The sequence below is a fragment of the Hippoglossus stenolepis genome, chromosome 3, assembly GCF_022539355.2.
Source record: "Hippoglossus stenolepis isolate QCI-W04-F060 chromosome 3, HSTE1.2, whole genome shotgun sequence".
Taxonomy (NCBI): Eukaryota; Metazoa; Chordata; class Actinopteri; order Pleuronectiformes; family Pleuronectidae; genus Hippoglossus; species Hippoglossus stenolepis.
This window is the reverse complement of record NC_061485.1, coordinates 24,287,445-24,431,623: the sequence shown is the minus strand read 5'-3', so window position 1 is coordinate 24,431,623 and position 144,179 is coordinate 24,287,445. Positions and strand designations below refer to the sequence as shown.

At 42.1% G+C, this 144,179-nt stretch overlaps 2 protein-coding genes across 5 annotated transcripts; one reads left to right on the top strand and one right to left on the bottom strand.

Moving 5' to 3' along the window:
* The first annotated feature begins 30,352 nt into the window (after positions 1-30,352).
* sema3fb (sema domain, immunoglobulin domain (Ig), short basic domain, secreted, (semaphorin) 3Fb) lies at positions 30,353-91,163 on the top strand. Of its 4 annotated transcripts, none has more exons than XM_035151861.1 (19): positions 30,353-30,793; positions 32,723-32,891; positions 67,031-67,191; positions 67,548-67,610; positions 68,034-68,153; positions 69,416-69,505; positions 71,233-71,326; positions 73,395-73,514; positions 74,022-74,161; positions 75,435-75,549; positions 81,885-81,954; positions 82,054-82,198; positions 82,421-82,643; positions 83,756-83,844; positions 84,001-84,042; positions 85,273-85,430; positions 85,781-85,848; positions 86,104-86,237; positions 88,317-91,163. In XM_035151861.1, exons 2-19 carry the CDS (start codon positions 32,774-32,776, stop codon positions 88,767-88,769), a joined length of 2,403 nt encoding a protein of 800 aa, XP_035007752.1. In that variant the 5' UTR covers positions 30,353-30,793; positions 32,723-32,773; the 3' UTR covers positions 88,770-91,163. The 4 variants fall into 4 exon arrangements, with proteins under 4 accessions (XP_035007752.1, XP_035007751.1, XP_035007754.1 ...); XM_035151860.1 differs by having other exon boundaries at positions 85,766-85,848; XM_035151863.1 differs by lacking the exon at positions 69,416-69,505.
* A 7,330-nt stretch (positions 91,164-98,493) lies between these two features.
* LOC118103297 (caM kinase-like vesicle-associated protein) lies at positions 98,494-136,146 on the bottom strand. The gene is made up of 11 exons (XM_035150068.2): positions 135,940-136,146; positions 109,296-109,403; positions 109,025-109,156; positions 105,230-105,304; positions 104,438-104,576; positions 103,328-103,448; positions 103,145-103,220; positions 102,889-103,025; positions 102,630-102,708; positions 101,490-101,577; positions 98,494-101,300 (listed from the first exon to the last, which is right to left on the bottom strand). The coding sequence occupies exons 2-11, from the start codon at positions 109,388-109,390 to the stop codon at positions 100,950-100,952; spliced, it is 1,293 nt and encodes a 430-aa protein (XP_035005959.1). The 5' UTR covers positions 109,391-109,403; positions 135,940-136,146; the 3' UTR covers positions 98,494-100,949.
* Between the last annotated feature and the right edge of the window lie 8,033 nt (positions 136,147-144,179).

Sequence of the window (144,179 nt, the reverse complement as noted above, 5' to 3'; positions counted from 1 at the left end):
GGTTTTCTTGTGGAAATGTGTAGATTCCAAACGGGACAACTTTATATGTTCATTGCTTTTACTTTACAGATGTACTGACGTGTTGCACTTACACAAGAGCGTGAAGACTTTGAAGACTTTTTTGTTCCTGAGGCCACAAACAATAAAGATCCACATTAAACGAAGGCAGTGTTGGACGTGTGCCTCTGTGCTGCTCACAAATCTTATCTGTCATAACAAACTCATATTTCTTTAATAAAAGCTCCAACAGTATAATAACACGTATTTAAAAATAACCAGGCCAGAAGCAGGGGATGACCAAACTGCCACGTTGTGAACCAGGTGGAGGTTGCATGCAGAGCATCAAAAATACATTAGCGTGCCTTGGATTCAGTCTTGAGTTGTTTTGCTTCCAAGAGCACGCCTGTGTGATAAGAACAGAGAGCAGATAGTTAAGATAACTGTAGTCCCAGTTCAACAACTACAGCTGCTCCATAGAGGCTCATCTGGGAAAACTGGGAGATTTCACAGACTGTCCCGTTACTTGCAATAGCTGGTTTACATTGAGGAGGCAAAGGGTTATTATAGGAAGCTTTCAGACATGACCTGTGGGTAAAGTCCGGAGAATTGAGTATGGACTTTATCCAAAGTTCACACATGCACAACACAGCGGGAGATTCTCTCCACAGACGCGTTTTCACAACAGCATCAGATCCTGTGCATTATTCAGGCGAGAGGTGGAGCAGCCGGGTGCAGCAGGCAGAGGCAGGAAGTGACGGAATAATTCCACTGCAGAGATTACATGATTTTCTTGACAGCACAGGCATCTTCGTCGGTGTCTTCCATGTCTGGGGAGGGGTGACGTGTTTGAGTGCACCTCACGCACCCCTCCACTGGCATTATGGTGAGTAGATTATGAGAGAATTTTCAGCTTATCCATTTATAAGTCAAAACTACCATTTTCTCACCACATAAAATTGTAGTTAATTACCCTAAAAAAACTAAATCGATTACAAAGAATGTTTTTTTTAGGACACACAAGTTAACAAGTACATTTGTTTTTCATCAGTATTCTGAAATTATTTAAAGAGGTGCCAAAATAATGATATCGACAATCAAGCATATTTAATTCAGAGACTAATACAAGTCTTTTCAGCTCCTAACTGGAGCATCACCATTTTCTAAGTGGTTATTGATGGTGATTGTCAGAGTAGCTTCGTAATGGCTTTACTTTGAAAGTCACACTGTGCTTGTTTAACATGCGTCCCCCACCGTCATTCACAAGGTACTAACAAATGAGCACATAGAAAGGTTCAGCTGACAGCTTACACTCTACTTTGAAATTGTGTCCGTGCATATATTTATCTTCATGAGACAGTGACCAGGACAAGTTCACAGGTTTCCAAGTAGGTTTCACCACCTTTGTATAACTGACTGACTGCTAATCTCAGTTATTATCATCAAAATAAGAGCCGATTAACTAGAGTGATGCTATTGGTGGAGTATGAGAAAGACCTGAATCCCAAACCTACACAACTAATATTAATGCATTATGCATTATTCAGTAGAACATCTTATATGGAAGCCTTTGCAAATATTTCCATGGGTGGTATGGGACATGGGACTATTTGTTTAGCTTGACAAAGATGGTGAATGATTTCGTTTTTTTTTTCTTTGTGTGTGTGTGAGTAAGTGAGAGTGCATTAACCAGAGCCTTGGACTTGACAAGTCTCCAGTGGACGCTCGTCTGTAGAAGCTGAGGGTGGGAGAACAGGGGACCGAGGCCTGTCACTGCACATTCAGCTGCCACCAGCTTACACTAAAGTCGGCCGAGCTTTGCTCCACAGCCACTGTGTTTAACACCACAGACTGCAGGCAAAGGTCAAAGTCTAAAAAGGCAGATATCCGCTACACTGTAATATGATGAACCATAAAGAACACTTTCCTGTGAATGTGCCACACAGAAAGCAGCTCCGGCTCATCTTTCCAGTCTCACGGTGTGGAGTTTCTGCTCGTTCCCTGATGAAAGTGGGATGTAGAGACCAACTCATCGAAATGCTCGGTCAGGCCTCCACCATCGGAGCTGTTTTTTCCAGCCGTCTGCTCATCGTGACCTGGCACTCTCTTCTTTAAAAAGCTCTATTCAGCCTCCTCTGGCGTGGAGCTGTTGGACCTCTGCTCTAGATCACACTCTGTGTTGCCCGTCCTGCCCTTTTTATTTCACTCATCTGTGACTCTGAATGCAATGTGGCCTTTTATAGCTGTTGGGGCCCCCTTTATGTTGCCATTCATCCCCCTTCCTAATCATACTATGTTGTTTTGCCAGCGGTAGTGTTTCCCTACATCTGCTTCTGATTCCTCGAGGGGAAGCGGGAAAATAAATGGGTCTCTATCAGTAAAGATTTAGAAGGAACAGGTAATTGAAATACAGAGATTCTGGTATCATGTTACTCCTGTAGAAGTATTTATTTTTGGAGAGAGTAATGGATTACTTTCACTCGTTTTTTTTCTCCGATGTATGTATTTGATCAAGTATTTGTGAATCTTTTTATTTTAGTTCTTGTCACACTTCACACTGTCCTACACTGATTTTCCTCTCTCCTCTTTGTTGCCCTTTGCGTGACACTGATTCTTGGTTATATTATTCTATTTGGACCGGCTTATGTTTTCTATTAAGGTAATGACGATGTTCTTAATTTAGGTATTTGGCAGGTAACTGACATTTGGCGTATTTATAAAGTTTACAGGCAGTGTATTAGTTTTCCACAAATATTTCCAATCTTGCAGGTTAACATCCAAGTGCAGTGACTCCAGCATGATCTTATTTTTTATGGTCATGTTGAGGCCCTTGCAGCTGTTGGTTAAGGTTAGAGAAAGATCATGTTGCCATGTGTTGTTTAACACTGTGTTTATTTCATTCAACCCAAACCAAGTTCGATCTAAATCCAACCTCTATCCAAATGCTCTTGTCACCTGAACCAGAGAGAGGACTGTGGATGGGGACTTCAGGCTCTTGTGGCTGGCTGCTCCACTGCTGTTAATGGATGGAGGACTTCATTCACTGAACAAAGTGTTGTCACTGGCCAAAATCTAGAATCACATCTATAATGTGTCTGTCTGCAGTGGGGTTATTGCTGGTTATAGATATAGTTCTACATGTATTTCTTCATGTGTTTTTAGAAGATTGATAAAATTGGCCAAAATTGACAGGAAATAATCCACTAAACTATCTGCAAAGCTAAATATTGCTTTCCTCAAAACATTGAGTAATAGTGTTTGTTTAATTGTGGTAAATATATAACACAACTTTGCACAACATTATTTCACAAACCAGAGGTAATGAAAGAAATTTGTGCTTTTATTATCATGTAAATGCCTAAAAGTAGAAGGATCTTCGTATGATGGGTCATTTTCCGTCTGCTCTACCCCTTCTGTGCCACGCAGCCCAGAGATCATTGGTTTCTACTGAAGAAGGAGTGACATTTTACTCAAACAGGAATAAACTGTATATTTGTTGGGGACTATTTTAAGTCAGTTTATTGCTTTAGGGCAACAACGTGTTATTTGAGGGACTGAAGCAAAATATACAGCAGTGTCTGTAAAACGCTGTGAAACACTGTGTGGTTTATTGGTGTGTTTTGGACAACAGAGAGTTCTATGGGACAGAAGAATAAAACATATCAGGCTTTGGAGACAATACAGTCAACACTTGTTGGTTCGAACAATTTATTGTTAGATTCAGTCTTTTAATGAGATTACTTGGAATCAGGGACAGATCCAGGGGTGGGGCCAGGGGGGCACTAGTCTCAGTTTAAATCTGATTGGCTGTTGCCTCTGTTTTGTCAATAACTGACTCACCAACAATACTAACAATAAATTGTTAAGAAATGTCATTTTTAAAGCTTTTTCGAAGCACAAAATGTGTTTGAACAAGGAATGGTTTCAAAAATATATTTAATGATGTGTGGCTTTGCTCAAACCTATAGAGGTAACAGTAAACAAGGGATGACTTGAATATACACCTCACTGAATCAGGAATTGTACATTGGTGTTTGGACATATATTCGGCCCCACTGAATAAATTGCAGCCCCTTTGTAGCCCCTGATTTAGAAAGATCTTTGTTCTGCCACTGCTTTGAGGTGACAAATAAACAGACACACCTAAACGTGTCATAGTTCACACATAGATGATTGTCTCAGCACACGGATTATGGAAAAAAAAGGAAAGCTCTAAAAACATTGGTGAGTGTTCTGCTATTTTTGTCATGATTATAGTATCACAGTTTAAATCCTCTTTTTAAAATGACTCGAGGATGTATTACCTTTGGTTTGCAGAGATGATGGAGCTCAGGGGCGTTGCATTTGTAATCAGTTCTGTGGGAAACTGGGAATAAAGTGAGGTCTGTTTGCTGCAGACCCTGCTGTACATCAGCCAAAGTGATCGTGAAATGTTGTCACGTCGAGAAAATAAGGCAACTCCTTCCACCGCCGCTGTTTGATGTGGATCGACGCCTCTCGAGTCGCTGACCTTTAACTTGACACGTAACTGTGAACAACCATGACCTTATTGTCATTGATTGATTTATTTACCTGCGGGTCATGGAGATTGAATTTTCTTCCTTTTGGTTTATTATACGCACTGTTGAATTATCAACGAAGATGGCTTCGACCAAAGCACCCTATAATATCCACAGGCTCCAGACTCGGCAGCACCATCCTGGTATTAGGGCTCATTACTGCATGACACTGCTCCCGATGCTGCTCGTAATTTTGCTCAGCAGTTGTTGCCCTGCCGCCACATGCACATCTGTATTTGATGATGCTTTCAAGCTGAGTTCAAGGTAAGGTCACAACAAATTACAGGAAAGGTCACCGCGTTTTATTACAGAACGACAACTGGTATTTTAACTGAAGACAGTGACTTACAACCATGCCTCCCATCGAGAGAAGTGGGATTCCTGTGCTCAGATATTATCTTTTATTGGCCATTAGATATTTCACCCTGAGACCCGAGCGCTAATTTCCACCAACCGCCGCTCTGCCCACAATACTTCAGCCGAGGATGTTAAGTGTTTCAGTACATAGGGACTCCAGCCAGTTACCGCAGTATCCTGTACGGCTTCCCCTGTGGAACCAGTGTGGCTTCTAATTGCGCCCAGGAATATGGGCGAGTGAGGGGACTCAATGGAGCAGTGTTAGCCGGTCCCCTTCGCCAAGCAAGTTTAGATGACATCAGCTTGTTCATTTTAATTATCCTCTAATCCTCTGCTTTGAACGGGGCTCACACTAAGCCTGGCAGTAATGGGCTGTCATAAGCTAAAGTAGACAATGTTTGGACTTGTTGGGATAATCAACCAGCTGAGAACGAACGGAAAAAACTCAGGGAGGAAGCAAGCGGTTTTGTTTTTTCATTTGAACTCCCACCAAGTCCTGTAGTTTCAGTAATTCTGACCCTGATTTGTGAGTGAGTCAGTGAGAGTGACATAGGAATCAATTATTACAAAGAAATCAGTTTATACAAGTTACTAAATCTTATATTGATGATTTTCACCTAGCAATTAGTTTGATGCTAGGTTTATTTTTTTTGTAAGATTGTAAGATCACACAAAAACAGCTGAACGGATTTCCATGAAAACTTTGTGGAAGGATGTGGTATTGGATCAAATATGGGATTTTCTGGTAGTTTTTCCTGACACTTGTTGAGTGTTAGGGACGGACGATGTTGCACCTTTGAGACAAATAGATACAATTTGATTGATTGATGATTGACTGGACATTTTGGTGCAGATCCAGATCGGGGGGTAGATCCATGAATTATTTTTCATTGAGATTGAGCCTTTTTCAACATTTTCACAATTTTCCCAGGGAATAATACATGGATCTTGATCAAATAAAATCAGGCACATAGATATCTGGAAACTGATATAACTATGATCTATGAGTGAGGGAAATTCGGTGCAAGTTGATTGAGTTTATCGGGATTGTTGGGCCTTTGCGGAGGGATGCGTTCTACCGAGAGCTATTCTAGTTTAAGAATGTAAATAAAGGCCAGTTTTCTTTGAACAAGAATGATTCTTCTGTTAACTTTACGATGGAGAAGAAAAATGAATATCAAACTTGGAGCAACAGGATTTGGATGAGAAGCAACTGATTTGATTTCTCTTCAGTGGTACACAGCAGTTCTTAACCTTGCAGTCGTGATGACTGACTGCATTATGTTTAAGCTGTGAAGGCCTAATGACACGAGAGGAAGAGTTCTGTTTGACATGTTTATTGATCGCTGACAGGAAACTTGCTTTGACCACCTACTCTGTCAGGGGTTCAAGAGAAGTGTCATGACAGAGCAGACATGTGCAGGAATGTATGTACTTGTGAACTGGGTGCATCATTTCCTGTGAATTTGACTGACTCCATAAACATCCCTTGACTCTCTATTGGGAAACGTCTGACTCCACTTTCGATCACACAAATGACTGTACAGAGCAGTAACTGAGGTGTATTGATATAATTAATGGCTACAGCAAATTAAAATTTTTAATTAGGAATCTTAAACCAAATCTACTGAATCTACTGAACTCCAGATTATCTCCTGACATTCTCCAGAAGGGCTTTGTGTCTCAGTGAGAGGCTCCGGAGTTTCTCCTGCCAGCCCCCTGGTTAAAGCTCTGGAGAATGTCTGAGTGAGCCCGTGTGAGAACGCAGCAGGATTTCCTCTGGAGAATTCACCTCAAGCAATGATGACATTTCTAACACGCGACAGACACAAAAATGGCGGAGACAAACAGAATATGAATCAGGATGAAAAACAGCTGTCAGACACATAGAAGATGCAGACGACAATGACAACTTAGAAAGAGATTGAGATTCAAGAGCTTTTGGATATGATGTCTGATGTACTGTATAATAAAAGATTATGTATTTGGTTATAAACTACAGCATGAATGTTACAGAAATGAAAATGAAATGTTGTATTTAATCAGGCTTCATGTTAAAAGTCAGTATTACCCCAGATGCTGATACGCTCAATTACATTACAATGAAAAAAAGACACAAATTTGACTAAAGTCCAAATTTGAGAATGACTCCAGCTGCAGTTACAATGGGTGCTGACCAGTGAGAGGGTTTATTGTAGAGACACAGGAGGTATTTTCAAGGTGAATTCATACGCAGATTGTATGTAAATGTAGTTTTTTAATGTTTGATTGCTAAGTGTTGCTTGACAGTGTTGTGCAATAGGACAATTGTGCGTAATGTGTCATTCTGCATGGTTAATGATGAGAGAAGTTGTGTTTTACCTGCTTTTTGAATTTCACAGAAGTTTTAATAAATAATGAGGGCTTTGACTTTTAACATTGTGAATGAATGCCTTCTGTTTCTGATGTAAGAGTTGTGCTTTGGCCTCAACAAGTCATAGCATGCACTGTGCAGTAGCTACTGTGGTTTGAAAACATTGCAATAAACATGTTTGTGTATTAATGAGTCTTTTAATTTCAGTGTTGGTGGAGCTGGATTGGGTGTGGTAGCAGGCTTTCTATTCAGGTTTGTATGTTTGAGCATTTTAAAGATTTTAAAGAGTCGACACATTCATCAATGTTTCTTTAACCTCTTTAACAGAGGAAAAATGACCCAAAAATGAATCGACTGAAGATCCAGTAAAAGCAGACGAGTCCAGTGACAAGAATTTGACCTCTGTGAGGTGTTCGCCTGAGATATCGTAACAGCTGTATTCATCTTCAGAGTGAATGTGAGAGCGATCCTGTCTTTTGAAGTGTGAAGGGTACAGAGCCCGTCAGGATCTGCAGGTCAAAGTAATTACAGAGCAGCTTAAAGAGAGCGGGGCCAGAGAGGTCAGAGAGAAGTGTCTGTTTTGGATTCATATTACGACCTGCTTCAGCCTGACTGCCCACTGAAGTCTACTGTTAATACTGGCAATGCATTTTTCTGTGACATTAAAAGCCTGTTTTAACCACAGTGTCTTTGACATCATGGAGAAACCGCAACAGTTTTATTTGCACATGGATCTACTTTTACATAACAGGCCACACAGTTGGTTTGACATGGTTCAAAATACAATAAAAAACTATTTTCTTTTTTTCTTATTATTAAATCCTTCTTCTGTGAAATAGTCAGTGTCACTATGACTACATCAACTTTTTAAAAGGTATAAGAACACAAACATGGCAGAAAAGCAGCTGTCACACACAAATCTGCTTGTGATGTAGACGTCTTTTCTTTTTTTCTAATTTCTACCTTGGCCTGAATTGTTTGATACTTCTCGATGCTGCTGTTCGTGCCCTGAGGTGAGGTTTCACAGCAGAATCAAGCCTCAGAAATCCAAGACAGATGTTTTCTTCAGTTGTGGAACACTTGTACAATGTCATGTGGCGTGAAACATGTCTGTCAGCCCTGCTTGTCACTGCTAATTTCACATCTGGCATCTCAGAATATACTGCTAATGTCCAATTTACAGCACCACGACCAATGAGTTATTCATCACAACTTGCTCATAACAACTTATCCTGTAATGCCTGTCTGAAGTCACTAATTATTTAAGGGGAAATTAAATTTATTTATTTAATTTTTAAAATCTTAAGTAATTTATGTAGGAAAATATGCAATTTGTGAACAAATCAGCGTCCCCCCCAGGATTAAACCAAAGTAAATGATAAGTTTCTATACATCAGTCTATGAATGAAAGTGAACATCCGGGAGGATTTGATTGGCAGAATATTTCAAACATGTAGATTAGAAGAATATAATTTTTGAGATTGAAGTTTCATCGCCAATTTGCATCAATATCATGTAAATGCCGATGTTGAAATACTGATGAACTTGGTTCATCCAAATAACTGTAATTCATGTTCAGGTTCCTGTTGTTTCTGATCACTTGGTTGTTAATGTCCTTCTGTGTGGCAGAGCTGCGGCTGCTCCACAGCTTTCTCCTGGTCTTAAGACGCTATGATGAAACACTGTAACATGTGTGCCAACTTCGGGGTCAGTGTGTGGGAAAGCGTGTGTGTGTGTGTGTGTGTGTGTGTGTGTGTGTGTGTGTGTGTGTGTGTGTGTGTGTGTGTGTGTGTGTGTGTGTGTGTGTGACACAGATTCTACGAATTGTCCCATCACACGCAGCATTTTGGCACATTCACAAATCAATTGTTGGTTCAATATCACACAGGTTTTCCTATTCTAACATTATTGGATGTTTTCTGAAGCATTCTTTAATAACAACATAGTTACATTACCAGACAATGGATGTATAGAAAACCTCGCTTCTACCTGTTGATGGTGATCTCAGTCTCAGACAGCCAGATGACATGTATCACCAGGGGCTGAGATGATATCAGTGACTCTCCATCTCTTTTTCTCCATGTGAGGCTGATGCCCATAAAAGAAAGAGCAGGTTTGGGCCTGAGATGAAAGGGGATGTCCGTCAGCGTCTGTGACAAGGCTGCCCACCTGCTCCGAATACCACATGACCACACCGCTAATAAGATACCTGACTGGATTAGCAGAGGGACGCTGGAGTACAGTGTTTCATTAAGGGTCACTGCCGCTTGGCTGATTCCAGTCCAGCTCTGGTACGAAGCGGTGGCAGGACATGGATGCAGCACAATGAGGTGATTATATGTCGCTTGATAACGATGCCAAATACCAACGGTGCCATGTTGATTGAGCTGCTATCAAATGCCTACATCTGTGGCTCTAGGGACCAGGTGGTAAATGCTTATCTGAACCTCAGGAGACCCTCTCAGGTCTGTCCCGGTCTTCAGATGCCTGTCTCATATAGTATTTAACAGAGTACTTTTATTCTGCTGTGCACTAAGTAGCCCTGCTGTCAGTCGTCATGGTGATATGAAACACAGGTCTACAGGCTCTTCTCAACTCTCAGGTGTTAGAGGCCAAGTTAAAAAAAAGTACTTGTTAAATTACTCTGAACTTATACCCAGCACTTCGGTAAAGGTTTTAATGGCCATGAAATAAAAATGTGATATATTTACTGTGTCTTGGCTCTGGGTTTGTTCTATGGAAACAACATAACCACTTGATCCACATCACTTTTTCCAGGCCATGTACAAGAACTTTATGTTAAATTTCTATGACACGACCACAAATGCAGAAAACTACAGAATTAAAACGATCCAAAATATCTTGTATGCTGTTGGGAAATAGCCTAATTCTCAGTGTGTATGTCCGATTGACCTTACAAATGGGGGTGGCACAGTGGAGTAAAGGATATCACTGTCTCCTCACTGTACAAGGATTTCTGGGTTGGAACCCTGGTTTGGTCCGGGTCGAAACTTGTGTGGAGTCTCCTGCCAGCGTGGGGTTTTATCCAGCTTCCTCCCACAGTTCAATGACATGCAAATTGGCGTTGGGTTCATTTGAGACTCTCAGTGTCAATGTGAGTGTGAATGGTTGTTTGTCTCTACATGTCAGCCCTGTGATGCGCTGTGGACCTGTCCAGGGTGTACACCGCCTCGCCCCCAATGTCAGCTGGGATCGGCTCCATTTTCACAACCCTCAAAGGATACTTGGTAGAGATAATAGATGGTTGGGTGGATGGACTTCCTCCCAAGGACCAAAGATGCAAGTTAATTGACAACTCTAAATTGCCTATAGGTGTGAAAGTTAATGTGTGCCAGCCCTGTGACAGACCTGCCCAGGGTGTACACTGCTTCTCGCCTATTGATGACATGTGGCTACACCATATCATTTGAAAGTGCAAAGTCAACATAGAAGTTATAGATCAGTTTAAGAACATGTATCTAAAGCCCCTTTTCCACTGGTAAAAAAAAAACCTAACACCCACTAACACTTGGATTTGCCTGCAGTGTGAATGTATTCACTCCTGGGTCAAATGAGTCAGCAGTAGGCACAGGTTACTAATCGTTTTTGGCTCCTATGGTAGTGAAAACATGACATTGGGATGAATGCGTCTATTTGGCAAGACAGTGAGGTGAGAGAGCGCCTCAGTTTTTGTCACATTCATGATGTCAAACATGACGCAACAGAAATGCAAACTCCTCCGGGAATGCGAAAGGAGTCAATCTGCCTTTTTTTAGCAGGTTTACCCTTGTTTAAAATATCTACTCGCTGATTTGGTGTAAAGAGGTACAAATCAGAATTAGGGTGCATTTAGCACTAGGTGTTAACAGCTTTATTCTTTTACTTGAAAACACATGTAGAGATATGGTTCACAGCTCCCCACAGTCAGGGCTTGTTGAGGTCATTACACCAAAGACACAGGTGCACCTTCATTACCTGTTTGTTGGGTAAGATAGTTGAGCTGATGTCAAGTTCAGCTTGGAAAGATTTCTTTAGGGAACTTGTGGCTCATCTCCAGCAAAAGCAGATGTCATTTGGGGTTAAAAGGAATAGGTAACAACTTGCTGCTGATGGCTGCAGTTAGTAGATGAGCCTTTAGACATGAGCAGGTGCTCCAGCGTACAGTCAGCTCAGACTTGGACTTTGGCCCTTTGCTCTGTTACCTTCAAGCCCCAGGGAGTCATAACTTATGTTTTGTTTCATGTAGCGAAAGGCAGTTGCGTGCTGTCAGTATTCTTGGAAACACAACAGATAAGTATATTTGGACTCAGACCACAACTTTCAGCGACTGTAACCAAAACAGATTACGTTTTATCACAGTCCTTTGGCTGAACTGATCATTTGAACTCTGTGAACCAATGCTAATGCAGGAGGGAGACTGAATTACTTAAAATATTAATTCTATGCTTCTGTTCACCTGATAGAAAGTGAAGAGCTGATGGTGTCATTATGTGACATAATATAGTCAGATTTTATTGACTCTATTATATAACTGTTATACCGATGGTGAAACCAGATATTTAGTACATTAAAACAACATGTCTGAAGTTTTTTTTAAATTATCTGTTCATCCATGTACTGTATGTACTGTACGGCAATTTAAACACTTTTTAATCATGTATAATTTATTCACACATTTGAATTGAAATGGATTAGTTAAAAAACATAGTTATTGTTATTATTATTATTATTTGGTTATCTTTGCAGAATCTATTATGTCTTTATGAATCCTAATTGAAATCTCTCTTGGACGTGTGTGCTCATGGTCAGGCTGAGTGTTTGGCAGGGTACTGAGATGACAGGCTGCTGAATAATAACTGACACTTCAGCTCTTCAAGACACAAACAGTAAATTGTTTTTATTGTTTTTATTATAAGGATTATAAGTGTTTTACATAATCTATAGATTAAGTGTTGATCTCTTTCTGTGACTGTGATTGTGATGTTACATATTTAGAGTGTAACAGTGACCTCTGTAAGTTTCCTATTAATTTTATCCACTGACATTTCGAAAACTCATTACAAAAGGAGTTTGAAGCCTGGAATTGACCAGTGACTACTAAACATCTAATTATTTAAAAAGGTACAAGTCATTATTTGTTAAGCATGAAGGAACTACGCATCCCATAATCCATTGCAAATTATCCCTTTCCAACGACTTCCAGCACTTCTTCTTGAATTTCACCTCGTTAATGTAGTGTTGCAATGCATTGTAATTTGTGTCTTGTATTTTTGTATAAAGCAGTTCATATGGTGTGTAGTGTAGTAACCTAGTGTATTGCTGAATGATTCAATCGTAGCCAACATGATTTTTGGGTAGTGGTAACATTTCCATGGTAACAGCGGCCCCCATCAATCAAAAACGATGCTTTTACACCTCAGGATTGTGGGTAGTATAGTAGTTGTCCTTGACGTCGCGTTTTTCTTAAATCGCAGTTGATATCATAAGGACTTGTGGCTTCGACAGGAGCTTACAACATTGTTTCAGAATCGTGTTGCCTGTCGTTAGTCTACTTTGGATGGTTAAAATATTATGGCTGATGATCAAAATCTCTACTCAGGAAATGAATGGGATTTTACCTCTGGAACTGCGCTGTTGAGCTCTATAGTGTGTATGGGGTGATTGACAGAGCAGGTCTGCATTAGGACATTTCAAAATACATATAAACCTTACTCCATCAGTTTCAAGAAAGGCTCCATGTTCTTTTTGAGAGCTGTCCCTCTTACCCGTGAAAGTGTGATTTATCTGTTAGAGGTAGAGGTAGACGCCATGAATGCATTAACACATATGTTTCAATCTGATATGAATAATTCACGTTTCAGTGCAGGCTTGTGTGAGCTGTGGAATTTGTGAATTGCTGTGGGCTTACATGTGCAACAGTGTAAAAATGATTTGGATCACTGGTGAGTGAAATAGCTGCTCAAAATACATACAATTATTTTTAAGAAGTCACACATTGCTGACACAAACAAGCATTCCAAAGTAAGAGTATCTATACAGTTAATAAGCTGCAGTTTCAGTTCAAGTCAGCATCTTATCAATGAGGCCATTTGCTGTCAAATTGATGAATGATAAAAAGAAACGCATATCTGAAATTGGCTGAAATCACAATAAAAGGCTGAAGGTTTAGTGACCTTTTGGTTTTGGCATTGATTTTACCAAACAAATAAAAAACCAAAAGTGTTTTTCACATCCATCAGTTGCTATGGGCACTTGACAATTAAATCGAGGCAGAGCTGAGTGCTGCTAACACAGCCCCCAAGAACATTAGCATGGCTCTGATCTAGCACATGAAAGCTAGACGCACCACACTGGCTTCGGCTGCACCCAACTGGAGATACTTACATGGTCTAGACACACAATGCTGGCAGAGATTCTCTTCCCTTTAACTATGGGGTGGTCACCATGGATACCGCATATTCAACAGCTATTTCTATTACTCTCCACATGGCACAGTGTGAAGGCCACGCCACCTCAGAAATCTGACTCAAAGCACGAGGAATGAAAGCTGCGGCTCCTCACGCCGATGGAGGTCATGATCACACTGACAGTTATTAACTTCGTCTTGTCATGCATGAGTCCAAACCGAGGCTTCGAATGAGGTGAAAAATTGAAGGTGTAACTGGATTATGGGGGATGTGAACGTAACTCGAACAGACCTACTGGTATTACCACAGCAGAGCTTCATTCACCAGGTCTCTGTGCATAAACACAATCCTGTGCATACACTACAACCTCAGAGCGCCTCAATAATTCACAACCCAAAGTTTCTCTGCCTGTTTCTCCTCTCTGGTTTTATCACATATTCCTTTTGCTTGGTTGCTCCCCCGAGGGCAACAGTGTAAGGCTGGAGAATTTTCAATCTGGTTTATTCATTTTCCCCCTCCTCCATCTCCATGTCAGTCTGGATCAAACAGTGGCATCTCGTCAGCTCCAACTGACCCAACCTGCCACGGCCAAAGTTTCTTAAAGAGTTGGCTTGGTTGTTTTAGAAAGCAGCAGCTGTAACAATTTACCTGAGCATTCTCTGTTGCTTTGGAGGTCAAGAAGACAACTAACTGGGGTATTGAGGAATTTTGTGGAGAGGTTTGCATTTTGTTTTGGACAGGACTTTGCAGCTCAGTATTTACCATAGAATTCTTGACTTGTACCAGTCTTAGAGCATTTTGCTGGATGTTTCATAAGAAAACATCAGTCATTTGTTTACACTACATTATAGTCACATTAAAGAGGCATATACATCAACAGGACAACCTTGTATATAGCCATGAAGCAGCTGTGCTTTGAGCTAACTGCTCACAATTACAATGTGCAACATGTTGATGTTTAGCATAGGGGCGGGGGAACCTCTGGCCTCCGGGGTCTGTAGAGCCCGTGAAACAATCGAATCCAGTCTGTGAGACAAGTCATAAACACATAAACACTCTCATGACGGCATTTTAGTTAGTCAGGGTGGTCCCTTCCAGGCGTATACCCCTCAGAGCACAGCACCAAGCTTTTACGTGTCATCATTGACAAGCCTTCAACCAAAGACAAGTCTGTTTAAAAAACTCAAATGTGGTTTTGTTTCACCATTTTATTTGGAAACAGCTGATGTGTGTGACAACCTGTCCCCAAAGAAATGGTCAGAGCATCGCTATAATAAAGCAAGTTATCTTTAAATACATACGTATACATACAATACATGCTCTATAATTGTTTATAACTCAGTATTTCAGTAATTAGTTCTGTAATTTTGATGTATGCAAAAAATGGGGCCTCTTGCAGAATTTGAATGGCCCTCAGCACAGTCTTCATGGGTACACAGCTTCTAGTGCAGGGAAATATGGACATATTGAGTCACGCTGTATTTCATGATGACTTAAACTGACTACTGCATGTTGCACACTGAGTTTTGTTATTAGGTAGCTTGTGGGTGATAAGGTTCTAAATCCTGGGCCAACTTTTACTTCAATACACTTTTACTGTCCCTTCAAAGTAAACTCACCTTGCAGCAGCGGTAAAAGAGACAAGTCATGTAATATGTAAAAGCCAGCAAACAAGACAAACAGAGTTAGCAACCGATCCTGGAAAGAGACTTTAACTGATCTCTGTGTGTTCCTGTCAATAATACACCATTTTCTTTGACAGGCACATTTCCCTGTCAATGGACCACCAGTGTCCTTAAGCTTCTTGTGATGTAAATACCTACAGCAGGAAACTCCAGGGGTGAGCTACAGGTAGTGATCAAATGAGTGTGTGTGTGTGTGTGTGTGTGTGTGTGTGTGTGTGTGTGTGTGTGTGTGTGTGTGTGTGTGTGTGTGTGTGTGTGTGTGTGTGTGTGTGTGTGTGTGTGTCTGTGTGTGTGTGTGTCTGTGTGTGTGTGTGTGTGTGTGTGTGTTTCTAGTGCACTGTATGTACATAAGAAAGAGAGTAAAAGAAATGGTGAGAAAGGACCAGGGTCAAAGAGAGAGAGCAGGACTGAATTGTGTCAGCCTCACAGGCCAGGTCAGAGTTCACTGAACAACATGCTCATTACAACCTCTGGTGATGTTTGACAGTGTTTGTTTGCTCAGCCTGAAAATGGATTCAAGGGTCTGTTTCTGTAACCTGCAGGCAATTCTTCTTCTCTGATGGTGGTGGGTGTGGTGGTGGTGGTGTGTGTGTGTGTGTAGACAACAAATCTGTTTAAATCTGTTTAAATCTGCATCATTTTATTATGTTGATGGTTTACTTTGTGTTCACATATTGAGGCTTATAAAAGCTTTAAAAAGTTAATTGCTAATATTGTAAATTTGATGTATTTAGTATTTCTTGATTGTCTGTATTGGCACTGTCTACAACTTGTAGTCCACTACGCAGGACCACATTTCCCTCGATGTGGAGTCACCCGTTCAAATTCAACTGAGGCTACATTGAAATAATACATACATTTTCCGATAAATCACTTTTGCCATATTTACGTCTTGCGCCCACACTACATTGAAGTGTTTGAGCCTCTAAAATTGAAACAAAAGCTCCTGAATTGTGTTTTAGAATCGAGTTTTGGAATCAATGACGCACTCACGACTTGACTTCCAGTGGCGAATGCAACATGAACAAGGAATTGCATGTGTTGCTAATCGGTAGTTTGAGTAACCGTTCCACCTCATTGTCCATCAAAGAAAACTGCAACTAACTAAGTAACTAATCTCTATAAATAGATTCTGCATATGAAGATGAAGAATCTGTAGAAGAGGGACAATATTTTGGGGCCAGAAACCTTCTGGTATCTGTTTCTATCGACCAGTGCAATTAAATGGTCACGTAATACACATTTTCTTTTGTATTAGTATGTGTTGATGAATTTTTGACCATCCTCACACATTACTGTATTATGCCACTATATATTATGTATATATTGTATATTACACTATATCTGTACAGGAGAATAGTGCCTGTTTAATCCCACAGATACTCCCTTCTCTCTCCAAGCAGTACCAAAGGTCAGGTTATTGATAAAGGGTATTTACCTGCTCATGCCTTGAAGAGGGTCTCAAACTGAAAACTTGCAAATTAAAAAATGATCTTTGCACAGGTTTGAGTGTGTGGACGCTCCTTTCATTGCATTTTATATCTTTTATCTTCTGCAAGCTACTCAGTCTAATAAGATGTAGCCTATACCATTTTTGTCTCCCTATGGTGCTGTCTATCACAAATGCACCCACCTCTCCTGACTCTTTTGCAGTGTGTCTGTGAGACTAGATTATTTTTAATCCCCTCGTCTTTTATCTCTCCTTCCTCATCGCCGAGCTGTGTGCCACTATCCAGACCTCCATCAGAGAGGTGCTTGCTAATACATGAGCGCTGCCAGGCTGCCTGCTGGGATAGGGGGATTATCTGATCACCTGTTCCACGCTGCATTCCCTCGCTCTCTATCTGGGAGAGCTGCAGGTAGTCGCAGGTGGTGTTTTCCTCCTCAGCCCTCCCTCCGTTATATATATCTCATTACCTTTTCTCACCTGCTAAGTAGGGACAGTCCTCCAATTACTCACCATTGAGGGTCTGTTGGCACCATAAATTTGAATGCATCCCTGCAGGTATTTCTCACGAGAAAAGTGTTGACAGTCAGGAATCCTCTCCATGGCTAGAACCTTTACCTTAGAGCCCACTCTCCGTGGCAACAAAAGAACCTTTCATCCTTTCTTATTCGGGAGGGAGCTGGCCTTTGTGCCCTGGAGACATCGCTAACACTTTCCTGGAGTGGGTCATTTCCCTCAGCAGTGCTTCCAATAAAGAGAGACGAGTGGTATAAACACTTAAGCCAGATGGCAAACTATTACTCCACAGCTATAAACAATAGCACTGTCCTCTATTTCTAAGTCAAATCTAAGAACACTGCAGTCTAATCTGGGACTGATCTCTTAAAGGCAGACCCCAAGACATGCAAACAGTGACCCCCCCCCCCTTAAATGAGAACCAGGCCGACATGCTTAGCCGTTGGCTCCAGTCTGGGATGTTGTGAGCTCCTCATCAATCACATAATGATTTAAATCTGGGATCAGGTCATACTTTTTACTTTGAGTGGATTTATTTTTTCCTCTTTGTTTTACTTTTTAAGAAGCGTTTATGAAGCGTGATAACCCTGTCATCAATATCGCCTGGAAAGAGCTTGCGGCGAAGGATCCACCCTTGCAAATAAGTGCTGTTTCTGAGGCCTGTTTTAATGACCTGGCACCGGTCCGACTGGGTGACATGCATGTATTGTCCTTAAAGTCTCCTCTCTTGTGTGTGATAATTAAATTTACCCCGGAGGCACTTGCAGAAATATGTTTTTCCTTTTGTAAAACCCGGAGTGAGCGCTTTGAAGTTGCAAGGAACGTGTTTTCTAACTGTGGGTGAAAGGGTGTTTTTTCGAGCGTGAGTCATGCTAACGTGCCAGAAGTCTTGGTAAATGTTGTGCATCGGGCTAATGTTGATGCCAGGGAGCAGATCAGCGCTGGAAACCCCTCTTGAGGTGACACTGCCAGTGGGTTGTATAAGAAGAGCACAAAAGAGTTTCAGGGAAGGATAGAAATGCAGCCAATCCTTGAAACCAAAACAGTTTGTGGTTCAAAAGGTTCACGCAGAGTGCTGTTTGATGAAGACTCCTGCGCTTGTTTGAAAGTAGTGAAAGCCAGTGTCATTTCAAACAGCACTTTACATAAAGGATTGCTGTGTTAATGCTAAAATGAAAACTATTATAGGACATGACAGATGGTTTTTAGGAGAGTGTGGGGGACCTATTTGGCATGGGCCTTCACATAACTTGCTCATGTATCATCTTAGTCGTGAGTGATCCTCTGTAGCACTCATCGCTATCAATAATTAGAAGTGCGTAATGTCTAATGACTTCGTCACCTGGAGCCCTGGTTGAAACATCTGTAGCATCAGAGCACGAGATGTTATCTGATCGTGATGTCTTTTCCTGCTGTCTGCTGGGACTTCCACCCGCATCTGAACACACTGTCAGTGGGTCTTCTTTATTGTTGCTAATGGACAAGAATACAAGTTTCCCTTTGATTAAAAGATGCAACTAGTTGAAGTGAACCCTATTTTAACCCTAACTTAGCCCTAACTCAAGATGTTAGTTATCCAAAATCCCAAGATAATATATTTTCTTACTGGGTATCTATGCGTGCCGACAGTTTTTGGATGAATTTGTTCAGACTCTGTGTTATCTTTCTTTGTGATTTCTGATGCCATTTCAATATCACAGAGGTCCATAGAATTACGTGTGTGGTACGCATAGCCTTGAATTGACAGCAACAACTCTTTCCAGAAACCATGTCCACAGAACTCATTGTCAACCGTCAAGGACTATTTCTTCTTTCTTGAACATTGTGAGAAAATAGAAACATTTTCAGATTCCACTAGCCGTAAGTGCACAAATGTCCAAAAGTGAAAAAAACCCCAGAAAGATTTAACCCCGTTCGTAGCCAATTCGCAATGTCAATTTGCGAAACATGAAATTGGCCAATCACATAGGTTTAATGCTCACATTCATTTATTTATAACATGACCAACATCATCTTGCTGTTTTGGTTAAAACGTTTGTTGCAGTGACACATTTTCAGGGCTGTAAACTCTCATTAAAGTAGATGGTATATGGCACAGTATATGGCCTCTGTTGTTCCATGTCACTCCCAAATACCACAGGCTTGCACATGGTATTGTATACTAGTACAGTTCATTATCAATGTATTTTGAACTATAGAAGCACTATGAGATTCTGCTGTTCAGTTTCATGCTACAGTCGGGTTACTGTGGCACAGTACATGGTTTCTACCATGATGATACAGCATTACTGCAGAGGAATTGTTGATTCGTCATGCAATTTTACGGTATTGCCATGATACTTAACCTTTCACTAATGCTCTGTTACTCAACAGAAACTTGCTGGATTATATTTCATTGTCTCATTGGATCCTGAAGCAACATTCTCACACCAACACAGCCCCCTTTGTTTTTAACCCAGTGCGGTTTTTGGTCTGATAATTCTTTGGCACTTGTCACATCATTCGAAAAGTGAGGAAGTGTTATTGACGACATCCAGGGGCAAACAATGTTCAGCTCAGAAGCCACTCCCACCATGACATAATTCAGTCCCACTGGGTTTAGTTTACGCCCAAACACAATCGAGGATTAACGCATTACAAAAGGATTGATCGTGTTTGTATAGTTTTTGTGTAGAGTCCATGAAAAGTATTGTAGTGATTAAGGATGAGACCTTGATCGAAACTTTGAAACAGTTTAGTGATGTTGACAGTGATACTCAGTTCCCAAAGAAACTAATTCAATCCAGGCTTTGGCCTGCAGGCGCTGTGTAGTCTACACGGTGAGAAGCAGAGAGCAGCCCAGACATGCAGCGCCCACAGCCCCTGCAGCACTATGGCAGACAACACAAGTACTGTACCTGACATAGAGACCAGCAGTTTTTCAAAGTACGTAAAACACATTGTTACTAAGTCACCTGTTTCCCTTAGAACTGCCATGCAGGCATGTATCTGAACTGTCCCGTACGCTGCAGGCAATGTGGGCTTATTGTGTTCAGTATGAAGGACATCAAAGGTACGTATAAGCCCTGAAAACGCTACAGTCAGAGATGGTTCTAAGATAATTTTGAGAATGCCTGTGAAAATCCTTCCTGCTTGCCATTATTTATGATTTAAGGGTGAGTCTGATGTGCCAATAAATGTGGGGTTTTTTTGTGTTATTTCCCCAGACTCACACCTACTGTATTTCATGCTCAGTAGCACAGCAACAGAGAGATAACATGAGTCAGCCTACGTGGATTTGGCACAAGAGAGAACAAGTGGTTTCAGGATGTCGTGTTGTAACAGTTTATCCCCTTCGTAAAAAGTTGAGTTTCCATCATTATTGGGTGGTGTGTCTGCAAGTATAGAGTCACCCACTAATGTGTGTAAGACACACCCTTGAATATTGGAACTGTAACCATGGCAGTGGTGTTCTGTGAGGTGGTAGAGAGGAAAGAGGCAAACGTCATCAGGCAGAGGAGCATAAGTTCAGCATCTCTTATTTATGGGATTATTATGTGATTTAATATAACATCCTGAACTATTCTTGTTAATACAACTTTTGATGGTGAGAAACAGGGGGAGTCACCAAGGAGTACTGCAACTTTGACATGTTACAGGTGATTGGCTTACGGTGAGTGAGCCAGGCTGTGATTAGATGAAAAGACAGAATGAAATGATGGAGCCTGTAGAAATAGCAGGAACTGTGCATGTGAATTAGGAAGCCAGTGTTCCTGATTATACTTTAGCTAAAACCTTCATTAGTGTTATGAGTTTTGACAGTGATCCTTTTCCATTACCACAGCTGGAGCCATGAGAGACAACAGATGCTCCATCTCGTCTCTTGTGTGTGAGATATCCTGGTGTTCAGATGATCACATATTGGAACGGTTGTTTGAGTCTGATGTGTTAAACATTGTTAACTTTGTCAACTCTTATATTCGTGATTTAGTCGCAGACAATGATGATAAAAGATGTCACCGTGAAATTTATTTAAGTTCTTTTAATCAAGGATCTGAATGATCTGGCCCTGGAGTATAAATCCCCCCGTACAAAAAAACCCACTTAGGTCCGACTGTCTGAGTCTTCCAACTGCTTTAAAAACAGGAGAATTGAACCTGTACAGGTTCTGGCTCCTCAGCTCCGGATCAGCCGTCCACTGAGAATCAGGTCTGCCTATAAATCTTTTTATTCCTTTGAATACAATTTCTGTAATATTATATCAATATTTTGTCTTTAATTAATTAAATGTTGATTATAGTTTAAGATTTCATTTCCTTTGGAAATCACATTGTGCTTATGCTTGAAAAATGCTGTAATAAATACAATTATTATGATTAATTATCATATTTTGCAGAGTTATTATAATATAGTCACTGTTTTCTGTTGATGCTGCTACTGTTTCATTGTCGGTCTGTGATTGTACATTGTGATTAAATGTATTGTTGTGTCTCCTCTTCACCTCTTCAACTGTTTTGTTCAGCTCTTCTTTCCTCAGGCCTTTCACCAACTGGTAGGGGACATGTCTGACCTTTCTTCCAGCTCATGTTGACTCTTCATTTCAAGGCAGAAACAGCAATATAAAGAGCAGAAGAACAAGATCATCTTGTGAGGAATGTTGAACCCTTTGTGTGATGCTGCATTCTGGTCTATTGAAGTTTACAGAGTGTGAAGAAGTTGGTAACTCAATATGACATTAATAATACAGAGGTTCCCAAACTTTTCATCCCCTGACAATAAAGAAAATAACGGTGCCTGTGACCTCAACTATCCCAAATGACATTAATTTGAGCGAGTTCATCAGAAGTCACCAATGTGCACATGTTCCATTGTTTCCTGTGTTGCTGTGATTAACCTGCTGCAACTGACGATGTCACTAATTTGTCATAATCACCTCCGGAGGCACATGGAGACAATGAAAATGATGGCTAAAATATGACATTAGAATTGATTTTAAATCATATTTGATTTCTGCAAATCATCTTGCGCCTACTGAATCGTGTGACCCCCAGGGGGCCCCAACCCCTAGTTTGAAATAAAAATTGTAATAGTAGATATTAAAAGATTGTGATTTAAGTTGCAGGGTTGAGTCATATTAGTTCGGATGAGAGTCTTGGGATGTATTTTTTTTTTTTACTTCATGGGTGGGATGGGTGAGGGTGTGGGAGAGGGAGGGAGTATCCTGTCCCTGTAGAAACAATAGCTGTGCGAGCCAGTGCTGAGAGTTTGCATGATTAGTTCCCATAGAGGGTTCGAGATAACCTTACAGCTCTGGCAGTCGTGGCAACTCCCAACGCCTCAACCAGGCCAGTTTACATGGTTGGCATGGAAATATAGAGACACAGTGAAGTATCAGCTCGGGAGAACAAAGGTGGCACAATGTTTGTGGTTTCACTGGGTGGGTTCAGTCTGCTGTGGTTGTTGCTTTGAGTATCGGCAAAGATTTCTCTGTTTGGATGGAATAAGAAAGCACTGACATATATCATGATATATTAGTATTACTTAATATGAAAAGAATGAAGGTTTGTTGATAAATCAAAGTGAAAGGAGATATTTGGCTTCCACAACAGCTCAAATACAATGCTGAAATATTTGCTGTGTTTATTAGTCCTTTTATTCGTTCAGACATTTTAATTCAGCGTGATTAATTAGGTATTTTTAGGGATTGGACCTTCAAGCTTTTGTTCTGTCTTGACAATATCACCCGTTTGAACTTGTCTGTATTGGCTAATGATTTCTGCAATCAAATCACGACTTGTTCGAAAGGTACGACTGGCGGAGCAGGCTCGAACGGTTATCAATTTTACCCCCAGCGCTAACAAGACCGGAGCTCAGTCAGATCAGTGGATCTATTAATATGGGTCAGATTGGAGGAATCATGACCTCAGTGTCCGTTCAAAGGAAGTGACCGAAAGCCCAGAGGAAGTGATGCACTCTTATCCACTAGGGGTCCTGTGACATCCTCAGGAAGAGAGGCAGTGCCAAGCTACCAGCACAATAGATAACGAGGAGAATGGGAGGGAGAGAACGGATTGTTTATCATATCACTGGTCTCCACCTTAGTGACAGTCGTTTAGGTAGAAGTTGAACTGTTCAGAGGAGAACCTAGGCTTTTCTGTTAGCTGTCAACTTTAAGAGGTGCAGCACATGATCTGCTGACAGAGGCACAAAGACAGGGAGTCGTTATTAGAGCGCTGGTTGTGTAATGGATTTGTGGTAAGTGAGAGTTCGAGCGGTTGTTACTGCAGCTCTGGGAACAAAGGAGGTGCCATGTGGCCTGTTTTTTAATATGATCAGCACAAGATGAGGCAACACTTCAGCTGCAGAAATGTGAAATAAATCGGCCGTGCAAATAACATGAGTTATCCATCCAGCCATTACCAATAATCCTTTAATGGAGAGCTGGGACTAATCCCAGTTTACTTAAGGCAATAAGAAAGGTTGCCAGTATCACAGGGCCAACATATAGAGGCTACATCGACGTTACTACATTTTCGTTTGAAAACGCATCTCTGCAACGGATTCGCCTGGCGTCCACACTACTCCAGAATTTTAGAGCTGCTAGAACGGAGAAGTTTGCTACTGACTCCGTTTTGTGTTGAAATCTCTGAGGCTGCTTTTTAGCCTGGATGGGCAGAAATGATGAGGTAGACACTCACAATCGCTTGCCGATCTTTAAAGTCATGACATAGCCTTTGCTGATTGGTCAGGCTCCTATCACATGACCCCCTTCCATTAGCCTCAGCTACCAGTGTGGAACGTAACATGGATAATCAATTACAAGTGTTGCTGACCCTGTTGTCTTTGCTAACAGCTGTTGTGCAGATACATTCTGCATTTTACAATACTACAACTGCTTACATGTGTAGGAGACCAACTATTATTGTTCTAATAAAATCCATGAAATGCTAGATAATTTTCTGTATGTATTTCGATTTTTCGATAGACCCATTATTCCAATCATCTTCAAACTTGGCAGATCTATTAATGATCAAAGGATATGCTCTGTGTTGTTTTTAGATGGTTCTCAAGAAAGCTTCAAATATCACTTTTCTTCATGAATGAAGAAAAAGGCACAATAGGAGGCCAGAGCAGGACCTGGACAATTTATAATGTGCACATGCAAAGGTTTTAAGAAAGGCAGAAGTCAACAGAGATGGCCCTTTCTATACCATCACCCACAGAAGAAGAGCAGGAGGGGCCGCCAACTCCAGCAGTAACAGACTACAGTTCTTCTGACTGTAAACACTTTTGCCAAGAATGCCAAGTAATCCTCCCGCTCTGCACTGGTTTATTTCAGTTCTTCATTTACTTGTTTATGTCTGTTGAGCAAATATGAAACTGGAGCCAGTTATCACAAAAAAAAACGACATGTTGTGGTTAAGAAAAGGACTTTAACCACCCCACCGCACAATCCACTCATCAAAGATGCTAAATGTGCATCTAAACACTTCAGTGGTTCACTGATGTAATTCAGTTTTCACTTTTTCTGTAATGGTCAACATACATAAACTCTCTCCTCATTTGGAACCTCCCAGAAAGTTAGTGTGAAGATGAAGAATGACGCACATTTACTATGAATCATGTAAGAACCACCTAGAGGTCTTGGTTGTGTTTCTTTTTTGTGTTTCACGAGTCTTCCACTCGGTGAAATCACCATGCAACCCTTGCTAGATGGATTATTTGTTCATAAGCTGTACAGTGACAGCCAAGGAACGACCCCAGACAACCAGCCTCGGAGAACAGAGCTGTATTGAAAGCCTCAAAGTGGGCTCGCCGGTTCTCCCTCGGCCAATGTCGCGGTTTGTGATTTTATTCAATTACAGAGTGTTTACCTTTCGCATAATGTCGACGCTGATGTAGAGCAGCGGTGGGTCGAAATTAACTCACCTGTTCCTCAACACACACATTATATTGTTTCCAATACACAGACGCTGTGGCAAGGGTTTATTATTTCAGCTCGGTCAGGACCAGCGTACGGCCCTCGTTTCTTTCCTCGACCGATGTGTGAAAAGTGGAAGGAAATCAAAGCCATTTCCTTCATTCTGGCCGCTGCGGCTTGTGGTTCCCTGGGGCTGCCGGAGTGAGACTGGCAGTAAAGTATTGAGCCCGCGGAGTCTGGGAAGTGTATGGAGCGCCCCGCACTGCCAAAATCAACAGAGGAAACTGTTGCTCAAAGGCACCAACCACAGGTAGGGGGAAAAGGAAGGTGGACCAAACACTGAATTGTAATCACTGCTCCGAGGAGTCACATACTTTTATTCAGTGTGATCACAGAGTCTGAAATCCCCTTCTTCCCTTATCCCCCTCCTAATTTGTTCATTTGCTTGTTTAACCGACCCACTCACATTCCGTCACTCAACTCAGGAGATGAGAAAAGTTTCTTTTTAACACTCTTGAGTAGTTGAACAAGTTTTATACTGTTGAGTAGTTCTCCCATGATCTAGATATGATGCTTTTCCTTTCTCATTTAAATGCTAATAACTTTGAGGACATCATCTACAGAGAGTGCTGGGAGCAAAGCTTTTCTCCTATCTGGTCACAGCACAAGGTGAGCACCTGCCTCCTGAATTTAAAATATTACTAAACCTGGATTTTGGCTCAACAAGGCAGCTGAAGCTTTGTTTGATAGCATTGTGCATGTGTACGTGCACCCACACATGTGGCTGTGTTTGTGTGTCAGAGTTACTGTGTTAGCCCCGAACATAATACTTTCAGGAAGTATTTTACCTTCAACTGTCAGAGTCAAAGCCAAAGTGAAACAAAGAGTACATTGTGGTTCAAATAAACTTTTTATGAGGGTTAAATGCTGCATTAATGTGCTGTTCCTATGGGAAATCATTCATATGAATTTAGTACATGTATGTGGTTTTAAGTTGGAATCTGGAATTTGAAACATTTAATTGTTAAATTCAGTAATTATTGGCAAATTGATACATGAAACTGTATCACTACACTAACTCTTCTTTTCATTTATAGATTGGCCAACTTTCTGAGTTGCTATTTCCAACTTAAAGGGATAGTTCACCCAAAAATGAAAACTCACCCATTATCTCCTCACCACTATGCTGATGGAGGGTTGGGTGAAGTGTTTGAGTCCACAAAACACTTTTGAAGTTTCAGGGGTAAACAGTGTTGCTGCCAAATCAAATACAATTGAAGTAACTGGGGACCACTTCTTCTAACATACAAAAAAAACCATAAAAAGCCTCCATACTGCTCCTGTGGTGTCATCCAAGTGTCCGTAAGGCCCGACATTCAAACGGTATCATTTACAACAGGTTTTATACTAAATGTCCACTACTGGAAGTAGCGATGCTACCGGAGCTAGTGATGCTACAGGGACGCTTTGGTGAGAGTTTGTGTGCGTGCAAACCCGAAAACAGCACTAGAGGAGGATAGCAGAGGACATTTCGGCTAAAAACATTGAACAAATTTGAACGTGAATATGAAGATTATTAGTGAATTTTCATAATTCTGTGAACTATCCCTTTAAGGGACATACACATGATTTTTCCCAGTTGGGAAAGACTGTCGTGGAAACAATACCTCAGGCTGTGATCAAATAATTGTGACTTAGTAACAAATTAAAATGTGATTTATTTCTTTTAACAACAAAGATTAAAATTAGAAAATTGGAAATTACATGACCGAATTTAATCCCAGCAATTAACTATTACTTTGTCAGTTAAAGACTTGACTTATTGTGAGTTTGAAGTTAGGGTGGAGACAAGCTGAAGGTGGAGACAATATAAGTTCAGGGATGTGGGGAGGTTAGTCATTCAGCAAGAAACAAAGGTGAGTAATGCAAGCAAAGTAACAAGTAATATGATAATTAGTAAACTTTACCTTTGTTTTCAATGAATAAATAGTCAATTGATCAACACTGTTCCTGTAACATATTTTGATAAAAGAGAATCAAGAAAGAGAGAAAGCCGGAATGTCGTGAAATAGACAAAGTAGAGCAGCAGCAACAGAAAAATCTTATCGCTCCATGTTTTTCCAGATGGAACCTGAAATCTTTCATGGTTTTGCACAGCACAATTCCACAAAGCAATCTCTGCAGCCTGCGCAGTATGTCACATCTGTCTGCTCACACTGAAACTGTGACTGTGTTGCAGATGTTCGCCTGAATTGTGCAATAATCGCTGATGCCGATATAACACCTGGCACCTGTTCATGCCCCGCAGACAGAGCCACACAGAAAGCACTCACACGTCGGCTGGAATGCAGGTTCTCCTGCGGAACATTAAAACAACTTCATACACCACTTAGATAGATGTCAACTGCGGCTCGGAGTCATACGCTGCCAAGATTTTTATCATAAATATTACGGTTCAGGCCCACTTAGGAGCAACACATCCTTCTGGGTAGAGTATACACTCACCTTGGATTCTCATCAAGCAGAAAAACGTATGCGCAGATGGAGTACGGGCCTGCCAGCTGATTGTCTTGTTCCTTTCAGGGAACTGGACCTGGTGAGGAATGTGCTGCGATGTGGCTTTGGAGGAGCTGAAGGAACCAAAAATGTGCCGTGTCTTCGCTGAATAGATAAGTTGTCCAGAAGTGGAAGAAGTCCACTTGGAGTGATCTGACGGATCCTTTTCTATTTGACCTCTGCCAAGTCACTTTAAAAAAGAACCTTTATGCTGGGTCAGACTGCCGAGTTAAGGCTGCGGAGCCAATGTCATGTGGAATAAAAGTTGAGCGGGACAGCTTCTTTTGACCCCATTGAGCACTCAGCTGAACACCTTACCAACTGTCTCCCTAGCTCATTGATGGGCTTAATGGTGAATCCAGCGCACACAATTTAAAGCCCCAGATTGAATGAGGTGCAGATAATGCAGGTGTGAAAGGACACTGAGTGAAATATGATTAAAAATGCATAAATGTTTAATTTTCTCTATGGGCTTTAGAAAATCTTCGCAGGCGCTACCTGGGTGACTTTGAAGCATCCAATCAGTGTGTGAATAGAGGAGCAAATTAAGCACTTTAATCGCCATTTTCTGTGTACCATCCAATGAACTACATTTCCCAACCTTTTTCAAATCAGTGGCTAGAACCAAGATAAGACTTTTAATTTATGACAAGTCGGAGCTAACAATCATTGCATTGTCTGAGGTCTAAGTCACTAAAATTGACTTGGCAGGTCAAATATTCAATGGGGTGAAGTCAGTGTAATGCTGTATTAAACTTGTAAGGATGAAACTTTCACCCAGTGAATGGGAAAGTTAATATAAGTTATCTTATCTATCTATTACACAATTTGAAAAAGTATTATTAAACCTGAGCATGGAACCAGATAGTAAAACGATTTATTTTGAAGCCACTCACTTGTTGATTGAGGGGAAGGGAACACACGGAGGCTCCATTTAAGCCTCCACACCTCATGTGTGGGTGGCAGATGGTGGCTCGCTGGTTGTCACAGCGATAGAAGATGAAAATACAGTCGACTGATCCAAAGCAAGCAAACACCTCCTTCGGGAAAGACACGCTGCCGTACTATAGCAGCTGCAGGAGGAATGGAAGACTTTTTTTCCCTGTTAAGGAAAAGAATTATGGTCCTAGAGTGCACCTTCAGTTTTCTGTAATATAAATCAGGGAAACTCAAACCTCTGGTGTACGGATTTTTGGAAAAAAACTGACTGACACCATATAGCACACATGGATCCAAATGTGTGCTAATGCTGCTCCATATCTTTTCAATGTTTAACCAACTGTTTTCCAGTTCATTGAGCATATCAGCATAGAAACTAACAGATACCCTCGGGGACTGTTGTGTTTATAGCTTGTTTAAGTGTCAAGTTGTGCAACCACATACTCACCTGCATGATCTGGATTTTAATATGTGCTTGTAGAGATAACATTTGTGAAAATTTGGCATGATTAAATATACATTTAAAATGTAAATAAGAAGAACTTTTTGGGTTGCAAGGTTGTGAGAAATTCCTTTGATGTAAGATTATTTGTCCAATGATCTCTGGAAACCATTTACTGATGACCAATGTTTACAGCTGTAAGGTTGGTTATTAAAACCATTTGCTTATTATCCATGCAGCCATCATCCATCATCCATCCATTATCTATGTATCACTTTTACTTTAGCTGCTTTCAGACATGCTCTGAACTCTGGAGATCCTCAGCATTTCCTCCGGAGGACGTGTACGTGTGAATGCGAATGCCACAGAGCCTCCAGGGTTTCTGCAAACTTTCTCTGCATGGCCCCCTAGTATAATATCTGCAGAAAGTCCAGAGGAGACGATGTTAGAACTCAGATGGAGATCCCCGGCTGCATTCACAGGGAGCAAGTGGGGAGGGTGGGGGGTTGTTGATGTTTTTAACACGCGACAGATGCAAGAATGAAACAAAAACAAAAAGTAAAACAAATATCTCTGAATTAAACAGCGGGGATGAAGACCCAGACGAAGATGTCAAGAGAGTTTGTGGTGATAAGAGCCAACGCCAGTTTCGATGTGATGTAAACAAAAACATGTGATCTCTGCAGCAGAATGAATACGTTACGTCCCGCCTCTGTCTGCTGCGCCACCCATCGCCTGAATAAGGTGGAGGATGTGTTTGGAGAGAATCTGCATCATTGTTCACTTGTGAAAGACAAACTGCCGAGAGAATCCAGACCCAATTCTCTGTAAAGTTCCTCCACAGGACAACAGCTATAGAGAGACCCTGGCCAAGCTGGGCTTCGAACAGGGAACCTTTTTGCACGAGGCAACAGTGCAAATCACTGAATTATTATTATTATTATAATTGCTATTATTATTATTATTATTATTATTATGATTGGAACCTTTTTTTTCTTTGTGCAATAATAAAGATGATCAGATAGATTCAGAAGGATGCATGTGTCCCTGCTCCCCCTGACACCACAGTACAGTAATAAGACTGTCTCCCTGTCCCTCAGCCGGCTGATGGGCGGCTCGGCTGTGCGCTGCCCGCCCTGTGGGTGTGTTCAAGGCAGATCGGCCTGTGCATCCACCTGCTGGTGCCCTCCTCCCTCCCCGCAGTCAGTCAGTGTGTGAGTGAGGAGCTTTAACTTTCCCGAGGAGCGCACGCTGCATGCCTGGACCTCTCCCCCCCCCCCCACAGGGACTTTAGTTCTCAACTGCTGCTTCTTCTCCTTCTCTTCTTTTTTTTTCCCACGAGATGTTGATCGCTGCCGTGCGACCACAGCCGACTCGCGGTCTCGCACGAGACTGAACTAAGGGAACATTTTCTCACAATCCGCTCAGCGCGACAGCTCCGGGGCCACTAACAGCGCACAGTGCGCAGGTAGCTGAACACCAGGGACTGATCCCGAGGCTGCGCCCGGATTCTCTGCTCATATTATTGGTCGTTTCTACTTGGAGGCGAAAGTGAGCGATCTGTTGGAATTGGTTTTGTTCAATGACTTCTAAGCCTGGGTCTGAAGTTCTATTCGGGGATCTGTAATCTGCAAGGTAAGCTTGTCCTGTGTCTTCGCTTTCTATTCTTCTATTTCATTTATTTGGTGGAAAATATAATTAAATCTTTTATTTCTCATTTGATTACCTGCAGCATGGTCCGATGTCTGTTTTAATTTCTATTATAAATATTTAAATTATATATAAATCAAATTACTAATACAATCAAATAGAACGCAGCTTTAATTCTTTACCATCGTTAGTATTCTTTTAATTGCTGTTCGGTTTAGCGCGCGCTCCAATAGCGCACCAGACTGTTTACAGTTCTGTCGTCCATGTGTGGCCAAGGCTGCCAGTCTGTTACGCACACACACACACACAAGCACGCACACACAAGCACGCACGCACACACACGCACACACACGCACGCACGCACGCACGCACACACACACAGACTTTAGACTACTATGTTTCAGGATTTTTTTTCTTCTTCACTTGATCATGCAAAAGTTTGAAATCGGTGCCATTGTCAGTGTTCACACCAGAGAAGGATGATTTGTATTCGTCTCAGTTGTTGTGAAATGTAACAGATGATCAGAGTGGATCCTTTATTATTCACTGGATAAACCAGCCGGATTCTGTTGCAGCTTCACACACTCAGCCCCTCTGTCTTAGGTCATATGCTGTAACTTTTAGTACCTGAAGTATAACCTTATACTTCATATACTGCAGATATGTTCAATAAAGCAGCTGAGAGCATCAGTGGCTCTGATCTGCTTTTTTCCCCTGAAGATTTATTTGGATCAGTCTGATCACATATTTGCATAACTGCTCCTTTTGTAAACTTGGAACATACAGCATGCATTAATTCTACTGCACAAATTGACTCAGGGGGGAGTTGGTGTGTTCAGCTTCAGAGTGTAATGTGAGTGTAGGAGTCTTTCACAATCCCCAGTGTCTTGTTTGAGTTCATGTGCTTGTGTGAAGGACTTGGCCTCTGTCTCAGAATAAACAGCTGGATGGTTAACAAATTGTCAGTAAACAGCCGAGGTTTAAACAGCTGCTTATTCTCATAAATCCACTGCAGCCAGGCCGCCTGCACGACTCTGTGGCTCCACCGACGGCTTCAGAAGGTGTGTGTGAGATGGAGACCCGGTCCAAACGTCCAGTGTTTGTAGAGAAGAGACGTGGCAAGACAGGATGTCTGGAGTGGATCCCAATGTGAATTAAGTGTGGTGAGAGAGAAAAGGGTTTTTGGGCTGTAGAGGTGGCAGAGATGATAAAATGGACCAAGAGTGGTTTTGATGGACTGTGGCCAAGCATCAGAGGTGACCAGCACCCTTGTGATCTGTGATGCATGTGTGGATCACTGTGGCTACTCCCTGCTGTCTGTCGTTCATTGACTCTGAGAACCAATTAAAGGTCACCGTGCATTGTTTGGAAGTCTTGTTAAACGGTCCCATCAGCGTCCCTCGTCATCTGTAAACCATTTAGCAAGCCTTTTTGCTAGAAGTTAATATTTTATCGCCAACTGCACCGATCATAACTCGGTGTCTACGTGTGAGGACGTGGTGTGACCTGGCGTTAGGTGAAGCCATAATTACAGAGCAGCGCACAGGTATGGTGTCACAGGGCAGGAATGTGTTTTGGGTGTGTGTGGAGGGGAGCTGAAGCTCAGCTCAGCTCACTGGAGTCAGCGTGGTGTTTCCATCAGTTCGTCACCCTCTGAAAAACAAGCATAATTCTTACCAAATGGAAGAGCAGGCACGTCTCTAAAGAGCTTGGCTGCCCTGCATAGGGACTCATCAGTTTCAGAGACGTGGGTGTACACTCTGCACCTCGGAGCCCTGTCACCGAAACTTGCATCTATGGGGCCCTCGGGAGCCATTGATTTGACATGACACATAAATTCAATATTTAGAATTTGTTTTTAGCATTTAAAAGTTGCGAAAGCATCTTCTCACATGTTTCCTTTTGTCCCTGCAGAGATTTAAAAAAAGGAATCAGTCTTTGCGTGCTTCTGGAGGTTGGTCCACCATGCAGCTGGACGGTCTGTGGACGGTCCACACCCTCCTGGCACTGTCCAGCCTGGTTCTCGGGAACCCAGTGGGCAACGACTCGCTGGCCGCACCTCGCGTCTTTATCTCCTTCAAAGGTAAGAAGCCATGACCCTCCATCCTCCCCGCCCTTCGATTCCTGGTTTGGTGCCGCAATGTTTCAAACTCTTCATATTCTTTGCTGCTGTCTCAAACTCTTGCCATATGCTCGCTCGCTGAATGACTGATGATGTGACAGATTTGATAACTGCTGAAGGTTTTTGCAGAGGAAGAACTTACAGTATCGCCACGCTCTCGTGTTTCAACGCGGAGCAGACCACAAACAAATCATGCACTTCTCATTTGCAGCCCCCCCACATACTCTCCTCAGACCTCCAGGCATTGTAATAATCACCAGATGCATCCACTGGCCTTTATCATGCAAACAATTAAAAACACAAGCAATGACAGAGCAGATGCACAAAGCGAAGGTGTAAGTCTCGCTCATACGCATTTTGAAACATCATAGGAGATTGTTGTTTTAGTTAATCAAATGCAGCGTCTTTATCTTCAATCATCTTCATTGTGGAATCCCTAAATTGGCCACCACAAAGGGAGACGGGATAATGTGGAGCATGTAATAACTCTATAGCCATTATGTGATTATTCCCATGGTGAGGTAGACGTGTATTCAGGGGGCTGTGTTGGTGCGTTTCATCGGCCGCGCAGATTACATGACACGGGTTGCCTGGTTCTGAGGGGTGCATTGAGAGAGCGAGAGAGAGAGAGGGGGTATTATCAAGAGCAAATTGCCAGGATCAGCCAAGCAGAGCGACGTCCCCGAGGCCTGTCCCGCTCGGAGATCAAGCCTTTGATTAGCATCCAGAGAAAAGCCGAGGGAGCGAGCGAGCGGCGGCGGCGGCGGCGGCGGCGGCGGCAGCAGCAGCAGTGCCCCTGTTTGTTTTGCTTTCCATTTCCCAGCGCTCCCTCGTACAAGTTGACTTAATTAAGTGGACTGGCACCGTTCATTGTTGAAGGCGTTTTCCTGCTTTAATCAAGTAGGATTTAACACATCGGTGAGCACACAGAGCTCAGCAGTTTTTCTCATTTCCCAAATATCATTTTATTCCGTTCTCAACACAAAGGCTGTGTTGTTTTTTAGACAACGCTGTAAACTGCGTAATCTTTCTGCTCTGTAACGTTTTTTTTTTTTGCTCTATAAGGTTTTCTGCAGACAGGTTTTTGTATAGTTGCATCTCTGGATGGCTGACCTCACCCGAACCACACGCACTATTCTCTGCTCTGACAAGCAGGGGAAAAAGCTTGGCTCTCCTGCTTACCTGTGTGTGTTTGCCTCTCCAGTCAATATGAATTTCACAGTCTACTGCTGCTGCCTCTCTCACAGGAATGCACCCCCCTCTCTCCATTCAATATTATGACTCTCTCCGCCTTAATTGCTTTTTGAGAGGCCCATGCAGTCCTTACCTTGGCGAGCTGGCTGCACTTTCCCTGGTGCATCGTGATGTGTTACGTTGTTTTGCTTGAGCTGTTTGTGGAAAAGGCAGTTTGCCTCTCAGCGGTGACTTCAGTGGAGCACAAGCCAACGACAAGTGTGGACAACATGAAGGTTTTTAATGTGCGACTGAGGGAAAGAATGTATTAATTATCAGTTCCCCACTTGATAATTATTGATCATTATGGCATCGTGGCACACTGTGAGGAAAATGTCAAATTGCCGCTATAAAGCCTGAATGTTTTGCTCCGCGTTGAACTGAACACATGTTTCAAACTGATTAACTCGGTAGCTGAGGAGCGAGGTTAAGAACCATGACCTCCATCTGGGAGGCCCTCACGTCCCTATTAAAGCGGGCAGAGTAAATCATGGGACCTAATTGCTTTGCTTTGGCTTCGTGTAGTGTGCACAGCTTTTATGACAGGGACAACACCTCCTGTGATACTGAAAGCCAAGCCGCTCTGAAATTGCAGCGAGGGTTTAAGTTGTATCTACTTACACATACATACACATTTCAGTGAGATTAGAGTTTGTAAAGTCTGAGGGATAAACCTTGGAAGTAGACTTTGTTCAGGCTTATCACGTCTTCTGCGCTGGTAAGCCGAGGAGAAAGCGCAGAGTTTGCAAGAAGAAAGAAATCTGACTGAGTTTAGATGGCAAATGGTTGTGATCAATGTCAGAGGAGCAAAGTGGAGAAGTGTTTTTCAGGATGGAGAGCAAAGCAATTCTGCGCAGATAATCAATTGATATTTTAAGGTTAATTGAGACAGTACTATGTTCGCCAGGAAACTCAACCAAGACAAGAATCATATCAAATTCTATTGGTATAGTTATATTTCAAAAATCACTATTTGCCTTATAGGGCTTAACATATCAACCTAACCACCTGGAACTGCTGAGAAGGGGTTAACACACGATCTCCCATTGTGACAAACATATCAACGCTGTCTGCCTGCAGCGAATTAAAGACACATTGAATTATATATTCAGTGTTTGGGAACAGAATGATTTATGATTTTCTAGTTTCAAGTATTCTTTAGGTGGATCTGTGCATTAAAAACTAATTGGAAATTGAAAGAAGAAACTCTATATGATTAGATTCTAATATTGCCTGAGGTGGAAAAGCTCCTGTATTACTCAAACTGCAACTGTAGCCGAAACAGACTGAGGGGTTTAAATATGACGTACATGTGACATACATGAAACTTGTGACTCAGATGCGTCACTGAAGCTTCAGGTGGAGGAGACAGATCTGTGTGGAGCAGTAATGAGACTGCAGCCTTCAACAAGTGCCACATTTTCCTCATGTTTTCTGCTTTCATTTGAGGCTCTGCTGGTGCTTTTCAATGTCATCTTCTTCAGTTTATGTGCCATCAATTGTTTATGTCAATACACACTACTCCTATTATTTGTCATAACTGTGGGGAAAACAAACCTGACCTGAATGAGCTTTTTCTTTTAAAGTTCTCCGACTCCTGTGTTTAACTCAGTGACTCTGATGGTTTAAGTGTTATATACAGAAGTTAAGCTGTAGTATATGGTGAAGCCATTATTTATCATTTATTTGTTACTGTAGTTTAATCTGACCATTTTGTAAAGCTGTCCATCACTGAATTAACATGTGACCGAGCTGCAGAGCAGCGCCTTTCTGAGACTCTTAAGTCAAGCAAGTGTATTAAATCCTGAGGTGAACAGATTTACATGTGCAGTTTATTAGATCGTGACGTACAGAAAACAGGAGATTTTTCTGAATGGACGAAACACTCCAGGGGAAGTTTTTGCAGTGCCATGTTTTGCAGAGGGTGTAATATTACTGCTGCTGGCCCACATTCCCTCTATGACATATTTGAGTTCATGCATTAAGCAGATCCAAATCTAAATCCATGCTTAAGGTTCTACTGTTTCAGGTCTTACACTACACATGAACCCTGTGAGCCTCACATTCGTTCACTTAAAATAATCACAAAGCATCTCTTGGCTACAGTACATGTCAATGCTTTATATTGTGGTGTTTGGATAGGAAGTGTAAAGTGGTGACTGAGAGCCTTTATCTTCGAGATCTTTTAAACAAGAGCGTTTTCTCATTCTAGATAAACAGACAACAGCTAAACACTGGTACAGAGTAAACAGAGGTGCGGGGTCAAGAATCTCCACGATTGTAAATTCTCACTCCCACACAGACGTCCTCTACGGCTGTGGGTGGAGCCGTGTCCTGTGCCACGAACGGCATGTGACACCTCTCACTGTTTCTCAGTTGGTTTTAATGACATCTGAAGCGGCTGCTCTGAAAAGTCCAGTGATGGAATTATGGTGTGAGAGGACAAAGGTAAAGTCCTTTAAATACCATAACATCATAAGGATTACCGCATGACCCCACCCCCCCCACCCCATCCCACTGCACCCTCCTCCCTCTGAGCACACACAGGGATGACGGCAGGATGTGGGTCAACTTTGCCACAGTGCGCGCACCTAACCACTGCGAGTGCAGGTGGCAGAGGAACGAAGCTTCTCTGGCTCATTATTAATATTCCAGACTTTACTCATCTGCACGGCCTCCTGTGAACGGCTAACAGCACACTCCTATTTTTACTCCTCAGCAAAGTCTTTAGTCTATATCGGGTTTGTGTGTGTGAGGGTGTGGCTGACTGTGTTTTGTTTAGGTGGGTGGTAGCGTAGAGATTTAGAAACTCCCTTTTGAGTTTAATTCTGCTACACTGCGACGCCTTGTAATGGATTTGTAATAAGCAATAAAAGCAACTAGGGCTGCAAATAATATTTTTCCTTGTCGATTAATGTGTTGATTATTTTCTTGATTAATCGATTAGTTGTTTGGTCCACAATATGTCAGAAAATGGTAAAAAAAATGCAGATCTGTGTTTCCCAAACCTCAAGATGTCCTCCAGAAATGTTTTGTTTTGTCCACAAACCAAAGAAAATCCCTTGACTGTAATTAGAGGAGCAAAGAAACCACAAAATATTCACAGTTAAGAGGCAGAATTTATAGATTATTTTATTTAAAAAACAGTTAGTTGAACCAATTAGTTGATTATCAAATAGTTAGTAATAGGCAATTCATTTAGTAGTTGATTACTGATGGATTAACCGATTAATAGATGAGGATTCAGTCTGAGAATGCCTGATAGCTGAGGAGTGCATCCATACAGTCAGGTATTTATTTTGATAATCAGCAGTTTGCTATCAGTTCATCCGGGGCTTGTCCTTTTTACTGCCCCCCTGCCACTCATACTAGTCAATGTTTAAACAGTTATTAGCGTTTTTTACACAACGCCTTCCTGTGCTCACTTTCTTCTTTGCGCTCCAGAGGTAAACCTTCCTGGTCAGACTTATCTTATCTCTGACCTGATTCACTATGACAGCATGCATATAGGAGGCAGGAGTGTTTACTCAATATTGGCTGTTTGAGTGAGGTTGACTATATTGTGGTTTCTCTGACTAATTGTTGTACTACGAAGAGCATGCAACCTGAACTTCTTCATCGCCGGAATCCTCCTGCTGTTTGCTGTTGCAGATCTAATTTGCAGGATACTGGTGCACCTTGGACCCTACTATAATATCACAGTGTTGTTGAAACATGTGTAGAAGCCACAAAAGCACTGCCCCAATACTCTGCTGATGTTTGGCTGGGATCTGTAATTACTGTTACGGCAGCAAAGTAATGACTGACAAAGCATTGAAAACCACTATTACTTTGGCCATGTCCCAGACCTCAGCTTGTCTCCACAGCAGCTAAGCCCGGTTATATTTAATGTTAAACTCTCCTCTCCCTCTGGGCTCACAGCAGTCATTTGTAGCTCTGTGGTTAACCATTGAACACAGTCGGCAGGGTGGTGATGGTGGTTTAAGTGCAAACGCAGCTTGGTCCAGCACAGCTTGCGCTCTGCTGCGATCCAGCTGTCAAGAGCGTCACTTACTTGCTAGGTGCTTGAAGGCAAAAAGCCCTCCTCATCTGTGTAAAACAGTCGAAATGTTTTTGACTGTGTGTGTGTGTGTGGAGAAGATGGTGCATGTTGACACAAAGGGAGGCTGTGATGTGGGGCCTGGTCTGATCCCAGTGGTGCAGAAATGGTGTTAATCCAACCACTGTGGTGTACATGACCTAACAAGTGGAGAGTCTGAGGTGGTGTGTGGGTTCGTTTCTGGCATTTAACACAGCAGCAGCTCTGCAAGCTTCATTGAGAGGAATAAGTGTCACATTTAAATCCATGCATCGCTGTGAAACAATTAAAAATCCCTGCTTTCACGTGTTTATTGGTTTAATTGAGCGGAAAATGTCAAAATAGTAAAGAACAGAATGCTAAATTCGTGTTCCAGCACTAACTGTCACAGTGCACGTCATTGCAGTTCAATCAAAGTCATGCAGTAATTGCGCTAAAATGAAACACGATTGCCGGTCGGCCACAGTCCTCGTACAAACCAAAGGCATCGGGGATTATCTAGTCAGAGATAATAACTTCACTGTATATAAGTAAAATAGCCTGAGATTGACAGGTTAGGAATCAGGGATCGATTAGTTGAGCCCCTGTTCCCTCAACTGTGCCCTCTGTTTGGTGGATGACTGATAGATTCCTGATTGCATTTTATTTCCAGACCAGTTGCTCGTTGTTGTCATAGTGATGCAATGAGGATGATAGTCACAGCTGAAGAAAATACAGTTTGGGTTTGGCCTAAAGTACAAGTCCAATAAATCTGTGTGGATGGTGTTTCATTGTTTCATCCGAACACAAATTCTGCATAAATTCATAGCGCCACGTTGGTTGGTAAGATTAATAACAAAATCGATCAATTAATCAAAACATTTTATTTTAGCATTTTTTATACAAGTGCTGGATACAATCAGCATTCACTTCAGGATCATTTAGAATATTGGAAAAGATGTTGAATATCCCTTTTTAAGGTCTTCTGCACAAATAAGGTGACCAAATGAGTCTGCTGTAGACTTTGGATTTTCTGTCTCCAATCAGCCTCAGTTTTTGCTGTGTTTGTGACGTTAAGCATAACACACCGGGGGGAAAAAACAGAAAGATAAACTCCTCTGCTGGCAATGGCAAAGGAGCCAATCGCCATTTTTAGCGGGTTTACCCACCAAAAAAAACTGCATATACCCACTTATTTTCGTGTAAAAGAAGTATTATGGACATTTTCACCTTTGAATAACAGCTGGGGTTGGTCATTGTGATTGCCCAGTGAACATGCACACTATACACTCTCCTGATTGACAAGTGCACAGAGAGGGCAGGTGTCGGCCTGCCTGCTGAGAACTGTATGCCCATGGTAGGATTGCACATAAAGAAAGATGTTATGCTATAAATGTGGCGCAAATAGATTTCCGTAAATCAGAAGTACTTCCACATTCACTATTCCATTCTCTGTCAAAGCTATTCGCGTGGGACAGACGTGTGATTATCCCTCAATAAGATGACTATCTTGGCACCTTTCAGCACATTACCCCTGAAACCGGCAGTGATCTCGAGTCTGGTGCCAGTTTCCGTGTGCAAATAAAATTGCGGTCGCAGTGTCATCTCGTAGCCGTGCCAGCCACCCATTAGTACTGTCTGCGCCTCCCACCCAGCGCTGATGTTTCTTGAGTATCTTCTATCCGTCCTTCCCATGGCTGTTAAGCACACACAAGCCCGTCTTTATGATGGCCCATGAATCGAGTCATTGTTTTTGAGTGGTATAGAATGTATTCGCTTGGCACCTTGCTCTACTTGATTCTCCTTCCATATGGCTGCAAGGTTGTAAAGTGTATCGGCGGCTGCTTGGGTGGTCCTAATGTTTGATAAAGACGAAATGGTGCCAGTTTATGGATTCTCTTCCTCCGACATCTGGCCAATGGCTGCTGGATATAGTGTGTGCAGGTGCAGACGTGTTAGCAGGTAACAATGTTCTTATACATCTCCAGGGGATTATTGTGAGTTGGGGGAACTGAAGGTGACAAAGTGGCATCTAAATATAGTCTAACTCATCTTAGAATAACTGCACTCCCGCTGCAGTTCTCTCTGTCTTCCCTCTTCTACTCATTTCTCTTCCCCCGACATGGGAACAGCAGTAAATGCAAAGGGGTGTTTGGGATTCCTGGCATGGCAGCGCCACTCTCTTTCACCATCTGCAGAAAGAGGGATATGTTGTGTTGAGAGCGTGCTGTTCCCTCGGAGTTTCACCTGTGGAACAACCTCCTGAGTCGGGTTACGGCCTCTGTCGCTGCCTCGCCTCCAGTGAAACCGAGATCGTCTCTCAAAAAGACTGAGGACCCAGTGTTGTCTGTCCGTCTTCTCTTTCACGGGCATGTTGTTGCATCTGTTGCCAGCACCCCCCCTCGAGAAACCCTCCTCACCAGACTGGAAAATACCAGCCAAATTGACCAGATACTGAGAATCACTTTCTCTGCACTGGAGCGGCATCTCCATCCATGTGTTTTTGTTTTGCGGAAATACAATTGTTCTTCTTTTCCGGCTTTACATGAAATGACCAGAGTTACAGAATTAGAGCAGCCATTACAAACAGAGCGGTGCTGACGCAATTATGTCTTTTATGTCAATGCAGAATCTAGGGTGAACATGTTGGAGCTGTAAATGATTCCACATGTAAAAACCAAGTATTAAGACGGTACTCAGTTATTTCCTGTAATCACAGAAGCTGCCGGGGTGAGGATTTGCTGTCAGTCTGGTAGCTGCAGCCTGTGTCAGTCACGTCGTGGGAGCCCTGTCAAACTTTATGAAACTTTTCAGTGATGTGGAGAAAACTGTCAGTCACCATCTTTTGTTATTGTACCAGGCCTTTGTTGGGGAAGCTGCTAACAGATAATGAAGTAGTGTTCTCAGGCTTGACATATTGGTCGAACTGCGCAGGCAACCGGATTCTTCTGAGCCTGCGACTGGGTATCTGGAACACCTGCCAAGCTTCAAGGTTGGTCCTTTTTCTAGGTGGCATAATTAAAACTTCCTGTGGGATTTGGTTTCTTTTCTCACCTGTGAAAACAGGGCATTGGTGTAGACTGGATAAACAGGTTGAGGACTCAGACAAGCTTTGTCTCTGAACCGCTGCTGGGGATGAACACTGTATATTCTTAGCGCCAGTGTTTCTCTTGTGGCAGATTAAGGTGTCAGGTAGAATAATGGTCCAGATGGATTAGACTCGTTCATGGATGAAGCTCAACGCCGCACCCACATTTCTTTAAGGGTTTTAGAGTGTGATACAATGATGCCTTCTCTAGATGTGCTACTCGAGAGAAAAAGAGGGAATTTGGACAATTTGACCCGAGTAATCCTTTAGCTACTCACAGGTAAATTGTCATTACAGGTCAGAAAAGAAATCATTTTTGATTCATTAACATAAGGACGACATTGGAGTCAGGGCTTCAGCATGGAAGCTAGTCTTGTCAAAGATGAAGACAAAGCATTGATGTGTCCAAACCTCAGCAAAATCTCCCGAACTGCCTCCCTCCCTCTGCTGTCTGTAGCTTTATCAAATGTAAGTCCAGTGCTTGCCTTTCAGCATTTGAAGGGATCTGCAACCTTGAGCTGCCAGGCCTGTGGTTCCAACCCTGCAGACCACGCCTGCCACGCCATCACTTGTTAGCTCATGTTCCCTCCTTATGACTCCCCAATGGATAAACTAGGAAAGTCACACCCTTTTTGCGGCTGTAGCCTTTAAATTCATCTTCTCAGGGAGCCCCTCATCTCAGCCTTCAATCTCTGAATCACAACTGCTGTCATCCCTTTTGCTCAAAGAAATTGCTCTGAAAATATTTCGTTTCTGTATCTTAAGACTGGAGTTTACTGCATCACATTTTTTTCTCTGCTTTGCTCTGATTTATTTGCCCTTAGAAGAAGAGTTATTTCTCTGTTCCACACATTACTTGTCCCTCTGGTGGGTCAGCATCTAGTATTTATTCGTAAATTTTGCATTCACGTTTGTGGCTCTCTTATTATTCCATGTGTATTGTCTGTGGATTTTGTTCTTCCTACCCAATAAGAGTGCAAGTAAAGATTTGCCTAAGGACTGTCTCCATGGTTGTGTAGCTCTCTGAAGGCATGAAGTGTATGGGAGCTTCACAGAGGTCAAGTGGGAGGTCATGACCCCGACTGGAGAGGTCAAGGCCACTGCCCCCACCTCTGATCTACACTCTCTTCTCACCCTCTGTCCATCAGGGATTCAGTTTCAGGTGTGTCTCTGCTGAGAGTTGTAACCAGGGATGGATGCTACACTAAAAACAACTGTGTGTCATTTACAGACAATTTATATGTTCTGCATGTTGCAGGTACAGCTGGAATTCTGTGCAGGACTATTTGTTTGTGAGTAGCTAAGGCAGAAAAAGTGCACACATTAATGGAATGTGCCTTAGTAAAAGTAAAGATATTTGCATTTTTTTTAATCTTTTTTGATTTTCTATGGATAACATCTTGGTCAGTAAATATTTTATGTAACAATTGAACTCCATCACATCAGGGGAAGCTGGACGGCTTACGGCTGAAGACGTAGAAGGTTCTTAGGGAACCAGCAACTCCATGCACTGGATTAAAAAAAAGATTGTTTGCAGTTCTCTTGCACTTAATCTTTGTTTCACGGCAATCTTTAAAACAGCTGATTACAAATGTTACATAAACATTATGTCACGTAATTGATGGTGAAGTCGTTTGTTGACTTGTGGATTAAGTATGTTCAAAACAGAAAGCTACTGATGCAGAGAAGAAAAGAATGGAAAACATTCATCAGTTAAAGCTATTGTTCAAATGTAATTTCTCATGTTGTGTCTGATTGCTTTTAATCAGTGCAGTGTGATGTATTCATTCGGCTGGGGCAGGTATTGGATCACAAGCTAAAACTGGCTGGTGGCTTCATATTATAGTTTCATAAAATGAGACACGGTGCAGCACCTCTTCTCTTCAGTGAGACATTATTGAGACATAAGCTGTTTTCAGACATGAACTCTGGGTTCAAACTTATGATAAATACATGTGAAAAATGTTTGTGTACAGCACATCAACACAGGCGTCTGCCCCTAGCACCCAAGCTCTCTTGATGTCTTCGTTGGTATCTTCTACGTGTGTTGCACCATCCTGAGATATTTCTATTCTTTTGTCGTTTTAGCTACCGTTGCGTGTTTAGAATTGTCATCAACACACCCGCTCGCTCAGGGTGACTCCTCTGGAGGATCTCAGTTTTACTCTGGGGTCTGGCAGGAGAAACTCTGGTTTTCTTAGAAAGTCGGAAAGCAGTTTGCACCAACATCATATTCTTTTTATTGTTTAAAAGTTCACTCCAGCGTATTGAGAGTACATCGCAGTCAGCATTTTCCCCCCAACTTGCCCCTTTCAATCCTTTCTGCATGTTTGCCCCCTATTCCTGGTCAGTGATGAGGTCACACACTATTCCACTTCGCCGATGGGAAATGAGGCTGTTTGGAAGACACAGTGAAGACCTTAGCCCATAAGAGCACTCAGGCATCAAACAATGCGTGCACTTTGATGCCTTTGTTGTGTCGTGGTTTTGAAATGCTGATTTTTGAGATTTCCCCCATCGCCGCCTCCTCCCTGCTGGTGGAGTAGGTGTTAATTGCAATGTGTGGGGATGGACCCTCGTTCACATCCATTGAGGCCGGGCCGGGGGCAGCGGTTTTTGTCAGCGACCTATCCTTTCAGGCCCCCTCCTGTGGCGGTGCCTCCTTGATTGGTGTCAGAGTGTAAAAAAAAAAAAAGAGGAACCCTGGCATGCAACGCCCCTTGTTGTTGTTTGGCGTCGCCCACACACTCTTCCCCTCTGTGAAGGTCCTATAGCTGCAGGGGCGTTTGTGTAGGTTTGCCACTTATTCACAGAAGTTCATTCACATTGTGGGAGACCTGGGGGTGGGCGTCAAACTGGCATCAGGCCATTTTGTCAATGAATGCGGCGAGCAGCATCCCGCAGGCCTTTCTCTATGCTGCCTATAGACGCCTCAGTCCAGGTCCAAAGGGTCTGCAAAGGGAGGACAGCGGTTTTAGAATGGAGGTGAAAAATGAGGTCCTGGCATGGAGGGGAAATAAAAGTCAAGAGGAGTAGAGGGGATTGTTTACATCCTCCTCTCCAACCTGGAGCCTTGCCAAACCAACAGTGGGCAATGTGCTGCGGTGAAAGGATTATGAGCATCAGGGGAGATGTTTGTAAAACTATTTAGTAATGCCCTAATGTTGCTCCCTGAGTTCAATCACTCACTTCTCCTCTTTGATTCTCTGAGCAGGATGTACATGCTCCTGAGCTCTGCAAGTCCTCTCATTGTTTTGTAAATCTTCAGATGAGGGGGGTGGTGTTACTACGTGTGCTAAGTCCCTGTCTGACTTCTTAACCCACTTGCTTGTTTCCCTGCTTATCCCTTCTGTGGAGGGTTAATAAATACTTTATTGCCACTCTACTGTGTGGATTAGTGGTCGTATTTAATTTCCCCCTCGGGACGTCCTGTGGCGTTTCCCAGAGTTTCGAAGGAGCCTACTTTGCATTTCCTTTCTGTGAGAAGACAAACGGGCCCAGGGTCCACGATGAAGCGCCCTGACAGAGGGAGGGCGAGACAGAGAAAAGAGGACAGAGGAGGACGAGTGGCAGGCAGAGCGCTGGCTTGGATTTCACTCCTACTTCTTTTCCCCCCAAAGTCTGGCTTGGTCCAAGATCTCTCTCATGGGCTACAGTGTGGATCAGGTTTTAGTTCCACTTCTCTTCTCCCACCTTCCCGGTTTTGACATGCTCATGTTTTATCTTCCAGAGAGGAAATAAACGACAGCCAGGGTGCACAGTGAGGAATAGAGTTGCAAAGAGTGTGGAAGGAGTTGTTGGATGAGCTTCCCAGGGCAGTAGGAGTTGCACACACAGAAAGTCAGCAACTGTAGACTATTGGACACGTCCATATTCTGTCACCTGACTGCAGATCAGCTTCACTCGTGTGTAATCAGGCAGCTCTCCAGACATTTGTCTCCATCGCGGTTGTGTTTCTGCTGCCTTCACTGCTAGAACAAACTTCCCAACTCCCCCTCAGGTGGCTAATGACTGATATCATCACCCACCTTTACAGTGTTTCTCCTCTTCTGCTCATAACTCGGTCAGACAGAGCTCAGTATTGCAGCTCAACTGTGACAAGTGTTTGCTGTTTTAAGCCTCTAATTAAGTCGGTTAACCTCCCCTTCTCTCATACTGCGAGACCGGAGAGTGGGTCCAGGGGGTCCCAGAATCCCCCTCTGTCACGCGCTGGACTCCGAGGTGAGCAATGGCTTTTTAATGGAGGCCTTCCAGCTGGAAAAAAAAGCAAGTGGAACCAACCAGGGGGAATATTTAAAAGGCCGGCAAAAAGAGCAGCAATGAAAAAGCAGGAACTTCCTGTTTTCTTAAACGTGAAAGCAGGATTGGGTAAAGGTAATTGATTGGAACTAATTAGCGGTGGAGAGATAAATGATGGGTAGTTGAGATGCACCGTATGCACCGTGGAATTAACTCTTCGGTGACTGCGAGCCAACTGTATGGCTCATGTGTCTGTGGGTTGATCTCCGAGGCACCTGAGGACTCACTGGCTACGCTGTGAGATGTGAAATGATATCAGCACGCGAGAATAAATGGTCGGATTTAAAAATTATAAGCTGTTTGAGTTGCATAATATTGACTTGTTATTTCCTATCACCTTGTCGAAACAGGGCAGGAAGAAAAATTACAGAATAAAAAGATCCAGGTTGTGACAAGTTCTAAAACAGCTTTATCACGCAGACAGCAGAATCGCTGATAGATGCAGCGCTGAGTCTTTTCACAGCTGGCGCCGACCTCTGTCTTCACCTTACCTTCTTTAGCACGTCCCCAGTTCTCTCACTTAGCAACATGCCCCGGCTGCTTGGCAATGGTTGCCACTTGAGATGTCAATAAAATTCACTTTCATGCGTTAATCAGAGGGGAAGTTTGAGGCAGCTCTGAAAAGAGCTGTCATGACCGCGGACAATCACTGACACACCTGATAGTTTACCTGTCAAATAGTTTCCTCTCCGTTTTCATTCTCCTTAATAATTTGTGAGGTTATTGGGACAGACGCTTTCATGTGATGTTAAATGTGCGTTGATACGCCTGTGGACATTATCATTCATCTAGTCTCAATGGCCTTTGTTTCACTAAAGGCCCACTGTGAATAATCTCTCACAAATCTGATTTAATTAACTGCTGTTTGCACAGGAGATGTAAAAGACACGACTGTGCCAGTGGACGTATATATTCATACTGTCTTTAATGTGGCACTCAGTTGAATTTATCGGACATTATGGAGTGGAAAGGGATGAATGTTAAGGGAAGTGCCTCCATTAAATCCGTCGTCTCAGTGGAAGCCAAAGCTGCAGTCTTAGTTCAAACTCCTTCCTTCACATGCTTGTTAGGAACAAAGAGGCCTTGAGGTTGATTGTGATAAATATCGTCTGCAAAAAAAAAAAGAGTCCTCTCCAGCAACACTGTTCATCATTGTTAACCCCACTGGGCTGTGAGTGAGCCGGTTATTTATGACTCATCTCTCCTTCATGTCAGGAACACCACTTGGAAGAAATGCAGCTATTAAAGCTATACACTATCCTATCTGGGGAATAATATAATAATGTGCTCAATTCTTGTTTGCACAAAACTTATAATATGATGAAGACTGTTTCCATATCTTTCATATAGTTTTTCTTGTGCATAGCAACTTACTAACCCTGAACCAAATGTGATTTACGCGACATGGATAACATAGTGCATGTGTTTAAAGGCTCATTCCAATGCTGGATGTCTTAACTCCCTGCAATAAAAACTGCATGCACTGCAGTGCTGACCATGATCCAAACCATGATGATGTTTTACTGATTTTTGAATCTATTTTTCATGCTCTACCTTAAACCCACAAACATCAGCTTATTGGGAAAAATCAATTTGCACAGCCTTGAAAGTTGTTGGCAACTATCTCCACTTTGATTTTATTCAGATTTATTATGTTTTGTAAATGCATTTATGGACTGGTTTCAGAATAGCATCCTTTTCCTACAAGGAGGCCATCAAATTGACATCTCAGAATAATTATTTCAAAGTTTTAACTGAAATACATTTAGAATGTAGAAATGAATGAAAACCTGCTTGGAAGTCGATTAAAGCTTGACAAATGAACAATATCCATTTGCAGGGTTTGGAATAACATTTGCAGTGAATTAACGAATGCATCATTAAATGGACTTAAATATACCCAAGCTCTGGCATGACCCATTAATGGTGATTCATCAATTAATCAACCCCTGTTCCCACTGTTGATATACTGCAGTTAATCACACTTTGTTCCCAAATATTTTCTTTGCAATGAACTGTCTCTGGCTGAGATACAAGCAATACATCTCTGATGAATACTCCACATTCTCAAGACAAACTCGCCTGGGGAGGCAGATTACTCTCTTCTCTCAGGGAGGCTCCAGCAGTGCTCTGTTTTGACTTGTCTCGCTTAATTGCTGTGTCAATTAAAATGTTTTTCAGAACCATCATGTGGGTGGGGCAGGGGGCCGGGGAGAGTCGAGAGAGGCTCTGTCTTGTTCACAGCTGTGCATCGCCTGCAGTGTCGTTACACAGAGAACGGGAGGTTGGGGAGCTAATGTGCCAACTCCTGGCGTTAGGTGTCTGTTCCTGTCCAGATCAGATGAACATTTTCCTCTGAGATATCAGTTACTGAGACGCACATTTGTCAAGATGTACAAGTGTATACAGGGGAAGATAACGCTTATAGCTGGAAGTCCTGTTAACTCAGGGAGTGTGGATCCACTGGCAAATAAGATGGATAAATGTGGGAAAACGTCAATTTTCAACCAACTGATATGAAAATGAATTGTAGCATCCATATTGAAAATGATGGGATTATATCAATGATATCTCTTCTGACTCCTTGTGATTTCACTGTGTCTCAGTGGGGCCAACGATAACATGCCATATTAAAAGCTGATTTATTGGAGCTGAGTTTTGTTCTGTTTGGCAAAGTGTTTCAAATCCATGAATGTGGTCCCCTTTGGGATTAGAAGACAGGACCAAATTGACGCTTAATTGCTGGTTGCTGTAGGGCCACGAAAGAGTGTGAGAACCAGGAAGTTCTCACCCCACAGTGGAGTTCGCTTGGTCCCTGGTTCATCAGAGGTGAAGACCAGAGCTTGCATGTTTATCGACACTTCATGGGATACAGGGCAGACTGATTGGAAGAGATTTCTCAAGCATGTTTATAAAAAGGCTCAGTTATCTTCTCCTTTTCAGTAAGTCACATCTAGCTAAGACATCTTTCCTGCAAACCTCTGCAATCACTTTTTTTGGGGGGGGGGGCATATTGCCTTTGATAGCCAGTTTAGAAAGAGACAGGAAAAGAAGGGAGAAAAAAAAAGACGGATTTGTCACAAAGATTTCCAAAATGAAACAAAATATATACAAGCGCATGACAGGATGATCAAAGGAGGTTTGTCCACCAAAGAAAAACCTCACTCTACTGTGTTTGCTGGTTGAATACGTGTATACACACATTCCTGACATATTCTGCCATTAACCTCATCAGGATAGAGCCACCATTTTTCCAGCATGTGCTGTGTTCTGGCGACAGACTTCAGACTCATGGATCTAAAGCTCATACTGAGTTTGTAGAGATCATATTTTGCCTTTATACCTGTAGCAACACGCCTCCACCCAAAAGCTCACCGTTTTCGGTCTGAACACCCACTACGGTCTTAGCTCCAAAGAGGTGCCCTCAAGGTCCGTCAAAGCAGGAGCTTGCCTCAAACTGGAAGTTGAGCTAACTGCAATTACCCCCCCACCCCACCCTACACCCCCCACCCAAGACATTCCTTCCTTTTCCTGTACCTTTTTTTTTTTTCCACTCACTCTCCACTCTGTATATCAATAAGCAAGCGGGTGCCTTATTTTCAGGCCTCCTCCCTGCTGGTTTCTTGTCTTTACCATCTAGGAATTCTCTCCGAACCAAAAAGTGTTTCAGCCACTTCGCAGTCTATACTTCCGATCCTCTCCCGTGGCTCATTACCTGCTCCTTGAGTTGCTCAAGAGGAGGGCTGCGGGGTCACAGAGTCGGATATCCTGCCTGTCAGTCAAATGTCAGGGCTGTCAGGTGTGTCTGGCTGTGGCGGATTTTAAAACCAAGCGGGGGAGAAGCTGGTCATTAAGATTTCGCAGGGAGGCCGAGTTTTGATTTTTGCCAAAGCTCCTTATAGTTCCTCAGCTGTCAAGCTGTCTGCATGTCTGCTGCCCTGTGTGGGTGTCACCTGAGTCGTGAGTGAGTCGAGAGAGAGACAGGTTCCCCCAGGGCTAATGAGGAAGATGGAGGATGATGATGGTGGGGGCAGAGGTAAAGAGGGGTTTGCAAGTTGTGATTATCTCCTCGCTTCTAGAAGTTTCTTTTAGTAGACTCTCTCACACACATGCCCCAGTGCTGACCCCTGGTCATATGGGATTAATATTGTAACCAGTGGATGTATGGATGGAGGAATTTGATGAAATGAACAGGTTCTTCCCTCTGAGTAGATGCTCTACAGGAGTCTGAGTGGTTTTCATGCCGTGGCTGCACCACCCTTCCTCTCAGTCCAATGACCCTGAAAGAATACCGTATGGGAAATGAAGAACATAGTAAATCAACAGGGTTCAGCATTTTAAAAACTTTTTATAAGCTTTAATCCAAGGACATATTGTGATGTTAGGTTTCTCTGACAAAAAAACCTTGTACCGCTAACCTCAGTGGCACGGGCCTGTCGGGGAGTGAGTCTGCTGGGAGACATGTAATGGAGTACAGTGAACTTGTTTGCTCCATTTAGACTTTTCATTGGCTCTTCCTCCTGTCGGCCCTCTCCTCCCCTCCCATTTTAACTCCCTGCTGCGTCCTGCTGTCATGCCAGCCCCAAAAGTTATAAATGGCTGTGGATTTGAGAGCCTTTCATGGGTTTGTGTAGGGGGAGTCCTTTTGTCGGTTTCAAATGTTTGGGGTCAAAGCCAGGCTATCATGCCCCCAGAAGAATTATGGATGTGTGAAGTGCGAGCTTGTTATTGAAATGATAAAAGGAAGTCCGAGAGGGATAGTATATCACACCACTCCAGAAAAACACAAAAAACAACAGAGGAGTTGTTAGAGGGAGTGTGGACCTGTCAAATAAGAAGGGAGAGTGTTCAGAAAGATACACGAAGCCCTTTTCTCCACCTGGTTGCAGTGCGTTACCGCTGGAGAGCAGCAGCGCTGACCTCTAAGTGCACTCGCTCTCTCTGAGAGATTGCAGCCTGTGACAGACTGTGATGCCGCACCATTAGCTGAGATAAGGCGGGCAGGGATTGAGAAGCTCACATCAATGAGTCATTATGGGGAGTGCAGAGCTCTGGCCGCAAACGCTGCCAGAGTGGGATGCTTACAGTTGTGGCTTAGCGGCAACACTGCCCGGCAATCCCTCAACTGCTTCTCACCAACCTGTAGTGAGGCCGTCCTGGTAGAAAAAACCCAGAAAGATTTTCTCCGGATTAACGGCTGATTCCATGTCAAATATGCCATCCTGGAATAATGAGCCGGGGCATCAACCTTTTCACCTGACACTTTTTTCAGATTGCCAGAGCCAGCCTGAAGGTTTATTACCTTGATGTGGTTTACTTTCATTCCCATTTACGGATTCTGCTTTTCTGTGGAATGCAGCGGTTGCACGTAAGGATTGGCTCTCTCCTCTGCCCCGTGGTCTCAGGTGTTCTTTCATGTGAGAGGAGGATTTAGCTGCTTTTGAAAAGAAAACTGGCTGTTTAAAGACACTCAACACATGTTTTCACCCAACTGAGAACACTTTTAAAGGATTTAAAAGATTTATTACAACTTTAATCTTGTTTTCATAGCTTTGGCCATCATTCCTTTGAGTTATGATAACACTGTGCTCAAGACATTGCTGAGATCTGGATGACATCAACATCTGACAGGGCAAGAAAATGTTGGTCACCCTGGTTGTAACGGTTTAGTCACGATTATGTGAGCCACTATATTTGAAGTTCAAACTGAGAGTAGAAAAACCTCCAAAATTTTGGCAATAATTCCTCAAATTATGGGATTACACAGCCACAGAAGTAAAGTAGGTCAAAGATGGAAAGTTTGCGGGATGATTTTACCCCACACTATTTTTACATTACATAGACGTGGCCTTGGAGGTAGTTTTCAACTTCTCTGACTTGCATTTGTTGTCCCTTTGGTATTATGTTGCTGCACTCCAGGTCTCAACGATTAATGAGTATAAAGGTTTTATAACCATTTAAAATCTAATTGAAAGAATCTGAATTATTCCGTATCAGACTGTCCAGTTTTTCCTGACTGCTTTGCATTGTCGACCTGATGGCTCTTAACTGTTTAATGCTCATAATGAATAGAAAAGTCAGGATGTGCTCTAAACAGCATCATCACCATGCGAGCAGACAACAGCCACTGGTTTGTGGTTATCATGTGGGACCAGCAACATTATCCTGACGTGCTGGTCTGTTGTGTTTCTGTCACATCATTAGTCAGTTAAAATGACGGTGTGTCTTTATTTTAGAAATGTGGTGGTGCAGTCTGGTGTGTTGTGTATTGAGACCTGTCCTTCATGCCATTCTCCTGCACACTCCACCCATTTAAAATGTCCTGGTCTCCCTGAGGCTCAATGCTTCCCTGAATAACCACTGCTCTGAGTTACTCTCTCACTACATTTTGGCTGATATTGATCAAACGTGAAAGGGGAGCCCTTAAGTGAATGTATAAAAAGTCCTGGTAATCAATGATTGACAGTTGGTATTTCCCTCATCAAGGTCACTTTGCCAATTTCAGTGCGTTAGAGGAGCTGCAGGGCAATCAAGTGATGAGTGCAAAAGAGAGTTTGTTTTGTGTCTGTGGACTCAGCCGTACCAGAGGGAGGTTGAGTTGAGAAAATGACTTTCAGTCACAGTTGAACTTCAACTCCAAGAGCAGGACAGAACAGAGAGAGGAAACGTGGAAAATCGATCTTTGTGCCACCACCGTATCTGCACCGAGCGAAATGTAACGCTGCACGGACGAGCTGTTCCTGTCATCTCGCATTACTGCTTCCACAGACATTCGTGGGGCGGTTTCTGTTAAATTCAGTCAGAATTAGTAAATCTCACATTTGAGCGTCTTATTCTTGGTCATTTGATTCTTGTAATGTAAACACATTGTTGAAAAGAAGATGTATGGCCCTGCAGTGAGAACCAAGCCGAGTAGTTTCTAATTTCACCCCCAGAAGTTACTACATTTCAGTGTTTAACCTGGTTGCACCTGAAGCCACTAAATACATTTTGACAAGCACATTTCCTCCCAACGTGTTTAAATGAAAGCTGCTCTCTAAATGAGGTCCTGCTGGGCTGTCAGCAAAAGGTAAGACCCATCACGTTCCCCACTTAGCTCCGTGCTTAACATTACATGGTTGTATTATTGCTGTTGCACACAAGTTGAGTTCATAAAGGTCCCACCTCTTCAGATTAATTCTGTTTGGCTGGCAACGTGAGAAAAGTGAGGAGGCTTCCCCTGATTTAGAAAGCATATTGCCTGAGTTCGGAAAGGAATGAAGTGTTTATGGTGGGATAAAAAGAGGCCGTACTGGGCTAGAGGGAAGAAAAGGAGGATGCTTTGGCTACGTGTCTCTCTTTTCTCAGCGAGGGCTGAGGCTCTAGTGAGCACTGCCATAGCAAACACCTCCATTTTCCACCTCAGAGGAAACAATATGAACCTTTCACACGCTTCTTGCTTTCTCTGGTTTTGCACCTTCCATCTGGAGTTACCTCATTTCTGCTCAGTGTTTCTTTGTTGGTGTTGCACACTTAGGAGCTGTAGGAAGAATTTCTGTAAAAACACATTCAATTTGTATCCATTACTGCTGTGGTTCACAATCACATTGTGTTTAAATATCTCCAGCTGCAGTACACCACAACAGTTGTGTGCAAGATACTTATCTTGCGTGTGTATATGTGCATGTTATGCGTATTATCTGTACGATGTGTGTGAGAGAGATGAGGTCACTCGCTCACACACACAAACACAAACACACACACTCTCTCTCACCCGTTCTGTCAATCCATCCCCTGTGGTTATCAGGCTGATTTTATCACCCTGTTAGCTGCAGGGAGATTACCAGTGACAAACTGGGATGGCTAAATCGGCTTGGTAAACTCACTGACCCTGCAAACCACCGCCGCCCCCACACAAGCTACTATCTCCTTAACACCACCTTACATGGGCATTAAATGAGATGGTCTGTCAAAACAGCAATGTCAAGACAGCTTTATAACTAAATTTAAATGACAAAGGTTTGAAAAAAATGTAATCAGTTCTAGCTACACAGACCCTAATCCAGTGCAAATGTATTTGTTAAATAAAGGATATTGACTTAATTGATAGCAATTGCTGCTTCTAAACATGTGCAAGTGTTACGGTGATATAATATCGAGAATATTCAGGTATTGATGTGTACTTTCTAGTAGTGTTTTTACATCTACCGAAACAGAACTTCTGAAAAAACCTACAAACATAAATTGGTTAGTTGGAGAAAACCCCTCTCCGACCAGATTGATTCCTCACGTCTTAAGGGAAGCTATTATCTCGCCCTGACTCAGAAAGAGGATAAGAAGGCAGAGCCTTAGAAGGCCCTTTAAAACTACCATGGTTTAGGAACACCAGGCTTAAAGCGTCAGAGAGCAAGATGGAATCAGCTGTAACCTCTGGATGGGTTTCCTTTAGTGCTTCAATACAATGGTTCAGAAGGGGTTCAGGTCAAGTTATGCTGCAATTGAACTAGAATGAAAAGGTGTTATAAATCAAATGTGCTGGCCGTCATAGTGAGGCCGAAACAAGGGCACACGTGTTCAAACTCCTTGAAGGCATTCATGGTTTTACACTGAAAAGTGAGAAACAGAACAGGAGAGCTGGATTGAGATCTACAATCCTTGGCTCCATTCTTACCTCAGCCCATCGGGCCAATCACGGTGTGAGGTGCCCCTGCATGTCAGCTGTTTTGGGAAATTTGTTCGACAAGTACTTCTGAGGAAGCACACTAGCGGCTTTAGCCCTGTGACCCTTTATTCCCATAGGAGCACATGTTAGGGGTGCAGCCCTCTTTGAGCTTATGCTGGTTAACAGGCCCAGTGCAGCAGCGGCAGCCGAAAACACAAAGCTGTTTATAAAAGGCTAATCGCCTTCAACTCAGATGAGTGCCCTTTGAAAAGAGAAAGGAAGTGATCAGGCAAAATGCAATGGCGCTGTTGACATACATGTGGAAAAATGGGATTTGTCCTCTAATCCTACTTCCTGTCCCCAAGGCCTGGGAATCACAGCCACATCGGAAGTAAACTGATCGTTTGTCTCTGTTCAAAGAGGGTTAGGACAAGAGTGATGTCCCATCAGCCTCCTGCTTCCAATATCATCTGTCCCGTGTCAGGTGTTACAGATAATAGGCCAAAGAAGCTGTATGTGGCAAATAAAACAGCAAAGCCTTTCCTTCCTGTGACTAACCAACAACTTCTCCTTAACCCTGCTCCCCTAAGAAACAGGAAGACAAACGCTTAGGTGGCGCGTCATGCTCTCCCCCAGGGTGAAGGAGCAGTGGGAGTTTCGTGGGAGGAAGAGACCTGGAGCAGAGCCACAATGGCTGCTGTCACAATCTGTCCTGCCTTCCTGTCATTCTCAGGAAGGGGCTAGAACAACTGGCCTCCCACACTGTGACCCCACACTGGCTTAACAAATAAGGCATTCATAAGCGCAGAGCATGATAGCAGGTCAGTGGTGTCACATACATTAGGTTGCCTTATCCTGTGTCTGTTCAATTGTAAATCAACCACTGGCCTGTCAGGATGCACCTGAGAGACACAGAGATGTATTGTTGTATTGAGACATTTTTCAGCGTTGCCTGACATGTGGATTCTCACTGCCAAGAAATACTTTTCCTTTAAATTCACTGCTTTCAAAGAGATGTTGCTCCATTGATGCAAATAAAACTATGAGTTACTCTTCTCCTTTGGATGGAAACTACCTGGAAAGACTCGATAGTGAGACCACAGAGAGTACAGACGTACTTTAATGCAGCACAGCATGGATAACAGTTAACATGAAGTCTAAAGCGGAGAGAAAATTGAAAACCTCATTTTAAGCTTGCCATGGGCTTTTTTGAAGCCTTTTGAGGTCATTCATTGTTCTCTGTCATACCAGAAATATCACAGAGATCACCAAGTAAACTCCGGAGCATTCTTATAAATATAACGGATCCACTGTGGTGCGGCTATCACTTTGTAGCTGACATTCGACAACAGCTTTCAGTATGTTTGGATACATCGAAAATGTGTCATTGATTGCTCTGGAGTAGTGGATTAATTCCGATTGAATGGGTCAGTGGCCGTTAACGATCTGTCAATAAACCTCCCACTCCCATATCGCTCTGAGTTCTGTTTTCAGTTAAGCACAGTAGGGTTTCAGTACATTTTTCAACATTCCCATATAGCCTGCGTTTAAGACCTCTCCACTTTCACTAGCTTTAACATTTAACAGAGAGAGAAAAACCGCGAGAGATCCATCTTCATTACAACAAGGCTGTTCTGGTCTCATAACTGGTCTCCGAGGTGCGCACACCCTCTGGAACCAGACAGCAGAACCAGAGACGGCAGCGCGTGCGTCTCTGTGTGTCTGAGTGTGTCCACCATGTGGAGATTATGGCCTGACATGACGCTGAGACATTCCAGGTTAAGATAAGGGAGGCTAAAGGTAACGGGGCTCTTTTAGTCCGAGCCTCATGTTTAGTCTTTGTGCTGCTGCTTGTCAAAGTTGTTCTGCTAATGATGCAGGGCTGCGACTTCCTTTGTCCAATGCAAACTCTTGGGTGCGCGCTTGCCTGCTGCCTCCTCTGGCTTCTGTACTAAATCAGCATTAAAATGAATGTACCATACTGAATGTATTCAGGAAACCCAAGGTATGCACATTACTGTGGCTATACAGATACCACATTCCCATGACCCATTGGTTCAGAGGGTGTTGTAATTCATTGTTGTAGTATATGTGGATCTCTGCAAAGCTGGAAGTCAGGGCTTGGAAGTGTTTGAGTGATGGCAGAGAGGTTGCAACCCTGAGTCCAGTGAGTCGTGTTCATCGTACTCTCAACCTCTCTCCTTTACCCCTGTTGAACACTGCTGAAGGCTCATTGCGATTCTGGACAGGCCATCCACTAATGCCACTTTACTCCAGGCAATCCCTGTTTCCTGATTCCACTCAGGCTGAGGAGAGATAACCCTGACCCTGAGCTAATCCCAGATTAAACCAGAACCAAAAGAGCTGCCACTGTTGTCCAGCGACCTCTGGCCTCCTCATGTCTACTGGTGCAGACTGTAGCAGCCGTGCTGACCAGCTCTTGCAAAAGGATGGTTTTGTCCAAGCACAGACCAGAGCACATATGTAAAACTGAGATTCATCCAGAGAGCTCAGATTGCTTTAGACAAAGGCAGAAACCAGTAACTTCTTCGGTGGAATCACTTGTGACTAAAACAAAACAGAGTAACCGATTTACAGCTGCAGTCATATGCAGGAGCTGCAGTGTGGGATGGGAACAAGGCGAGATTGGTCACTGTTGAGCTGGAGACTGTTAATAAAACACATGTCCGTTAAAACAGAGCCATGTTTGTGCAGATGTGTGCGATTAGATCAAGACTCTCTTGGGAGGATCTCCTTCCCTATGAGTTCTCCACATTTCACGTCCTCCTCAGCTGGACCTCCACTTTATACGTTTCTGCTGGATTGAGAGAAAAAGGTGTTCATTTTGTTTGGAGAGAGAATGCAAAGTAGGTCCGGCAGCACACAGAACCGACTCAAAACCCATTATGAGGTCTAGTTTGAGAAGAGATAATGGTGGTCTGACTGATTTAAAATTTGGTCATATAGACTTTTATCACCCGCTGTAATGTGGTTCAATTGATTCTCTACCATATTGCATCGTCGTTTACATGAAAATGGAGACAAATGCGGACCACCCCTCACCCCCGGCCATCTTACCGTCTCTGCCTGTCCATCAGCATGCTGGGCTTGGCAGGCAACAGGAGAGGGGCTTAGGTGATGGGAGCCAGAGGCCCAGTAATAAGGCCATCTCTCCGCATGAGAGCTCATCAGAGCTGACAGTGAATACAAATTGGTGCCATTAGCAAGGGGGGGGCAGAGGGGCGTGGCAGTACGGTGGTTTCTAATTATGGGGTGGTTGAGACCCCCAGGTCGGCAGGGGAGTGGCAGAGCACAGAGGGGGGAGTGGTAACGAGGCAGAGATAGCGATAAACAGCAAGGTGTCACATCTCACGTTGTCACAGAGCATCGTGGTGCAACTTCTGAATACTATGCGGTCCGGAGTGGTGGTTAATGATGTGTGATATGGGAGCGCTTTTACGGAGTGTCCATTATGATGGATCACATTGACATATGTTGAGACAAGAAGGGGTCACACCTTTTCCCTGGCGAGGGTGATCACAGCAACAGAATACAAACAACTTGCCCTGAATAGCCAAGTACTATTACTGTTTAACAGCTGGTAAAGCCAGTTCTGGATCATTGTCCCTCTCCTCCACGTTTGCTTCATACACATGTCCTCCCTACATCCGTGCAGTGTGTAAGGAGAGCAAAGCATCGTCCAAATGATAAAAAAATTGTGTTTTAACACAATAACATTAGGTACATTTCTGCATATCACACAGCCCAACTGCAGTATGCTTTGACTGAAGTGCACATCATATGGCCAGTTTCCTAACTCCCTTTCAACAACACCTTACCAACATTGGAATTGGAGGCAGTTGCTTTTCACATTTTAGTGCAGCACTAAGTACATTTTGGGAAGAAATTGTCCTCATGCATGCAACATTATCCTTCTTCAAACCTGAATAACACCATGCCCCTCCCCATTAAGGCAGGCTTTTCTCCCTGCTTTCCAATTTGGTCTGTCAACGTTGCATTTTATCTTGTTTTGACCAACTTAATGTTTGTGACTGCAATCAAAATCAAGACGTTTGTTTTCTGACAAAGATGATACATTTTTAAATAATATTACTAAACAGTGATGATATTCCCAGTAAAATAAACTATAATTTTTTGCAAATAACTGTGCAGAGTAGTTTTGTTATGCTCTTCTGAGTGTAATGGATCGTTCATTTCAAGGTTTGAAGTGAGAGGATGGTGTCTGAAGTCACTTGTGTTGATGCTTTGTATATATGAGGCAGGTGTTTGCACAGGCTTTCTGTTATGTCCTTGTTTTCTCTCCCAGCAGCGAGCTGCAGAGCTTGTCTCTCCTCTAAGAGGCATCGGCACACACACTGTTTGCAGCGAAGCTTGACCACGTCTCAGAGAGCGCATCACAAAAGATTAGCAGTGGGTCAGCTCATACCAGTGGATGCTGTGCCCTTGCATATATGTTATCTGCAGAGTGACATCTCCTATCTGATGTGACACAGTGGCAGAGCCTCTGACCGCTTGTATTATCCTCCATCCCACAGAGTGACTAAGCCGAGGCAAGCAGCTGCTGCGTTCACATGCTGTTATCGTTCCTTTTCATTTAGCAGCACAGCTAACCTCATACCCGCTCTCCAGTAATCACACAGGCATTCTTCAACAACTGTGTCACTTCTCTGCTGGCTTTGAAGCGTGCAGCTCACACAAACCCAAATAACTCATGTAAATGTTTGACATGTAGACAAATTGTGTTGAAAGACACTGATGAAGGAGAGTGAAGGAAGGCACAGTGGGCCGTGAGTGACTCTGCTAACAAGATAGCAGCGCAGGTGCCAGTTCAGCCTTCCAGCGGCCACACACCTCCAGATGCAGAAGAGGGTTCTCTAATCTCCATCAGCTCAGTGATTGCCCCTATTCTAGGCACTTCCTTATCCTGCCGATACAGGAAATCACAGTTAGAAAGCTGTGCTAGATTAAGATAAGAGACAGAACCACTGCCGCTCTCAGATACAGGCATCTGGAAATAAGCCAACTCCAATCGTACTGAGTAAACTCAGTAAAATCTCTTTTCTCACAGACACAATGTATTCAAAGAGCTCATTTGAAAAAGCAGTGTCATGTTAGCTGGTGTACAAGAAGACACTTGTACTTTTTGCACTTTTTACACCTTTGTCTGGACACTTTGTGGGGAGATGCAAATTACTTTACACCCCACAGTTAAATACCACACAGAAAGTCAATATTTGAACATTGAAGTTGCTACTTAAAGAGCTAATTGCTTAAAAATGTTTATGTACTGTCAATAGGCAACTTTCCTCACTGATCAGACTGAAGCATCACCCACAGACAAGCCAAGAATATTCTCTGGCTGTCAATGACTGGCGTGTTTGCAGTAGATAAGTAGGAAATAGAATTCTGCTGAAGCAGCATTACATTGGGATGAAGACAGATTGACAGATCACACAGCAGAATAGTCTGTGTATTCAATCTCACCCAGATTGTCAGGTTCAGAACAAACAACTGTGCCCAAAAGAACAAGAGCAACACCTTCATGCAGGTTTACAAGTAGCAGACACTTGTGAATATTTCACTGACTCTGACATAAATAAATTAATGAGAAAGTCTTGTATAGTTATTCTTGACATGTCGACTAAGTCTGTTAAACCTGCAGCATTGCCGCCACTCATTACTGCACCTTGTTAAAAGTTGACCCAACTGCCAACCAGGCAACTTTGCAATTTGTGAATGTACTTTGTGCAGAGCTCCGTCACTGCAGCTGAAATGAAGTGTGTCTTCTGGACAGGAGCACGGCTGTCTTTAAAGGGAGTTCTCCTCCTCTGCATTGACAGCATTGAAAATATTTGGCTGGGATTCTTAACAAGAGCTTTGATGTGTGAGAGCACGCCACTTCTCCCGCCCCCAGTTAAACACCCTAATTATCACTGCTGCCACTCTGCCGTGCGTGAACTAACACACCTCTTTCTGGCTGGTTGGAAACTGCCTCAGGACACGGCTCAGGTAGTGCAGCTTGTTTGTTATGTGCCAGAGGCTAACGGTGTATTTCTGTCACTTTCTTGCACTACCTGAAAAGACTGAATCTAACCCTAACCCTAACACACCTGAAAACACATATAATGTTAACATTCACGTACAGTGGTCATGTGCCTGCTGGTGTGATCGATCGGCAATGGCTAGCAGCATTTCGCATTCATCGCCGGCAGTTGTGACTGAAGAAGATGCCGATGACATTGTGGCATTGTTCCCCGAAATGTTTTGGTGTCTCCCCCCAGTTTTCAAACTAAAATGGGGTCAGTGGCTTATTCCAAACTTCCAATTGAGGAGTTTGAGAATTTCTTGAGAAATAGTAGCTGGACACAGCAGATGTAAACATAGTATAATAATGATGCGTTTGAAAAGTAAAATGTAGCTGTGTGAATTCTGCCTAAGAACCCTGGTACACTCCTGTCATTAGAATGCTTCTCCGCATGCGTCGTGACCACTTGTGATTGGATCTCACTTCCATTTATTTATGCAATTAAAAACTAATGTCATTTCTCTTTGCATAGACAAAATTAAATGTTGTTGTTAATCGGTGGGGGCACAATGCACTGCTGTAAATTAAAAGAAGCATGGTTCTATTCATTGATCCGAACAAAACAAATTTCCCAAGATGTTTGAAATGTTCAGATTTTGCGGATAGAGTCAGGCTATGCAATTTGAGAACGTGAATATGTACATACTTTCATTAACACAGAGGATGTCAGTTGAGTAGCTGGTCTTTCAACGTGGTCCAGGACACAATTGCAGATACACTGACAGAATGTCAGAAAGCCATATGTGTCCCAAACCACCTGTGGTGTGTGATTAGACCTCACTGTGTCCGAACATCTGTAATTAGAGCTGTCCATTTGTGATCACTTGAGACGCATGTTATTGCCAAGTATGAGCAGGACCATAGCAAGTGTGTTGGAGCTCTCATGCTAGACAATGATCTGGTAGTGATCCCTCGACTGAGGGTCAGTGCGATGCAGTGGCTGCAGTTTCTAATTATCAGCCACACGTTCCACAAGGGAGAAACCAGTGAACTGTGAGGTGAGGAGGTGATTGCTACACACTTCACTCAACATTGCTCATCGCTCCCTTCCTGTTCAGTGTCAAAACAACAAACCGCAAACTTTTGTTTCTCCTCATCACCACCTCCCATCCTCCTCAGTCACGGCAGTAGTTCTCTCTGCAGGGAGCAGGGCAAGCTTCAAGCAGCAACACGCTCCGCACTGTCACTGGCAGTGGGCTGCACTTTTAATTCACCCAATTTGAAACCAGAGAAATATGCAGTGGGCTGGAACACCCATATCAGTGTCATGTAGTGAGTGTGTGCTGCACTGTCGAGTGCCAGGATGTGTATTTACTCCCTCTTAATTCTCTTTCTCTATGATGCTTTTATTTTAACACACAGTCTAGAGTTTTCCGTGATTCAATCACTTGACCAGGTCTCCTTGTGGATTTGCCAGGAAAGTTATATGTGGGGTGGGCTGCATACTATTAAGTCACACTGGATGCAGTTATCGGTCATTAATGAGAGGAAGTTCTAATGTTACCGAAGCGCATGGCAGGATGCATTAACAGCTGAATATGATACATAAAATACAGTCTCCTCTTCCCCTTGTGCCACAGTAAGGTGGGAAATCATTTCATATAAGAAAGTATTAACCAGTGAGCTTTCTTATTTCTGGAGACGTGATCTTGAAAGTGCGCCGCATGCCAGTGAGCTTTTCCTGTCCAAACATATTTCCAAAGTAAACTCGGCCCGTTGGCTATTAATTTAAGATGGAGAGATATGCAATAACATGCAGGCCTGCAGCCCCGGAGATCACCGTCAGCAGCCAAGTATTCTCTCAGGAGGAGGTGGGCTGGCTCAGCCTGACAGTGAGGCATGTCCCCGCTCTACGTTTCTATACCTCATTTACCCAGGCAAGCATACAAGAAAACACTTTTATTCATAATGGTCTGTAGAAGCGCCTGCACTAGGATGGTGGACCGCATCCAGCATTTTCCAGTACAACTACCATAATGGCCACTAACCAGGTGAGGGTTTAGCACGAAAAACTCTGCAAACATGAGTGCATGAAGTCCCTATGTGCACTGCAGGACAAACCAGCCTCATACAGTGAGAAGTCAGTGTCATTCTTAAGAAATAAATCCAATACAAAGCAACACAAATGCAAAGACCAGTAAATGAAATAAACCATCTGTGTACCTTTCACTATTTGGCTCCTTACTGTTGGCCCAGTTCAGTTCTAGAGGGAAGACTTCACTGCTCAGACAATCAGTATTTCTCAAGGAAAGACCATATTTGTAGTTGTGATTTTGCAGTTATGCATACAGGCCGAGAGATAAAACAATTTACCACTTAAAATATGAACAGTTAAGATGCCACGGGTAGTACTGTTGTGTGTGAGACATCTCATGTACGGTGTGTGTGTGAGGATTAAGGGCTTTTTAAAGGCTTTAAGAGTTTCCCTGGAAGCTTCTATACATGTATGTACATGTATGTCAAAGATCCTGAAAATATCCCCAACCCCTGAGCATTAAAGTTGGTGCAGAGAATCAACATTTCTAACCACAAACATCCTCCAATATGTGAGATTTTTGGTCCATGAATTAGTATTATTGAATTGAATAAAATGGAATAAACTGCAGCTCGTAATGTTCCTGCCCAGGATAAGAATGGGCATGTAATACATAGATATGGTTAATGCATTATTGAATAATAAGCATCATCATTAAAAATGTCCTTATCGATAGTACCAATGCAGTTGAACTTAAACCCCAATATTTTTTGCTTGTGGCTGGATTTCACTTTGCAAAACGCGTGACGAGTTATCAATAAGCTGCACAGCAAATTAATCAGCAACATTTTGTCAGACAAGGTCCTTTGGCTTATTCAAGGTGGTAAATAAACACAAAATTGAATATTATTGTCAGTGGAAGTACTATTCAGATCCAAGTTTTATTAAGTTTTTAAGAAAAAGTACGCAGGTGAGTTTTTCTAAATAAAATCTTGGTCATCTTGCGGTCAGCATTTAGCAGTTGGCTCTGGTACAAACGTTAATGTCTTCCGGACTTGCCGTAATCGGCGCCCAGACCTCAAAGACTGACACAAACTTTTCTTTGCAGCCAGAGTAGAAGGTTGAGTTGTGGGAACCGGCAGTGGGTCGTTCAGCCAGCAGCACCTGATGCTGGGAGAGGGGAGAGGATTGTCTGAGTTCAGCAGACTGAGGAAAATGGATCGCCCCTCATCAGTGGACGTAGAGGTTTTGAGCTGCCACTCCTGTTCACTGCTGTGCACACAAAAGACAAAGATGGAAAATGAGAAAATAATGAGAGAGATCTAATACACATGAACCCCCCTCTTCTTTCCATACAAGTGCGGACGTGCAAGCATAAGAAAGTACGTGAATGAGTAAAAGGTAGAGACATGAGTGCCAGGATCAGGTTCCCTCCCCGGCTTACTTTCACCTCTAATAGAGCCATTGCCATTCCACCGGGGGGGAAGCGGTGCGATCCCCGAAACAAAGCCTCTGCTGTGTGTGTGCAGACCCCCCAGAGTGAACCTAAACCGTACACGCAGTAATGGGCTTCTTTAAGAGTTTATCTGGCTCTAATAGACACACTTGTGTACGGCTCTCAGCCTCTAAATCTCCAGGACAAGTCTGTGTGTGCAGAAAATGCTGTCATGCCCTAATGTGGCTGACAAAGAACACGGCAGCTCAGCCTCTCAGAGCGTTTACTGTTTGAAATTGTAATCTCCTACAGCGAGTAAGCAGTTGTGTCTGGAAAACAGCGGATTTACTGTACAGCTGAATACGTCTGAGCTCAATAAAATGTGACTGCAGAGATCAGGGATCCTTTCCAAATTTAAGTAACCATAGTTTCTGGTCATTTGAAACTCTTGAAATGTGTTATAGGTTCAGCAAAAGCCAGCTTCTGCTTCCTTTGGGGAACTACCAACCACTTTATCACACACAATAATCTTTACCATCTCGACACGTACGAGTCTCTCCTCAGAATCCTTCTTGAGCAGCTCTGTCTCTCTGAGTGTCAGTCCAGGCTGATTGTGACTGAGTGTGTTTGCCTGGCACCAGTGTCAGTCCAGGACCCTGCTGGGCTTGTTTCCACAGGCAGCCTGACCTCCAGAGCAGCGTAGGAGCCAAGCTCACGCTGCTGCTATTATACATCCTCCATCAACATTTCATACGAGCACCAAGCCACGTGCCCCTGCCTGAAGCAAAGGTTGACTTTCGGACTGAGTTGAGAGGCTGACAGAGTTTACCAGATATCCTACTCTCTTTGAGAAGAGGTTTCAGCTGTTTCATACCTGTGGTATCAGAGGGCTCAGTGGCATTTAGGCTTTAGCATGTAAATCCTGTGCACCATTACTTCCACAAAGCCCACGATGCTCTGCTCTGATTCATTCAGTCATAGGCTGTGTTTTCACTGCAGGACATTTCCTGAGAAACTTTGCTGGAAGCCAGGGTCTAAATCAAGTTTCTGGGGAAACCCATAAAGTCCCTGTTCGGGGGGGTAGTACTCTACGGAAGTACAGCAACCTTTAGGGTGGGGTTTGCATCACTGAAGATGCCTTATTTCAGACAAATTGTATTTGCTGTTATAGAGTTGCTCGATTTATATCACGTGATTAATTGTTGTGTAGTCCTTCCCACCACCCGGTGGACTGGAGTGAAGTCACTTTTTGTCACAGTCGGTCGTTCATACGTCAGCAGGCTTATTTGATTTATCCCCCTGGTGTTTAGACTGTGGTGGAAATTACAAGCGAATATCGGCAACGGCAAGAGCCTTTTAGTTCCAGATACTTTTGTCAAATTGTGGGTATAAAGCAAAGCACTCTGTGAGTTAGGCTACATTACAATTAGATGAGGTAGATACAACGTGAGGAAAGATTATTACAGTAAGCCATGTTTTTACTGTGGTGTAGAGTAGTGAAGTACATTCAAACCAGTGTATTATCCGCTGATTGTGGGATTCGATTACATGTGTTTGTTTCTTAATGTGCAGCTCTGTACAGGCTGTGCTGTTGCTATGCACTGTTCACATTCCCCCTTCAGCTGACAGACGGTCCCATCCAGCTTCTCTCCGACAACAAACACACCGTGAGGACTCGCTGACAACCTGCCTCAAGGAAGACTTCCAATGGCCGTCGGAATGTTTGTGTGTGTGTACAATTCGTTGTTATCCGGTCCTGTGTGTTTCACTCTATCCACCCACACGCATAAACACGGCTCGAGTGTACTGGGACTCATCATTCAACCTCAGCCTCTAACACAAATAATCACAGGGTCCGGCCACATGTTGCAGCTCCACCGCACGGGGCTTTGACAGCTGTCAATCACTCTGCCGACCTGTAAACATTCCATTGGTGGGCACAGTTATTAAATCAAACTGTACAAATATGGCATATCTAATGCTATTAATCTTTGGTTATTGACATAACCCCGTGTTAAATTTAGGTCTGGCTGGAAAGACCGGTAATATCAGATTCCATTGGGAGACTGTTTAAAAAGGTCTCTTGATGGTGTTTATTTTAAGGCCCAATGGTGGACATGTGGATGGCTTTGCATGTGTTGGTAATCTCCTCCTCAGAACCACCTAACAACCTCACAGAAATGTTTCTCAGTAACTTCCAACACAATGATGACTGTGCATATAAAGCTGGAAAGAGATGTGTAGTTGTTGTTCAGCTGTCTGAAACATTTCCCAATTTTGAAATAACTTTCATTTTAAAAGTCTGGGATGTTGATTGAAAGGTCAGACACCCCACGTTGACTACATTTCACACTTCCTTCCTTTAATTACACTGGCACGCCCCTGTTCTGACATATGATATGTAAACAGTAAAAACAATGCTAACTGTATTTGACAGTTTATCCTCTGGTTTCTCCCCCCCACATTTTGGCTTCAAAATCAGCAGAAAGCAACTTGTTTTAACCTCGAAGTGAGATTCCTTGTGTCTTCTGTGTTCTGTCGGTTGTAGAATAAAGCCAAACCGTGAAAAGGGACTTTTCTGCTGTTGTAGTAAAACCTCAGTGTTTGTCCAACAATATGTGAATGCCACCCTCCAATGCCTCTCCCCTATAGATAGTGGGGGAGTGTGTTAGTCTATGGCGTGGCATGGGGCCTTTGCTGTCTTAGCAGTGGCCTCTCTGCCCTGTTCTTGGTTGCTGAACCAGGGAGAACATATCAAACAAACACTCCAACACAGAGTTGGAGGAAGATTGGGTTACTCTCGACATGAGGGAACGTGTCGACTGCATTGCGTTAGTGAAGGTACACACTCCCCTGACCTTCACAAAGTGGTATCCAAATAGGATTGGAGTTGTTTAAATACATCTAAAACTTTACCCTACCTTGTATATGGAAGGGATTTGTAGTAAACACAATATCTAGCCGTCAAAATACTGTGTTTTTTCCTGCCTGGAACTCACAGACAGCTGATGATGAGAGGCTTTCTAAATCTTCTGATCCACTCGGGCGGTATTAAACCATCAACACAGTGTGACAGACACTCAGTAGCACTTGTCTCTAATGTGCGGTGTTAAGTTACAACTGTGTTGGTGGAAAACCATCAGATAACTCCACAGGGGTATGCAGGAGTGGCAGTCGGAATGTATCAGTTGTGCATGCATATGTGGGTCAAAATGTGCATGTGCACCACAGCTGTCATTAATGGACATGTTTCTGTCTCCAAACAGAGCTGAGATCTACAGGCACCGCGCATCACTTCGCCTACCTCCTCAACACCACCGACTACAGGATCCTGCGTATGGATGAGGATCACGACCGCATGTACGTCGGCAGCAAGGACCACATCCTGTCCTTGGATCTCCACGACATCAACAAGGAACCACATATTGTAAGACCATTCCCATTCTCTGCCTCCCCTTTGCTCAAACTCTGGCCCCTAAATGGGCTGTTACACTGAGCTGAAGCTCTTACCTCAGCGTTCACAGCAGCTGGCCCCAGGGCAAAATGTTCTGCTCTATTGCCCCAGTGGCAGCCATTTTGGCTAGCTCACGTTAGTTTTTGTTGGAGAGCACATTTCTTTGGTTATTAAAACACTGTAATTGGGTTATGACAATCCTATCAGGACTAATATTACCCCTGGTGGATATCCCTTTTGCAATTTTAGCCCCCTATTCTCATAAATGCCAGTGATGTGTAACAGGTTGGACCTTGACGATGAAATTTCCTCTCCTCCCCTCCTCACAGATCCACTGGCCAGTGTCTGAACGAAGGAGGATGGAGTGCCTTGTGAGTGGGAGGGACGCCAATGTAAGTATTTGGGTGGACACCACACACAACCTTTGCACAGTTGTTCAGCAGAGCTATATCTGTTGGTTTTAATTGAAGGAACTTGTGTAAATGCCACTCACCTGTGGCTCGCAGACTTGGCCCAATAAAAAGTCTGGTTCCCTTCTGTCTGGCCAAATAGACAGAAATGGATTGAAGCAGAGAAGCTCAGTCAATCTCGCCCATTCTCCTCACTGCCAGGCTAGGGTGGGGGGCACAACACCATTGTCTGATAGTTTGATATATATATAAATATATTTAGAAGCACAGTAATACTGGTATATTTTTAAACGAGAGGCTTAGCATTTGGTAATTTTGTAGGAGTTGTACCAGTAAAGGAAGGCTATGAAAGTACCTACTGGATGTTTATTGTGGTTTAATTCACCTCAATCCTTGTGTTTCTAGGAGGAGTGTGCAAACTTCATCCGTCTGATCGAGCCATGGAATCGCACCCAGCTGTACATCTGTGGGACCGGAGCTTACAATCCAGTCTGTACCTTTGTCAACCGCGGACGCAAACCTCAGGTTAGGATTAAGGACTCTCAACAGCTCTCTCTAATCTGCATCATGAACCGCATAGCTGGGCCCCTCTTTTTTTGGCCCTTACCAAGGTCCCTACTCTCCATCCACCTTACATTAGGTTCCCTTTACAGTGATTTCCCTCCATCATTAAGCCTGCTCATGGTACCTTGTCTCTGCATCTGGCAATGTAGCCAGCACAGCATCACCAGCACACAGCTGCCGTCCCCAATGAGCTGTTAAAGTTACTCTGTTTAGTCTCAGCCTTTAATGGGACCTCTTGAATTTCCTAAACCATGCCAGGCATCCCTACCTCGGCATACTCCCCTTTAACACCTCACTCTTCTTTAAATATCACACTTGTTCACTAATCATGACCTGGGGACTTTTTAAAAAGGGGCATAAATACAAAGTAAATTTCCCACTAGTCTCTCTTTGGGGATCCCAAAACAGTTCAGAGAACTTGCAGCAAGCAAGTGCGGCTTCCATGTGTCCCTCGTTGCGTTCAGATCCTACAGGACCCCTCGCTAACGAAGGGCTTCCATTCACTCACCTATCCATCTGCCCCGACATGCATCCATCCAGGCCTCCCGCCAGCCTCTACCATGTGAGACGTGGGCTAATTGGAAGTGGGAGCTCCCATTATGGGGTGCCAGTGGAATGTTCCAGTTCTAGTCCATTAATGAGAGGACTGTTTTTCTCTCCGTCACACTGAACGGACAGGTCTGAGTCGTCAGTGACCACCTTCCTGAGCCGAGCCGGGGAGTTAACAACGTTGCAAGATGTTAGATGATACACTCACAGATGCATACACACACATTTTTGTTGTTATGAACTCAACATAAAGATGGGTTGTTGTCATTTGATTTAAGCCCTGCTTGGTCTGTCCACAGGGTAAGTTCTGAGCCTTGTAGCATTTGTAAAAATGTAATACTGTTTTGCTTTAGCAGCAGTTTTGAAGGGAATGTATGTGCCATACTGTGAGAGCCTTTATTGACTTAACCACGGGATAGAGAACTATTATTGTTGCCTTTTCCACCATCTGGTCAAATAAAGCTATGCACACTCCCTGTACAGTCTTCCACACACACAGTTACATTTTCCTTATGCTCTTGCATTACATTAATTTCAATAGTATTTGTTTGAGGGTGATTCTTACCATGTCTGGAAGTCAGGACAAATTCAGTGTGCAAGGACAACAGGAAGGTCCTTGGTCCTTCCTCATCAGTGGCGTAACATCCAGTTTGTGTTGCTGTCTCCTGTTTTAGACGTCCATGTATCTACAGATGGCCCAGGCCAGAGGAAGGGCTAGCCGCGCAGCCGAACCCAGCGCGGTGCACGAGACACTCGGACTAAAGGTGCGATGTGGGCCCTGTCTGCACCGCAGCCCTGCATACTGCCTGGGCTCGTGGTCACCAGCAGCATGCTCCCTTCTCTTTGTGTCGGAGCACATTTTCTCAACATCATCTTTAACTTGGCCATCATTTGTTTATCTCATTCAGCATGCATCCTTTCCAGTCTGAGCACAGTCTTTCAAGTTTTGTGTCATCTGTGCAAATGCATGAAATTTCATGTCATTCTCTCTCACGTTTCACTCATATCTTCTTTGTGTAAGCCTCACCATCCGAGCATGCTTTCTCATCCACCATTGTCCTTCTTGTGCTTTGCGTTGTGCTAAATGCCACATTTTGCATGAGAGCTGGGTTATCAAATGGAAATGGCTTTTCAAATTTCTGTTGACTTTTGCTAGGCTCACATCTAATTAAGCAGGCTTTCACCCCTGTTCAATGCATGGCATATTGAATTTTTATCTTGCATATATTTCAATGGAGATGATGAACAGATGGCTGAAACATCCATTCCGCTTATCTGAGACAATGCAGGATGTCCCTCCCATCAGTCCTTCACCCCACCGAGCCCTCCACCTTCTGTAGGAATGTGGTGCAGTCTCTCCCACAGAGGCAGCAAGACTAGTCAGCATCCGACCCACTCCCACAGCAGGCACTGTTTGCCCAGAGCAAACACCAGCCATCTGTAGCCAACTAGCTGTGCAGGGAAAAAAAATTAAAAGAGCCACATACTTGAACATGTCTCCACTGTTTGAGCAGTCCAAGCACTTTGAAACACAGGACGGGACTTTCAAAGAACGTGAGGGCTTTAGGTGAAGTGGGACACTTTGAGAAAGTTGCAATTTTTTTTTTTTGTCTCGTGTCATGTCTTTTAAAATATGTTGCAACTTTTCTGACGGGGTCGTATTTTACAGCAGGGTTGTAAAAACATGTGCAGGGGGCAGATTCCCTCTGGTACACATAAATGTTTGTGACCGTTTTTTTACATGTCAACATCTGGCATGGCTGCGAGTGAGCTGCCAGCACCTTCTTATTTTCACAAGTGGTGATTTTAATCAAAGATGAGTAGGGAATTGCACAGGGTTGCGTGTATGATCCAATGAAGTGAGTTTGGCAGAGTGCCGTAAGCTCTCTCGTGCTTTAGTGCTGATGGACAATGACAGAGAAGTCTCCATCTCTGTCCCGGCTGGGAGTGAGAAAAGTCGGTCGGACATGCTCTGGTCTGTGAGGCGGAGCTACAGGACATGTCATCGCACGCCACTGATTCATTTTCCCCTTCCCTCGTACGCAAATTCCTGCCAATCACCTATCAGTGCCTGTGTGCGGGGTTGCCACAAGCGGTGAGCATCAGTCATCCAGCCTCCATCCCGGGCTTGTTTTCACTGTGCTGGATTACAGGTGTCAGCAGTGAGCCTGCACAGCCATAGGCACCAAGAAGCTGAGAGATATTTGGCATGCAGCTTATTATGCCGAGAGAAGCAGCCCATGACACATTGTTTTCCGCGGCAGAGTGGCATGGAGATGGATTAGAAATTCCTCGCTTTTTCCCCCATGTATTTTTCTGTATGAACGCACCCTCATTATTCTAATGCTTCATCCCCCATCAGGCCGTATGGGTCCCACTGGAGTCAGAGGGAGCACATACGCTGCCTCATTTACCCTACACAGGGGAATCACCATGACAAGATGAAGAGCGCTGAATTTATTTCTATCTCCATATGATTTTTCCATTACAGGAAGAAATCTTTCACTTGGAGCCGGGAAGAGTGGAATCCGGGAAGGGAAAGTGTTCCTACGACCCGAAGCTCAACAGCGCGTCAGCTTTGATCAGTGAGTACCATCTGAGTTTGGTCACGTGAGGAGACGGGCATGGCTTCAACCCAGCCCATCTCATTTGAGGTCCTCAGAGCAACGGCAGCCTCATCCCATATGCATCTTTTTAGTCTACTGTTTCTTTATGTGGCTTTTTCTCTACTCACATTTCATATTTTTGGTCCAGAAAGTTCAAGCCTAGTTTAATTTTTTCATTCTGAGCCTATTTGCTACAGTGAGCTACTTATTCTAATCAGCCTAATCATTTAATCCTCAGGAATTTTACCTTGTTTGGGCGGCAATGGGCACAATATTGTTTCTATGAATATTTGAATCCTCTAATGCTACTTTGAAAATGTTACGAAAACATTTAGTGCTTATATGGGGAAAATAGCAGAAGGAATAATATAGGAAAAGATATAATATAGGAAAACCTGAATAAATCAGTGGAGAAACAGTGAATGCAGATGCTTCTATTACAGGGGAAGTATTATGTTCATATTCAGGCTCATGATTCAACCAGAAAACACATCACTTTCATCATACTGTCCATTGCTGCTGCTCTTCTTTTCACCCTCTGTCTGAAACACATGGTTTTATTTATTTATTTGTAATAATTTTTTCGTTACTCTGTAAACTGGCTTTGGGTGCAATATTAATCTGAGTTATTATCATTATTATAATTAACTTAATTTGTCAAAGGCGCTATCTCTATTTTCATTCAGTAACTATATGTGTCATGTTTCAGTAAAATAACTTCGGAAGGCAGCGTCCTCTGTTCCCTTTGACCAAGGTCACTCAGTCAGGTCCTGAACCCACAGTTGCCACCAGTGAAAGGCGATCTCTCTGCGGGGCGAGACAGCGGGTGTAAATCACTGCCACTGCTTTCCCACATTAGCACAGTGCCAGCTGACCAGTATGGAACCAATGCTGTCGTCCAAGATGGATTTACCTCCCACCTCCACCAGTCTGCATCATACTGGGGACACTGTTGTTAGTGTTGATAAGGATTAAGAACCCTGCGCCACAACAATAGATTTGCCACTGACCACTAACTGCTCAGCTCTCCACCGCATTAGACATCCTGTCATCCGTAGACATTTTAATGATATGTCATCAATCTCCATAGAGCACGGCTGAGAACCATGACATTGAATATAATGGTGGTAGGACAGAGTGTTTTGTTTCCTCTGTGCTACCTCCCGCTGTCTCTTAACTCCATCCTTAAGAGCCCTGACAGCCACACCTGCTCTCAGTGGGGCCCTGACAGCAGCTGGAGGACAAACACCTTGCCTTCCTGGGGCTTAACAAGACTGCTGTGTACATTTGTCAGTCCCCACACATGGATGTGCTCGTATTTTATGTCTTCATGAAGTGCGTGTGACAGTTGTGAAAGGAAGTTTGGACAACTTTTACTACGTTTATTTTTCATGTCCTGTGATCATTTCCTCAAAGTTTTATCGAAAGAACAATGGAAGTTAGGAGCAATTACAAGGAAGATAGAAGCTTCTTATAATTAACTTATTAGTATCCATGCATTAAAGAAACCAGAAAATGATATAGTGGTTATGTAGGTTTACAAGCAGTTCCTATTCATTTCTATTTATTTATCTTCTCTTTAAACTGGCATTATTAGGTTTTAAGCTTTGATAAAAACTGTCAATTCGTCGATGCTCCAGTGTTTTATTGGATCACATTTGATTGCTATGAATTCACAAGTTTGTCTGTTGATTAATTTCACTGATGATAACAAATAACACTTCCATGTCAGTTATTTTGTAGGAAATTGTAGGCTACTTAAGTAGATGATGATAATAATATCATCCCGACCATTTTATATCTAAACTAAGACTAATGTGTAGACCATGTTTAAATTGTTTATGCTGATCCGCTGTATTGAGAAATGAAGAGTCCTGTGATATTCAATATATAAATATAGATTTTGAAGCAAAGGCCTGGTTAATTTAATTGCAAACTGTGCCGCTGGAATAATGTCGTAATCAAAGACTCTCTCTCTCTCTCTCTCTCTCTCTCTCTCTCTCTCTCTCTCTCTCTCTCTCTCTCTCTCTCTCTCGCTCTCTCTCAGATGGTGAACTCTATGCTGGGGTCTATGTTGACTTTATGGGAACAGACTCTGCCATTTTCCGCACGTTGGGGCCAAAGACTGCGATGCGAACAGATCAGTACAACTCCAGATGGTTGAATGGTAAAACTCATGCCTTTGCCTGTAAATGATACATAAGGCTTTCATCCAATTTTTACATACAGCAGGGGCGGATTCAGGGGTGGGGCCAGGGAGGCACTGTGGGTAGTTGAAATCTGACTGCTGCCTGAAATGCCCCTTAAGCTTTTTTTTAATAAGTCATTTGCAAACAATAAATGTGACAATTTGTATTTTGTAAGATTTTTCGCATGACACAATCTGCTTGAACGAGGAACCAGTTCTAAATGTATTCAGTCATGTGTGGCTGTGCTCAAAGCTATAGAGCTCTCAGTAAACAAAGAATGACTTAAATGTGAACCTCATTGAATCAGAAATTGTTCACGGATCTTGGATCTTGTTCCAAATCCATTGCTGAAATGGAAAGATTATTGTGTTTGCCAGTCATTCAACAAAAAAAGGAAATGCTAACAGTATAATAAGTGATTTCCATCTAAGGTTTTCCCATTTCTTTCCTCCACCTAAACATCTCACCATCCCTTCTCCCCACAGACCCCACATTCATCCACGTACACCTCATCCCTGACAGCGCGGAGAGAAATGACGACAAGCTGTATTTCTTCTTCCGGGAAAAGTCCTCCGAGATGGGCCACAGTCCTGTGACCCAGTCCCGAATAGGACGCATCTGCCTGGTGTGTACACAGTCAGGAGTGTGTTTGTGTTGGGGTGTAAACATAATGAAAAGAAAACCCTGCATGGATATGAAAAACAGGCCGGAGTGTCCTGAGGCGAGTCACCCACTGTGTTTGAATGTTTACGGGCGCGGGACGAGTATTTGGCCAACGCTGACGTGCTGGAATCCACATGTCTTTAACCTTCCTGTCTACAATGCATCCCTCTGTCTGTGAGATTGCCCTCTGAGCTCTGACCCCGTGATCTCCTGACCTCTTCTCTCTGGCAGTCCTAAAACGTGACGCTTTAAGTTTACAGAGAAGAGAAAAACTCAGTGCCTTTAAGAAAACTCTCAGTCCCTCTCAGTTAAACCAGAGCTTCTTCACAAAAGCCTGTGTGCTTTTGCGAGCCATGAAAACAAATGATAGCAAATGTCTCGGCGGCACTGTGGGACATCGTTCTGAGAATGAGGCGTATGTGAATGTTTGCGTGCATGTATGAACATTACAGCGGGTATATGCGTACGGGCGTGAGTGAGAAAATGTAGCTGTGTGTGCTCATCGCCTCAGCTGTTCGCCGTATTTATTCGAGGGGGGGTCAGGCGCTGACCCGGCACACAAACACTCATCCCCCTCTCAGCGGGCTCTGGCCCGGCCTCCGGAGACCCCGGCCCTGTCTTTCTTACTCCGCCACACATCTGGACACTTTTTACTGCCGTTCTCTGCACCCTGCACGCCACCTGAAACACACTCAGCCGTTTACTGTAACCACACTGGAAAGTATAAAAACATTTCGACTCCCCAAACGGGCTTCATCAAAAGTGCACGACCTCCCCTTTATAGTGTAACAAAAAAATATGGATAATTTTTCATTAGAGCGCTCCATTTTCTGAAGATGGCGGTTGTGGAAGCACATACTGGTCTCAACTCTTTTTTTACTGGGATGGATTCTGGCTTCGGTCCACCGCAGATGGAAGTGTCTAAATAGGAGGAGACAGTGTTTACCATCCCAGCCCCCATCCCTGCTTTTTGCTTCCAACATATACTGTGTAGTGTGTGTGTGTGTGTGTGTGTGTGTGTGTGTGTGTGTGTGTGTGTGTGTGTGTGTGTGTGTGTGTGTGTGTGTGTGTGTGTGTGTGTGTGTGTGTGTGTGTGTGTGTGTGTGTGTGTGTGTGTGTGTGTGTGTGGGTGGCTCCACCTGGGTCTGTTTTCAGTAGGAGGACACAGTAGGGTGTGAGTGTGAGTGAGTGATGGAGAAACTGTAATTTTTCTATTCTGCTCTTCTCCAATACAGAACGATGACGGGGGCCACTGCTGCCTGGTCAACAAGTGGAGCACCTTCCTGAAGGCCAGGCTCATCTGCTCCGTGCCCGGCGCCGACGGCATGGAGACGCACTTCGACGAGCTCCGTGAGTACAAACACGCCTTTAACAGATCTTGCTGTGGTTTCTCTGACTGTACATTAGCCAGTGTGGGCGGGGAGCGTTGTATAGACGTCCTTGTCAATCAAACACGCTGCCAGTACAGTGATGTGTTTGTAGGTGGTCAGTTCAGCCAAAGTCATTGTCACCGTTCTTCTGCCAGATTACATCAACCACATATTGGACTGCAACTAACAATGTTGTCATTTCAATCTGCTCATCACTTTATTGTTTAATGATTAATGATTTCATCTATAAAAATTCCGAAAAGGGATAAAGACAACTGCCACTGCAGAGTCCAATATACTGTCTTCCAATTTCTTGTTTTATCTGACTATCAGTCCAAAATACACATTTACTGTCATTTATGATGAGGAAAAACATCAATTATTGGTATTTTTGCTAATGGGATACATGTGTGCATATTCATTAGCAAATAAGTTGCTATAGTAATAATCAGACTAAAATGTCTCTCTCCGCCAAGGCCTAATTTTCCCCTTATGAAACCACGTTGAAATTCTCCAGATCCTGATTTTTATTTGGCTCTGCTCCAACACTCATAGATTCATGGAACACTCATAAATATCAGTTCCCTAAACATTTTTTACTCAAGGCCCATGAATTATTCTTTGAGAAATCCACAAAAAATGATAAATGTTTAATGTTAAAGGAAAAAAAATTCCTGCATCTGCACCCTGATTCGGATCCACACCAGAATTGAATGAGCTCTTCCTCGGGTCATGCCCCACCCCTCCACACAACTTCAGTTGAATAGTTTTCATTATCCTGCTAACAAACAAACAAATGCATAAACATAAACTCACTGGAAGAGTTCATAATGTTTTCAGCTCTTAATGCAAAGACATCTATATGTAATGCAATATATTTTGACAAATGGGGTAATAAAATAGATATTTGAAAAAAGAATCTCAGCTCTTTCCCAGAAGTTCTAGTATTATTATCTGTAATTCAGCCCAAAAACTCTTGTTACACCCTGTTTTTTTTTTAAAGAAACTAAATCTGTCTTTAAGTAGTTAATCTTTTTGACAGAAGGTATCGAATAGCAAAGAGAAGAATAAAAGTGACATGGCTGGATTTATCACAGACATATTCTTTTTTAGGTTCCTGTCATGTATAATTACATCTGAAATATTAAGCAGAGAACAGTCTACTGCAAGCTCTGTTGTTATTACTACAGGACCTGCCAAGAGTGAAACACACACACACACACACACACACACACACACACACACACACACACACACACACACACACACACACGCACACCAAAGTGTCTTTGGCCCATATTGGAGCCCACTCCAATCATATGGCCCATACAGCCTACTGTAGTGTGAATGACACACCCACACACGCATTAAAAACACACACACACCCCTACCGCTGTGTCATTTTCTTTCAACGTGTGTGTGTGTGTGTGTGTGTGTGTGTGTGTGTGTGTGTGTGTGTGTGTGTGTGTGTGTGTGTGTGTGTGTGTGTGTGTGTGTGTGTGTGTGTGTGTGTGTGTGTGTGTGTGTGTGTGTGTAAGGGGGCGGTCTGATGGCGGACAGATCAGATCACCCAGCAGGAATGTCTGTGACTGTGTGTGTGTGTGTGTGTTGGAGGAATCTCTTTTAGTCTTCCTGGTTTAAAATAGAGCCACAGAGTGATAAGAGACTGATGCGTGCAGCTATCGCTCTTCAACTAATCTCAAGAATGAAAAGTACTGTGACTGTTGAATCCTGTGATAGTTTTTTTTTGTCTCTTTACCTTGTGGACACACCACTTGCTTTTAACTCAACCTGCCTGCAGTCCAAAAAACAGTTTTTGGTTTGTTTGACACACAAGTGACATGCTCTCAGAATCTCTGCGTCCTTTTTCGCGTGTGGAGCCTCTTCACCTATAAAGCGGTTCAGAGGGGGAGCAAGCTTGCGTCGCCTTGACAAATGAGGCTTCTGTCTGTGCTGGTTCGAACAGTGTTGACACAGGCGTGCAGTGGCGTGGCTCTGTTGGCGGATCGGAGAGTCGTCATCTGCTGGCACTGAGTAGGATTTTCAGGACGTTGCCTGAATAAGGCTGTACATGTGTAGTGGAACAAACTAGTGAATGAACAAGGACGGGCATGTCAGCGTATGTCCAAAGAGAAGCAAAGACGTGCACATGCCAGTTTGCAGAGCAGTCGTTCCTGCCAAGGACTCCTAGAGGGGACAGTAAATTGGATATGATTGAGTTTCATGCTAATGGCTTCACATTTACAGTCTAGTTTGAATGTTTATAAAGCTTGCTCACTGAAAGGTTTGTCTTTACACACAAAACTTGAGGTTTTAGGATCTAACAAGGGGATGTGGGTCTTTAACTACTGCACATAAAAATGTAGGCCGTTAAATGATTAGTTTGACATTTAGGGAAACGCTCATATTTTGCTTTTTTTTGTTGCCGAGAGCTAGATGAGAAGATTGATACCACGCTCGTATCTGTGTGTTTGACATGAAGCTACAGCAGCAGCTTTTAGCAAAAACGTCTGAAAACCATGGAAAAAGCCTGGCTCTGTGGCTCCGTCCAAAAGTAATGAAATCCGCCTTCCAGCACCTCCAAAGCTCTTTAATTAACCTTTCATGTCTTGTTTGTTTAATCTGTACAAAAACTGAAAAACATAAAAACAACAATGTTTTCCTGGCAAGCGGTGGAGGAAGTGGCTGAGCCTCACTAACAAATATTCCCTCACATAACCTCCTGGAAAAACCACAAGTTGTGTGTTTTATACGTCGCATGGAGGGATTAAACAATCAAGATACATCCTGTTGATTCAAGAGCTGTAGAAGTGTTGGTAGAGGCAGGATTTGTTTTACCATTGGACAGAGAATATGCAACTGTTTTGTGCTGTTTGCCACAGACAGTATAGACGGTCATCAACTAACCAGAGGGTTGGTTGTTCGAACCCTGGCTCCGCCAGTTCACCTTCTGAAGTGTCCTTAGGCAACATACTGAAACCCAAATTGCCCCTAACAGCTGTAAGGGAATAGTAGTTTTCATATCACCCATACATTTATGGATTGAACATGGCTCAAATTGCCTCCCAGTGTTTCGAACCATCTTGGACCTTACTGTGCCAACGCTTACGTAGAGTGAACATTTTGGGACGTCTCTACACCATGATATTGACATATATATATATTTGAACAAGTTAATCAAAGGTGGGCAGCCCCTCGCCACAAGCAATCGCCCTTGAGTGGGAATCTGGAAAGCTGCGCTCCTTTTCAAATAGGAGCTTAAGGTGAAACATTACATAATTTACAATTAATTACTGAGAAATTTGTTGAAATGTTCAGAGCACCTGCATTCCTGTTGTAATGGTGTTATATAAAAATACTTTATGGTAAAGCACGTCTGAGACCTGGGGAATTGAAAAACCTACTGACTCTGTCCTTCACCTTGTACCTAAATGACCCATTGTGATTTTAAACAGTGTTATAGTGCTTTTTTTACCCAGTTATAATAGAAGACACTACTGCATCTTAAATGAGGTTGTGCTTTAAAACAAGTCCCAATGGCTGGAGGGATGAAAAGTCAGAGAGAGAAAAAACATGTCATGTCTGGAAAGGGGGAGAGACGCAAAGAGAAACAGACAGTACAAACCCAAAGGTCAATCAAACAGAAATATAATTTTCTTTTGAGGAAATGGGATGCTGAGATTTCATTGCCATGAAAACATAGGGAAGGCAGTTGTGGAATCTGGATCCTTTCCTAGCTGTTACACGCTAGATCCCCTGGAGCTGTCACTGCACTGTCAGGATAGCTTTTATTGCAAATCACGTAGCCTTGTTTTCCTCCTTTGTTTTCATGATCATCTGTTTTTTTAGTGACTGTATGTGAGCTCCGTTCATGACAGCTCTATCTCGGCCTGAGCACTATCTTGTCTGCATTAGCATGCACTTGCGTGTTGTTGCGTGCATATCGCTCATTTCTGCAGCACAGCAGCTGTATGTCATGCCAGGGATCGCCTGTTGTGTGACACCCATGACAGACCATTGTGCTGCTTCCACGCTAACCCATGACCGTTCCATTTCTCCGGCTGTGGCAGCTGTGGAAGATCGCACGATGGTGCATGTGAGGGAGTGTATGGGTGTGACTTTGGGGAATCTGGTTGTCTACAGGAATAAGCTTGCAGTTGTGGATAGTCCCTGGACAAGACCAAACAGCAGTTCAGATTCAATGACAAAACTCACACCCTTCATGTATCAGACTATCTGCATATTAGCCTGACTGCTTATTTCACATATGTGGGACTGTGACAGCATAAATCTAAAATTGACTCTTTTTTTCCATCTGATCACTTCTTCTTCTGTTTCTGCACTTTCTTAGCATTAATAGTCATAATTTAACTTTTTCTCTTTTCATCTCTCGCTTCTGGACGTTTTCGGTTGTGTCTTTACTCCATGGTCATTTTCCTGCAAAACTAGGTTGGAGAGAACATTCTCAGTTTCCCTCGAAGGCCCATGTCCTATTGTAGGCAGTGAACATGCCTCCTGGGAGTAGTATTTAGGTCAGGTACCGAACAGGAAAGAGACTTATCACCCGTCACGTGTTTAGCTCCTCTTTATTTGTTGCTCTGGACCTTTCCTTCAGTAACAACAAAAGGATGATTTAAATCAGGCCGTGTCCGATGTCAGAGCCCTGCAGGACAGAGTATGTGAGCGTCCGTGATTTACAGAGCTCCAGAATTGGCTGAAGAGTATATGATGCAGTTCTCCCTCGGGACAAAAGAGATATTTCCTTTTCCTTCAAGTGGAAGACATGAACTATGGACGTAGGAGGAGGAGAATCCCTGCACATCATGGTCACATTTTCTGTCTCTGCAGGAGAAGTCTCAGGTGGTTCAGTAATCACACACTGCTGCAGTCTAGACTGTAACCAGTCGGTGTTGATACGAGGATAGGGGCCAGGGTTCTCAAAAAGTATCATAGGAATATGATGATGATTTTTCATGCTTTTTTTGTTCAGCTTTTGCATTAATAATTAACAACCATCTCTCTCTCTCTCTCTCTAATGCATTATAAATGATGTGTGATAGATTTTGGTTACTTTATGGTTCAATATTGCAAGTTATTGACAACCAGTTGTATTGACAGAATAAGAGGACCTTCACACTTCAGTGTGTGTGTGTGTGTGTGTGTGTGTGTGTGTGTGTGTGTGTGTGTGTGTGTGTGTGTGTGTGTGTGTGTGTGTGTGTGTGTGTGCCTATTAATATATTTTGAGGACCATTCTGAGCTTAGACCTCACAGGGTGAAGACTTTTTAGGTTAGGAATAGGTTTAGGCTTTGTGAAAGTGAGGACCGTGAGTTAAGTCTTGCTTTTAGGGATAGGATTAGAATTGAAAGAGAGACAGAGAGAGAGAGAGGTGGCAAAAGAAGTTTTACTGTAATCACAGCCTATTATCCATAAGGTTTCAATAAGTTTATAACAGAAACCTTATGTACTGAGCCTGTGTGTTATTGGTCATCCATTGCATCACTGCTTTGTGCTGAAGCATGTCACACCACTGGCACTTCAGAAGCCGACTTTTAGCTTCTCCGCACATGATGTCCTGGTGATGCCTATGACCAGTGATTGAATTCACAGCACTGCTAGCTCTATGTCAAATGCTTAGATTGAATTGCAGCATTTGGGATGGTTAGGTGAAATAGCCTTTTAATTGGTTATCTTGTAAATAAAGCCTTCACCGAACATATCCTTCCATCATTCTGTTCCTTGTTGTACAGTCGATTGCTGAGGTTTTACACACAGGAACACGTTTTTACCTCTCTTTATTGCTAGACTGAATGCTAGCTTGAACCCCATTTTTTAACCAAATTCCAATGAGTTGTTGCTGTACTTTATATTTAGTCCTAATAACCGAATGTTAAAATGCTAGCAAACTAAACTAAGATTTTATATTATAGGTCTGTGTCAGTATTGTCACCATGAGCATGCTAGGATTCTGACATTTGCTCAAAGCGCTATACTTTTGCAGTCATGTTTGTGTCTTACATGATTCCCTGAACTTTATTCTTTGGGTGCAGTTATGGATTTCAGTGACTGTCAGAAGCTTTAAGACACAACCCAAGAGCCTCACTATCTAAATCCAGTAATGGCTACCATGTGTTTTCAACAAAGATGAAGGTTCAGCCTTCCAAGGATGTGTAGCCTAAAGGTCTATCTAGCTAAGAGTGGTTGGATTGACTGAAAGCTGTGTAAATATTAGTAAAGAAGAGCGCTTGTGCTGTAGAGCTTGATGTGTCCTTCAGTCACTCTTTAGACTGACGTGATTTCTCTGTTTCCCTCTACAGGAGATGTTTACATACAGCCGACACAGGACACAAAGAATCCTGTGATATATGGAGTCTTCTCTGTCTCTGGGTTAGTGGACTCTAACAGATACTGTATTCTTGTATATTTCCAGCAACAATAATACGCTCTGTTTGTCTAACTTGAGATACTTTTTCTTGCACTTCACAGTTCCGTCTTCAAAGGCTCAGCGGTTTGTGTCTACTCAATGGCCGACATTCGCATGGTCTTCAACGGACCCTTCGCCCACAAGGAGGGTCCCAATTACCAATGGGTGGCCTACACTGGGAAGATCCCCTACCCTCGTCCTGGCACGGTGAGCCTCACCTCACACTGACCCCACACACATGAAAATCCCACAGGAAACATGGTGATTTCAGGCATAACAGTGATTCCTCTTTGACAAATAGAAACCATCTGGCACCATGCATAACCAAAATGAAAATATAACTGCAAGACAAGCTCTTGGATATACTTTTCCATATGATCTATTTATTTCATGGATTTTTGAATGTATGTGCTTCGGTTTTTCCCTCAGTGCCCTGGAGGTACCTTCACTCCCAACATGAAGTCTACTAAGGACTATCCAGATGAAGTAATTAACTTCATGAGGAATCACCCGGCCATGTACAATGCCGTGTACCCAGTACACAAGCGCCCCCTAGTGGTTCGGACCAATGTGGACTATGAATTCACCACCATCACTGTGGACCAGGTGGCGGCTGCAGATGGCAACTATGAAGTGCTCTTCTTAGGAACTGGTGAGTGTTGTTCTAAACTTTATAGAATAAAATTTAATAGAACGGAGAGTTTTTGTCACCACAGCCGTTTTAGGGTTATTTATAAGTGACTATCGTGTACATGAAGTGAGTCTGAAGAAGGAACCCGTGAACCCTTTTGATCTGGGTGAGAATGGTGAATGACAGTGTCAGCGGGAAGTTGAATAATGAAGGAAAAAAATCCCCCCCTATGGAAATAAATCCCATGTAAATGGAGGGCTTGTCTCCCATGCAATCATCTATCATTTGGAGAAAAGCATTCTTTTCCTTTTGTGCTTGAGTGGAAATTTAACCGATCAAAGGGTTTGTACCTTGCACTGTTCACATGAAGTAAACAACAGGAGATTTGTACCTGGAGGGCAGGGGTGGATCAGTAAGAAGAAGAAGTAGTAAGATGTGGAGGAGGAGGAGGTTACAGCTAGTTCATCCATTACCTTCATCTTGTCCACTGATGTAAGAGTGATTATGTGTCCGTCTGCATGCCTCAAACCTTTAATAAGACCCCAGGATGACATTAGCAGCCACAGCACAATAATGCAGCCCTCAGAAGTTGCATGCAACGCCTCTTTACTGATCTCTTTGTTCATGTGTGTATTAAGGGGAGGACACGGATGGGTTTGTGTGCGGCGGCGGCCACTGTGGAGGAATGTGTGTCCTTTCAGCTGCTGTCAGATTCAACCATTTAGCCCTGCGCCGAGGCTCAATGCAGAAGTCATAATAAATCTCAGGTGTCCCGCTCACAGGAATGTCAGACTCTTTACAGAAATCAAACATGCCAGGGAAGCCTGGAGGGTCTTACAGCATCCAGAATGAATAGGTGTGGATAAGAATGAAGCTGGGGATGACAGGAGAGGTTTGTCAAGGTGGAAGCAGGGGGTATGCTAAGTGGAACAGAGCATCATGTCATTGAGGAAAGGTTCAACTGGAGAGAACCTAGGGACAGAGGTGAAGAGTACAACACAGCCTGTTGAAACGAGGATTATCCCTTGTTTGAGGTTGCTGAGGGAATAAAATGGATATCCAAGGGGCCTTTGCCAGGTGGACGGGTGAGAGGTTGCAGGTGTGTAGCTGACAGGTGTGCGTCTCTTCCACAGACAAAGGGACAGTCCAGAAGGTCATCGTGCTGCCCAGAGACGATCTGCAGACCGAGGAGCTGGTCCTGGAGGAGGTGGAGGTTTTCAAGGTAAGCGTTTTCTCTTCTTACTCTAATACCTTATACCTCATGCATTTCTAGTCCTTTCTCTTCTTATTTTCCTATTCTGCTAACGTCTCTGTGTTTTACATTGTCATCTGCAATGAAGATTACTGTGCTCACAAAAAACCTATTTTCTCCATAAAGGCCCCTACTCCTATTACAACAATGAAGATCTCATCCAAAAGGGTAAGTATGTCTGTGCAACAGATTTTCTTAACCTTTGCTGACATGAAGAGAAAAGCAGCCACCTTCCAAAGAAAAGAAATGAATGACAATTCGTAAAGGTCACAAGATACGTGCATACAGCTGTGCCGCCCTATTGCTTCATAATTCTTATACTACACGCATGACAAGGGCAGACAATGGGAAGAGAGATGTGGAGAAGACATAAAAGTTAGTGTTGTCTTTCAAAGTGATTAAAATACTTGGCCTTTTCTACATTTAATGACATCAGTCCCACAGACAGAGAGTTAGTATTACAGCCTGCCACACTGATGAATCTCAACAGCTGATCATGAAATTATGATGGTAACCTGATCGAGATGAGCTCAGTATTCTACCAGACGATCCACAGCCTGCTGCTGTTTCAGCACAGTGCAGGACAAAGATTTTATTCTTATCTCATTGCATTACTCTGGGTTTGTGTTTTTGTATGAGAGCAAATAAGATCCTTGAAGATGGAACAAGCCCCTGGATACACAACTGTGAAATTGAATCACTCTCAAAACCAGCTACCTGAATGCATGTAGTCTGAATTGTGCTCTTTTTTACTGTTATTTTCAAATTGTGCAAATACAGTGACCTTATTTCCAAGTTATAAATTAGGGCAGAGCCCATTCTAAACCTGCCTGTTTATGGGCTGTTCGTTTGTTTATGTTGGTTGCAGTTTTCTTTCTGAAACTGTAAAAGGGACCTGCAAAGACTGGCTGCTGGCTGCTGAAAGCTGCTCCACTGCTGTTACATAGCGCTGGTCACATGTTTATTCAAAGTTTATTAGTACTGAAAATAGTACGTGTCCAAATCGCACCAAATTCGACACTGCACTTTATTGGGCCCTAAACAATGCATATGCCAAGTGTGAAGCTGATAAGACGAATGGTTCTCTAGATTTGTGAGCCACATAGAGACGGACAGAGATTTCTGGAATTAATAGATCTATTTTTTAGGATTCACAAACACAGATAGAAAACTTTCTCGCTTTTATTGAATGAGTCAATTTGACCAACTAGATTTTAAATTTTTAGCCTGAGCATACAGAATCAGAGCAATTTGAAAATATGTTTTGAACATATATACTGATAATACAAAATTTGAATTTACACTTGAAATTGACTGTTTAAATATTTAATAAAATGCATTTAAATGTTGTCTAGTGTTAAGTTTTAACACCATTTCCCATCCTCTTTCTCTCAACAGCAACAGCTGTATGTGTCATCTGCGGTGGGCCTGACACAGCTGGCTCTCCACCGGTGCGACGTGTACGGCGAGGCCTGCGCTGACTGCTGCCTAGCCCGAGATCCGTACTGCGCCTGGGACGGCAAGTCCTGCTCCCGCTACTCGGCCTCGCAGAAGAGGTGAGCACCAGCAGCAGTGACGGCATGAGTTACACTAACATCACAACTAACTGATGTGTTGAATGATGCTCAGATTAGACTGCAAGGATCGCTGAATGGCTAATTTAATGGCATCTGTTTCTATCATATAGTCATCATGGTGTTTGGGTGAATTAACATTAGACTAATGATAACATACTATTATTAGTTTGACAAGTAAATGATGAAGATTTGCAGTATATAATAACATAAGGGGGTTTATGGTTATTTATTTATTATAATTGATGTATTGTTGAATGGCTTTGAATGGCTTGCGGTTGCTTTATTATGTTTTCTCTCCTTATTCGGCGATACTGGTCTGACCCCTTTAGACGAAGCCGGAGGCAGGACGTCAAGTACGGGAACCCCATCCGTCAATGCCGAGGCTTCAACTCCAACAGTATGTTCCCCAGTTTACAGTCCTGCTTTTATTACTTCTGTTTGTTAAATAAGGACCTCAGAAGGTTAGAAATAACAATATGTCTCATTCCAAGGTTGTTACTGGCTTATTCTTGCAGCTTTATGGTAATCTCTGACAGCCATATTGCAAAAAGGACTTTGATTTTTACCACAACTGAGATCTTTGGTCCAAAGGAGCTCATGGTAATGAGTGTTTTGGTTGCCATGGTAATCCCTGTGTCTCTCTGCCCTGCAGCCAATAAGAACACTCTGGAGATGGTGCAGTACGGGGTGGAGGGAAGCAGCACCTTCCTGGAGTGTCAGGCCCGCTCCCCACATGCTGTCATCAAATGGCATCTGCAGAGAGACAACAGCGACCGCAGGAAAGAGGTGAGCCATCACATGGTGTGTTCCTCAAAGTGACTGCTTATATGAACATATTTTATAAAGGGGTAGTTCACTCAAATGCAAAGTTTAATGTCAACCCCCAAAAGTGTTGAATGGGTTAGTAACAGAAGATGAACATGAATTATTACCTTTGGACATTTCCTCCACAGTATTTCATTTCATGTTGTTGATTTGTTGCCATGGAGAGCAGGCGACATATATATGCAGCATGACATATATGAAAAATGAGTCCAGTGTAATTATCTGTTCACATGATTAAGCGACTCGGGCTCTGATTGAACGATTCCCGATTCCTCTTGCAGACCTCTGACTGTCCTCTGGCCCAGGGGAAGGACATATAAAGGAGAGCAGTGCAAAAAGCCCTCTGCTATGATATACAACTCGGAGGCACTAGTTAAAGTTTCATTGTGAAGCAATGTAGTGTTGCTGCCTCTCTTTTATTGACTATTCTGTTAGATGGTCTCTATTCCCACAAGCGAAGCCGACTTTGCTGCTGCCTCGCACGTCGGATTCGGAGCAAAAAAAAAAAATCTGTCATCACCTATTCAAGTTCATGGGTATAGATGTGAAGAAAGATGGAGTTACAACATTGTTTGATTATATTTAAATTGATCTTTTTAACTTTTTTTAAAGGACGGATATTAATTCATTGTACAGGCCAAGAGAGTAGAGATGTGAATAATATGAATACTGTAAATCATCCAGATATGAACAGAGTATAGACTCTGAAGAGATAAGAGGATATACAGGGTCATAGGTTTTGCAGTGGTTGTCTATCACTGACCCATCATTTGACAGTTTGTTACAAAAACATTGCACTACTTCATATTTCTGTCAAATCAAAACCCAGAAACATCATAGACACTGCGAACCCACTCCGTTAATATATCAGAAAGAAAGCAGCTCCTTAAGACTTCATACTGTGGCTCAGAAATATCAGATTCAGGAGTTTTCTTCAGTAATCCAGTTAGCTGTTATCTGCACAATATAAACAGGTTATACAGACAGTCCATGATACTGATGTGTATATGTATATGTATGTATGGATGTGTATAACATGTAAATAGGCTCTGTTAATTTAGGGAGCATCTCAAAGGTGCACAATGGTAAAAATAGTTTATCAGATTGTTTAATATATATGAGTGTAAAGTATGATTCAATGAGATATTTTAATAGCTTTCAAAAAAATTTGTGTCACAGACATTTATTAACAAATTTACATTCATCCAGGTCTTCTCCTGTTATTTGCACTACCTCCAGATTAAAGTAACAATCATGCAGTAAGGTCCAATGCATTCTCCCACTTTCCTCCTGGACCATAAACAGATGCACTTATTGAGACTTTTAGTGAGAAGTACTCTCATACAGAATATACTGTATTTCAGTGAGTTATATATAATACAGATATGTCAAAATGTGAATAGACTAGAGGCTAAGCCCAATGTGCAGATTGATTAAATTAAGCAGATTTGGTTTGTAGTGATGAATGTTCAGGATATGTTGCTAAGTAAAGTTATTAGCTATTTACTACTGAAGACAGAAGCTGAGAAAGTGATGGTGAAGTTAGGGAGAGTCTCAAAATGGTACAAAATCTACAAATGGTCAAACAAGCTTTTCAGATTATTGTCTTCACTTTTTAAATCAACCAACCACATTTTTTTATGCATTGCATACTCTATCAAAAAAAAAAAAAATATTTATACAGTGTGGCCCAATGAGATATTATGGCCTTGTTTTCTGTTGCATGCCCTGCAGATTCGTGCACCATGGTCCAGGGCAATTCTGATGTGCAGTCTCCCACTTTTAAAACGTCCTGCTCTGTTTGGACCTGATCCATGAACAGTTTTAACAGGGCAGCTTAACTTACACACATACTGCATTTGAGGACAATGAATGGTTAATTGTCTGAGTAGTGTGAATGATTTCGAAAAACTTCTCTGCAACAATCACTTGTGCTGTAACGGATGGATACACATGGTGACAGCTGCTTTGCATCACACCTGTAATGCACTTGTCTCCCTTGATGTGTTTCATGAGCTGTTTGTCTCTCTGACTCTGCAGATGCGTTCTGATGGCCGGGTTTTGAAGACAGAACAAGGTCTCCTCCTGCGGTCCCTGCAGCCCTCTGACTCCGGCATGTACCAGTGTACGGCCACGGAGAAGAACTTCAAATACACAGTGGTGAAGATGCAGCTGGTGGTGTTGTCGAGCAGGGCTGTCAACAGCGTTCTGGTGGAGGGTGGGGGAGGTCTGGTGCCGTCCTCGTTCCACTCCAGCAGCACCCAGTGGACCCCCAGTGCAGGCCAGTACAAGGACCTGCTGACCATCCTGAGCCAGCCAGAGATGAGCCTGATCAATCAGTACTGCCAGGACTACTGGCAGTTCGGAGACCCGCTACAGGGCGCCCTCAAAGCCAAAGACCTGAAGGAGCTCAAGGAGCACAAGAAGCCCCGCAACCGCCGGCACCACGGGGAGGGGGAGGAGAATGAGGAGCAGGAGGAGGTAGAGACATGAGGAGCCCAGCTTTGTGTCTGAAATGCCCTCGTCCACCCTTCCCCCTCCACACCCTGTGAAAACTGGGAGAGACTCATTGAGAGTAGCTACATGAAAAAAGTCCAAAAACCGGGAAAAAAAGCAAACTGAGAAAAAAAGAGGCTTGCAAACAAAACCCCACATACATCCTCTCAAACAGTAAGATATATGATACACAGTATTTATTGTAGGTTGTATATAGTATCATTCTGTGGATTTCTTTGTACTTATAGAAAAAACATGCTCTTTGTGTATAGGTACCTTTGGGGCAAATATTATTGTTATTATTGATGTTGTTAATTTTATTGTTGCTGTTACTGTCATTACAAAACTCATCTGTCGGCATCACATGACCGTTGGCGACTGTTTGGAATGCGTTAGTGGGCATGTAAGCTGTCAGGAGCAAACTACGAGACGCTCGCTCTGACGGGGAAATGAATTGTTGATAAAGGGTTGATGGGATCTCCTTTGTTTCTTGCTTGCTTTGACTCGATGCCAGGACTCTTTTTATTACTGGACACATCAGGAATGCCGGTAATGCAACCTCCTTGTGGCTGCTCGCAGACAGAGACTTGATATTGCAAGGGGACCATCGATACATGGTCCCAGTTCTTGTGGGGAAACAGTTCTTTCTACATGGGAACCCACAATATGTTGTAATTGGGCCTTTTAATAGCTGTATTTTAAACTGGTGCTTGCCCTTTGTTTTGTTTCCCTTCCTCCCCTTTTGATTGGAGGATTGATTGTTAAATGATGCAGCATCTTCGCTACTTTTCAGATGAGATACTAATTCAGATTAGTGAGATTTACATTTGCTAAAGAATGACAAGGTTCTCACTGTGTTCTGTGCCCTGAGTAACCTGTGGTTGCTTCTGGCCATGAATTTAAAAATGAGACAAGCATCAGCTTTTAATTAGATCTATCATTATAAGGGTTGACAAAATAATGTCACTTTAATGGTACGGTTCTTTTCAGCTGCAAACTTTGAACTCAGAGAGAGGTGCAATATAAGGTCAAGGTTTTGTACAAAGGGCATTATTGTTTTACTTTCAAGGGACATTGGCTGGGGCCAAATGCGACAAGCACACTCGGGCAAGGTGGAGTTTACTTTTGCGTCAAAACAAAACCAGTTAAAAGAGGAAAGAAGTGCCCACATGAGGCAGCACTCAAGACATCTCTCGTTCTTTCTTCCTTTGACATTCATGTGTGGAAAAAAATGTAATTGCCCGTATACACAACAGAGCATTGTAACAATGTTGTGACACTAACCAAAATTATTGGGAAGCTGGCTTTCATTGTGTGCATGAACCTGTATTTGTACTGTAATTCTGATAAGATACTGTGTGGTCGGTTTTTTCTGTTCTTTGTTTCTAGGGTTGTACAGTACAGTCTGAGGGAGGTTCTCAGTGCGGCTAAATGGGAAAAACAAATGCTTTAAAAATGTCCTGGTTTTAAATATACTCCTGTATAAAGCATGATGCATTTTCTTATTGGCATGAATTTAGTTCTGTCAAAGTACAAAGTGCAATTATCTTACCAATGTGTTTGGATAACAGATAATAGCATAATTTCAAAAAGTGCAAACAAGTTGCACATCAATTACAGAGTAAGGCAGAGTGAAATTGAGAGGAGTGTTTTTAAGAAGTGAGCAAACATTCTATTGATTAGAATGCTTATGCTCATTCTAGTGCTCTATGAAAAATATTACTGCAGCAGTTCCCCAAGAAGTAGATTCATGGAATTTTCATGTATAAGAATTTACAACTTTGGAACAAATATTTGGAAAAAGGAGAAATGCAGCATTATTATTATTATGACATTAAGTGACTTTGAATGCACATTGTTTAGCTCCCGTTCTAGCCTTATAATAGTCTGCATGAACGCCTATTGGAAGATGCATTAATAATTCATACAGGGTTTTTTGTATCCGCTCCTCAATTTGGAATTTTTCTGCATTCCCAGAATTAATCTCAGCCCCCGATCGTCTCTTTCAAATGAGACCAGGGATTCTACAGTAAAAAAAAAAAAAGAGAAAAAAAGGTGACGAGGGGTTGTACAATTTGTTGGTATTTTTTAAAACTGTGTCTTTAGTTTTTGAGTGTTTTTGTTTGTTTTGTTTTGTTTTCTTGCATCATCAGACTTTATGAAAAAAGAAAAAAACACTAAATGCACAGAGGTGATGCTATTGTAATGACTTGTGTAAATTACTTTATCTTCCCTTTCCATTGTTGTTGCTGACTAATAAATTAAAGCTCTATATTTTATAAGAATGGAATGCTCCCCCCCTTCATTGTGATTGGCCTTATACTGAATGTTTTCCATGTTCTGCCCAGATCTCTCTGGATCCTTGGAATAAAGTTATACCTGTTAAAGAGATATGTATGCACATTTGTATAAAATATACACATTACATTGGTGTTTGTAATGAAGCCATAAGAAGGTAAAACATTTTAATGAAAGAGCAAGTGTCATTAGCTCTGGGACTTATAGATATGAATGATGAAAGCTCCTAGTCCCCATCGGTTAATATGGTCAGATCAGATTTTAAAGGTTAATTAAATCAGATTTTCATTGTTCAGTAGATAATGAGAAAATACCTGTAGGATTGTTAATTAATAACAATGTATTAAATGTGTCCAAGGACACAGTGATAAATTATATTTTGAATTAACACAACTATTAATATAATTAAATGTATTTATTTCAAAATCTCTTATTTAACTTAACTTATTTAAAAAGGTTTCATTTCCTTTACAGGTTAGCAAAAGATGAGTCTATGTCAATGGCAGCCAGTACTTTATATGTCATGGTAGAAAGAGTAGTGAACAGGGCAAATGTAAAGAATTTAATAATGGCTGAATTACCTTAAGCTAGAAATGGGGAAACCCACATGGCCTCATGTATGTCTCCTTCATTAGAGGCCTTTTTTCCTGCTAAATTTATTTCACCTGATTGGAAATATTTTACTGTTCTCTTCTCAGGTCTTAACAAAAAATTATCTAATATAATATTGTTTATTATGTAAAAAACACTCGCTAAATATTGTTCAATTTGTTCAGGCAGTGACCACAAATTAAAGAATATACCTGGTTGATGTGCAGGTGACGTCGGCCTCTTGGAGAAGCTAATAGTAGCTGACCAAAAAATGTATTCACATTAAGCATGAGAATTGCAAGATAACTTTACTGATACAAATGTCCCTGTATACAGCAAATTATTTTTAATTTTTGCACGTTTAGCACCTTTCACCTTGCTAATGCTAGTGCAGCTTATTTGAATATTTAACTATTTATGTTACTTTGTTAGAGATGAGATCATAATAAATTCTGTTTAAATCTCAGAGAGACATATATTTATGACGTATTTTTACACAGGACTTACCCTTCTCATTCTGAAAGAGAATAAAAAAACGTTCAAGTATTTGCTACTTTTCATTTGAATCAAAAATGAAAGTAACTTTTGGGCAGTGACACTAAGGACCCCAGTGTCAGACCCCCTCTCTACGGTGGCCGAGACGTCTCATTCAAGGAAACAGGAATTCAAAAGTGACAACACAACTGCACGTGCACAACGGAAGCACAATCAAACGATGCCTGTCTATACTAGGTGCTACGGTAGAAGTGCTTGAAGAACCCTAGATATTGAACGGATGAGCGCACCTGTACCGTAAGACCTGAAATAGACACACCAGTTTGACCGAGTTTTACAAACGACGATTCACCTGAACACAGTGAGTGACGACATTTCCAGTCATTTGGTTGTATTTCCGTTGTGTTGCTTTTGTCTTTGTGTTGTAGCTTTTGTATTCGTGTTGTGGCTTTTGAATTTGTGTTGAGGATTTTTGTGTTTGTGTGTAGCTTTTGTATTTGGCTTTTGTATTTGTATTGTGCCTTTGTATTTTTGTAGTAGGTTTAGCTTTCGCGGTTTTGTTGTAGCTTTTGTATTTGTGTGGAGGCTTTTGTATTTGTGTTGTAGCTTTTGTGTTTGTGTTGTAGCTTTTACAGTTTTGTTGTAGCTTTTGCAGTTGTGTTGTAGCTTTTGTATTTGTGTGGGGGCTTTTGTATTTGTGCTGTTTCTTTTGCGGTCATGGTTTCCCTCCATGCGCTTGGTTGTGTGAGACGTCTCAGACACCACTTCAGATGCTGGATCTTTCATAGGAAGTGGCCTAACCTCTCCCAACTTCAGACAATGTGATGGTCAGAGGTGCAGACTAAATGCTGACGATAGTCTGAGACAGTTCCCCTAATATGTGACACCAAAGTCTCTTTATGCCTGCATGAGGCGTTAAGGACTCCCAAGTAATATTTCATGAAGCGCTGTACTCTTAAGAATCCTCAGTTCTTTTTTCCAATCTCTGCTGACTCCGAACCAGTGTGTGATGAGAGGTCATGAAGGCTCACAGCACCCGAGGGGAACCAGCTATATGTCGGGTCAGACTTGTGTCAGTCAACCTCATCAGTTTCTCTACTTCATAAAAACCTCGACAGTAAAGCTGACCTCTGATCAGTGCAAGGCTGACTCATTCTCCCACAACAATCCAGGTCGGGAGTAAAGAGTGTAAAAGAAGAAAATGGGCAGTAAGGACAGAGCAGAGGAGTCAAGGTGTTAACACAACATATTTGATGGTGGTATAGCTGTACTTCACAGTCTATTGCAGCACTAAGCTTCTGCACCACAGCTCATCAGCACTGTTTTTCAAGGTTCATGGCAGGTACTGCAGGTTGTTGCAAGCATCCTACCACATTTCTTCTGTGGGTTGAAGTTGTCTCAGTAGCTCCTGTCTCCTCATGTGATCCCAGACTGACTTCATGATGTGAGATCAGGCGTTTATGGGGGCCACACCATCAGTTTATGTTTCTGTCAGTGTCCTGCTGCAGAATGAACTTGGGACCATGGTTAGATAAGAATAAGGAGGTAGAGCGGGTCGTCCACTACTTAGGTCGGCGATTCTATCCCAGTCTCCACCATTCTGCGTGCCAAAGTGTCCTTGGCCAAGATACTGAACCCCAAATTGTCCCTGACGACTGTTCCAGCAGTGTGCTAATGATGTATGATGGAGAAAGTGCTGCACATAGCTGCACTCTATGAATGTGTGTGTCAATGGGTGAATAACAAAACTGTACTGTGAAGCGCTTTGGTCATCAAGACTAAAAACGTGGTGTAAATGATGCCGTTTTGAGTCGAATTTGAATGTCTGGGCTTACAGACACTTGGATGACACCACAGGCGCAGTATGGAGGCATTTTCAGTTTTTTTTGTATTGTTTTCTTACGTCTGAAGAAGTGGTCCCCAGTTACTTCAATTTTATTGGATTTGGCTGCAACACTGTTTACACCTGAAACTCCAAAAGTGTTTTGTGGACTCAAACACATCACCCACCCCTCCATCGGCATAGTGGTGAGGAGATAATGAGTGAATAAAAAAAATTTCGGTTTCCCTTTAAGCTGCTTTCACACATGCACTGAACTCCGGAGACTCTCTGCACTTTCTCTGGAGGAGGTGCCTGTGAGAACACGAATGTCTGAGTGAGACATTATTCATCAGTCAGACCAGTTTATTGGTGGTATTTCCCCCTTCCTTAGAGTTTAGAACAACAAAAATATAGAATATGGACAGACATATCTTGTAATGGATGCTACTGTTAGTGCCATTGTTGTGCCACAACATTTTTTTGAAGTTTCAATAAAATTCAGTCCACTGGACTCACAGGCCGCCAATCCCATGAAGATTTTACATCATTTTGATAATTTTACAAAACAAATGCAGCTTAATGTTTAATTAATACACATTGCACCTATGAGCCTAAATATTTACCCAGTATAAAATACCATAACAAACTGCCATGTGAATAAGTAACACGGAATACATGTTTTCTGAACTCTCAGAACAGCTCAAGTAGTTTATAATTCATGTAAGTTTAAAACATAATGAGCAAACTAGAAGAAGCACTGATACAGAAATGTTGCAATCTTGTTTTCACTTGCATGTATTATGAATAACAGCCAATTTGCACTCCATATTTATACTTGTTTACACACAGAAGGACATATCCTCCAAACACAACCTTATCTGCTCACTCGCCTCAATGACTCATTTTAAACGTGAAGATGAGCACATGTCGGGAAGCACCTTTTCAACCCAGTGTGGGTTTGTTTCAGGACACAAGACAATTGGTGAAATGGTTTGGAAAACCATCACAGGACATTCCAGCTGTCAGAGGACATCTGCTGTCCCCTTCATTCCTCCCCATAGACAGCGCTCTGTTCCCTCTGCTTATCTGATCCCTGCTGGGGAGCAGCGGAGCAGACAAGGGGAGTGAGGGCAGAACACTAACATTCAGGGTCAGACGCCTTTAACACTGCGGCTGTTAACATTGTATCTGCATCATCACCACATCACGTCTAATCCAGCCACCGCTGCCTCTGATTCAGAAACTGGCCTGAAACCAAGGAGCATGATGCAAATTTTGGAAATTCAAAGCTACCCACAACAAACACTGACCCTTCAGCGTCTGATCAGATATTTCTGTGCACTATTCTTCACAGCACAAGAGAGATAGCTGTGAGACATTATTTCCACTGGGGCACATCGTGTGGTATAATGCCAAGCAGGGGCATCACGAGCATCATTCTTTTGACTTTTCACATGTGGAATTGAGCTGGGTCTTATCTTTGAGTGTGATCTGGTGCTCGGGGGCTCCGAGGCAGTGCTGGCATTCTGTGGGTATTCTCTCCGTCTCCCTCACAATCAGAGCGGTCGGACACTCACTGCATTGTTGGAGCAGAGACTCTGAAGTCGGACAGTGAGAGTCAGTCTGGCATGGCAATGAAACTGAGGCTTTGTTCACAGGCATCCCTCTGAAGACCTACAGACTTGGCCACAGTCGGCCAACTAAACTCAGCTTATTGAAGAGATGATGAGCTGAAGTTAATTTAATGTCTCAACCTGGGATCAGTCACAAAGTAGGTTAAAAGGTTTTAGCTCCAGCCTCTCCTGGCCTCCATGGATCCCACATGTCATATTGTCAGACTCTCTCATGAAGTAACCATATGCAGGGGGAGACTCAGGGGAAAGTGTGGAATAATCATCAGCGCCTTTCAAAAGGACAATATCGAAAAGAGGGAGCAGCATTGCCCTCTGCTGCTTCCACTGAATCACAACCAGTGCTGTGCTTACAGCTGCTTTACATGTTGTGAACCAACAGATGGCAGTATATGACCATCTCTACCCTACTGTTCACGTGGTGTAATTGGGGTTAATGAGGGAGGAGAGAAGTGCTGCAACACAAATCTGTAAAATTTTTTGAACTCTTTGTCTCTGCTGAACTGTCTAAGTTCATCAATCCATATTTCATAATATCCACCTTAATCATTGTGGATCGATTTTACCATGGATGCTTTTGGAATGTTTGACATTTTTCATTATTGGTGAAGCTCTGTTCTAATGATGACAGTAGATTGGTGGTTAATTACTGAAGAAGGTGAGATAGATATATTTACCTCAGCCAAGGAGGTTATGATTTCACCCCTGTCCTTTTGCTTATTGGTTTGTTTGTTTGTGAGCAGGGTTCTACAAAACCAACTGAACGGATTACCATGAAACTTGGTGGAACTAACTGGAGACTCTAAATTGACCGTAGGTGGGAATGTAAGTGTGCATGGTTGTTTGTCTCTATATGTTGGCCCTGCAATACACTGGCAACCTGTTAAGGCTGACAGTCTCTTGCCCACTGTCAGCTGGGCTTGGCTCCAGCTCCCCCACCTGCAACCCTTAAAGGATGGGTGGTATAGATAATGGATTGATGGATGGGGGTGAATTGAGGAATTTATTGTCACTTTCTTTAAAAATAAGCCATTTTCAGCATGACCGACAAGTAAAATCCGGAGTATTGGCACGAAGTTTACCTGTAGTCTGCCTTTCACACATGCACAACACAGCAGGAGGTTTTCTGCACAAACGCGTTCACAATAGCATCAAATCTTCTGCATTATTCAGAGAGAGAGGTGGAGCAGCTGTGTGCTGCAGGCAGAGGCAGGAAGTGATGTATTAACTCCGGAGATCACGTGATCATGTTCACAGCACCCCGACACCATCGTCAGCTCTTATCACCACAAACTCTCTTGACATCTTCGTTGGTGTCTTTCATTTTTGCGTCTGTCGCGTTTTAGAACCGTCTTCAACCCCACACTCGCTCCCGGTGAATCCAGCGGGGGATCTCCTGCTGTGTTTACACTGACTTCTCCTGGATTTCTACTGACGTTACTGGGATGTCAGGCAGATAAAGTCAGCAGAAACTATATGGAGCATCTCACTCTGACATTTGCGTTCTCAAATGCACCTCCTCCAGAGAAAATAAGGATGAACTGTGGAGTCCAGTGCATGTCTGAAACCAGCTTATAGTGAGATGGGGTGTTTTTCACATTTCCCCGAAAATAATTCATGGATCTTGAATTTAAAGAAATCTGGCTTATGATATCTATGCATGTGTGAAATTGTGTGCTGCTTGATTGGATTTAAGGGGACTGTTGGGCCTTGGCAGTGGTATGAGCTATATACTTAGTGCCATTTTATTTATATAAGTTATAGATAAGTCTTTTTTTCTGTGGGACTTCAGAGGTGTGCATTAAGCTGAGGCAAATGGAGCATGTTTTCTAGTCGTATGATTGTTGCATTTCCCCATTCATTCATAGAAATATTCACACATTGATGTCGTAGCATCAGGAGCAGTTAGAGGTTCAGTGTCTTGCTCAAGGACACTATTGGAGGAGACAGGGATCAAACCAGGAACCTTCTGCTCACTAGATGACTGCTCTTATACCTGAGCCATGTCACCCATGGCAGGAAAGCAACAAGCAGCGTTGATGTGATTGATTGCTTTTCGACCTCAGCATGCTGATGAATCAACACATACAATACTACACACCACAATCAATTCTTCACTTGGAACCTTGTCATCAGCTTGAATCTGACGGCTGATAAACCTGAAAGATGGAAGCACTTTTTAGAGGGACAGCTTATTGAGCCAATTGAGTTGTGTAAGTAGACTAATTCTTGCTTAATGTTATTTTAGTATTCTCTTTAGTATTGATTCTACTGCGTAACTCAACCCACAGCTTTTAATTTAGTTAGTATCTAAGTTTGGTTTTGCCCACAAGAAGAAATATCTTGGTTGTCCTCTCAGCAAGGCCCGACTCTGATCAGCGTTCTTTCATCTCTGCATTGTGAGACTCAGGAAACGAACACTTCCCTCATCCTGGCTCTCTCAGTGATGTCATCCAGTGACACAGAGCCTCCTTGAGCCCAGCAGGCTGTGTGGATGGCTGCATATATGATTGTACAATGGGCATGAAAAAGAGAGAGGCTCTCGAGAGGCAGCCAATTTAAACCCCAGAGGACAGAGAAGGCGAGTTCTCTGCATTATTATTTCAATTCCTTGCAAAACAAGTATCCTGGCAAGTGTTGCCAAATGGCACTTATGGGATTTCTCGAACACAAGCTCACACCCCACCAGGATGGGTGCTAAGCTTGTGCTAATTGAGGGAGTGTAACACAGATGCTCTCCTTCGGGTGGAGGGGAGAGTGATGACGCAGGCGATCTCCCACACTCTCTCTAAATAATCTCCCATAGAGGCATGTTTTGCTTTGAAAGATACTGTACACTCTCTGTCCACTGACTCAGAGGAGAAACGAGAGGATGACACACGAATAAACAGATGAATTAAATTTTATTACCATCAAATTCATCAACTCAGTCAAGGAGAACGGTACAGAGCTCACAAAGGCAGGACAGGACCTACAGGTGACCACTGGTCCTGGCAAACATCACATCTACAAATACACCTGTTAGTGCATGGTAAAATGAACAGACATGGAGCTACTAAATACAGTGAGGAATGTGTTGGGGAGGAAAGCATTGCTTTAAACTGTGTAACAGTGTTTCAACAGTGTTTATTTGACATCTAAACAAAAAGAACAGACAACATGAAATAATCTATTCACACTAAAATCTCTCTTGTTTAAGCCTCTTGTTCAAATCTAAATATTGATCTTCAGCAATGTAAGAAATCCTCTCGGATTGGATGGTTTGTATACCAAAATACATTAACACGAATAAAAAGAGAAACATGTGGAAATAAAAGACCCTGCAACAACAAAGTCAAAGTTGAGATTCTACGGATAATAAATGTGATCAGTTTTCTGATGCACCTCTTCATATAGATTTACAGATGTGCACAGGAAATACTAGTGATAACAGATCAGAAAGAGTAAGACAAAGTGGCCGAGCATGAGCCAGGACATATTACACTTTAGTTATATCATCTAATCAGTCTATTGACAATGTGGCTGCTGTCTTTATTTGACCAGGGAATACAAACTGATAGTAATTATATATTAACGCAGGAAATGATGCTGGGACTGGCCAGAAGATCAATACGGCCGTAATGCTTATCCGACAGTTGTCTCACACACACACGCACATCCAGGTACACACACTCGCATACACATTTTTCTGACAGCAGCCACGTGTTTGCTAAGTTGCCAGAAAGCTAGCAAGGACTACAGACTTACAGGTACATGGAGCAAAAGGACACCAGGAATCACAGTTTCTGCAGCCTGTCAAATATTGCTCTATATTTTCCTCTAGAGTGATTACAGAGAACTCCTTCTGTACCTCATTATTAATGCTCGAGGGGACCAGTGACAGGAAAGGATAGTTGGTTATTACTGTTTTATCAAGTATAAGCTGAAAATCTGTCTAAATAAAAAATATACACAGTTAAAGAATTAATAGATTATAAATATGTTAAACATATGCTGGATTACATTTTTTCTCAGTATAATACAGGTCAACGAAGCTGAGCCGGGGATGATTATCCCAGGCAAAGTCAAAAATGATGCACGTCTTCCCTTGAAAGCCGCATGTGGTCCATTGATGCACATTTTGTTTTATAGTTACAACCAAATATTAAGACATGTGTGGCATTTGAGTCAGTATCCTAACACAAAGGACACAGTTTAAAAAAAGAACGCACAGGTAGACTGAAATCCAGCAAAAAATACAATTTCTCTCACATGGTGGATAAAGATGTGATAAATTCTGTTGTGACGAAAAAAAGAAGGCTACAAATTAATTTGAATGCATAGAACTGCTATGTTATGGTGGTGTATTCATTTTTCCTTTTCAAACAACTTTTACACTGACAGCAGGGGCGCTAACTGAACTGTGTTTATAGACAGCATGATGTACAGTGTAGTGTGCTATACATTAGCCTTGACACGGCTTGTGGCGAGAGTGCTGCGGCCAACGATATGACGAGTAGCGCATCTTTATCCACCAAGTGGCCGTGAGTGTGAGATGAACAGCAGAAAGTGAGAATGCATGCTGTTTTGGCTACTTCTACAAAGGTCTCTATGTACAGAATCTTTACACTTACAGCTATGAGGTTCTTTCCTGAGCAGGAACTGAGCAAAGGAACATAGTGTTTATGTTTGTGTGCTTATGTGTGAAGCTGCCTCGTTCAAATTACAGTTATGGGCATAAAAAAAAAACTCCCAGTCACCAATCTTGGCACAATTAGTGAATAGTGTCGACGATAACGATAGGAAAGATAAACACGTGAGACGAGTATATGTGACCTAACCCTAACCCGTACTGAGTATTATTGTACAAGGTCAAAAATTAGGTTAAAGCAGGATTTTACTACTGACTCTGAGAACAAATACTGTAATTACAAGACGGTCAGAGAGAAGTTTCCCAAGTTGGCTCATTAAAAAGTAATCAAAGCCATTTTCAGCACAACTATGTCTTCCTATGTTATCTTATCGCTGAGAGAGGAAACAGAAAGAAGACTAAAGCTGTAAGCCACAGCTTGACAGCCAATCTTTTCTGCCCCTAAAACTCAAATATGAAGGGATAGACTCGGTTTATATCATCTGACGTAAAACACTGGGGGGTGGGGGGGTCAGTAAAAAAGACACAATACTTGTATAGAGAAAGCCAAAGATATGCAGCGCTCTGGAAAAGGTAGCACACAGCCTCCATGAGATAATGCTAATGCTGCAAGTGAGAGAGAAGCAGAGTCAGTGTCACCATGCTAGCAGCTAATGTACAGTGTGCAGGAGTTGGTGGGGACAGCAGAGGTCACACAGGGGAGGTGGGTTCTAACCCTGCTCTCCCTCGGCCTCGACAGAAGCCTGGTGAGTTGTCGAGGCCTCTCCGTTACAACGTGATGTGGGCTCGGCCTCCTGCTGGGCTGGGCCCTCGGATGCTGAGGCTGACGCCCCAGGTGAGGCCACTGGCGCCGGGTCGCTCATCTCAGCTCCGGCAGGGAGCTCTGTGGCCGCAGCGGGGGCCCCCTCGGGTGTTGCACCACACAAAGGTGCGGAGGGGTCGATGGTAGCCTGGGGAGCCGCAGGGTCCTCTGGGGCGCCGGCTGCAGGGCTGGTCGCCCTCGAGTTGCTCTGGTCAGGGGCTCTCAATCTCTTCATGATGGTGGTGACTCGAACTGCTTTCTGCAGGAGGAAGATACAAATTATTTCTGATTGACGCTCTAACCTAAAAACGTACTGAGAGAACATCAGGCTGCCTCAGCTCACAGTTACACAACACTGCGCTGCTATACCTCCTCGTTCAAGGACTGCACAACTACTGTTGAACTTAGCAAAGAAGAGCTTCCTGAAGGAGAGAACAAAAGAGCTTACCTTCCATTTAGCTCTGGCAAAGTTCTTCTCTATTTGCGCACATACGTTTTCCTTGATGTTCTTATCTGACGCTGCACCACCAGAGATCCTGCAGCACAAAATGGGAAAAACACAACTGAGCTTTATGTTTCCTCTATCTTTGGATGTCACAGAGTGCTGCACATGGTATTACCCAATTTATTGTTCATTTTTTGACTGGCAAACTTTGACAAAGACTGTTTAACCTTTGAGGATTATTCTGATAATTTTTCATATGGTTTTCTGCCATTGTCACAATGATTTTGAGTTTGATACTTGCAGCTATGTGAAACAAGGCAATGTGTTGTGAGGAAATACTAACATGCCAACAATGAACATGTGGATATTTAGCTGGTATATTGTTTACAATGTTCATTATTATAAGATATAAAAAAAATATTTAAGTACAATATAACGGAATAATATAACTGAAACAGCTAAAATATAAATGTTTTATTATTTAGTTATAATAATGAACAGCTTTATGGAGCTTCATCGTGAGATTCACCTCATTAATAAGCTATCCAACCCGCAGCTTTATTTCAGGTCACTCTCACAGCTCTCCTGTGTTTGAATGCAGCTATTTTAAAGGGAAAAAAGCTAAGAAATCCTATATACACTACGTGCTCGGATGCTCAGGCAGTTCCACCCCTGAGGACCCTTGACTGGAAAAGCCTTTAGTTTCCTTTCGTCTTTTGCCAGGACCTAGGAACAGAAGATTCCTGCCTGAAGATCGGAGGCTGAACTCTGGTAGAGTTCTCCCGGGAGCAATAATCCAGTGATATACCTCTGAGCAGGCCCATAAAGTGCTAAGTTAGACATAATGACTAAAAACACTTTTTAGTCAAAATTATGTAATATGATCTTGAACCCATTTGGCTAATGCAGGAAGCAGCTTTGGTTAATTGTCAAGTGAAGCATCAGTTTTGATGCCATAGTAACTTGCAGCCGAGAAAATGCTGTGCGGTCATCATGGACAATGATCAGCTTGTTAAAGTGAGCTTTAATTGACATATCACAAAAGTCTGAACTCATGTAACCTTTCTAATCTCATTGATGCTGTCTGATCACACAGCTCTGATTTAAATGGGCTGTACAATATATGGAAGCACTGCTGCCTACCACTCATGGTTTATAGCCTCCTGGGCTGTCAGTCTCTGGTCTTGATCCACCTCCATCAGACGAGAAACCAGACTCTTGGCTGTCAGAGAAAAATCAAACAGAACCCTCAGTGAAAAAGGGGTATATTCTCCTGATGCATGGAAACATAAATATGACATGTGTTTGAACACTCCCTTAGGTAAGAGGAAGAGTGGAAAAATCCAATTTGAAGCAGGCCATCATTGTGTTCCTTTACAGTGATAACAACATCATAAAATACCTGAATCAGAGATTTCATCCCAGTACGGAGAGTCAAACTCATAATCGCCAGCAAGGATCTTTCGGAACAGGTTCTTGTCGTGGTTTTCATAATCTTCCTCATCAGTTTCATCGTAGAACGGAGGGTTTCCTGACAGCCTGACATGGCAGAAGTAAAAAGCATTGTCAGTCAAAAACACCTGTATGACATATTCAAACAAGATTTATTATGTAGCTAAACATAATCTTCTCTTTTCATATTTCCTGTCACAACTTACAGAATGTACATGATGACACCTGTAGCCCAGCAGTCAACAGGCCTGCCGTATCGCTGCCTGCCAACCACCTCAGGAGCTGCACAAGAACACACAGGTTTTATAAAAACCTCTTAATACACATGACATTCTCCATTTGCGTGCACAGCGTCTTATTTCCCACAGCGTGTATATTTACATCCTCACCCAGGTACTCCGGTGTCCCACAGGGGTCTTTGATTAGTCCATTCTCCAGCTTTGCAAGATGGAAGTCACTGATGACTATTTTAGAGTGCTTCAGGCGGTTGTAATAAACCAAGTTCTCCAGCTATGTACGATGACAAATCACAATGACAAGAGTTAATACAATAATCATGTTTAAAGTTGTTCACTCTAGAAGTGAATCAGCAATTGAAGGTTGCACAGTTTGAATTTCACTCATTGTTTTCATATTCTAACAAATAATGAGAAGACTGAAAACATCTTAAAGTTTAATAATTATGCACTGGTGATTAAAAAAAGACTCCTATCAAATGAGAGACTTCCAGTGTAACTTTGTCATTTTATCATCTTATGCTAAAACTAAATGCTTTGATCAAGTTTGAAATATTTCCACATAAGAACTTCTTTGATTTAAATTTGAGCTGACAGTCCCGTAATGAGAGACAAGAGGTATCCAAATGGAGAAACAGATCCAGACCTTTACTGTGAATAATGGGAACACATGGTTAGAGAGGGAGGACAAAGAGGGCAGCCCAACAGTGTTTAACCTAGTGGTTCTTCACATATATGTGAATCTGGAGCCTGTAACACAAGCTTTTGGCTCATTTATACTCAATGTAAGAGCATATTAGTTCCTGTTCATACTCTGCGTTAAATTTGTCCTTATTTTTGTACGTCTTCTGAAAGCTTACAGATATAGATGAAGCAGAGGAAACAGAGCAGTACCACCTGAAACTGTAGGGGGCAGTGTAGCCAAATAATGCAAGCAAGATGACACATAGACACAGGGAGAACATTTTTTAAAAAGTGGAACTTTTTGAAGAGAAACTTTGCAAGTTGGTAAGTTGGATCGCCGGAAACAAAAGAAACAGAGTCCTCTACAACTCTTTACAAGTCAATTCTTCAACTAGAATTTTTTTAATCATTTCTTTGACTGTATTTTTTTCTTTGTGTAAGTAATTGAATTGTGTGCCATCACACAGATTACAGTTGGAGAGTCAGGATTTACCTGTGAGATGGCACCACAGTCATGGCGTTTTATTTACATCTGGCTACCTAGATCAGCATATGCTAAATCCTGTACTAGTGTGTTACCTTCAGGTTTCTGTGAACGATACACAGGGAGTGGAGGTAGGCGACGGCCTCCAACACCTGGCGCACCACGTTACTGGTGTCTCGCTCTGAGTAGTAGCCTTGATCCAGGATCCAGTCAAACACCTCTCTTCCTGTTGCACTGTGGAAACAGAGGTAGGCCCAAAATGTGTTAGACGGGGATTAAATTGGGCCAGGGCAGTCTCAGCTGGAGACAGGGTTAGCCCTTTGGGTGGGCCCCAACCCAGTGTGCTTCCCCAGAAATAGCCCTCATAGAGGCCACAAAAGGCTAACCCACACAGGGCCCATGGGGGTTTCCTATGAGGGCGCTATAACAGTACTTACACATTGCATATTTATATTGAAATGTTAAATACATCATCATCATCTTTGGACAAGATTGAGTCTTCTGCCATATCTGTTTCAGGAAAATGGTTTTACCCATTGCTCACTTGATGTTTCTTCTGTGTTTTATCATTTTCTTCCTAATGAGAATTCCTAATCCCAGAAATCAAGTGTCCTCAAGGGACAAGATGAGTGTCCTACATTTAGCATATTCATGGAAATGCATCAAATTCCCCAAGAACACTGATGAGAGTGGAGCAGCTAGCAAGCAATCATATCCGAATACCAAATGAGTGAAGTTCAGAGTTGTTCTCATATCTACAGGGCCTCGGGCTACAACAGCTCATTCCCCACAAGTGCATAATCAACATATACAGTTCATCAGGCCCAAGCTGCAGCAAAGGAAAGCAGAGAGCCATTTCCCCAGGCTCATCAGACATGTGAACTCACAGTTCAAGGAAAAGGAAGTACTCTTTCTTGGTCTCGAAGACGTCCACCAGTTGGAGAATATTGGGATGCTTCACCCTGGGGAGACACGTCACAAAGCACAAGGCACAGAGAGAGATGTCAGGAGTCATATAGGAAATGACGTCTGAATCATTCATTCAGGAGACTGAGATTGACACGTTCTACTGCCTGTCTCCCGAAAAAAGCAGATATGTGCTCTTATGTTGAACTATGCCTATGTCCATGAACATGCCTTTAACACAGTACCAGCTGTGAAACTTTATGGGGAATTTAGCTCATAAAGCTCCAATATATGAGGCTATAAAGAGTGTTGTCAATCTCAAATTGCACTGAACTGACGTCTCAATAGATACAAAAAAGAGAGATTTGGGATACAATTTACATGTCTGTTCAATCGGGAGCCAAGCAAAACCACTGCAATGTGTTTTTTATTTAATCTTTTATTTTTGAAAATGTTTTGTTCTATTTTGTGGATTTCTGAAAGAAGATATGCACAGATTGTGAATTTGAATAAACAGGCAGGCAGTGGATGTCGTCCAGCAGGTAGCTAATGGGGAGAGATTTGGGACATAGAGTTTGGCTTATCACAGCTACAATAATGTGTTTCTCTATAACCAGTCAGAGGTTATTCTCCACAGCCAGCTGTTGTGGCTGTTATAACAGCGTGAATGCGCTGCATGTATTGGCCCACACTTGTGTAAGACACTCATTTTGTTTTCCTTTTACATAGGGTTGGTATGTTACTAAAGCACCATGCTCTCTGCTTTGCCCTGAAGAAGAAGAACTGAACAATCTGCAAGTGCAGGTTTTGTGTTGTCCCTTTGTGCGTAGTTTCAGCCTGTCTCTGCCTAACAGACTGACCTGCATAGGGCCACAGGACTGGAGAACACAAATTAAGTCACACCAGGAAGGAGAAGTTAATAATTGTTGTTGACATTCCTACAAGTGGACAACATTGCTTCATATTGTAGATTAAGGAAATCTGGAAACGTTTCTGAACAGATTTGGACAAAAACAAAACCCTCTATTTTCTATACCAAATTGAAAACCCTCAATTTGTGGTTACTTCATCTAAATATGCTAAATAGGTCATTAGTGACAAAAGAGTATTTGTCAAAAAAACAAAACAATTAAAATTCTATAATTTATATTACTCATGGGTGGCATGGCGCTGCAGTGGTGAGTACAGTCTCCTCAAAGAAATAGAGATCATTTGTTTGAACCTTGCGTCCGGTTGTCTGTGGGTGTTGCATGTTCTCCCCCTGTGTCTGTGGTAGAGTCTGTGGGTTTTCTCTAGTTACGGCTGAGCCACGATGGCTGTGTGATCGGCACATGTGCGTCTTGGAACGTCTTGCTTTTCTCTCTGGTGCCCATGTGAGTGGCCACACTACCTGAGTGAACAACGCGTCTCAGGTGCGTCTCTTCTAGAGAGTCAAGCTCTTGCCTATTTTCTCCACGTAATAACATGGTTCACAGCAAAAGGAAGTAAAAGGAAATACAGTAGTTATACCCAAACCTCAAATTGCAGCTCCGCTGCAGGCACGTAGCAAACACACTCCCAGTGTGAAAACGCCTGAGAGATGCAGCAGATCAGTGGCGCAGCTGTCACACGCTGCACACACAGCCAGTGAGGCCCAGGCTTTACTACCGCAGCCCAAAGACACAGTTTAGTGACTCTAAAGTGAACCAATGTGTGAAGATGAGTGTGAATGGTCATCTGTCTCTACATGTCAACCCTGTGATATGTTTACAACCTGTCCAGGATGTATCCTGTCTTTTCCCCAATGTCAGCTAGAATTGGCTCCAGGCCCCCCCATTACCCTCAAAAGATAAGGAGAATTGATAATGAATGGATCACTCATTGTAGAACAGATATATTTAAGTTTTATTTCTGAAATAATTGTTTATTTAATGTCCTATGTTTACAATATAGGCCAAAAAAAATAATGAAATCTTATTGTAAATAATATAATAATCAAAAATATTCTAATGCTTATAGATAAAATTGCATTTTGTGAGTATCATTTTCACTTTAGTCCATTAATCATGGTTTTTTTGTGACTGAGAAGAAGTAAAACTTTACCAATAACAAAGTTCTCGCACATCATTAATGATTCCCTGCAGACAGACGCTCAATTCTCTGCTTGGAAAAAAACTGTTGTGTCTTTTAAGGTTTTCCCACAAAACGGTTAAAGTGCCTCATTAAAAACTCCCATAATTACATCTGCTCCCTCTCAATCATTAAAAATAATCTGATTCTATAAAAATGTAAATATTGTTAGTCAGAAGATGTCGCAACTCTCCATGTTACACATTTTGCAAGTAATTGACTACAGACTTCTAAATGAGTTGTGAGGTCACAAAATCCTGAATGTGAAAACAGCCTCTTTATTCTGCACAGGGGGGAAAACCCAAGTGCAGTAATAATAAGGAAGATATTTTTGTGTAGAGGGAGACTTGAAGTCGGTGGTATTAAGAGTAGAACCAAAAACTGACATTGACTGACAATGTTCATTCTAAGTAATAAAAGATGAATGAGGATTAGTACTTGAAGGAGCTCTTCTTTTCTTTTCTAATGCCTATATTCAAGCATTTTAAATTCAAGACTGCATTTCATGTTTTGCCAGCAATTATTCACAGCCTTTGAAAATGTCATCAGATTTGATTATTCACTAAAACCCCCAACTGATGATTACAGCATGAAAAACGGGAGCAGTGCATGTCCCCATTACAGCCGCATCTGAAGTGTAATTTTCAGAAGCCTGTGATTCCGTGTTTTGAAAGCCCTCTTAAAGAAATCACACCTTCATCTTCATCGTGCTTCACCGCTTCGCCTGCTGTCAGTGACAAATTGTTTGATAAGGCCCCGGCTATGCTAATGTGGCTTTTACTGGAAAGTTAGATAATCGCAGAGGAAACTGAGAAAAACAATGTCGCACACAAACAAGGCTGTGTGGGATTATTAAAATGAAAAAAAAAAGACTTGACCTTTTAAAAAATATATATTATTTATGAAGATAGAGTTTCTACTTTTTGAGAAATGTGGAAAAGTAAAAAAATAAATCAACTTTTGATGACATTCCCATAACAAAACCTAAATAAATTTACAAGAATAAAGTCTTTATATTATTAGATTAAAGTCTTAATATCACTATAAAATGTCATAAATTTATGAGTATGTTGTAATATTAGGGCCGTGTCATTTTCGAGGGGGAATTTCAGAAGATCAGCCCTTTGCCTGTGTTGAAATTAGTCCAGGTTTCCTAAAGGACAAAATACTTTTGAGACATCACCACCACATCATCGAAAATATCAGGAAATTTAAAAGATTTAGCAAGAAACTGTTTCTATTCTGAAGAAAGAGGCACACAGACTTGTAGTAAATTGCTTCTTTTGTGGAGGAAGAAATGTTTGCTATACTGGTCAACTGGAAGGCTGTAGTTGGTCCCATCTGATATTCAAAGGGGTTTTCTAATATCATAAAAAGAAACCATACGCTTGGTTCATGATTTTGGATGAAGAAGGAGTTGAACTCCAGTGTGTTCTTCTGGCCATTTATTTCCTTTTTTTTTTCTTTATTCATGCGATGTTATGACTTTGTTTCCTTAAATTATGACTTTATTCTCAGTAGCGACTTTATTCTCATAATAATACGACATCATTCTCGAAATCTCAATTTGTTTTTCCTTAATATGACCCTGATATTTACTAAACTAATCAAGCACTGTTTACCAAAGAAATGTAAACAGAAGGGAACATGAATCCAAATCAACTCACATCTTTAAGATGAGGATCTCATTTTTGGCAGCCTTGCGGACTTTCCTTCCATCCTTCTTCAGGAACTTTTTACATGTGTACATTTTCATCGTAGTTTTGTCCTTGGCCCTGAATATCTCGCAGAACTCCTCCCTGAAAGGAAGCATTTCATGACAGTAGTTCAGATGAAATGTAAAAACACAGATATAATGATTTCATGAGAAAAGATAATAGCATCATTAAAACATTTGTGTGGATGTTAGGCTGTACAAGTCAGTGTTGTGGTACTTACGATTTAACAATCTGACCCAGGTCATATTTATCGGTCACGTCTGAAGGAATGTGATATTCCTTCTTTTCCCCGATTGTTATACAGCCAAATGGCATGGCCGCTCCTGACCTGTGAGAGAAGACACAAGGAGAGACAGACGAGGGAGACAGTGAAATTAAACACAGGACGGAGATAACAGAAATGCTGAGATAGCTTTTCAAAAGTGTGAGAGCTAAAGAGCCAACGGAGGCAGTGTCAGCCGATTGTTTCACTTACTGTAACAGAGCCTTTCATGGTGCTGCCTTAATAAAAGGCCAGAGGCTCCGATTCTTTACGTTAGGATCTAACTTATATAACTACGATAACAGCAGTTGGAACACTTTTGGAGCAGAAGGAGCAGCAGTTAATATGATCCTGTGGCCCAGCGAGACAACCATTGCTACAAGTGAGGCATTTCCAAACAAGAGAAGTGAGCCAGCAATTACAGGCACATCACCCCAGGACTAGGAGAGGAATTCAACTTTACCAGCTCTGCATCGACACTTAAACACTTAATTGCGGTGCAGCCTCTCTGTGCCTCTCTCGAACAGCGTGGAGTGAAATCTGAGATCATCCTGTGCCACTTTAGAGTTGGCTAAGTTGAAGCAGTTATTTTTGTGTTTCTGGGGAAGAGGACGACTTCTTTTCTAGCTACTTCTTTCTCTGCATTGTACTGAGATCTCATAACAAGGAGCTGTATTTGGAATCTGAAACAGAGGATTATCATATTTCAATAATTTATCAGTTGGACTAGTCTTTGATTTTTATATGATGTTTGTTTCACTGAGGGATTAAAGTCGGATTTCATTTAAAACACATGACTGTATAACCAAGCCCACATGCTCATGATTAGCGATGGCAGATAGATTTATAGGAATGTGGTGGGAGAACAGTTGTTTCCTCTTTTAACAACTACCAGAGATGTGTGCATGTAAAGTGAAAGACAGTGTTATGCCAGCATGACTGCTCAGGGGCCTGTAGTACAACACTGCAGACTCACTGACAAGTACCGAGATGCTGTGAATCTTCTGTATGTGAAGCTATTAGGATGTATAGCAGGACAGCGTCGGAAAAACAATGGCACAGCAAAAACTTCGGATGAATAAAGGGCGAGAAATATTTATTTCCCAGCCACACAGCATCCATCTGCACCGACAATCTGGGTGATGGATGTCCGCATGTAAATGAGCGCAGCCAGCGTGAGAAGTATAGCGTTACGTGTAAGAAGTGCAATCTGTTCAGTGTAGCTCCGCCAACCAACTGTAATCCAATCTAAATGAACGAGGCTCCGTTTGGGGACGCATCAAATTACTGAGAGAAACCTGCTCTCTCTCTCTCTCTCTCTCTCTCTCTCTCTCTCTCTCTCTCTCTCTCTCTGAAACTTCCTTTTCTCATCTGAGGCACGAGGCTGTGTTCTGTAGTCGGCATGAGGGGCTGACCTTTCCTGGCTCCCTATCTCTTTCTCTCACTATTAATACACTGCACTTGTCTCCCTGGTAAATGCTGTGGCTCAGTGAAGTTATGGTACCAAGAGGAGAGGAAAGTTCTGCAGTTTAAATGGAGGGTTACTCTGAGTAAGTCTGGCAGAAGCGAGGCTTCAGAAAACATGTCAGGAATAATCTATAATATTTATATTCGGCAAGAAGATGTAAGAGCCCACATGAGAGCTGAAATATAGTAGAGAAGGAAAACAAGCTGGAGAAACAGAGGAAGAAAGCTTTTTTTTTTAAGCTTTGGAAAGCTTTCCGAGCCCAATCAGTGAAGATGTTAATATCATAGGTTCATCACGAGCCTGTAAAAGAAATACAGAACAGCAGCAGGACTATGGAGACACAAACATTCACACAAAAATCAGGAAAAATCCCGTAAAGGTGCCTCCACAAACAAGCTCAGTCAGCCTCTCCATCCAAGTGGTGATTCGTGTAATGGACAACATTTTTTAAAAGCATTTCAAGCAGAGAGAGGCCAACACTGGCTGGATCACATAACGGAAGCTGTGTAATGGCCCCATTTGGACCGACCACCATCAGCAACATTCGGGCATTATCACTTTATCTACTGACTGTTATCTGCCCTTCGGGAGCACCAGTCGATGCCTCGTGGTGCTTTATGGCCCAGTGTGTGACCTGGGTCTGCCCGGGCCATGCTGCTGTATGGACATGGATTTTGTGCAGATGCAGTGAGGATTTACAGTTCGGAGGATGGATGGTGATAAAGATCCTGGGTGTATTAGGCAAGCAAAGCGCCTCCTCTAGCCAGTCAAGGTGATGAGCAAATCAGGTTGTTCCTCCTGCCTGTTGAAATCAATGAGAGACTCTAGGGTGAAGTTTTAAGATTAGGTTAAATGCTACACTTATGTATCGGCATTGTGTCCAAAGTTTTAAAGCATGGGTAAGGGGGATTATTTCTTCTGCTGAGATAACATGGGGCTACATCTGCAGGGAAATGGCTGCTACCTGTTTGGTATGGTAAGCCGTCATGTACGTGAGGGGGCAGCTGTTTGCACTAATCCCACCATGAAATTCCCCTGAGACGAAGAAGTGTTCCCTAGTTTTTGGAGAATCTTTCATTTGCTGTTTAGGTTTTTGACTCCGTCGTTCACCCCAAGCCTATTACTCTCCCTCTGGCTCAGCAGCCTGTAAATGAGGTTGCACAGTAAAGATCAGACCCCATGCATCATACTTGTGCTGACTGTGGAGCATTTCAAATTCACTGAAGTGAATCTAAGAAATGCTGTGTGGCTCAACAATTATGCATGGGCTATATTTTACATGGACAATCTTACACCTGAGCAAGATAAACTAAATATGATAATAAAAAGTAGGCTGCATTTATACACACAAACTTTAATGGATGATCAGTTTTCACTTAATGTAAAAAACACCCGGGCATATAGTGTGAGTGCACAGAAACAGTATCCTCACGAGCAAAATCATACTTGGGAAGGGAACATTTCTAGTGATCAGATGAGAATCGGCAAGTGAAAAGGCACACTCGCTTGCATTTCCTGTTTGGCGTAAACAACTGTGGTTTTACAAGCACGGTGGTGAGATGAGTATTAACTCGCCCTTCCCTACGCGATAGCAACTGCTTAGCACTGCCCAACAGTCGATCGCTCGTCAGGTAGAATTCTGAGACATTGTGGCTAATGCTCCCCTCCTTCGATTGGTCACTTTGAACACTCCCGCCCCCAGCTTGTCTCCAAGTCTATGGTTGTGTGTATAAGCAACTTGTCGGAACAACTTTTTAATGTGATACTATGCCAGTGTTGTTTGTTGCACTGCTCCAAAGTGTCCAAAAGTATTCAAGAAATTCATGCTTTAAGTTTTTCTATTTTCCCTCCTGGTCATCCGTGTCTCTCGGTAACATCTCCATGTTTGTCACAGTATAATTCTGTGTTGACTCCCCTGAGCACACTCCTTTCTCAAGAGTTTTGAACCAAATAGTAATTCTGTTTTGATAAGCATAGCCATCTAAACTATCATCTTTCCCCCTCTCTCTCTCTGATGCTCAACCTTTTTCTCTGTTCCTGAGGATTGGCCAGAGCAGCATCCCCACAAGGACGGACTCTCCAGCTCTTCGGAAATAAACATCCTTGACATTAATTTTCTCTCATCCGCACTGATCTCATGGGATTGCTCAAGAGGCTGTGATAGCACTCTGCCTTAAGCTGAAAGGAGAAGATAAGGTCAACAACATAACTTGGGCAGGCGACGATTGCATGAGTCTTAACAGAGAGCAGAACTTGGACGGTTGCCTCTCCCTATCTCCTCCAGTGAAGAAAGTTGCAAGAAAACTTTGCCTATTAAGAAAACATAAGGACTGGAGGATAAAATAAAACAAGAAAACCAAGTTTTGTTGGATTTCTGCAAGTCCATCTTGACTTGAATGATCTTCACTTATGTAATACTTAAAGGCAACAAGAGGTTCATGAGAGAACTTTTAAATACTTGGGCTACAGCTGCACTTAGATTTTTAGATAAGTCTCAGTCCCACCAGGATATTAAAGGGTTAAATCCGCCCATATATTATATATGAGCCTAAAATCAAATCCTTCTAAAAACCACGTGAGTCTAAAAACCAAATACTTAGTCCAGCTGTGATCAGATGTGTCACATTATGTTAATACATCAGTCAAATCCTACCCATTTTTTCACATCTGATTCCTAAGATTAACCAGATGAAGATTCAGCCTCATCATTCACCCGGTCCTTAGTATTAGTTTGAAGCTTCTCCTCCATGTTTACTTATGATGATGTCAAATACTGTATTATATTAACTCTGATGTGAGAAGTCCGACTGAGCTGTAACAACCAGAGATGTGATCTGAATAGCAATCAAAAAATAAATCACGTATGCAAAACAAGCAAATATCATCTAACATTATTTTTTGTAGCTGCAGCAGGTGTAAACTATTAATTTGGTAACAAATACATTTGATAGACACAACCACAGCCGAATCAAGTGGGACTGAATTAATTAATATGCACAGCTATGAGGAAAGATCTGACCAATATAAGACAAGTATCAATCGTTGGTTTTGTGATCAGTATTGAATCAACTTGTGGACACTGAGAAGCATAGCAATTTGTTTAAACTGTAGTGGGTCAGAGATGCCATCATATGTGGCCCAGGACAGATTTGCGTTCACACACCTAAAACAACTTGACCACAAGAGTCCCAGACCACCTCTTAATGTGGTTTGAGTGATCGGATCTCAGGAAACATTTGGGTACGTTCCCACCTGAGCTTCCTGCTGTCCACTTACGATCCGAACACTCAGATCGAAGTAAGTCCAAAGTAAGTCCTTAAGATAATATGGAGGAAGCCCAGCTGGGATGTTAATATAACTAACACATCTCCACTTATGTAATGTATCACATAAACCGTAATTTTGCATTTGCAGCTACTATGCTCAAAGGTTGAAAATGTGGTTCATGAATTTGCTAATGAGCATAATTTCTTGCTGTAAAGTAACAATGAAAAGCCATTAATGTCAAAGCTGCATGACTCTTTGAGTGAACCTCTGTCAATGACGAGCAGAACCACAGGCCAAGAGAATTCATAAGAGCTTAGATTTACTATATGAACACTGTACTCCAGGTTGAATATTGATATTATGCAAATCTAAATCCGCTGAAACACGACCCTGGCAGTGCATCTGTCACATGTATGGGAAATTATCGCTGCACCGTTCCCTGAATTTTCCATATAATGAGAGCAAATAGGCACCCAAGATTGTGATGAAATGAAAGCACTTTATGTGTTTATTATCTCACCATACAATCTGCATTAATTCAGGGGGGGAGCCAATGTACTCGTCGAAGCACTTCTCAGAAACTCGCTGGGGAAGATGCAAACAACATTCTGCAACATTATCGCATTTATTATTGTACCTCACAAGAGTTATGTCTTCTTCCATTTGACTTTTAGAAGAAATGTCTTCTTGGAAACGTTGATATAAAAGTTTGCACCCGCTGTCTCTGGGGCTTTTTGGCCGCACTAATTAAAGTTGCACTGCAGCATATTAGGCCTGCTGTCGAGTGTGGAGCTGAGGGGTCTGTAACAAGGGGAGGAGAGCAGGAGGAGTGCAAAAACTGCAGATAGGAAATGCATGAAGAGGACGGAAAGTTGCATCAATCAGCTGCATGTATGGAGCAGGATCAGAATAAAGATGGTGGCAAAGGTTTTAAAAAGTGAGCGCATACACAGTTGAATTAATTATTCATGGTTGACAGTCTCCTTTTCCACAGTGTGTCTCACTGGGCCTGTGGTTCGTGTCTTTCATGTATCGAGGAATCGCTGGGTCCCGGGGCGCTTGCTTAACAGTGTGCTAGGAGCGGAAGCATGGCAACTCTGGCAGTACTATAATAATTACCAGTCTTCTCTGCTCAGCCCTCCTCTAATCCCAGTTCAGTGTGCCGCACTGCTTGACGGTGTCTGCATCAGCCTCACGTACAGCAAGTCTCTCAAGAATCCAACACGTCTCTCATCTGTTTACGTGACATTACAGAGAACTGGAGGCTTTGCAATCTAACTTGTGTTTTCTTTAAAGGGCTCATTCAAAGCCATGGACCCTAACCATTGAGTCAAACCATCCCAATCCCACTTCATGTGCTGTCAACCCTTCTGAATCTCACTTGCATTGCTCTATTCTCAAGTGAATGGGAAAACACTGCACAGGCTTCCTTCCCACTTCCTCCTCTCTTTCTGTGGCATCCCAGCCAGCCTCGGAACTCATCAATGGAAAATGACAGCAACTGCACCACTGTCTTAATATTGCACTTAAAGCGTAGGGTTGGTAATCAACAAGTAACCAATACATCCCACTCTCTCCCATTGTACCTCCCGTCAGAGCTACGCCCCCCGAAAACACATGAACGTTCACCGTCTGACAACTGCTAGAAGCTGACTGTTCCATGACTGGCTCGCTAACTTCTGGCCTTTACTTTATTTGTTGATACTATCCGGAGGAGAATCAGATAAGATAAAAAGAAGTTCAGAAACAACTTACCAACCATTACTTTAACAAGAATCACAAAGCACATTACAACCCCCTCTTAAAAGAGTGTCTTTAGGGGAGGTTAGAGTAGAAACATGTCACATTTCCTGTGAAAGGAAGATTCACAGGTCAGTATATCACATGGACTTACACCTGCTTCTTGCCACAGCCTGATTCCTCTGTTGCACCAGGGACACAAAAAAGCCCAGTCTCAACTGTGCAGGACAGTAAGGGACAGAACAGATCCATGGAGCTTATATGTGCACAGCAGCTGGGGAATATGTCTTAGTGATGACGAACAGTGCTGCAACACAAAGCAGCAGTGGCTCTGTACCACAATCGTCCATAATGTAAGACCCACAGTAAAGTTTAGAAGCTCTGAACTGCAAGAAGATTTAAACGGGGCAAAAAAAGCCTTTTGCAGCATTTTGTCTGCTTAACCTGCAAGTCATGAAGACATTGTGAATATGAGATGCTGGGGTTTTGTTACATCAATTATTAAACTGATCCAAGCTAGAAGATAAGCTGACTCTGCTGCTAATGCTGGAGAAGTAATTCCGGCCTTAACTTGCTTTGGGGGGAGAGGTTTCATTTCCTGCATTTTAGATTTGCTTATTGAGATTTTTGGGAATTGATTAAAATTATTTTGCTCATGATTTGTGTTAATTTACAATTTAGTCCAACACATTTTACAAATTAAGTTTCTAACACAAGCAAGCCTACAGAAATTAATAAATGAATGAACAGGAATGGAAAAGCCAAATTAATCCAATAGTTTTATGGGACTAATCTCAATAAATTTATCTGAACCAATGATCCAAATACAAATTCAGATCTTGTTCATTTAGATGTGGTTTCATAAAAGGACTGAGGTATAAGTGAAATTCTTGTTGATTTTCTATATACCAACATTCGATACAATGTAATACAAAACAACATGAGTTGAGTCCATGCGTAAATAAGCTTGATGCAATAATTAAAGAAGCCTCACATAATCAGTGCTGGTGTAAATAAAAAAAGGAAACCTTGATAATGTACATAATGTACTGATTGCGTGTTTAATACAGTCATTTTTCAAAAACACTGAGTTCTAGCTCATGGAGCGTGAGTGAAGATTAACCTGGATGGTTGGCTAATGTGCTTCTGGGCTAATTTAGCATTTTACAGCCAAATTTAACAGTTTAAAGGCTAATTTAACAATGTAGCCAATGGCAGAGACATGCAACTACAATTTTATTTATTTAAACATGCTCACAACACAACGAATCAGTGACAGTTAACTGAGGAATTAGAACACAATGTGGCAACAAGCAATAAAATTGATTAGATTGGTTGGTAAGCATTTGGTTAGTCTGCAGAAGCAGGACAAAAAATTCACTCTGACAACTGGGAGGCAAAATTGTATGTTTAGAAGTGCATTCCAACCACAGCTATATGTCCACTGTTGACCTCCAATATGGCTGCCTGAGGGTGTCTCAGTGTGACCTGGGTAGCTTATATATATATATATATATATATATATACTGGATATTTCTCTTCAGGTAAGATGGCTCAGAAGGGCTTTCTTTGTGCAGAGAGTGAACAAATGCCAGCTTGTTTTGACAAAAACAGCTACAGACAATCCATCCTGAGGGAGAATAGTGTGTGTGAGTGTATAGACATTAGGGCATGCCTGAACGCACACATGCACAAGTGCATCGCAGTGTGAATCCTTATACTCCACTGTACTATGAACATTTGTGTCCTTTCGTATCTGCAATGGATGTAGCCAGTACCTCTAATTTTAGCCCAAGAAATGTCTCTCCTGTCAAAGCTCCTGTACTTTTATGTCATCTGTAGACCCATACAGGATAGTGTGGTGAATAGCAACATCAGGTGGTATTAACACATTTTGAATACCCTAATTACAGATTTAGCTCAAATGACGGTCTAATGGTTCATCATTTTCAAAGGACAACTTTCTCACTAAGAAAAGGGCACCTGCAAGCCAAACATGTACTTTATGTCCTTCACCTACTAGATATGTGCTGGACGCCATTCTTACCAAACGCCCCACTGAACCATATCTCTCAACATTGAGCAAGAAATCACACAATCAATCAATCAGGTTAAAAGTAAACCTCCAAATCCTATCCCTTGCCCACAGGTGTGCCCCATGGCTCTGTACTGGGCCCTTCTCTTTGCAATAAACATTAAATCTATCTATCTATCTATCTATCTATCTATCTATCTATCTATCTGTCATTAAAATTGTCTCTTCAGCCCTCTGCACGTTCTCCTTTGCACGATAGAACGAAAAAGAAAAATCCAGCCTTATATCATGCATATCTTTGACTCAAGAAAGTGTTTTTTTTTAAACATTTCAAGTTTTCAGAGCCTAATGTCTTCAAATTGCTTCTTTTGTCTGACCCAATAGTTTGAAGCAAAGATATGAAGTTTCAATAAACAGAAACAGCAAACCATCAAAATATTTTTTCATTTGTGTTACATAATGACTTAACAATTAACTGATTATCAAAATGTTTGGTGATTAATAGTCTTTCACTTAAATAATCAGATGACTAAATAATACTTTTACCTCCTTTTATATGAATCCTTACACGGTTATGTACTTTAAAGCTAAGAATGTCGGAGTCTCCCCCTTTGGTTCTCCCCAGTGGTATAATTATAAAACACCACTATGTCACATGTCAACACAGGCCCATGGGTAAAAACAAATTTCATCAGAATCATCTCAAACATAATGACATAACATTATAGACATTAAGACTTAAATGGTTTCATATTTTTTAAACACTGGGAATAACAACAGTATGTTATGCCTTGTGTTTGCCAGTTAGTGTGCGCACATTATTCATGATCAAATCTTTATTATCATTATTATGTTTAACACACCCATTATGTAAATGCTTTATAGTGTGATGCTGACTCTTAACACAGGACTCTTGGTTACTTGAGGAGACCCAGCTCCTCCTCTACAACACCCTTGCCTTTTCAGCACCAATGTCATTAGCTTTCAGTTCCTCCATGCTGCTTCAGTGGACAGAAACTTTAATTGCCACACATAAAATCGACATTACATGAAATATTATCATCTGAAGGCAGGGATAAATAAAGCGATAAATAAAGAGCTAAGTTTTAATGTCAAGCACACACTAATTAAAAGTCCCCTCAGAATGCTGACTGTGAAATTGATGTGCAAAGGAGACACAAATTATGAGCAATAAATTCAAGGAAGCCCGTTCATGAGACTGTAAAATTGATAACATTTGAAAGCAGACAATACTACAACACAGCGAATGCATCTCCACTTTAGGATGAACTATTTCCTGTGGCCAACTTGAGGGAATTATGTTGCACTGTAGCTGAACCACAGCAGAAGGCAACCCCAGGCTATAGGAGACTAGTCTAACCCCATATCGTCCAATGTGTACGCACCAGCTCACATTCATGACATTTCTGTACTACATTTTACCACACATACAAGACTAGTCTCACTGTACAAAAACAGGGGGCATATAAGTTATTATCCCAGTGATACCACCAGAGCATATTGATCTGCTGTGACATATGAAATCACCAGCTTTTGGTCTGGCACTGATCCGAGCTAGTAGGTCATCCAACTGTCCGCTTGTGAGACTCAGGTAATGCTGGTGGTGGTCTTGTGGACATGCACACGACCACCAGGTGCTGGCTTCTCCGGCCTTTCCACACTCTCCTCTTTTCCGAGGAGCATGGGCCAGTTATTTTTGAGCTCTGTTTCTGTGAGCTGCACAAAGGAACTCCTGCTCCATTTCCTAGTCTCATAGTCATCACCACCAGCGACAGTCAAGTCTGATCCTAATCTCACACACAGGAAAAATGACAGAAAATTAAGGATTTCTGTACTTTCTGAACTCCGATAGTTGCAACTGAGCAGTTAATGTTTTTTTTTTTTTATTACAGATTGAAACATGTAAGCTTCAAGCTGATGGGCATAGGTCAAAAGAAAAAAGTCAAAATTGTGCACATTTAGAAGACGCATCTGTACGAGCTGAATCTATAGATCAACTTGAAGGAAAACACCAGTATTTATCTGCTGTGTATCTGTTTGATAAACTCGGGAAAATTGAGAGAGAGTAGACAAAATAGCCAGAATAATTTCTAGTTACCAGAACTAAGCTAACAGCTAACATCGGGAAAGTTTATATTTTGGTTGCTGTGAAATATGTTGTGTTTTTTTTTTGCTGTAAAGATAAGTAATCTAAGATGCTCACAAATGTGAGTATCGTGATGTACAATTTCTGATGATAAGATTTAACAATTTAGGTTAGCATGTTAGCTTGCTAATGCTTGCTAATTACCAAATGCAAGAACAAATAAAAATGTTGATGTGATGATGGTTCATGATAAGTCATTGATCACCAGTTATTTAGAGTCATGCTCTAAGAATAATGAATGTCAATCCATTTGGTAGAGATTGAAATATTGAGACTTTGGATAAGTGACAATTTTGACGAGCAGAAAAGTCCAAAATGAATCAAACATGAATCACCAAAGTTTGACCCATTGATGTATGAACTGTAATCCATCTAATATTTGTCAAGATATTTCAGTGAAAAGCATCAACCTCTTTAATATTTTGGATGTTTTTTAACAATATGATAAGTGAAAATTTGGTTGGACTTGATGATGGGGCTCAGGGAATCAACAAATTCATTAGGATTCATCTTCTGAAGACCATGAATGTTTGCACAAAATTTAAGGGCAATATATGACATGTAGAACAAAATGGTGGACCGGCTGACTGACAAACCTACGTTACCATCCTGCTTCAAGGTCTTATCACAGAGAACAAACACTTATAAGTGTGATGTCCTCTTGCTGCCACACATTTCAAGGTCTCTTCTACAGACTACAGGCGGAAAAACACAGCACATTTTCCTTTAACTTTAATATGGCAAAAATATTACCCAGCACCCTCTCCTTGTCCTGTCAGTCCGTTGTGTTTGTCTGCTCTTTATAAAGTAAATAGAATGTGCTATCATTAGTTTCCACTGTCTGTGCGTAGCGATGCGTGCTATAGCTCCATCTCTTATTCTCTCTTCTCATTCAGTTTGAACAGCTCTATTCTTCTCCAGGACGAGGCTTCTTATATCATCATTTCACTGAACTGAAATAAGGAAGTTGAGAGCATGAAAATGCCTTTGACAGAGAGGGGGGCTGGGGCTGCCGCGGCTTCTCCGTTGTCTGATGTTTGAAACAAGGCAGATCTGGAGGGTTTTGTCTGTATGTCCAGCTGAAACCGAATGCGCTATGATGATTGCATTGCTCCAAGGCAATGGAAGTGTGATGAAGATGTGGGTATTGGCATGGGTAAGATGCATTCTTTGTGATACTTAGTGATGACTAACAGTGCTGCAACACACAGTGTGTACTGTTACATAAAATAACAGTACATAGAAAAAGCAATCTGACTCTATTTAATTATAGAGTATGGCTATTCATTCCAAACATGAATCAAGTAATAAAATTTAGCAATGCATATTTTCTGTCTGGATTTTGTGACTAATTGCCATAACTCAAGCTCTGGATGAGTAGATTTTAGTTTTCAGCTGAAAATTTGCAAAAACAGGAATACTGCAGTGGAAGGTTTACCATAGTGTAAAGACAGGGCAAACTCATGTGTGAAATTGCACTGGCTCACTTCATGTTTTCTTTAAACTGGAAACCATCATCAAATCAGCACGAAGCAGTCGCATAGTGCATTCACACCAAATGCAAAAGCAATTTTTTTTACACAATGAGACAACATACGATAGTTGGGTCATTTGCTTCAACCAAACCAAACAGCGTTGAGAATGAGACTAAACAGTGACAGATCCTGGCACTGATCCGAGCTAGTAGGTCATCCAACTGTCCGCTTGTGAGACTCAGGTAATGCTGGTGGTGGTCTTGTGGACATGCACATGACCACCAGGTGCTGGCTTCTCAGGCCTTTCCACACTCTCCCTTTTTCCGAGGAGCATGGGCCAATAGAACAGGGTTGTGTTTACTCGTGTTTACTTGAGTACTGCAAGTAAAAACTAATTTTGCTCACTCAAGTAACGCAAAAATTTGCTTTGCCTTGTTGTGAATGCAGCGAAACACTTACAAACCACTTGGGAAGTAATGATTGAGTCTTGTACACAGGCCTCGTCATTGTTCAGACATTAATCAGTTTTACATTTTGTCAGCTCTCCATCCCAGTCCAATCTTGAAAGCTGCCGCATGTTCATTTAAATTCTCTTTTATTCAGTAAGAGCAAATACAACTCAACAGCATGAAGAGACTTCATGGCCAGGGCACCATGCCGCTGCTTGTTAGAAGTGGGTTACAAGGTTCTTGGAGGAGATAGAAACTGATGGGTTGGACTGCTGCAGTGCTGTTGTTGTCTGATGGCTTGGTGTGAAATCAAAGAGAAGTTTCGCTCTATCACTTGCTGCTTTGGAGAGGAGCCTAGAAAATTGAACAATAATATTCTAACAGTTAGTGTTAGTTAATGTGATGGTTGTCCCTTCTTTTTACTGATGTGTTTTGCGGTGTGGCACCGCTAACCATGTTGGAATGTGATAATAGGTGCATTAAGCACAGTCAGATCATGTTCCACATTAATCCAACTTTAAATATTTCTTCCAATTCATCGCTTCCAATGAAGATCTGTGAAATCTATTCAAATTGTGCAACTGTCTGAGCTGTGTATGCAAATGCAGCCCATACATTATAGCATACTGTATATATATATAGCCTTTAGGTCAAGGTTGGAGGTTTTAATTCATGAACCATTAGAATAAATGCTCAAATAAAACCTCAAACAGGCAGCCAATATGTAAGTGTTTTATGTGCACATCTGTGCATGTATTTCTATAATTTTAAGCCCTCACCAGATCAGATTTTGCAGTTGAATTAGTGTATAACTTTTATTTTTAATTTAGTCAACCTCTGCTGTCTAATCCTAAAACACATTTTGTTCTGTAAGAATCAACAATTCCAGATTTGCTTCATATTTCTGCTCACAGCCAGGCACCAGAGTGCACTACTTTTAAATGAAACTGCTTTATTTCAGAAACAACAGGAGAGTGAAGAGAAATTTTGGCAGAACCCTGGTGCTGTTATGATTCAGCTACAGATCAAACTGAATTGTTGGCCAAACAGAATAAACAATATGCTTTCATTTGCCGGTGAGTTCACAGACCATAGTATGGTCCGTCATCCGCTATTTACAGTTGTTTTTGTTGAGTTGCTCTCTTTAGGTCTATTATTTAAAACTCGAAGCACGGGTTAGTGGGTGCACATTCAAAGCTAATGTGTATTAGCGTCCTAGATTCTGAGTGAAATATCACACCAATTAGATTCTGTTGCTTTAATGCTGTACTCTGCATGTTCTGTTGAATTGAGAATGGTGATTTTCCACATACAGGCAATTCTTGTACTGATCTAAGGGAATAATAAGATGTGTTGTAATGGCTCATCATGCTAAGAGCCAATACATTTGTATGAAAGGATAATTGACAACATCGTTGATCAATATAAGGAACTCAATTGTGACCACAAAGGCTGCAAAGATTTCACACATTGTAAATAAATCATTTGAGGCAATTGTTTTGGTGGAAATGCTTCACATGTCGGCACACAAAGTCATTTATTTTTCATGGTTGATTGGGTCAGACTGGATTGGGGCTGATTTACTACTTTGAGATCTCAAAGAAAAGAAGAAAAGGTTTCCATCATTGGACACAGAAGTTGGTGAGTAAAGGAATCTAGTTTGATGCTGAACTTGCAACGTTTCTTTGAAACTGGTTATTAAACAGATGTTGACATTTGCTCTGTAACAATTGCAAAAACCTACATATAGCATCTTTAATAATGTAATTTAGAGAGTGAGCGGAGTCAGGAGGGGGCTGAATAAAAGAATGATTGCACGCAGCCAAGAAGAAAGATTTTAGTCATTTATCAAACATTATGCAGTAATCAGTGATGATATTGTGGCGGTGGTTAGAAACAAATCAACTTTTAAACTGTAGCGAGTCAGAGACGTCAGCTGAGTCTCTGTCAGTGTGTGTAAGCATGTCTTAAGAGATAGAGAGAATAAGGCGAGCAGAGTCATGATGGACTGAATGAATTCATCTATATAACTTACTATATAATATATAATAAGTGCCAGTTTGTGGGTTCATTTATATAGTTGAATAAATTCTTGAGGAGACAGACCATGATATAAGCAAAATACAATGACAAATCACCTGAAAAAAATTAACCGGCAATGGACTCAGCCAATCACAGATAGACAATATATTCATGTCATATAAGTGTTACTGGGAAATCAGAGACGTAAACAGTGGCGTATGTATCAGCCCAGTACTTGCGCTTCACTTTGGTGGAAAAGGGGTATTTGTCTCGTTGTCTGATGAATCCTAGTCGTCGTCTGTAAAAAGGAAGCATGATATATTGTGGCACTGCTGATCAGCATGCATGTGATTCAAGTTCACATTAGTAATAACAGTGTAAAGTACAGTGCCTAACTGTGAGCTGCGTTAAGGAAAGCATCAAGTTGTATTTGTGTGTGAGTGTGTGTGCTATAGGATATGGTTATGGATATGGGTTGCTATCTTGCTGTATTTTTGTGGTAATATAATCATAGGATTGTGTTTTAACAGAATGAAGCTGTACAAGTTAGCTGTACCACCTCAGCAATCATCAGAAAATATGATGTGGGCCATGTAGAGATGAGCCTTCAGTAAATGGCTGAGTCATAACTTAGACAAAACACAAGTTGACAGACGCTCTGCAGAAATAAGCTGCAGCTAAAATATGTTTAATAAATAAGGACGTTTGCAAATGTCATACCCTGAGGATTTCAGACATGTGTCGTGAAAGCAGGTTAGTTCACTGGCTCATATTAAAGAATGAATCACTTTTTCTGTTTGTGCAACACTGGTACCTCCACATAGCCCTGGGTTTGTATGCTAGTAAACCTGAAGTGTATTCATTCCTATGGCAACCCTAGTCACCTCCAATGTGTTGCGAAACTCATCTCCAATGTTTTTTTGGTCTGGGATGTGCCTCCATGTACATTGAAAAAACGTTTGTGGTGGATTTCGGACGGATCGAATGCACTTTGAGCCACAGCAGGTTAGCAAAAAACAAATAAGCTAAGAGGTTATTTCATTTAATTTAGTAGTTTAATGTAGTTGATAGTCAAATTGTAGAATTAAATATAAGTATCAGACAGTTTACCACATTGTGAATTGTGGGGGAGTTCATTGTTAAATTCATTTACATTTATGTATTTGTATAAATCAATAGAGGTATTGATTTAATATAATTGATATACACAATGGGCTTTAACCAACAATCTAAAAGGAATGTTTTACCCCCCGATATTACTCCAGGAGCACATTACACATAACCACGCAGCAAAAATACAGACAAAATAAGCTGTATTTTTCAAATGCAGACAATGGCGTCTGTAAACATACGTCAAAGAAATGCATTTCGGTGCAATGAACACAAGGGGGTGGAGTCTGTATATGAGTTGGAATTACAGACAGAAAACAGAACTGTGGTAACGAGGCGTCATAAAGCTTTGGCTGCAAAATGACTTCCTGTATGATCAGTAATCACACCAGCGCTGAACTCAAATTGAAATATAACAATTATAGTCTCTTTTTCTTTCGAATATCCACCTTGTGTGGGTTAGGGTGTTACATACCAAAACCTACAGTGTTCTGGTATGTAATGTGAGTCAGTTGAATAATATTCTCTGCTACCTCATCATGTTTACAAGCTATTCTCTTTGGAGGAGACAACCCAGCAGGTTGATGCTTGTATAATCTCTCCTGACACAATGTTCATGTAGGATCGCGTCTCTACTTAGACAGAGATGCTTGTGATGAATTTCTAGTTGCTCTACAAATGACACACAAGCGTGGCATCTGAATTTCTCGCTGTGTGCATGATGTTGGAGACACTGCTGAATGACACTCGGCAAATCCAAGACGTAATGGCAGACTGAATAGCACCGCACTGGCTTTAAAGTTTCAAATGAATGTAAAATCATGATAACAGCCCCGTCTCCATGGTTACAGTGCTGTCACATGGGGGAAGCAGCAGAATAAGACCGCCTCTGACTGAAAGAGATGACATGTTATTGGTGGAGAGAGAGAGGTTTGCCTGCTGGGGGGGAGCAGTTCGCTCTCACTCCTCACACCAGGGGAGAGTATGGTGTTATGGTCCACTGAGGGGCGGTGAGCTGTCCTGCATATGGCCTCGACGGTCCAGCCGGTCCACCAGTCAAAGCCCACCTGCTCCTCAGCAGGGCCAAGCAAATCCTGATACATTTCCTGTTGCACATACGCAAAGAGACGACCAAAAAACGTCATCTGCTTTGCATTAGAGCCAGTGCTTAAATTGTTCTAAGCATTCATGCATGTTTCACACCCACAGTGTGATCACATTTGTCCTTCTCAAGGGAGAGAGTGCATAATCCAACCTTCCTGAACTATATGTATCAGAAGACACTATTGTCTCCACAATGTAGGTTATGTTTTCATTGCTGTTTCTCTGTTTGTTATCAGGAGTTTACAAAAACTAGTGCACTGTTTTTCTGAAATCTTGGGGTGAAGGATATGGTACAGACCTTAGAAGAACCCATTTCCTTTTCGGGCAGATCTAGATGAAATCAGGCCCATTTATTTATTTGAGTGTGTGCAATTTGGTGGGTTTTGATTGAGTTTATGGGGACTGTAGGGTCTTGGCAGAGGAATGCACTCTATTGAGTGCCATTCTAGTTCATACATGCAGTAAATTTACTTTTTAATTAATTACTTTTAAGGCAAGCATCATCATATTGAGAAAATGCACTTTATTAAAATGGTATTAATAGTTTCTAATAATGTATTCATTTTCCTGAATACTGAAAAGGGATTGTCTCTTTGTTTATGCTTGAAAGCAAAGTTCAAGCAAGTGAAAGGGTTTAACGATTATCATCTGATCCCAAAAACACAAACACCATCGATGTTCACTACATGAAATACAGCTGTCAACACCTCGTTCATTCCTGCATTTTCTTGCCTCCATATAGATGAAAAGTGAAGCATGTGGAATGCTGTGTATAAACTCAGGGTTGATTTAGTATCTGTTCGGGAACTTTTGCCTAAATCACATGCCCTTCATCAGAAGATGAGTTTTTATGAAGTTATAGACTTTCTTATTTAATAATTTGTTCTCATTTAGTAATGGCAAAATTGGCCTGTCTGTCTTTGTATCTGTCCATAAAATTGGTCCAGATTGAAATAAAAACTATTTGATGGATTGCTATTACATCTTATACAGTCATTCATGGTCGTCTGTGGATGACTCATAACGACTTCCACTAAATTTTGCTCGAGCACCAAAAGGAAGTCAAGGTTTTCACTTCTATATGCAAAGAAATATCTTTATCTGGTTTATTACAAAATTCAAATTTTGTAATAAATCAAGTAGATTCCCAGAAGATGAATGCTACTGACTTAAGCAATTTGTTTTCGTTTTTTACAGCTATTGGATAGTTTGCTTACTGATAGCATTAATTGTTGAACCTCTACACAAACATTGCTGTTATAATGTATCTGCGTTGGAGATTATTAATATCTTGTCTGTTTCATGTCATACGTGAAGTGTGGTTCTGTTCCAGGTTTATCTTTGTGATGATTGACAACCGTGTTCCTGGCAGAAATATTGTGCAAATGTACAGGCCCAGTTATAGCCAGCCTGAACTGATTCATTTAAAACCTCGCTGCATGGCAGAAACCGTCGCGTGTTGGGAAAATTGGAGTCTTAACACTGAGAAGCCCATGGGGTTGGTCCATTGATGCGCGCTTGGCCTTTCTCGTATAAGTTAATGTGGATCGTGTGAGGATCGTTCTCACTGCTCTACAAAAACCTACTATCCACCACAAAGCTGGACTCGCTCTTCTTTTCCTCCCACGTGAATGAAAAAAGCCCATCTCCAGTCAATAGTAGCAGTCTGTACCTAAATATACTTTCCTCTGTATTCTTGCTCTGTCTAGGCAGTGATACGGTTAATCTGCAAGAGAGAGAGAGAGAGAGAGAGAGAGGTTCACGTAACTCGCTGAGAGAGGAGGCAGGGAGGAGTGGCAAGGATCCAGGTGACTCAGAACATGTGACAGGGGGGGTCAGTGCTGTGGGAGGTGGCGAGATGAATGACTGAGGTGTGAATCCTGGTTGCTAATGGAGGCATCCACCTCCACCGAGCTCTTTTTTCCTGAAGTTTGTGATTAGCTCATCTTTTCTACAGCTACGTGCCTTCAGCCTTTTGGGCTCCGGGTTTGAATATCACGTTCTCAATTTGTACTTAGCATAAAATCTGTGTTTATTCCAGACTATCCAGATTTGGTTGTCACGCAAAACCCCCCACTGTGTTCGTTAATGCAACTTGACGACGAGGTGTGCACAGCTTCACAAAAGCTGCTCCGAGTAATCTCTACCAACATGAAACTGTTTATATATATATTTTTTTTAATGGACTGTTTCATGCAACTTGTACATTTTTGCTTAATGTAAAATCTGAAATGCTTCCTCTTCACACTTCACCGACTAATCTGACCATTCTCCGCGCCTGTTGTTAGTTGCCCTGGTTACAAAGTCCTCCAGCATGGCATCATAGTACAGTGGCGTTCGTGCTCAATGCAGAGAAAATCTTAATTTGCTTTGGAGGAGGGTCTATGTTGTGTGCTGCATATTGCTAAATTTAGAAGATTTTTTTTTATTGAGGTCCAGGAGGTCTGTTTATGTCTTCAAACAGCGAGTAGAGTTAAAACATTCATGCACATTACCGCACGGATCAGTGCTAAGATTGTGTCTTTCACGCAAGAGGAGCAGAACAGTTGTTTTGAACGATTTTTATTGGTTAAGCTCATTCATGTCTACCACCTGCTCGCTTCCCTCCTTTTATCTGTTGACAAAGACTCTGCAAAGTGGATTTGATTAAGTGAGAAACCGCTGCAGACTAATTGTTTCATTAGTAAAGCACATTTAGGTGAGAGAGTGTTTCTGCTTCATATAAACAATAATTTCCCACAAATATCTCCCCTCTCAACACATGCAGGGCAGATCCATAGAGACTGTGAGTTCCTGCACAGGGCTGTGTGATTCCAGCTTATCACACGGCTCAGGAGTGTGACAGACTGAGGCAATGATAGCCTACAACCTGAAAACAAGCCATAAAAGTGATAGTTTCAGGAAACTATCAGGGAGATATAAAGATGAGGTTAAAGCTTTCTTTGAGTTGTTTCTAAAACACATTTAATCGTATTTGTTGAATTCCTTCTCACGTCCCAATAACCATCAATAAATAAATTTGTCTAGGAAAGAAAGTAAAGGAGCCAGTGTCTGTGGCACTCGCAGGACTGTAATGAATATTGGACTTACACTCACTCGGCCGACTCAAAAACGGTAGCTCCGCATGAATTTCTCCTTAACTGCTGGAGGTGTGAACAGGTAGCTGCTAACAGATTTGTCATATTGACTTAAAAGGTGATGTTGTAAATGTCCTCAACTTGTTTCTGATGGCTCCAATTAAAATTAGTAATTGGATTTTATTGCCTCATGTTTCTGAGGGAATAAAGATAAGGAAAGATGCCTACAAATACTTTTTGCTGTGCTCTTTAAACAGTAATTGCATTCTTTATTTGCACAATAAAAAAATATTATACACAAAGTATTGTAAGCAATCAAGCATGCTGGCACCCATGATTAACTTTTCTTCAGAATAAAAAAAAAGAACTCCACTTCCTCTGGTGACTCAGACCTCCTTTAACATTTCAGATTTAATTGCACACATGTCTAAAAAGTTGCTTGCTTCATTAACAAGCCCTTTCAGCCTCCTCCTTCTCCTCCTCCTTTTTTTTGCCGGGAGCCGAAACTGCACAGTTGCAGTTTTCCAAATTGTAAACTGACAAAGCTGAGCTTGTGATCTTGCTTCAAAATCCAGTGTGAAGACAGAAATAGAGATGGATCCATATAAACCAGTTCAACCTCCGTCATGCCTCTCTATCACAGTGTCTAAAAACAGTACTGAAATCTATCCTTCAGGCTGATAACAGAGCATCATTAAGTTCTGATTCAAGGGGTCAACACAAAGCACGTCACTAATCGCATCACCACGGTGACAAACTACCAGAGCATGAGGGAGAACCATCGATTTTAGACATGCAACTGCCGTGTGTCTTCATGGTCTGTCATGCAACTTTAATGAAAATAGATTTCCCCTGTCCTTCACCTGTGCAACATGCGGTGGAAACCAGTTCAACATGTAGAGGAAACAATATTAGAAGGGGAAGAGAATCTCATAACATGACTGACACACGAAACATGACAAATATACCTTGGAGCTATCGTTTTTATTTGCTGATTTTTTTTTTTTACCGCTGCAGTTGCTGATTTTTTTGTTTTGTTTGCATAGATCTGGTTTGGTTAGTAACAGAAGATGTTGTTAGAAAATTTCAGAACATTTCATCAGTGTTTTGTGACATGGAGCAGAACCCTGCAGCGGTTTTGCCTTGATACGTAAAATGTCACCTGAGAAATTACCTTGCACACTCAAATAGGATGGAAAATGTCATCTATTTCTTCAGGACGCAGTCAGCAAACACCACAACTCAATAATAACACCTTCCATCCATCATGGCCTTTATCGCTTCAACCCCTGCTCTCTGTACCACTGTTGTGAATAAGAAAATGACTGAGCAGGCGGCCAGGGTGACAAACTAAGTGGTGATGACAGTAATGCTCCACACAGGAGGCCCATTACTTGTAATGCACAGTGGATTGGCGAGGATGTGCCAGATTGAGACTACAGTAACGTCACCGCATGCCTTTGCATAAGCGACTTGCTCGCAGATGAAAATGTCTACAGTGGCAGCATGAATCAATGCTGAGGTGAAATATTAATCCATTTCCATTTAAAATTCCCCTTCAAATTTTTCTATTTGTGGATGCTGGGCAGGACGGCTCTTTGAAGCTGCATGGTGCCATAAGTAACCCTTTCAATGAGGTTTGAGTGCAGAACACACTCCTGTTTGATTTCTTCCACTGGACACTTCCTCCGTCTTCATCATGATTCATGACCCTAAAGAAATAACTCCCTGTTTTTTATAAATTGATACTGATGGTTTCTTTCCGCTGTTCTACGCTCCGCCTGATAAAAGCCATAACGACAGGAGTTTATGTTGGTAATTAGTTCCCAGATGTCTGTGACAGGAGGAAACCAGCCGCATGAAAGGCTGATTAATCCATATCATCCTTTAGAGGATGACACTAATGTCATATTTCATGTGATGCCTCCTTCCTCGTCAACACTGAGCAGCAAAACAAACAAGATAAGGACCCTATTCCACGGGTTTAAAAACCCACTAAAATCTGTTTTTTGTTTGCAATGCGAATGGATACAATCTGTATTCACTCCCGGGTCAGCTGACTCTGCAGTCTACACAGGTTTTTATCGGCAGTGATGGAAACATGACACCGGGGTGAACGCGCAAATTTCTTCCTCTTCTTTATTTTGGCAATCTAGACTCTGATGCTATACTCTTTCCTGGCACGCCATTGTATCGTGCATTGAACTTCTAGTGATTGTTTTTTCATTTTCAGTGCATTTGTGACAACATGACTCACTAGTGCAAAAAACAGAAAGGCAAACTCCTCTACTGGCAAAGAGAGTCAAGACTTTTTTAAGCAGGTTTCCCCGAATTTGAAAAATCGGTGTCTATACTGCTAATTGTTGCGTAAAAGAGGAATCAGTTTGCAATGGGTAGAGCTGCCATGAAGGAAATAAACAAACTATATTAAAAAAGAAAAGTCCATGCAGAGTAGACAAGGAGGCACTGAGAAACCAGTGTCTATACAATTGTCCACCAGTTAGTGTAAGTGTGTAAGTGAATCCTGATTGGAGAACGGGAGTGTGTGACAGCTTTATCAAACAGAGCTCTGCCCACTTCAAATCAAAGGAGCACTGTTAATAATATGCCTCCACGAAGGTCTCATCTGAAACCAGCAAAACCGTTTTAAGGATGGCGGATCTTGTGTGTTCGTGTTTAACCTTTTCGTCATCATGAGACAGTGACTGAGAAAATCCAGCATGATGTGGAAAAATATTTATGAAGCTTTTTTATGGCTCTGGAAAGCTAAACGGATCTGGCAGTGTTTTTTGCAAAGAAGAAGAATGCATGGAATAAAAGAAAAGAAAGAGATGATTTCTCTGGTTCCGCTGGGTTTAACTCTGATCCTTTTTTTTTTAAACTATGCATTAAAACTTCAATAGTACAAGATGTGCAAGAGTGCAATGCTAAATCTATGTACTGTTACAGAGAAAGAGAGTTTGGGTCAAAATGATTCTAGCATAATATTTTATTAATCTTTTTTATAAGGACTTATACCTGAATTGTGTGTAAATGCGTCTGCACAGTTGACTTTCTCCATGAATGCATGAATGCATATGCTGAGTGTTGCATGTGAAAGGATTTATTCTTCTCCAGGCGGCTCTGAAGAGTTGTGGACACGTTTGTTTTCATCTCAGTTTCAAAGCTGAATCCGGAGCGCGGTGGAATCAACCAATCATCTTGACGCGCAGATCAACGCGACACGTAGTTGATATTTGGGAGGCGTGCACATCCTCTTGACAGCCTCAGAATTAACACATAATATTAATAATATCAATAATAAACCAGGGCGGGCTGTGTAGAGACGTGGGCTGGTTTGTGCACAGCCAGTCATATTTACTGTCAAGTAAAGATGAATAACTAAACAGCAGAGAGCGAGTCACCATGTGCACGGATGAGCTCTTATAACAAGGACGGTTACAATCAAGCTGTAATGTATGCACCCACTGTAAATCTAGTGAGTTCACGTCCAATGCATCAGTCATCTCCGACACCAACGTGAGCATCTCTTTCATGCTCAGATTAGCCGTTTAATGTCAGACGCTGTGCGGCGGCCTGACTGCTTCACGGCTGTGACAGGTATCACAGCAGGATTTATTCGCTGTGGTATCCCTCCCCCCACACACTCATTTTACTCTCTCTCACAGCAGGATATTGATCCTCTGTAAATGGAGTGAGAATGGGCGCGACTACAAAATACACAACTAACACATGTGTTGCTGGCGTTAGTCTCTGGTGTCACTCGTATTTGCCTGGGCGGCTTGAGTCATGTGAGGACAGCACCGGCTTGCGTTTGATGGGTGGACAGCAGCAGCAGCGCTAAAGCTGAAGAGACAATCAAACGCAGCCCTTTCACTGAAATATCCTCCACTGAATCAGTGATGACCTTGGCAGCGTTTATGTAAGTTTGTAGAAGTGACTGTCTACAGGATATATTTTGTTTTATAGGACATGGTTTGCTCTGCAGGAAGTGATGTTTAAAAGATCATATTTATATTGCATGACACATTTGTGAAATAGAAAACATCTGCAGGCTGTTTGGGGTTGTTTTCTAATGAGCAAGCTGCTTTCACATTATTTCATTTCCTCTGCTGCAGCGTAGTCTTCTATATCTGTTTGGTATGACCAGAAAAACTCAGTTTATACAGTATTAAAACCTGTAATTATGATGTATACCTCCCATGTGGGTTATGTAAAGTCAATACAACAGTCAGCCTCTGCAGCAGCTGAGTATCCACACGCGTTTGATTCCTCTCTTCAAAGAGAAAGACTACACTCACAGTCCACACACCACACTTTTCATAAAAAAGAGAGCCAGTCCTATCTTATTACTTCAGATATAACCCGTCCACACTTGTGGGATGCTCTCTCTAACTTAAGTCATTAAACTCCCTTCTCTTGGATATAATACAGGTCCCTCAATCATACTTAAACGCCTACCACTCTTATTTTCTCACAACAATATAGTGAAACATCATAGTGGGAGCAGCGCACGGCACTCCAATAATGTCAGCAGCTACTGCTTCCTCCCAGAGGCAGTTTCTGTGCTTTAGTATCGAAGTGTGTACCTCACTCTCCATAGAGGAAATGAGCCTGCCCTTCTGGGTAGACACATAAAAGTTGGGTACACAAATTTTTCTCTGGCGTGCGCACATGATCTCTTCCTTGCAGCAAATGCCAATTTATGTCCCGGTGCTGCTGCTCAATGTGTGTTTTGATCTCATGCACGTAGTCAGCACAGTTCACTTCCTGACAGAGACACATGGTTAAGTTGGTGCGTCGTGTGGCTCCAGCACAGGAGCATTAGTGGCTGAGGACTCAAAGGTCCCATAAAAATGAGCACAAATAAAACCACACGCACGGTTAAGAAAAAATATATAATATCTTACAGACAAAGGTGACTAACACAGTGCAATGTGTACTCTGCTGTAAACAGAATCACAATAAAGGCACAAAGTAATACTGTGTACAGTACCTACAGTACTCCTTGCTATTTACTTCCATTCATTTACAGCACCATTTGACAAATTTCTACATCTTCAGTCACACTTTCAAAGCAATCCTCACACTTCCACATTTCTCTGTCGTGCCAGTAGCTCACGCAGAATGCAGTTAAGGCAGCTCTCCCCAGAGATCTCATTGTTTACAAATTGTGAGACTATATGTGATCTGCTGAGCCTTCCTGGGGCTGCTGCTGCTGCTGCTGCTGCTGCTGCTGCTGCTGCTGCCGCCGCTGCCATGGGGCCACCTGGGGTCCGCTGCATGTCTGGACCTCTTCTGGGACTGAGCAAATCATTACCTATGCCTCACTGATGACCCGGCACACATTGCTCATCTTTAATGGCCTTAAGGAGATGACACACGGATGAGTGGTACGACCTATAGTGGAAATGCTCCCTGGGTGTTTTTTTTTCCTTGAGTAAATGTGAGTGTTTGGCTCAGTTGATTTACTGCACTGACAAAGGTGCAGACATGAATGTATATCTTAAGAGCAGATCAATAATAATATATGTCAAGAGATAGATTGACAATTCATTATTAAATGTCAGAGATCTGGCATCTGAATCTGCAGGAGTTCAGAGAGTAGTGGCAGTGTGTCATAGTCTGATTTATCCATGCATGCTGAGGATAGTCTTTTATAAAGTTGTGCATTTACAGGGCACTTGTCCAAAACACTGTTTGACTTCAGTGTGTACAAAGGTCATCAGTACAAGTGCTCTGTAAAAGAAAAAAACGTATTTTGCATGTGGTATTTGATCGCCATTAAATTAAATACATTAAAAGATTTTCATCAAAGCCAGGATTAGATTTGTTGCATTCATACCTACAGAGGTCTTGTATCATCGTCTTGGTTCAGTAGAGATCAAGTGCCTGAAGATTCCCTCTTTGCATCTTTAACCCTCCACGACATGAAGAGCCACCACAGACACAAGGTCAGATTTGTCATCTGACGTTGTCTTTTTCTGCTCTTTCACATTAAAAGTTTGCACTGTAAGGGAGTGTGGGGGGTTCAAGATAAGTCACTAGGAATGATCATTATGGGTTGGAAGGCACATAAGCACCCCCACTGAGGTGCAGCATCAGAACTAATGTGAGCCTGTGGAGTAAGTGAAGACTTTGTGCTGCAATAAACTCAGATGTCAAAGGCTCTTATATACTGTCTTTACAGTGAGGATTCGGGGGGGGTCTGCCTATGCTTTATTTAGAGCCACAGTAAGGCTGCTCTATCTGCAGAGTTTGCAATAAAGTTTAGTCAAATGAAACACCCCAATGGCTTTGTGTGTGATGTCAATTTTAAAACATGATTTTTGTGTATTTGCTTGAATAAGTTTAGAATTTTTTTTTTTCTGCAATCAGTTTCAAACCTATAGGGACTAAAACTGTGTAGTGAATTAAATAATTTAGACTTTACACAAATCTTGCAGAATCCATTAAAATATGTTTATGGTGGGTTAATTGACGCTGGAGCCACTGCCCATTTCGGGTTGTGTAAAATATTACGTAACAAACTTAAATTTAATTAGAAGCAGTGTTATATATATATACGTTTAAATGCATTCATAAAAGGGAGGGAACCACAACAAGTCATCGCATCCTGAGCTTTTCTTGCGCATCCCGCAGATGTGAACCGCATATCACAAGAAAAAAACAAAACATCACAACTTACCTTGACACCAAATTCCGCCTCCAAATGTACGATCCGGTCAAGGATGAGTCTGTCCTCGGAGAACACCCACCTTACTCCTCTAACACTAAACGTCCCTGTCAAGTTTACAGAAGATAAAAGTAGTTGTGCGTAAAATTCGTGCGCTCCTCCGCTCTGTAGTAGTGTACCATCTGTTGTGCCTGCGCGCATCGAGCTCTGCGCTGTGAGGAGGAGACGAGAGGGAGGAGGGGGAGGAGGTTTGGTTCCGAGAGCGCAGCGCAACGTGGAGAGGAGAGGAGAGGAGAGGAGAGGAGGAGAGGAGAGGAGAGGAGAGGAGAGGAGAGGAGAGAGAGGAGAGGAGAGGAGAGGAGAGGAGAGGAGAGGAGAGGAGAGGAGAGGAGTGGAGTGGAGTGGAGGAGTGGAGTGGACGATGCACACATGAGGGTAGAGGGGTCAGAGACAAGTCTGAGCCGGTTCAAATCTCACATCCCAACCATCATCAAACTGTGTAATGCAGCTTCATCAATGAGCCAGTGACGTGCCACCTATGGGTAACTGATGATAATTGATTGTAAGGATGCACCTTATTTTACCATAAACTCATTGATGGAAGTTGTTAGGATCAGGGGCGGATCCACAGGCAAGGCCAGGGGGGCTTTGGCCCCAGCTGGAATCGGATTGCCCGCTGACCTGCCCCTGTCCTGTCAGTATGCTTTAAAACAACAAAAAAACATGTCTCTTCCTCACAATACTAACAATGAATATTATATTTTCTTAAAAATCTTTATTTTCTACGCTTTTAGCTGCTTTTAGACATGCACTGTACTCTAGATAATCTCCTGACATTATCCAGAGGGACTGTATGTGAGAACGCAAATGTCAGAGAGAGAAGCTCTGGACTTTCTCCTGCCAGCTACCTAAAAATTGATAATGTCCAAATGAGCCCATGTGAGAGTACAGCAGGAGATTATCAGGAGGTTTCACCGCGAGCCAGTCGGCATGTTTATGGTGTTTCTACACGACATGCAAAACTGAAAAAAAAAGAATAAATGTATCCCAGAGAGCTTTTGGGGATAAGGGCAGATGCTAATATTGATGTGCTTGAAACCAAAACACGTCAAGTCTGCAGCGGAATTTATATTTTGCGTCCTGCCACTGCCTGCTGCACCAACCCTCACCTGCACACGCGTCTGAGCGGAGAATCTCCTGCTGTGTGGTTCAATGTTGAAAGGTAAACTCTGGAGAAAGTCCAGACCCAACTGTCGGGACATCTTCAGCAGTTCATGTCTGAAAACATTATTTTTGAAGTGCACAATGTGCTTGAACAATGAACAATTTTCAAAATATATATTCAATGATGTCTGCCTTTGCTCAAAAGAATGGAGCTAACAGTAAAGGAGTGACTAAAATGAGCCCCTTACTGTAAAAGGATGTGTACATGGATGTTGGACTGGCCCTTCTGTGTAAATTGTGGCCCCCTTTACGGCTCCTGATTTAGAAAAATCCTAGATCTGCCACTGATCATATTTAAAGAAGAATGAATCTCATCAAAGTTTGGACATACAGGTACCTAGTTTGCCTTCACTTACATTTTTTTTTTTTAACTTAGGTGTATTTCTCTTTATTGATTGGAGTCAATCTGTGGTGATTTCAATCAATTGGACATGATTCCAAAAACAAACCTGTTTATATTAAGGGTTCACAGCTGAAAATGTAATATCTGAGCAAAAAAACAATTCTTGAGGTCTAAGGAGCTGCCTGCAGATCTCAGAGACAGGACTGTGGTAGACACAGGTCTCTATCAATTGAGGGACACAGACCTTGGTAAGAGAGGTGATCATGAACCTGAAGGTCACTCTGGCTCAGCTCCAGATCCTGTGTTGACATGGAAGAAACTTCTGTTTTCAGTCTGTGTACAGATCACACCTGAGATGGTTTTCTGGGAAGCTGAAAGGAGAACTATGGCAGCAGCTGATGTCTTACGTCTGTCTAAGAGTTTAATGTAGACTTGATGCATCAAGGAGACCAAAAGGTGGAACAATACATTAAGGTTAACAGAGCCATTGTCCACCCCCAAGTCTGAAGATGTCTCACACAGCACCCCAACTTAACTTCTTCCCTCCCCACCTTGCATCACCCATCCCGACAACATGTCCCAAAAAAAGGCTAGAATTGCATACCTAAATCAAGTTGTGTCCCTATACATGGCCTTGGGTATTGCTTGGAGAGAAGGGAATATGTGTGGAATGACACAGGCTCTGTTCTCCTAATGGTGCTGTTTAGATGTAATGTGTGAGGATGGTCAAAAGTTCCCTCACAACACTGACCTACTTGTTTCTCTGTTGGTCCATTTTGACTTAAATTTGTTTCTCATTTGAAACTGCTGGTACAGTCACCATGCAAACCATTTCGTTTTTTTTATGGCCCTTTATTTTTCCCAAAAAGGGGCATTATATATTTATAATTTTATCCTCGCCCATCCTTCATGGGCCATACCAAATGATTGAACACATATATATTAGCCTCTCTAAAGGGATGACTGGATCTACTGCTCTTTGAGGAGGCATTTGATGTCAGATGGTAGTGATGGTGATGATGGCATACTCACAGCTGGTTTTAGCCAAAGCCACCCATTAAAACAAATCTTCATCTGTGGTTGTACCATGCATGGCCCCACCCTTGGCAAGTTCTGCACGTTATAATGACTGTTACGTTGCTTCATCACAGGACAAAGAAAAAAACTGGACAAACTGACACTTGAAAACATGTTTAGTTTGTCTGATGCTAGCAGCTCCACAATGGCAACAAGATTCCTTAAGAAATTCTCTTTTGGGATTAAGTTTCAGGTTCCAAACCATTTGCTCATTTACCAAAACTCAGTTAACAGTGTTAACTTTTTCCAAGTGCGTTTGTCCTTGCAACTTATCCAGTTAAGTTGCATGTTACCTGCTGTAATGATTCTAGGGATTGAACTTTCTCACCACTGTCAGCTCATCGCTACAAACTAGACACAGTGCCTTGTCTTTTACTTAAACTAAAAAGAAAAATGTTAAAATTATTCTAGTAAATCCCAATATTACACATCTTCTGACTTTTCTTGACAGCCACCATGATGCTTGTCAGTGATGATACACCGTGAGATCACAGTCTGTTCACCCTGACTGTGGCCTGACATCCAGGAGAGAGCACTATGACAGACATGTTAGCCTTCTGTTTTATGGTATTTCATTGCTGAAAACATTACCTGCTTTTATGATTTTGTTGTATTACTCAGTTGCTGTTTTGTATGTATGTATGTATGTATTGCTTTGCAGGCCGGATCAAACTGTCTAATGGAAAAAATGGTTCAAACATTCAACAGCATCTCTTCCAGAAAACAAGGACACTCAATAAAACTTGAGTGGCCCAACTCCATTTTATATATCTATCAAGCATCTGCAGGCCTTTGTTGTTGGAAATGTGCTCTAATATTCTGTGATTTATCTGAACCCCCTGGTCCACGTGTCCACACATATTGCAAATAATATGTGAGGGGAAACATACAACACCAGAGGAACTGAAAACAGTGGACACCAGTGGACCCTTTGGATCGAGACACTGGATCCTCAGAGAACAGATGGTTTTCCCTCAATGTGACAGAAACTGTACGATGCACCACATATGTTCACGATGATGGAGTCAAAGGTCTAAAGAGCAGGAGATGCATTTTTTTAACTCCTCTGAACATATTATAGGTTGCTAATTCTTTATTTTTAAGCTGTATTCTTGTCAAGCATATAACAGCTCAACAGTAAAGGCTATCTCTGTTCTATGACCTCCAGATCCCTCCTCCAAACGACACTGCCTCCTCACCCACATGTGCTGAAATCTGCTGAGGCAGCTGAAGATGGAGACTCCAAGCCAGGATGAGGATTTCTGGCGGGGCGCAGACAGAACGGTGACCCTTGTGTCGCTGGGTGCCATCTGCAACCGTTGAAAGAAGCCAATCTGCCATACTGGCCATTTACAGTTCTTGCCAGCTGGGACCACGGTTCTTCTGCTGTTCATGGAGCACTCTTATGATGGAGTGGTGGAGGAGCGTCGCAGTACAGCATGGGTCAGTTGTTTTCATGTTCATTAAGCATATATCCTCCTAAGACGCAGATGGTTGAATCTTAATTCATGGAGTTGCTGTCAAAAGTTGCTGCTTCAAGAGATCTTCCAAGGATTTTAGGTTTATTTTTGGTTTACTTGCTTAAACCAGAACAGTCTCTACTCGTTCAAATGAGAGTTAATGATCATACATTGCAACAAAGCAGTAAACGTACCTGTCAGAGAAGCCTGTCCACAAGTCAGGTCTGAATATACAGCAGAGAGGTGTGAAATAAGACAGATTAACATAGATTCTGTGCTCAGAGCTGCAGCTGACATGTTTGATAGTCACAGTCGGTCACTTTGTCTCTTGTCACGACTGTATCAGCGATGAAATGAAGCGGAGAAGATGTCATTGTAGAGTGTAGACTCAGCTGTTACATCTCAACAGTAGGACAGAGGCGACAGCTGGGGATCTGTCACCAGGTTGTCATGTCTTCAGGGTAGAGCCACGGTTCCTTATCGTGCTGGAGTTTCAAATGTGGAGAGGAGAACCTGAAATGTCACTGCTCACTTCTTTCTCTGTCGCTGATAATGACTCAGTCCAGTTTTCTGAGGCTACGTGTGGTGTGACATGGTTAATTAAATGACAACAATCTTCACTATTTTGAGATATTACTGAGTTTGTCTGTAGTTTTTATTTAACTTCCCCTCCGTCCAACCACATGTTGTATAAAGCTTTGTCTTTATCTACTAGAGGTTATAATGTCAGTATTGCAGACACACTAACATCCTCCTCGCTCCCCTTCACATAGTTTATACATGATGTTTTTTCTTTTCTTTCACCTCAAAAGTTTGTTTCTGGGTTGTTTTCCTTCCCAATGCTATCCGTGCCGAGTACTTTTGGTCACAGACTGTGCTGTTTCACTGCAAATGCCTGATATCACCACGGCATACATGGCCTTGTAGCATCACAGCACTCAAGCTGGAGTTGCTATAGCAACGGGTGATCAGAGGGGTTATTTTTCAGTGTTTGTGAACATATTGCGGAGATGATGGGGAAAAGATGATTTCACAATCAGTCACCAGCTAGATAGCATTTTCTACTCCCCAGCAGCAGCAGCACAAAACAAGAATTTTGAAAAGCCTTTAAGAGTAATAAACGTCAGCTGGTTATTGTTCCTCATTACTGAAATGTGCCAGTACACTGGTGTAATCGCTGTAATACGCCCGTGTTCCTTCCATGGGCGTTCATGAATGGATGGATCCTCTGGTAATGCACTGCTGCATGATGGCATCTCCTGAAGCTTTTCAAGAGGGGCCCAGCCAGGAGACGTGAACCCATGAAGGGCACAGCATGATCTTTTATCACCCCTGCTGAGGGGCTGCTGCCAACACTTTACTGCCACTTTTAAAGGTCAAAGCTGGAGGCATCACCAGCGATGTAAGGATCATTTTTATGACTTCATTTATTTTTTGCTACAAATACAGTATATATCAACTTTCAAAAAAAGTTTCAAAATAGTTTGAAGAAGCAACTGTAATGTTTATATTTTAAGTGTGTGAGTGTGTGCGTGTGTGTGTGTGTGTGTGTGTGTGTGTGTGTGTGTGTGTGTGTGTGTGTGTGTGTGTGTGTGTGTGTGTGTGTGTGTGTGTGTGTGTGTGTGTGTGTGTGTGTGTGTGTGTGTGTGAGAGAGAGTGTGTGCGCGTGTCTGTGTGTGCGCACTTGTACTTATATCTTTGTGAGGACCATTTTGAGTAAAGCCCTAGCAGACCTTGGGAAAGGGAAGGCATTTTGGATGGTCCAGACTTTTTCAAAGGGCTATTTGAGAGCTAAGACTTGATTTTAGGGTTAGAATGAGGTTTTAACTCAACTAAACTAATGATGGTTTGGGTTGGGTTTAAGGGTTAGGGAATACATTATGCCAATGACTGTCCTCAGTACCGCAAGATAGAAGTATGTGTGTGTGTGTGCGCACTCATTTTTGTGAGGACCTTTTCCAGCACAAACACTTAAGGACCATTCCACCTCATGGGGACCATAATATAATTGTTTAGGTCCTGGTTCGGGTCAGGGGTAAGATGTTATATGTGGTTAGATTAAGGTTTGGTTTAGACGCGAACTGGTCGTGGTTAAAGTGAGAGATAAGGCTTCATTAGGCTGTCCACAATACATGGAAGTCAATGCAGTGTCCCTGTGTGTGTTATTCACAGCCAATCCCACATTGTGACTCTCTCTCACTGCTCAGTTTTGCCGTGTAGATACACACTGGTAGTTTCATCCTGTATCTTTTCCTCTTGTCTCTCTCCTTCTCTTGTCATCATTATTCTTGGTAAAAAAGACTATGAATTTCTGTGACCGCATGATCTAGTCCCTGTTACAGCAAGTCACATCCATTTGGAGAAAAGATGAATGTTTCCCCCATCGCAGCCCATCACAGCACTCCGGAGGCCTCTTTACAGCCCATATTCATCCACTTCCTTCTAAGCGGGAGGTGTTGTTTTTAGCATCATAGCCAATGGTGAATTAAAATTAAAATTAGAACAACTGAGAGGCTGCAGTTTGTATGTGTAAACTCAGATTTTAGACATCAGAATATCTCAGCTGGGAACTTGCTGCCATCATGGAATATATTTAACTTTATTTATTTGCTATGTATTTAAATGTACTATCAGTCGGGGCTCTGTCTTAACTTCAGGTAAAAACATAAATGGAGGAGTTGTGACATGTTTATAAATAAATGGGACATGCTAGCCCTTAACTATCCCTGAACACTGACCAAATCCTGGCAAATCAGTATATCTAATTTTTCTAATTTATCTTGGCAAAGACATTCTTGATGAATGTTTAAAAAAATAGTATTAGATTGAGACAACAGATTGAGTTGATTTATTCTAAAATGAAATTCTCATCAAAGAGAGTATTACTATTCCCCTCCTGTAAAGCTGATTGCCCTGATGCAGGTGAGTGTGTTTGTGTTGAACATTTAAGTGCCAAAGCTCAGAAAGTGTTTCAATGCAGGCGTGCAGCCAAGTGGGAGAGCTATTCAACACTCAAACGTCTTCATGTCTGTTTATTTATGGCAGGTGCTGAATATGAGTACTTGCCAAGATTCTCTGTGCTATTTCTGGCTCCCCTGAAATAACACAGTAAGCTCATTTTTGTCCTCGGCTTTACGGGCTTATTTTTGATTATATGAATGAATACCCGTGGTCACTGTGTTGATAAAGCTCCGCAGATTTACTTCTGCAACTTCTGCAACACAGAGAAAGGCTGGAAAAGCTATGCAAATATTGTTAATAACACTGCCAATCAATCGGAATACTTAAAGGAATACTTTGACATTTTGGGGAAAACACTTACTCTCTTCTCACAAAGAGTTAGATATGAAGCATGACTCTTTCTCACCCCGGAGAGCTGGCTCTGGGTCTTCAAAATATATCAAGTTTACAATTTGTTTTTTGTATGAATTAATCAAATGTAACATAACATGTCATTTGTGAGTTTTAGAGATTCTGGTGGATTTTGTTTCCACGTCTGGTCGAATGAGACGCCTTTCACAACTTGACTCAGGAGACCCCAACTGCCCACCTTTTAGCAGGAGGCTCAATGACTTGCATGTTTAATATAACAACTCAAAAAATATACAACCCTAACCCATACATGTGAAGACCCACAGAGGTCAAATACCTGAAATCTCACATTAGTCAGATAGAGCTGATGGAGCCTGCTGGATGAGAGGTGAAACATCTTAAAGAAACACAAGCAAGTCCAGCTGACTGTGTACACATGTGCAGCTCCTGAGGACACCATTACTTGGATGACTGAGTATAGATATCTGGGCTAACTGTTTCCCCCTGTTTCTGGTCTGTGTGCCAAGCTAAGTCACAGACAGCTGTAGCTTCATATTTACTACACAAACATAAGAGGGATTTCCTCCTTTCAAAGTAACCCTAACCCTTCATTTTGATCTATATCAGAATACAATGAGTGAAATAGTTGCACTTTATCCATGTACACTTATAAAACCTGAACTTATTAACATAAGAGACTATAAGGTTAGGAATGATTGTAAATACTGAACCTCTTTTCATATTTGTCAAGGTAAAACTGTTAAAACCCACTTCCCCATCTCAGTGAGAACAACACATGTTGAGCTTTGTGCAGCTCTTATGTGAATCTCTAGTCG

What these genes read in the sequence shown, in the direction of transcription:
- sema3fb (XM_035151860.1), top strand. Translation starts at nt 32,774, where the DNA reads ATGCAGCTGGACGGTCTGTGGACGGTCCACACCCTCCTGGCACTGTCC. An exon ending in CAGCGCGTCAGCTTTGATCA is followed by an intron (nt 71,327 to 73,394) that starts GTGAGTACCATC and finishes GCTCTCTCTCAG; the next exon opens with ATGGTGAACTCTATGCTGGG. An exon ending in AGGAGGTGGAGGTTTTCAAG is followed by an intron (nt 83,845 to 84,000) that starts GTAAGCGTTTTC and finishes TTCTCCATAAAG; the next exon opens with GCCCCTACTCCTATTACAAC.
- LOC118103297 (XM_035150068.2), bottom strand. Translation starts at nt 109,390, where the DNA reads ATGCCATTTGGCTGTATAACAATCGGGGAAAAGAAGGAATATCACATT. An exon ending in GAGATCCTCATCTTAAAGAT is followed by an intron (nt 105,305 to 109,024) that starts GTGAGTTGATTT and finishes GTGTCTCCCCAG; the next exon opens with GGTGAAGCATCCCAATATTC. An exon ending in TTGCCAGAGCTAAATGGAAG is followed by an intron (nt 101,301 to 101,489) that starts GTAAGCTCTTTT and finishes TTCCTCCTGCAG; the next exon opens with AAAGCAGTTCGAGTCACCAC.